The sequence below is a fragment of the Scyliorhinus canicula genome, chromosome 13 (genome assembly GCF_902713615.1).
Source record: "Scyliorhinus canicula chromosome 13, sScyCan1.1, whole genome shotgun sequence".
Taxonomy (NCBI): Eukaryota; Metazoa; Chordata; class Chondrichthyes; order Carcharhiniformes; family Scyliorhinidae; genus Scyliorhinus; species Scyliorhinus canicula.
Genome location: NC_052158.1, coordinates 126,213,471 through 126,357,649, shown reverse-complemented (window position 1 = coordinate 126,357,649; position 144,179 = coordinate 126,213,471). Strand labels below are relative to the sequence as shown.

Here is a 144,179-nt window from a genome sequence, read left to right as displayed (position 1 = left end):
AAAAAAAAATGAATGGTGGTAGACAATTGAACAATTGACTGGAGAAGGAGGCGCCACAAATATTCCCACGATGGGGGAACCCAGCAGAGCAGTGAAAAGATAATGCTAAAGCATTAGCAACAATCCTCAGCCAGAAGTACCAAGTGCATGATCCATCTCGGCCTCCTAAAGAGGTCCCCGACATCACAGATGCCAGTCTTCAGCCAATTTGATTCACTCAGCGTGAAATCAAGAAATGGCTAAATGCAGTGGATAAGACCGTAAGCAATAGGAACAGGAGTAGGCCATTCGGCCCTTTGAACCTGTTCCAATAATTAACAAGATCATGGCTGATCTAATACTCACTAAGTCCACTTTCCTGCCTCCACTCTGTAACTCTTGATTCCCCTGTTGATTAAAAACCTCAATCTCATCCATGAAAATATTCAAAGACTCGGCCTCCACAGTTTCCTGAAATAAAGAATTCGAAAGATTCACCACTTTTTGAGGGAAGAAATTCTTTCTCAAATCCGACTGAAATGAGCATCCCCTTATTCTGCTACTACGTGCCAACCCCCCCCCCCCCCCCCCCCCCCCCACATCACACAGCTCCCAACCCCCAGATTGCCTGGGAGCAGTCCTCACCCCCAAGTATGGGGTGACCCAATCCCCTCCCCCCAGGGCCCATGTAATACAGAGTCCCCCCGGAACACCCATAGTGACCCCCCACAGGAGCCTCTTTGGTCGGGAGACCATCACAGGGACCCCTGTGATAGGGAGACCCCTCCCCATAGGGACCCCCTGACGAAAGGGCCAATCCAGGCACCCCCTGACTAAAGGGACTCACAGGGACCGTACTAGGGACCCCCTGACTAAGGGGACTCCCTGGCTAAATGGACCCCCCAGGGACACTTTGACTGAGGAAACCCCCAACAGACACCTCCCAAACATTGGAGTTTCACCACTTAGGCGACTGAAGTCTGAAGGGATATGAATGGATCAAAGCTGCAGATGTTTCTTTACGAGCTGTCAATCACAAACCACCACCTGAAAGCCATGGGCTGGGATTCACCGACCCAACACCGGGTCAGAGAATCCTGGGGAGACGCGAGAATCGCACCCCGCCGCCCTGACGCCGGCTTCCCCATTCTCCGGCGTTGGTTACTCAGGTTCCACATGGCGGTACCTGGAAGGTGAGTCTGCGTGGGCCGTCCTGGAGAGGGGGCGGGGGTATCCGACCCCAAGGGGGGGCCCCAACGGTGGCCTGGCCCGCGATCGGGGCCTACCAATCGGCGGGCGGGCTGGTTCTGTGGGTCATATTTTACTCCACACCGGGCCCATATTGCCCGGGGGCTGGCACGGAGAAGGGAACACCCACGAATGCGTGGAAATACACCAGCCGTTCCGCGCATTCGCGAACTCGCACCGGCCTTTCCGTGCCGGCTGGAGCTGCGGGGTCACTCCGGCACCAGCCTAGCCCCCTAGGAAGGGGACAATTCCTCACTTTCGGGGACCGTTGATGCCAGAATGGTTGGCACCGCTTTTCACGCTGGCATGGGGACATAGCCCCATTATTAGAGAATCCTGCCCAAGAATGGATTGTGGACAGTGGATCCGTGGGAGCTAGGTGCAAGCACAGCTGCTCCCCTTTGAGGAATGGACACGTGGATCTGCAAGGAAAGTACTACAGCTATAATGCCTCCCACAGCCCTGTCTCCTGTCTGGACTGCTCTCTAGCTTCCAGAAAGGTGTCTCTTTTCTGGGGGGTGTTCTGGGGGGCGGTTCCCTTTGTCAGGGAGTCCCTGGGAGGATCCCTTTAGTCAGGGGTTGTATATGGTGGGGGTGCCTGCTTATCACAGGGGACTTTCCAGGGGTTTCCCTATATCGGGGTCCCTGTGGGGAGGTCTGCCTATCGCAGGGGTCCTAGGGGAGGAGGGTCAGTTCAGTTGAGTCACCCCCGTACTTGGGGGCAGGTGGCACCCAGGCAATCTGGGGGCGGGATGCTGCTGCTGTGCTGTTGGTGGAGGGTGATCTGCGGTGCTGATGGGGGTTTGGGTGTGATTTGCAGTGCGTTCATTGCCGATTTGCGGTGTCTGTGGGGGTGGGGGGCTGCCGGCCGTAGGACTTCGCTATTGGGCCTCTTGATCAACATGGCATAAATTTGCATGGTGTGGATCACTGAATTGCATCCTGATTTATGACTGCCGGGGGATCGTAAAACTCGTGCAATTCAACTCCGGCACCTAAACATATCTCTCCTCTTCTGAACTCTTATTTTCTGCCCATTCACTTAACTTGTCAATATCTCTCTGCAAACTATTTACATGTTCTTTAGAACCTGCCTTCTTTCACACCTTTGCATTATCTGCAAATTTGACCACGTAACATTCAGTTCCTTCCTCCAAATCATTAACTTATATTGTGAAGGGTTGTAGTCCCAGCACTGATCCCTGTGGCGTTCCACAAATTACTGCCCTCCAAACTGAGAAAGACCCGCTAATTGCTACTCGCTGCTTCCTGTTAGTTAGGATACTGCAAAGGCTATGGGCCCTAACATTAATCTGGCAATAGGACTGAAGACTTGTGCTCCAGAACTTGCCACACACCTAGCCAAGCTGCTCCAGGACAGCTGCAACACTGCCATCTACCCGGCAATGTGGAAAATTCCCCAGGTGCCCAGGTTAGAAAGCAGCACTTGCTCAGCAATGACCTGCTCATTGATGCTCAGTTTGGGTTATTCCAGGGTCACTCATCTCCTGACCTCATTACAGCTTTGTTTCAAACATTAACAAAAGAGTTGAACCTTACCTGAGGTAAGGTAAGAATAAAAGCCCTTGACATCATAGAACATAGAACATTACAGCTCAGTACAGGCCCTTCGGCCCTCGATGTTGCGCCGACCTGTGAAGCCCATCTATGCTATTCCCTTAACATCCACATGTTTAACCAATGAACATTTAAATGCCCTTAATGTTGGTGAGTCCACTACAGTTGCAGGCAGGGTTTTTCACGCCCTTATTACTCTCTGAGGGGGTGGCGAGGACGGTGACGAGGGTGGTTGGATCGAGGGTCAAACCAGGTTGGGGACTCGCGATTTTTGGAGTTGCGGCGGAGCCGGGAGTGTAGGAGGCGAAAGAAGCCGGTGTTTTGGCCTTTGCGTCCCTAGTAGCCCGGCGGAGGATCTTGCTGCAGTGGAAGGATGCGAGGCCCCCAAGTGTGGAGACCTGGATCAGTGACATGGCGGGATTTATAAAACTGGAGAGGGTCAAATTTGCCCTGAGAGGATCAATACAAGGGTTCTATAAATGGTGGCAGCCTTTTCTGGACTTTCTGACTCAGCAACCCCGGGGGGGGGGGGGAGGGAGGAGGAGGGTGTTCTTTATTTTTTCTATTTTTCCTATGGTTATTTAACTTAATATTGTGTTAATTTAATTTGTTGTCAATATGTTTTGTTGTCCATTGAGGTTGGGCGAATGTTTATGACTGTTATTGTTATTGTTATTGTTGGTATTTTATTGCTGTTCATTGTTATATAAATACAACATTTTTCAATAAAAAAATTTTTTTTTTTTAATTACTCTCTGAGTAAAGAACCCACCTCTGACATCTGTCCTATATCTATCTCCCCTCAATTTAAAGCTATGTCCACTCGTGCTAGACATCACCATCCAAGGAAAAAGGCTCTCACTGTTCAACCTATCTAATCCTCTGATCATCTTGTATGCCTCAATTAAGTCACCTCTTAACCTTCTCTCTAACGAAAACAGTCTCAAGTCCCTCTGCCTTCCATCATAATATCTTTCCTCCATACCAGGCAGCATCCTGGTAAATCTCCTCTGCACCCTTTCCAATGCATCCACATCCTTCTCATAATGCGGCGACCAGAGTTGCATGCAATACTCCAAATGCGGCTGCACCAGAGTTTTGTACAGCTGCAACATGACCTCATGGCTCCGAAACTCAATCCCTCTACCAATAAAAGCTAAGTAAGAAGTCTTACAACACCAGGTTAAAGTCCAACAGGTTTGTTTCAAACACGAGCTTTCGGAGCACGGCTCCTTCTTCAGGTGAATGGAAAGGCTTGTTCCAGAAATGTTTATATAGACACAGTCAGAGATGCCCCGGAATGCGAGCACCTGCAGGCAATCAAATCATCAAAGATGCAGAGAGAGGGGTAACTCCAGGTTAAAGAGGTGTGAATTGTCCCAAGCCAGTTCAGTCGGTAGGCCTCTGCAAGTCCAGGCTTGTTGGTGGGGGCCGAATGTAATGTGACATGAATCCCAGATCCCGGTTGAGTCCGCATTCATGCGTGCGGAACTTAGCTATAAGTTTTTGCTCAGCAATTTTGCGTTGTCGCGTCTCCTGAAGGCTTCCTTGTAGAATGCTGACCCGGAGATCAGAGGCTGAATGTCCTTGACTGCTGAAGTGTTCCCCAACTGGAAGGGAACAGTCCTGCCTGTTGATAGTCGCACGATGCCCGTTTATTCGTTGTCGCAGTGTCTGCATGGTCTCGCCAATGTACCACGCTTCGGGACATCCTTTCCTGCAGCGTATGAGGTAGACTACATTGGTCGAGTCGCACGAGTATGCGCCGCGTACCTGGTGGGTGGTGTTTCCACGTGTAATGGTGGTGTCCATGTCGATGATCTGGCATGTCTTGCAGAGATTACCCTGGCAGGGTTTTGTGGTGTTGTGGTTGCTGTTCTGAAGGCTGGGTAATTTGCTGCAAACAATGGTTTGTTTGAGGTTGCGCGGTTGTTTGAAGGCCAGTAGTGGGGGTGTGGGGATGACCTTGGCAAGATGTCCATCCTCGCTGATGATGTGTTGGAGGCTGCGAAGAAGATGTCGTAGTTTCTCCGCCCCAGGAAAGTACTGGACGACGAAGGGTACTCTGTCAGTGGTGTCCCGTGTTTGTCTTCTGAGGAGGTCGGTGCGGTTTTTTGCTGTGGCGCGGTGGAACTGTCGATCAATGAGTCGAGCGCCATATCCCGTTCGTACGAGGGCATCTTTCAGCATCTGTAGGTGTCTGTTGCGCTCCTCCTTGTCTGAGCAGATCCTGTGTATACGGAGGGCTTGTCCATAGGGGATGGCTTCTTTAATGTGTTTCGGGTGAAAGCTGGAGAAGTGGAGCATCGTGAGATTATCTGTGGGCTTGCGGTAAAGCGAGGTGCTGAGGTGACCGTCCTTGATGGAGACGAGTGTGTCCAAGAATGGAACTGAATTTGGAGAATAGTCCATGGTGAGTTTGATGGTGGGATGGAACTTATTGATGTCATCGTGTAGTCGTTTCAGTGATGTCTCGCCGTGGGTCCAAAGGAAAAAAATGTCATCGATGTATCTGGTGTATAGCATCGGTTGAAAGTCCTGTGTGGTGAGGAAGTCCTGTTCAAACTTGTGCATGAAGATGTTGACATATTGAGGTGCAAATTTGGTCCCCATGGCTGTTCCGTGCGTCTGGATGAAGAATTTGTTGTCGAAGGTGAAGACGTTGTGGTCTAGAATGAAACGGATGAGTTGCAGAATTGCGTCTGGAGATTGGCAGTTGTCGGTGTTGAGGACTGAGGCTGTTGCAGCAATGCCGTCGTCATGGGGGATGCTGGTGTAGAGTGCCGAGACATCCATTGTGACGAGGAATGTTCCTGGTTCAACTGGTCCATGGGTGCTGAGTTTCTGTAGGAAGTCCGTCGTGTCGCGACAGAAGCTGGGTGTACCTTGTACGATGGGTTTCAAGATGCCCTCGATGTGGCCAGAGAGGTTCTCACACAGGGTCCCATTGCCTGAAACGATAGGACGGCCTGGTGTGTTGGCCTTGTGTATTTTCGGGAGGCAGTAGAGATCTCCAATGCGGGGATTACGTGGGATGAGAGCACGTAGGGTGTTCTGAAGGTCTGGATCTAAGGTCTTGATCAGTCTGCTGAGTTGGCGGATGTGTTCCTTGGTTGGATCTGCGGGTAACTGCCTGTAGTGTTCCTGGTTGTCGAGTTGTCGGTATACTTCTTTGCAGTAGTCTGTTCTGTTCAGTATGACGGTGGCCCCTCCTTTGTCTGCTGGTTTGATGACGATGTTGCGGTTGGTCTTGAGAGTGCGGATGGCGTTGCGTTGTGCTTGGGTGACGTTTGAGGCTGCCTTGTGATTGCGAGTGATGAATCTACAGACTATCAACAGGCAGGACTGTTCCCTTCCAGTTGGGGAACACTTCAGCAGTCAAGGACATTCAGCCTCTGATCTCCGGGTCAGCATTCTACAAGGAAGCCTTCAGGAGACGCGACAACGCAAAATTGCTGAGCAAAAACTTATAGCTAAGTTCCGCACGCATGAATGCGGACTCAACCGGGATCTGGGATTCATGTCGCATTACATTCGGCCCCCACCAACAAGCCTGGACTTGCAGAGGCCTACCGACTGAACTGGCTTGGGACAATTCACACCTCTTTAACCTGGAGTTACCCCTCTCTCTGCATCTTTGATGATTTGATTGCCTGCAGGTGCTCGCATTCCGGGGCATCTCTGACTGTGTCTATATAAACATTTCTGGAACAAGCCTTTCCATTCACCTGAAGAAGGAGCCGTGCTCCGAAAGCTCGTGTTTGAAACAAACCTGTTGGACTTTAACCTGGTGTTGTAAGACTTCTTACTGTGCTCACCCCAGTCCAACGCCGGCATCTCCACCTCAATAAAAGCTAACACACCGTACGCCTTCTTAGCAACCCTCTCAACCTGGGTGGCAACTTTCAGGGATCTATGTACATGGACACCGAGATCTCTCTGCTCATCCACACTACCAATAATCTTACCATTAGCCCAGTACTCTGTCTTCCTGTTACTCCTTCCAAAATGAATCACCTCACACTTTTCTGCATTAAACTCCATTTGCCACCTCTCAGCCCAGCTCTGCAGCTTATCTATGTCCCTCTCTAACTTATAACATCCTTCCGCACTGTCCACAACTCCACCGACTTTAGTGTCATCTGCAAATTTACTCACCCATCCTTCTACGCCCTCCTCTAGGTCATTTATAAAAATGACAAACAGCAGTGGCCCCAAAACAGATCCTTGTGGTGCACCACTAGTAACTGGACTCCAGGCTGAATATTTCCCATCAACCACCACCCTTTGTCTTCTTCCAGCGAGCCAATTTCTGATCCAAACTGCTAAATCTCCCTGAGTCCGATGCCTCCGTATTTTCTGCAATAGCCTACCGTGGGGAACCTTATCAAACGCTTTACTGAAATCCATATCGACCAGATCAACTGCTTTACCCTCATCCACCTGTTTGGTCACCTTCTCAAAGAACTCAATAAGGTTTGTGAGGCATGACCTACCCTTCACAAAACCGTGTTGACTGTCTCTAATCAAATGATTCCTTTCCAGATGATTATACATCCTATCTCTTATAAACCTTTCCTGGACTTTGCCCACAACAGAAGTAAGGCTCACTGGTCTATAGTTACCGGGGTTGTTTCTACTCCCCTTCTTGAACAAGGGGACAATCAAGGCTGCATTTGATTGAGTGTGGCATCATGAAGCAGTCCATGTCCAAATGCAGCAATACCTGGACAATATCCAAGCTTGGGCTGATAAGCGGCAAGTAATATTTGCGCCACACAAGTGCCATGAAATGATCATCTCCAACCAGAGAGAATCTAACCAACACCTCTTGAATTTCAATGGCATTAACAGCGCTGACTCCCCGCTATTAACATCCTGGGAGTTCTCATTGCCCAGAAACTGAACTGGACTAACCATATAAATTCTGTGGCTACGAAGGGGGTCACATGATGTGAGCACAGGAGCAGCTGCGTCTTTACAATCTGCGGCTTTGCTCATCTTTTAATGTGAATTATTGTCCTTGTATGTATTTCTTTTTTGTCTTTTCTTGGTTTACACAGTTTATACTATGGTCCAAGAATTGTTGGTAAGCGTTTCTGCATGATGGAGCCCAGTTAGAATATTTAAATCCTTGCTTGTTGTTGGTGGCTACAGGGAGTTGGGGTCGGGCCCTGTCTTTAGTGGAACAGTTGCTTTGCAGCGGGCTCCCGGTCTGACAGTCTGGTGTGCACAGTCAGATGATGGCTGCCAATGAAGATGCTGTTCTGGCTGAAAATTTCAATTCTGATATCAAGTTTACGGGCCCCAATTCCAAGAGTTATGGAGTGTTTTTATGGAGGTAATGGAGGCACACGGGGAGGTTCTTGCATGAGAGAAATTTGATGGAGCATATCTAATTCTGTCCTTGAGGCCTGGGGTTGGTGGGGCCTTTCAACCAGTTGTCCTGTGTTATCCTGTTCTGGATGTCGGTTGTGAGGTGTTGGGAATTACTGAGTTGGTCAAGTCACCACCCCCAGCCAGAGCCTGGGTTGTTGGACTGCCTGGCTTCTGGTGGGAAGCCATGGTGGAAGTAATGGGTGCCTCGTGCTTCAATTATTGGATATCCTGATGAGTGTTTACTGATCCTAATCCTGCCTGATCCTTGATCGCGGCTTTCTTTGTGCACCAGTGAACAAGTCTTTATCCTGACAACTGCCTTGCATTTCTGCATCTGAGTTATTATCCTGGACTTTGCTCCTCATTGATCATGTTGTTGTCTGCTTGATGTTGCCAATTGTTTCCGTTTATAGGGAAGTAAATAATGTTGGTGTGATTGGATGTACCATTGTGCATCCTGATTTAACAAGTTTATATCATGTCAAGCCGAATGTTGAATGTGCATAATCATTATCCTAAATTAGAAGGAAGATCAGCGGAGCTGGAGCGGAGTGTGGGGTGTTGTGTTATGCTTCTTCATGTAGCATAAGCTGCTTCCTTGATGTATGCTCTGACAAAGGAAGGTTCAGACTTGGATTAACACATTTATTGAACAGTTAACAATTCTACTTGAGTTCGACTCTCCTGCTGATCTTGCGATTGTAACTCAATCTAACTAATCAGTCTGCTCTAATCCATGCGGTGGGTGTGATGCTTCCTGATCTGCCCCTGTCTCTCTGAGTGTCGCCTATGGAAAGAGAAAGAGCATGTGTGCCTTGTCTTTTTATATGGGAAGCCCCCTTGTGGTAGTGTCACCTCTGGGTGTGTCTTGACTGCCCATTGGTCTTGTCCTACCTTACTGACCTATTAGTTGAATGTATGTGTGTCATGATGTCTCTGGTGTTCCCTCTAATGTTCATTTAGTCTTAGTGTATTTACATTAACCCCTTGTGTATTTACAGTGATGCATATCACCACATCCCCCCATTTTCGTGTTACATATTTTCTGTACCGTGTTAAAGAAAATTGAACAAAACAGGTAGATAAGTGATGACATGTACAAATCATGATGACAGTGATGATTACACAATACCAAATAATATGTATGATTCCAAAGTTCATGAATTAACATGAGCGAGCGGCTTTCTTGTGTTGTCATTGAAGTGTCAATTTTGATGTTGATGGTGGCATTTCCTTGTGAATGCCGGCAGTGTTCCCGTACTGAAGGAACCAAGAAGTCATCAGGAGGTGTGCAAATGGTCAAATCACTGCGTTGCCTGATGTAGACTCTTTTTTTTCTTTTTTTTCCCGATGCTTGTGGTAGCGATGCCGTATGTGATCTGTGTCATCCGGCCTGGACTGTTTCTTGTAATTGCGATATTGATGCAGTATGTCACCTGCCTTGAAAGCTGGTTTGCTTGTTCGTAGTGGAGCAAACTCATCTGCCTTGAAAGCTGGTTTGCTGGTTTGCAGTGGAGCAAGCTTGGATTGGTGAGATTTGCTGTCATGCAATGGTATGGCTGTACTCTTGCCAGTGTTAGGAGCTGTGCTGTTACAGTGCCCTGCATTTGCAGAGTTGTACCATGTCGTACCAGTCATTGTTCCAGTGTTGTTGTTTTTGTCGTGCTTGTTGTTGACATTGGTGCCTTTGGTACGCTTTCTGTTGTTTTTGTTGTTTTCGTAGGTTTTGTTGTTGTGTTTGTTGCACTCAATGACCACCCTCTGTGGATAAGTCGAGTCCTTCACAAAGTTACTTGTGTCAGTGTCCTTTGTGGCATCTGCAGTTTCACTGAGCATGCCGTCTCGGATACCTCGGCGCTCCCCATCTGGAGCCCTTTCTTGTTCACCTGAATCAGCTTTGGTTTCATTGACACTCCCCATCCGGAGTCATTTCAGGTTCACTTGAATCATCTGAGGTGTCTTGATGCTCCCCGTCCGGAGTCAAAACGTTCAGGAATGCATTTTCGTGTGGAGAGGCTCAAGTGGATGAGGTTTGAATTAACATGGTGTCACTGGCATCACTAGTAACCTCACATTGCTTGTCGAGTGCCTCTGTACATACTTGCGGAGATCTGTCAGTCTCGCTATAATGTTGCACATCTTTCTGGATTGTGATGCCATCGTCACTTGTCGCACATACAGTGTGTAGACCTTCAGCGTCTTCTTGCTGGTTAAATGAGCTGGGTATACTGTCAGAGTCTTCTTCTGGTGGCTCAAATAATCTGGGTAGACTGTCATAGTCTTTTTGTTGTTCACGTGAGCATGGTAGACTGTCATAGTCGTCTTGTTGTGCACTTGAGCGTGTCAGACTTGCATTGTGTGGATGTTGGTTGCTCAGTTAAGGTTGCTAGACCTTCTTGGCCTTGTTTATGCAAGAACTGCTCTCTGGAGTCTTGCGTTGCTTCCATTGTGGAGTCTGTCAATGAGCTCGCTGTGGAGGCTTGCATTGTTCTCTCTGTGGAGTCTGGCATTATTCCCTGTGTGGAGTCATGCAGTGGTCTCACTGTGGAGTCGATCTGTGTTCTCTGTGTGGAGACGTGCAGTGGTCTCGCTGTGGAGTCTGCCATCGCTTTCTGTGCAGAGTCGGGGACTCTTGGTGGTGCGTGGGCCACTCTCTGTGTGGAGTCGGGGATTCTTCGGGGTGCGTGGAGAACTCTGTGTGGAGTCGGGGACTCTTCGTGGTGCATGGAGCACTGTTCGTGGTGGGTGTACCACTGGTGTGGCATCAGGCCGCTTCTGTGGGCTTGGACCTCTCTCTGTCTCTTGGCGTCAGGCCGCTCTCTGTGGGTTTGTACCACTCTCTGTCTCTTGGTGTTAGGCCGCAGCAGAATCATGTATTTCTGGGTTAGGATGTCGTCTGCGCTGGGCTGAGGATCCTCAAATCCGAAGAACTTGTCCATGTCCATGCCGGATTCTTCACTGTACAACATATCTCGTTGCGGTTCGGATTTGGTACTGAGGTCACCACGTCCAATGTTGAAATTATCGTCTGAGTCGTAGTCTTCAAGGACCATATCATCACCTTTTGTGTCAGAGCTGACATTGTGCTCGCGATGTCCAAACAAGTAATCAACATCTGAGTCATAGCCTTCAAGGACCAAATTATTTCTTTGGGTGGTGCTAACTGCTTGTTGCAGGATTCTGCGGAGGTTACCTTCAGCTACTGGTCGAAGTTCAGGCATTGTGCTGTCGTTCCAGGTGAAAGATTTGTGTTTTCCGGCTTTACATTTTTTTCTCACTATTTTGGGACAGTTCCCCTTTAAGTGACCGTGGTCCAGGGCCTCTGGCGCCATGACGCTTGTGACGTAGAGCGAAGGAATGGATCGCGCATGCGCAGATCGCTTTTCCTGTACTTTGCGCTCATTTATCAACTGTGCATGCATGACTTCTCGTGCATGCGCAAACGGACCTTCCTCTTCTGTGCGCTTTGTGCAACTGTGCATGCGCGGCTTCTCGCACATGCGCAAAACACTGTTTTGCCGGAACGCTTCTTTTGGGGAACTGCGCATCTGCAGCTCCTTTCCCAAGATGGCTGCCAATCAAAATTGCCGTTTTCTGCATTTGCAGGCCTACCTTTGCTTCGTGGTGAGCATTTTACTATTCTCTCTTGTGTTTTCCTCGCAGTACGTTTGAAACTTTTCCAGGACTGTATGGAAGTCTCTCTTGTCTTGCCCTTTGGAGTACTTGAAGGTCTTGAAGATTTCTGAAGCTCTTGCACTGGCAATGGTGAGCAGAAGCTTTATTTTCTCTGCATCCGCCACGCTATCTAGGTCGGACACTACCAGGTAGATCTGAAATCTCTGCCTGAATGCACACCAGTTTGCCCTGAGATTGCTGTGGTACCTGAGCTGCTCCAGAACCGGAATCTCGAACATCTTGCCTGGGTGCTGTTGCTGATAGTCACGGATTTGTTGAGTTTAACTATATTGATTCACCAGACACGCCTGGAACCATGTTGTGTTATGCTTCTTCATATAGCAGAAGTTGCTTCTTTGATGTATGCTCTGACAAAGGAAGGTTCAGACTTGGAGATAGGTTTAACACATTTATTGAACAGTTAACAAGTCTCCATCTTGAGTTCGACTCTCCTGCTGATCTTGCTATAGTAACTCAATCTAACTAACCAGTCTGCTCTAATCCATGCGGTGGGTGTGATGCTTCCTGATCTGCCGCTGTCTCTCTGAGTGTCGCCTATGGAAAGAGAAAGAGCATGTGTGCCCTGTCCTTTTATATGGGAAGCCCCCTTGTGGTAGTGTAACCTCTGGGTGTGTCTTGACTGCACATTGGTTGTGTCCTACCTTACTGAAGGTTGAATGTCTCTGGTGCTCCCTCTCGTGTTCACTTAGTCTTAGTGTATTTACATTAATCCCTTGTGTATTTACAGTGATGCATATCACCATATGGGGTAGAGGATTGGAGTTGGTACGGTTAGTTTGTCCTTGCCGTGATCGAGGAAGGCCTTCCAGTTAGAGCTAACCAATTTCAGGTTTTATTCTCCCTTCTTTCTTTTCTTTTGGATCAGAGCACCTGTGTTTTTTCTCTTAAGCAGCCCTACCTTTTTCCTGAGTGGTCTTGCTTGTCGGGGCAGGTTCCCTTGTGCTGGGGGGGCGGGCTGGCCCTCCCTCCAAGAAAGTTGCCCCCTTTTGGGGGGGTGCCCTGATGACCCCCTCTTCTCTGTTACGGGGTTACCCCTTCCAGCTGGGATCTGATCCTTAACCTTGGGCCTTCTGCAATGTGGGTATCAATGTAGTTCACCCTTAGCTCCGAGCTTCTTCATTTTTTTAAATCCCACGTTATTTTCCTTTGAAGCTCTGGATATGACGTATCTCTGTCTTGTTGGCTGCATACTGATTTGGTGCAGACAGATCCTATTTCCGCGGAGGGAACACTTTGGGAATATTGTCCCTGACTCATCCAGTTTTATTTGTTCCTATGTCCTCGGTGATTTCTGTTATGTTCGCTACCTGTTTTGAATTGATACCTATGGCCTTTTTCTCTTTTTTTCTTTTGTTTTGATGCAATAATTGTTAAAACTTCAAAACTTCAATAAAAATACATTAAAAAAATACTGTGGCTACAAGAGTAGGTTAAAGGCTGGGTGTCCCTTGGCGAGTAACTCACCTAACTCTCAAAACGTGTCCATCGTGTACAAAGCACAAGTCAGGAGTATAATGGAATACTTCCTACTTGCCTGGATAAGTGCGGCTCTAACAACACTCAAGAAGCTGGACACGATTCAGGACAAAGCAGCCCGATTGATTGGCATCTCTTCCACAAACATTCACTCCCTCCAACATTGATACACAGTGGTATCTACAAACCCATGATCACTACCATCTTCTAGAAGGACAAGGGCAGCCAATACCTGGGAACATCACCACCTGGAGGTTCCCCTCCGAGTCACTTACCATCCTGACCTCGAAACGTATCACATTGCTTCATAGTTGCCAGGTTAAAATCTTCAAACTCCCTCCCCAACAACACTATGGGTGAACCTACACTTCAGGGACTGGAGCAGTTCAAGAAGGCACCATATTCTCAAGGTCAATTAGGCCTAGTCAAAACTAGCCAGAGATGCCCAAATCCCACAAATACATTTTAAAAATTCTCCAGCATGTGTTCAGAGACTTTGAGACAGAGCCACACATGTAATCATGAGAGGAATTGAGGAGACTAATTATAACCCATACATCTCGCTCTTTTATACTGCAGGAAAAGTACATCAGGATTATGGAGCCTGGTGACCTAGCTCTAAGCCTCTTGGCTTACAGGGTGCAGAGACAAAGGAGAAGAGAGCAAGTGAGGTGGGAGACAGAGGGAGGAGCACCCTCAAGCTAAAGGAGCAGTTGCTGTTCCTATGCACATCGCTGAAGAGCCTCAGCAAGTCATAACTAGAGCCAGGATCTACAGACAGCGCTTGTCATTCCTGCAGATGACTGAGAACCAGTGACAGGAAAGACAGCACAGACTCAACGGAACTCCTTGGCAACAAACTGAAAGCTTTGAGGCCATGGGGACTCGGAGGACATCCACTGCCACAGCACTCAATGATTACTTCCAGGACTCCACAGGGGTGACCTCTGCAGGATCTCACAAGCCTCCACTCACAAATGCACCTAGGAGGTCACAGTGCCATCTTCGGGAAGGTACATAACACTCTGCATTCCAACCTGGAATGGGCAAGCCAGGAAACGAGAGCGCTGGGGTTTGTTAAGATCTCTAATTTTCCACAGGTGCAGGGTAGCATCAACTGCACTCACATGGCATTCAGGCCTCTGTGGCAACAAGCAGAACAGTGTGTAAACCACAAAGACTTCCACTTGCTGAATGCTCAGCTGGCCTGCGACCACATCAAATCCATGCTCGAGGTGTGTGTTCTATTCCCAGGGAGTGTCCAAACTCCTACATTCTCAGCTGCTATCAGAGGCTTGACAACTTTTAGGGTCCTCAGAGGCTGAAGGGTTGGCTCCTCAGGAGCAAGGGCTATCCAGAGATAATGTAGCTGATGACTCCTATGCGGAGGCCACAGAGTGAGCAGAGAGAAGGACAATGAGTCTCATTCTGCAATTCGCAGTTTGGTGGAGCAATTTAATGAGGTGCTGAAAGTGAGGTTCCGGTGCCTTGAGCGGTCTGGTGGAGCCCTGCAAAGCAGTCCACAGAGGGTGCACTACATGACCTGGCACTGCAAAGGAGGGAGGAGCTGCCAGAGGAGAAGATGGAAGAACTGCTCATCATGCATGCATGAGGAGGTCCTCGAAGGTGAGATGATGGCTCAAAGGTGAGCTGATGGCGATGAGGCCATTGCGGTGTCCAGACATGGCAGACACACTGGGGAGGCCCTCAGAACTGCTAGGTTTGAGAAGGAGGATGACGACCTGCAGTGAGAACATGCCGTCGATCCTCACATTACATCCGTGAACTTTTGTCTCATGTCTAGCTGATGCCAGTGCACATACCCTCCGTGATAAAGACCTCTGTCATGAAGATGCATCGATGCCCTTAGTCCCTACATGCCAGGAGGATGACGATGATGTGCAACGGACACGTTCCATAAACTCTCACAGTTGATGTGAATGTCTGACTCCTGTCTGACTGATGGCAGCTCGCTTGCTCTCAATGAACAGGGACATATTATGGAGATACAACATTAAAACTAACTTCTGATCCAATGGTGCATTCCCTGTGAGCTGAATGCTTCAGAACCACAGTGTCACTGGAAACAGAAGCTGATGAGATGGTAAGGGGCTAACCGCACCTCAAAGTGTTAAGCGCACACAGGGAGAATGACCAAATTCATCTCCTCACACCTCTCATGTTGACACTCTTGGAGGCCAACTATGGTTTCAGCAGTGAAGTTCAGCCCATCTGCAGTGCAGTACAGATGCCCTGGACCAAGGCCCCTACGGCAGCCATCATCCTGCCAATCTTGACGTTGGTGTATTGGCATGAAAACGCAATCACCTTGGACTGAAGGGGGACAGACCCCTCCATCGTGCCTTGCAATCTGAGGGGTGCAGTTGGCTTCCCTTCCTGCTGTTCCAATGATTGTCACTGCAGCTCAAACAACAGATTGAGGATGTAGTTCAGAGGAGCATCATCTGACCAAACTCAGCAGATCTCATGCCACCAGCAGTCCTCCAAGTGTCAGCAACCTTGGATGCCTTTGCCAGCTGTGGAACAGATTATGTATTGTGCTTACCTAGTAGTGAACCCGGACCTCCTCTACATGTAGGTTCCACCGAGGCATGTCTTGCTGTGCTGGTGGAGGGTAAGGATAAGTGCTGTGACACTCTTCAAAGGTGCTGTTTTCAGAGTCTTCATCCGAGGTAGTGTTGGCATTGAATTCAGGTTCAAGGTTACCTGAGGGCGAGTTGGCAGATGTGACTGAGAGAGAAAGTGCAGGACAGTGGTCAGCACAGTTGCTTCACAGCTCTAGGGTCCCAGGTCCAATTGCCGGCTTGGGTCACTGTCTGTGCGGGGTCTGCATGTTCTCCCTGTGTCTGTGTGGGTTTCCTCCAGGTGTTCTGGTTTCCTCCCACAGTCCAGGTTAGGTGGATTGGCTATGCTAAATTGCCCTTAGTGCCCAAGAAAAGGTTAGGTGGGGTTACGGGGATAGGGTGGAGGCTTGGGATTAACCGGGGTGCTCTTTCCAAGGGCTGGTGCAGACTCGATGGGCCAACTGGCCTCCTCTACACTGTAAATTCTATGTTTCTACATTAGTACATGGCCACCATTGAACAGTGGACTCCCATTTGATTTGCCAGAGGGGTAATCTGGTGCAGGATCCTCACTTGGATGCTTGGCACCGATGTTGCCATCACTGCAGTACTGGCCCACATCCTCTCTAGCCAACCGCAACATGCAGTCTTCAAAGGGAGTGAAGACCTCGATGTCCGGAACTCCACTCTTGTTCTGGGACCTCTCCCTTTTATTGTGTACAATCTAGGCCAACTTAAAGACAAATAGAGAGAGTAGGAGCAAAGTGCATGCCAGGTCAAATGAGAAGGATGACAGATGTGCTGAGTGGAGCCATGGACAAGATGAGGGGGTGATCTCCAGAGGAAATGAGGCCAGATGTATATGTGAAGGTGTGTGAGTGAGAGAGTGAGTGGTGATGTCCCTTGAGCTGGCAGTGAGTGAGATACTGCTGAATGTGTGATGGCCTTGTGAGTGAGTGAGTTTAGGGTGCTGAGATGGTTGACCTACCCTGGCAGTAAGATAGGATCATTCATCCTCTTTCTGCCCTTGGTAACTGCCCTATTGGTGCAGCATTGACACTGACAACAGCTGCCACCACCTCCTCAGCCAAATTTGGTATGTTTCTGCCCCTCTTGCAGCCAGTTCGGGGGTAGAGGACATCACAGCAGGCCTCCACAGTGTCCATAAAGGCATTCCAGGAGCTGCACCCTTCTTGGCTTTCAGGGCTATGTTTTCACTGGAGAATTCCTGGACTGGAGGCATCGAGAACTGTGCGTGTAACTGCAGTTTACATTTGGCGCCCCGAGTGAGGAAGCATGGAGGGCAAATCAGAGGACATCCACCAGCGAGACCGTGTGCTTCTCATGCCTGCAGAACTAATGAAGCGGCGAGCAGATGGTAAGGTGCGGAAACCCGCCATTATGACTGGCTGTGAAAAGGCTGAATTTCACTGCAGCTACTGCACTTAGTGCAATTGAGGGAAAATTCTGCCCTAAATGTTCTTGCCAACATGGTCACCCCAAGAAAGAATTTCTCACTCTGTTTATCTGCTCCGGTGCATAAGTTACAGGAATCAACACAGAGCCTTCTAATAGTAAACAGCAGGTGCTATGATCACGATTGGCCTGGGAACCTGTTCAATCCTCAGAAGCCAACAAAGGTTTTTATTTGTCACCAGACGATTAACAGTCAGCATTTTGCTTGGGATAAATTCAAATACGGTGATGACATTATCTTATCTCATTGATCATTGTATTAAAGGAACCAGTGATATTAAATTCAAATCCTTCAAAAAAAAAATGTGAGTATGTAAATTTAAAAATTTTAAACAATGGCATGCCTGTGCCTTGCAGGCATCAACTTATCTTTCCATATTATTATTACTGACTTCAATCTATTGATATATTCTAAACCAATGCTTCCCAAAATATTTTCCAATATGACCCCATTTTAACTATTGTAAACTAATATGGCCCCAAGAACCAACAAATACAAAATAATAAAGCAGCCTACTCATTCAGTGTTATGTATTGTAAACCAATACATCTCTGTGTAGTGTGTCCATAATTACAGGTGACAATATCAGAGGCATATGGGTGATTTCCCCCCTTCCACTTTAGACTGTGAGCAAGCAACACCATACTAACCACTGGTGACGTGGTTAAGTAACCTAAGGTGTGGCAACCTTTTCATCCTCTGGGCGCAATTCTCCGGATGGATTTTGAAGTGTGGCAGCAAGCGGGCACAGCCACGAGCTTCCCGCCACTCGGCCTGGCAAGCCTGGCAGCACAATACAAAGTTAATTGGTCCACTTAATGAGGTGCCACGGGCTTCATGCCGCAAATGATGGCTTGCCAGCCAATTTGCCGGGACCATGCTCGCTAGCCCCCCCCCCCCCCCCCCCCCCCCCCCCCCCAGCTAACAAGGTCGAGCAGCATTTAAACAGCACTTGCACAGCCGACCCAACTCAGTTCAGAGCCATGGCGCTGTGACCCCGGGCCCTAAGGTTTGGAGATACGAACCTGGGGAGGCCCCTAGATGCGACGGAGGCCAGGAGAGATGGCCTGTTCCCCGAACGTCCTGGAGGGTGGAGGGTGAGCCACAGGGCAGCCAGTGCCACCTGGATGAAGTGGCAATGGCTGTCAGTTTGGGTAGTGTGACCAGGAGGACTGGCCTCCAGTGCCGCAAGAAGGGCATCGACCGACACTGGGCAGCGTGGGTGAGTTGACAGCATTCTGCCCCCCCCCCCCCCACCTCCACCCAACGACCTTTCCACTCCCCATGCAAGCACCGCCCCCCCCACCATCCATCTGCCCCCCAATCTTCCCTTCACAGCCCCTCCAACCCTTCCTTCACCACCACTCTCCCCCCCCTCCCAACCACGGTGAACCCGTATGTGCGGCTAACGATGCTGTAGTAATCCACGGGAGGCAGGAGTTCATTCACCACACCAATATTTATTTACAATAACGATATTACATGAGCAGCTACAAACAATGCTGCTAGCAGTCCAGTCAACTTAAGACTGCTCACAAAGCCTACACAGGTGATTATATGGGCCCCCTCAATGAGCTATCATTGAGGGAGCTCATACTCCAATTGGCCAATCAATAAAGCCAATTGGAGTTCATTACACCCCTCCCCCCCAAGGTCCGAGGAATTCCTGCCAGCTGGCATTCCTCTGAGCTTCTTCCCACTCCTCATGTCCGGGTCTGCCACCTCTGTGTCGTCCGCCGGGTCGTTCTCCGAAGTGGGCGGGGTGTACCTTATAGGTGCCCGTCTTTTCCTTGACGACCTCCTTGGAAGTTGTTCTTCCTCCTCCTCGGGGCGAGGTGTCGTGGCGGCCTCGTCGAGTGTGTCCATCTCCGACTCTGATGACTGGATGACGGGGTCTGGAGAAATTGCTCGGGGCTGGGGTGTGGTTATCCTTTCCGTCTGGGCTATCCCAGCATGAGGCGGTCCTGCTTCGCCTGCCTCCAGGTGTGGTTCCGCTGCCCTCATTTGGTCAAGGTGTTTCTTCAGCACCTTACCTCCTATTGAAACCTCATAGGATATGGGCCCTGTTTGGGACTCTACCGTGCCTTTGACCCACGTTGGTCCATTCCCATAATTCTTGACCCAAACCGGTGCCCCCACCTGGAAATGTCTCTGCTGCTGACTATTATCATGCCCCCTGCGTTGGGCCTCCTGATGTTTCTCCACTTTCCCCGTTAAATTTGGGAAAAGGAGACTCAGCCTCGTTTGCAGCCGCCTTCCCATTAAGAGTTCAGCCGGCGGTATGCCCGTTGTGGAATGCGGTGTGGTCCTGTAATCAAACAGCCAGCAGGAGAGCTTTGTGTCTATTGACGCTGCCGGCTGCTTCTTGAGTCCCGCTTTAAGTGTCTGGACCGCTCTCTCTGCCAGGCCGTTGGTCGCTGGATGGTAAGGGGCTGTTTTGATGTGACGGACTCCGTTTTCCTTCAGGAATTTTCCAAGTTCCCCACTTGTGAATGTCGTTCCGTTGTCCGACACCAATACCTCCGGAAGTCCATGTGTTGCAAACGAGGCCCTGAGATTTTCAATTGTCGATGCTGTGCTTGCTGTGTTTACCTGGTGGACGTCCAACCATTTGTAGTGGGCGTCCACTATCACCAAAAACATTGAGCCCATGAAAGGGCCAGCGCGGTCAATATGCAGGCGGGTCCACGGTCTGCCTGGCCATTCCCACGGGTGCAGTGGCGCCGCTGGTGGCACTCTTTGCCCCTGTTGGCACTCCTGGCACCGACGTACCAAGGCTGCTATGTCTGTGTCCAAACCTGGCTACCAAACGTAGCTTCGGGCTAGCATCTTCATTTTAGACACCCCTGGGTGTCCGTGATGTAACTCAGTTAAGATTGCCTGACATCCCTGAGCTGGGACGATTACCTGGGCTCCCCATAATAGGATACCGTCTTCTATGGTTATTTGGTCCCTTCTGCTCCAGTATGGGTGCATCTGGGGCTCCACTGGTCTTTCCAGTTCCCCTGTTAGCAGTAAATGCTTCATATTGGCTAAAACTGGGTCTTTTTGCGTCCACAACCGAATATGTTGTGTGTCTACTGGTAGGGTGTCCAAAAAATATAGAGTCATTACTGTCTCCTCTACTTTTGGTATTTGCGGCAGAGTGTCCGGGAGGGGAAGTCTGCTCAAAGCATCTGCATGTGCTACTCGCGTTCCCGGTCTGTGCTCCAGAACGTATCTATATGCCGCCAGTAGCAACGCCCAGCGTTGGATTCTAGCTGATGCAATCGGGGGTATTGACTTGTCTTCTTTTAATAACACTAATAACGGCTTATGGTCCGTCACTATGGTGAATTTCCGCCCGTACAGATACTGGTGAAATTTTTTTACTGCGAATATCACCGCCAGTCCTTCCTTCTCGATTTGGGCGTACTTCCTCTCAGCCATCGCCAAGGTCCTCGAAGCATAGGCTATTGGCCGTTCTTCCCCATTCCTTCCTCTATGGGCTAAGACGGCTCCTACCCCGTAGGGGGATGCATCACAAGTGACCACCAACTCCTTCCTTGGGTCATAATCCCATCCTCGTCGCCACTGTAGTAATCCACGGGAGGCAGGAGTTCCGTCACCACACCAATATTTATTTCAATAACGATATTACAGGAGCAGCTACAAACAGTGCTGCTAGCAGTTCAGTCAACTTAAAACTGCTCACAAAGCCTACACAGGTGATTATATGGGCCCCCTCAATGAGCTATCATTGAGGGAGCTCATACTCCAATTGGCCAACCAATAAAGCCAATTGGAGTTCATTACAGATGCCCTCTCTGTGTCTCCACTGGAGAAGCTCTCTCACAATCGCAGGGAGGGGGCCCAGATTGGCGGAGGGGTGCCGGACATAAGAATTCTCAGGACCGTCAAGGAACGGGCTCGGGAGATGATGGGGGTTGCCGAGGGCAGAGCATTCACCAATGCGGAGAGGTGAGGATCCACCAGGCCCCACCCTGAGGACCTGTCACACGTGAGTTGTTAATACTATACAGACTGACCCATCCTTCCTACTGACCACTGTTGTTGAAAATACAGAAAAAGGTGTCATTTGAAACATGGAGGTCTGGCAATATCTGGTCTGAGAGAAACATGAGGGGATACAGGGAAAGATCCCACAAAAGGTTAATAGCAGCTGCAAAGAGCAGGATTTTAAAATGCAGATTCGTTCTCTCAAGGAGGCTTATCAAACACACAGGATTCTTGTATTAAGCTAAAAACAATGGCTCACACGTTCATTGAAAGTAACTATCTTAGGAAGCATCTGGAAAAGCATGGATGAGAGTTTCAATTGAATTAAGTGACGAATGTTTAAAACAGGCAGGACTTTCAAGTCATAACCAAGTGAAATTTTAGCATACAGCTAAAAGCAAAGGTTTCACACCTTCATTGAAATTAACTCTCTTAGTAAACAGCTGGAAAGGATGATGTTCAGTTGAATTTGGTGTCAATTCTAAGTGTGAAATTCTACTAATACCAAGTAAATTAAAAGAAAATTGGAGACAACCTTTCTACGAGAAACATAATTAAGTCAAAATCAAAGGCAAAGTTATGAGCTGGGGACAATTGGAAAATTAAACTATTCAAATGACAGAAATTAAAAGTAACACCTCTATTGAAACCAAAGCACTTTTTGAATATCACAAAGGAACTTTGAACATCACAAAGGACAATGTAATCAGATCTGAGAGGTGAGGCCATGCCCAAAATGAATACTTAGTTGTATTAGAATGTTTAGATCAAAGATACTTTTTAACATTCAAAGTGAAATAAGTTAATTTACAATAAGGTAATAAAAACTTAATAATTGTTAAAAAGAGAATATAAACTCAGGGAGCAGAAGCAGAAGCAGAAGGAGGAGAACTCAGAGAGAGGAGAGAGGAGAGAAGCATATTCAGCTCTCACAGCTCGGCCATGGGAAAGACAAGACAAGCAGCCGAGCTTAAACAGCTATACATCTAAGGAAGACTAGAATTTAAACAGGAGTCAGAGTCAGCTGAGAGATAGCTAGCAGAACCAGCTCTTATAGCTCAGTACATGGGATCGACAAGACACAGCAACGGAGCTAACCAGCGAATACATCTCAAGAAAACAAGACTTTAAAGAAGATTGATTGTCAAGGTGGGCCTGAAGGTCCCTTCAACCAACCAGAAGGATCCAGAAGCAAGATCTTTTTACCTTTCTGTAAAGAACGTGTTTGCAGCTTTTAAAAGAAAAAATATAATAATAAAATAATTTAACTTAACCTGAAAAAGTGGTTATTCCTAAAGTCTACTTTACTTACTTAGCAGTGCAGGACCCAGGACATCGGTGCTGCTAAGTGGTAAGTAGATACTAAGCATCTTCTTGTAGAAGGTATGGGTTATACCAGGGGATAGCTTGAAAATATAGTTTGACCTGAATAGCACCCACCGAAGTCTGCATCGGAGTCAGGGAGTGAGAATCCCTGTTCACCATTTAGAATTTCGGCCCTTTTTGGTATAGGGGGAATTCTAAGAATAGTGGTGAGTTTTCAAAAGCACCACATGTCAATTATCTCGCAGGTCCTCAAGCCAACGGTGCCGGCCCATCCGGGGTGGCCCTCTCCCCTGCCTCCGATGAGACCACCTCGGAGGAGAGCTCCGAGGATGCCACAATCGACATGTCACGGCTTTCACCCCCACCCTTCACCAGCGCAGAGACACACGCCGCGGTGGGCAGTGTTCGTGGTCAGGCTTCTGGGGCACAATCTGGTGAGAACCACACAGTCGCTGATGCACATCAGGTGGAGGCAGGAATGCCCAGGTGAGACAGCAGTCAGAGGTCTGCTGGATACCAGGATCCAGCTGGGTCCCAGTTAGATGCTGAGCATATGGACCAGACTATCGCGGAGCTGATGAAGCTGATGTTAGGGAACGGCCGGGACATTTCGAGGGAGATGTCAGTGATGCTCCATCAGCTCCGCATTGATGGAGGAATGGAGGAATTGGAGGAATGCCAGAGGCTATGGGCGCAGGAGATGTTGTTGGCAATGCGGGGCACCAACACTGCTAGGTTGGCGACTGCAGTCGAGAGCCTGGCGCACGACTTCGACACCATTAGTGAAGGTGTCCAAGATGTGGCTCAGGCGGTGACTGCCATGGCTGAGGGCCATGGCAGAATGTCCATCTTGCTGGGGGACGAGACCCAATACAAGGCTGACCAAGATGAGGTGCTACGGGACATGTTCCGCTCTCGGATGGGAATGGCCGAGGCACTGCGGAGCTTGCCCAGTCACAGATGGGCTTTGCTGAGGCGCTGCAGAGAGTGGCACTGCAGAGAGTGCAGAGGATCATCCCGTGGGCGTCGACATGGTGCAGACATTGGGAAGCCGCCAGGGCTGGTAGAGTCAGATGACGCAGGGGCAGCCGCAGCTGGATTCTGCTGCCCCTCTGGCCCAATGTGAACCCCAAAATCCTTTGGGCATGACAGAGAGGACCTGTCCTATGGAATGGGGTTGGTGGGCAACAGGTTCCCCATGTTCCACCCCTCTGCTGAGACCGTGTCTCTCAGTCAGCACACAGCATTGCAAGGCTGTGCCTATTGCCAATAAGTGAACCGGGGCCCACCGGCTCCAGAACCCTCCGAGGACACTCGCCAGGGGAACTAAAGGCCACGGGACATGGTAAGCAGCTGGCTTCCTCCACTTCCGATGTGCATCCTGGCGACACAGTTAGACGTAGTAGTAGAGCAAGGAAGGCAAAGCCCTTTGAGGATCACTGAGCGGGCATTTTGGGGGGAGGGGGTAGGTATGTGGAGGGGGTGGGATGAGTGGCTGGAGGGGAGGATATGGCGGCAACATCAGGAGAGTGGGGCATTGTTTGACACCTGTGAAGCGTTAAGAACCTTCACGACAATCAGTATGACGTCTCTGTCACTTTTGTACGCTCAATGGGCCTTGAATCAGGTATCTGCTTCAGTCTCCGGCCTCCGTACTGGTGTAATTAGCCACCTCCTCGATGGTCATCCCTTACCCGCCAGGAGCCAGATGGCTAGCCCAGAATGATCCTCAAGGAGTCCGGAATGTCTGACTGCCCCAGGATGTAACTGTTGTGCACACTCCCTGGAGAGCTTGCACACATGATCTGCATGTGGTGGTTGCACATCAGCTGTATGTTCAGGGAGTGGAACCGCTTCCTGTTGATGTAGAGCACTCTCAGCTGGCCTGGTGCGTGCAAACCTGGAGTCTTTTTTCCATCTGCGCACCTTTGCATGTGGTGGGCTGCAGCGATTAGTGTTGTCATAGCATAACATTGAAAAAACAAAATAAAATAAACAAATGGAATAAACTAGCGAGATAAAATAAAATATAGCAAACAAAAGGTGCTCTATTTGCATTGCATTGACTAGCGTTAGTATAAATACAGTAGGATGGCCTCATTTTCTGAGCCCCCCTTCAGTTCCTTGAGACTGCCTAGGGTTCACATTTTATTCGGCACATGTGAGCGCAGGGCACCTGTGTCCCTCGCTGCGTCGGTGAGATTTTCCCTTTTCCTCGCTGTGGTTTGGGTGCTCCCTCTCCTCCGGCCTGACTTGTCTCTCTCCCCCCCCACCCCCACTCAATCCCCTTCTCTGGTCGATTTCCCCCCCCCCCCCCCCACCTTCTCCCTCCCTTGCTCCCATCTCCCTCTCGATGCTGGTAACAAACAGGGCTTCGAGGAGGCTGGCAAATTGTTTCCACGTATGGTAGAATCCTTCATCTCATCCCCTAACTGTAATATTTATTTTTTCTCTCTTCAGGAACTCCATTAGGTTGGAGAGCCAGTCTGAGTCTCTGGGTGGTGCTGCCGACCTCCATCCAAGGAGAAGTCTCTGCCGGCAAATCAGGGACGCAAAGGCCAGGGGCTCAGCCCCTTTCACCATAGAGCCTTCACCTAATAATAATAATCTTTTACTGTGATAAGTATGAAGTTATGTGAAAAGCCCCTTGTCTCCACATTCTGGCACCTGTTCGGGTAAGCTAGAATGGGAATTGAACCAGTACTGCTGGCCTTGTTCTGCATTACTGCCTTATTGCATTAGACTCAGATTTGTGCATGAGGAGGTGGAGTTGACCCTGTCCAAAGTCCTCCCCATATCTCCATGCCCAGCTCCTCCTCCTATTTTTATCACGTCTCATCCATTGGGACCTAACCTCTTCTAACAGGTGTCCATATATGTCGCACATTTACCGTCCCCTCGCAATGAGGTACCAGTAGTCTGTTCAATAGATGTGCTTGAGTATCTGGGGGAATGTTGTGAGCTCCTTGCAGAAGAAGTCTCATAACTGAAATACCTAATCTCATTCCCTTTCAGGAGCTGGAGCTTTCCTGTTAGCTGCCCCAGGGTCGCTATTCTATCGTCTACGCACATATCTCTTACAGTTAGTACCCCTCTGTCCTCTCGCCATGTTCTGAAGGTGGCTTCTATTTTTGCCAGAATAAATTTACGGTTCCTGCAGATGGAGGCTGCAACAGACATGCCACTGAGTTTGAAATGGCGCCTGAGCTGGTTCCAGGTCACCGTGTCTATTACCATTTGAGTTCCGTTATGATGACTTCCATCAGCTTCTCAGTCATCACCTGTGTCGGCTTTGGCAATCCCATAGGGTCCGCCTTGTTTGGTTCTGGACCGCCATGAGGGTCTCCCTGTTTGGAGGTCAATGTTTTCCTCTCCCTCTTATGCTTTTGCCATCTGATTGCTCGCTCGTAAGCATCCTGTTGATTGAGCGGTGGATGGAAAGTTAGACTGGGGAATGTTTTGCACTTTTGGTGCCCATTCGGTGGGGTTAGAAGGTCTAATCAGATGTACCTTGGAGAGAGCTGCCTTTCATGCGACCACTCAGCTCATGGCCGCCACCAGACATAAGTAGTAATTTTATTGAGTGGAATAGGATTTAAATTTTTTATCCTAATACAAAGTCTAATCCATCCGTCATGTCTGGGACAAAAACCTATGAGGAACTGGTTCAGACTAATACACTTTTGTCCAATCAATTGATTTTTGCAGAGAGATTCAGATTCCATCGACGTAGCCAAGAGGCTGAAAATATTCAACAATTAGTAGCCATACTACACAATCCCCATGAATTATGGAACCCTTCCTTCACCCCACTTAGCTCAAATTTAACCTTCTCCAGGGTCAAGAATTCTAGTAGGTCCCCCCGCCATGCCGAGGCACAAGGTGTGGGAGCTGGCCTTCACCTCAGCAGGACCCACCCCCAAGCAATCAGTGAGGCAAAGGCCAAAACATCTGCCCCCTCACCTGCCTGCAGCTTGTGCTGGTGCGATATCCCAAAAACAGTCAAAAAAAGGGAACCCAGTTCCAAGTCTACATGTAGTACACCCAAGATGATGCTAACACCTCCCTCCAATACCTCTCCAACTTCAGGCAGTATCAAAACATATGTACATGGTTTGCGGAGACCCTCCTGCAGTGCCCACAGACATCCTCCACCCTCTCGAACAGCTGGCTTATCTTCGCTTTCGTGAGGTGTGCCCTATACACGACCTTCAATTGTATCAGCCCAACTTGAGCATGAGGTTGAGGCATTCACCCTTCGTAGCACCTCTGTAGGAATCTACTGTGCAGTTTAAGTGTAGTCTTGTATGCACTTCAAAACTCAGCAGAAATTTAAGTTACACTTCTCGGATGCGAAATAAAAATCTTTTATTGTATCTATTGATTATAATTGAGAGACTGAAATCTTCTTGTGATTACAAATCAAATGTTCTCAATAAAGCCTTTGCCAGGAAAATACTTGTTTTATGGTTTACAACAGATTTAACTTTCAAAATACAGTAATGGTTCTTTGCTTAAAACAAAACAGCTTGCGCGAACTTCAAGAGTTAGAGTGGAATCATGAAAATATGAAATATGGATAGCGAGTAGTTAGGTAAAAGGTATAGATTGATCCTAGATGGAAAATGTCCGCCCGGACCTCTATCTTTAAGGAGAATGTTATCAGTCTGACTCCATCTGTCCCTCCCACTGCAATGTGCTGATTGGCTTGGATAGGTTTCAAATGCACTTGGTTGGATGGTTAGTTGTCAATCATCAATGTGCAACATATATTCAGATATGTTGCATTTTTAGATGTTTGTGTGTTGGAATGTGATATGTTCTTTTAATCAATTCTAGCTTTCACTGGTTTTATTGCTGACTGCTATTATCTGTATTCTGAACAATGGTGGGTCATGTGGTCATGGCGACCTTGATCAGATTGTGGTATGGCTGCATAACTTTTGAAATTCTGTTCATTAGAACAATGGTCAGTTTATAATATCAGTAAAATGTTGCATAAGCTTTAGCTAGCTTTTGAATGTTTCAAATCCGTACTTTGCCACTGCAAATTCTGCAAGCTGTGTGTTTTTGTAATGATGAAATCCATTTTAAAACGGTTTTTAAACTGGGCTTTAGCATTTACATTAAAACAGCTAAATCAATTACCCTTTTACCTATCAGAAATAGCCAGTTCCTTTCAACCTCACACCACAGACCTTCTTCTATTAACTCCCCCAACTCTTCTTCTTGCTTGGTTTTCAGCCCGTTCATGAACACCCTGTTGAGTTCCTTGATCTTACTAGACATCATGTCTGCCTGTGAACTTTCATTGTCTCCGGTCAATCTTAGAACATAGAACATAGAACAGTACAGCACATAACAGGCCCTTCGGCCCTCGATGTTGTGCCGAGCAATGATCACCCTACTTAAACCCACGTAACCCGTATACCCGTAACCCAGCAATCCCCCATTAACCTTACACTACGGGCAATTTAGCATGGCCAATCCACCTAACCCGCACATCTTTGGACTGTGGGAGGAAACCGGAGCACCCGGAGGAAACCCACGCACACACGGGGAGGACGTGCAGACTCCACACAGACAGTGACCCAGCCGGGAATCGAACCTGGGACCCTGGAGCTGTGAAGCATTGATGCTAACCACCATGCTACCGTGAGGCCCCTTGAGACTTTTGTGTGGACTTGGATGTGTTCTTGCGTTTACCCATCTTTGAGGTTTGAGAATATTGTCTGGCCCAGCACTTCCTTGTTTTGTGACCGTTTTTGCAACAATTCACGACACCAACATTCCTGTGGCGACCACATTGACCTCAGTGATGGACAATAAATGCTGGCGACGCCCACATCCCATGAACTAATAAAAAGAAATAAAAGGTCCTTTTGCTTGCTTGCTGGCAGCTACAAAATGAAGAGATCTCTCATCTGTGAGTTTGCGCCCAAAACATGGAGCTACAGGGCGTGTGATGTCAGTGTACGTGCTGGGCGTGTGACCTGCTGTCTGAAACCACTTCTGACAGGAAGGCTCCAGCATTTGCATCTACAGCCCGGTCGCAGGCGGCAGTCTCCACTTAACGGCCGGTCACGGCAGTATTCTGAAAATGGGCGCTTCTCCTGCGATCGGGAACGACACAACCTATCGCTCCACGACCCTCCCACCACCCACCCGCAACCTGCCAGCGGGTTGATTTTGCAAAACCCTGTCATACACTTTCAAACCTAAAGTTGAAATGGAACTTGGAAAGTTGATCAAGGACAGAGTGATTGAGTCTGTGAGGACGAGCGAGTGGGCAAGCCCAATTGTTCCAATTATCAAGCCAGATGGTTCAGTAAAAATTTGTGGTTACTTTAAAGTGACGATTACCCCAGTATTGTGTGCTCAGTAATATCTCTTATCATTAATAGAGGACCTATTTGCTGTATTATCAGGTGGCCAAAAGCTCAATAAGATACATTTATCCCAAGCATACCTCCAGATGAAGGTAGCAGCTGAGTTGCAACCTCTTCTAACTATTGTAACACACAAAGGACTGTTCAGGTACAACCACTGACCATTCGGAATAATGTCAGTGCCGACCCCATTTCAAAAGTCCACAGACCAAATTCTTTTCTAGCCTCAGCGGTATTCAATGCTATTTGGATGACATCTTAATTACTGGAAGGACTGAACAGGAGTACATAAAGAATTTATAAGACCCACTGTAGCATCCTGAAAGAGAGAGAAATGCGATTTTTCAAGTCATCAATAAGCCATCTTGGCTCTGTCATTGGTAAGGACAAGCTCCACAAGACCATAAGACAGAGGAGCAGAATTAGGCCACTCAGCCCATCGAGTCTGCTCCGCCATTCAATCATGGCTGATATTTTTCTCATCTCCATTCTCCTGCCTTCTCTCTATAATCCCTGATCCCCTTATTAATCAAGAACCTATCTATCTCTGTCTTAAAGACACTCAGTGATTTGGCCTCCACAGCCTTCTGCGGCAAAGTGTTCCATAGATTCACCACCCTCTGGCTGAAGAAATTCCTCCTCATCTCTGTTTTAAAGGATCGAGTCTTTAGCCTGAGATTGTGTCCTCTGGTTCGCGTTCTTCCTACAAGTGGAAACATTCACTCCCCTCCCTCAACTACTCTATCCAGGCCTCGCAGTATCCTGTAAGTTACAATAAGATCCCTCCTCATCCTTCTAAACTCCAACGAGTACAGACCCAGAGTCCTCAACCGTTCCTCGTACGACAAGCTGTTCATTCCAGGGATCATTCTTGTGAACCTCCTTTGGACCCTTTCCAAGGCCAGCACATCCTCCCTTAGATATGGTGCTCAAAACTGCACACATGCTCTGAAAGGAATCGAAGAAAATGAGTGCGATTTTACATGCGCTTCGACCGCAGAATGTATCACAACTGGAATCTTTTTTAAGACTCATCAATTGCTACGGAAGAATACAGTGGACGACCGCTGCCAGCAGGACGAGCAGAATGCACTGGCACTAACAGCCAGAGAACCCCGACCAAAGGCCAGAACTCCCCAGACGCCCACACCAACGAAACACCCCTGGCACCGACCCAAAGGCGGCGCGGAGAACAGCCAATGGAAAACTCCGGAAACAGCAGCAGGAGCAGAAAAACACAGCGCGGCAAAACGGAGAATCCTGCCCATGATGTTTTGCTTTTGGCAGTTCTTCACATAATGATTTTTTGAGTCATGCCCGAAGTACATGCTATCTTGTCCCCAGGCATTGATTTGGTCCATTCACCACCCTGGCTGCTCCAACCCTGTCTTCTGCAGTGGTATCCAGGTCTGCCAACAGTCTTTTCATCCGTATTCTTTGTGTCTGTAGCTCCCCCTCTGTACTGTGGTGGCTGTGTCCAGTATCTGGACAAGCTCGAAAAGCCGAGATGATTGAGTCGCATTGGCTCCTGGGCTCCACATTGCCTCCACAGTCTAGCAAGTGAAAGGAGGTGTCTGCGCATTGGCAGGTGGAAGCTGCATAATGGATGAACGATCTTGAAATGATGAAGGGACCTGTTTCCTGTAAAATTAGACCAGCAGCCATGTTACTGCCAAGTGGATTGTGGAGCCTGAAATGGTCCCAGCATCGGGTTCCCAACACCCAGATAAATGCTCAGCCCACAGATTTTATACAGAAATGTTTCTATTACATGGAATACATGGATTTTTTTACAACATGGGATGGGGCCTTGGAAGCAAAAATGCTGTGTTACAATGCGAAGAAGTGACAACTGAACAAATGGAATGCGTGAATTTAATTATATTTGAATAGAGTTCACAATAAAATACATCCATTCATAAAATTCCAATTGTACAGAAATCAAAGAGTTATTTTCAAGAGTACAGCATATCATAATAAAGTAGAAATGTGCTGAAATAACTGAAACCTTATTGTAAATAGCATTATAAATATCATAACTATATAGATTGCATTGTACATAAAATCACCACCTCAATTTATTGTATGATTTGCATTGATCACTTTTTAAACAGTGTTTCAGCAACCAAAATAATATTGCAAATATGCATCTGAATTCTTTTTAGATTAAGGGCTTGGGTTTTGTGGTTGAAATGATGGTGAAATGGTCAGCATTTACTTTGTCAAACTGACAGCAATTGCTGGTAGTCTGCAACTAAACAGAGATCACAGAGCGTGGAGTCAGCGATGACATGTTAACATGTTGTTCCTCATAACAATTAGAAATGAATAAATTAACATAAACATCCACTTTTTGTGGTCTATTGAAAATATTTGAAAAAACTCCTGTTGTATGAGGAATAAATGGATTTTTAATGCCACAATGTCATAATTACAAATGAACAGCCTCATTGGCCTTAAAAAATAATTTTGTATTTGTGGAATGTTAAATTTCCCAATTCCATAATAAACATATTCTTGAAGTAATTATTTTCTTTTGAAGTTTATTTATAATATTTCAGCTTCTACCTTAACCATGCCGCAATCGCTATTTCACCGGCTGTAAAATTATAAAATGTGAATGATAAAACCTACTTGTCACTCCCTGGTTTGCTGTCTGTGAGAATTCATCAATGGGATTGGCTGCTTAGTCTACTTGGCAACATGACTATTGATAGTCACCAAAATGCTGGTACCAGAAGTAAATGAATATGGAAAAGACAAGATTCACAACACAGAACTTGCTAGATCTTTCTGAACAATTTCATTAGACATATGTGATGAATGCCATCACTTCACTCTGGCCACAAAATTCAGGCCAATGACAAGAACGAGCAGAAGATAATTGTTAACAAACAATAAAGATTATTTAACTTTACAGGTTACGGATAGTGGCCTCGAAATTGGATTACATTACATTTGTTTCTCAGGTGCAAAATGGACAACTAGTGGTCCAATATAGTGGGTGGCACGCCTGAAGTGCACCAATTGAAATGGCACCCCTTGGGTACCAAGGGCTTGGACCAGAAGGATGCAGATACTTCATTATTGCTGAAAAGAGAAACATGTTGCTGAAGTTTTTCATCTTGCACTCATCAAGACAAGTGCAAGAATGGCAAATTTCAAACAATCACGACAAATTATAATACAGGAAGAAAAGGTCCTGATTGTTGGGCAAGTCAACTCTGATTGGCCGAAGCTTTGTCATTGAGAGAGTGATGTAAAACTATAGTGACTCATGTGGAATTTTACATTCTTGCATGGCTAAAGCTTGGGAGGTGAAAAGTTGCTTCATTTAGATGGGTGACCATGAGCAAATCTAGCCCGTGAGGGACTGACATCAGACTGCAACATCGCGACATGTGCCAGAGGCATCTGCAACAACTAGCTGTGGCATAAAGATAATTTGAAGGCCTATTTTATGACGCGTCACTCTTAATACCTTCAAATGATAAATATTTCAATGCAATTTATTTCCAAGAATTAAGTATAGAAAATGTTTAAAGCAATAAACATTATTAATCACAAATGAACAAGACACTGGCATGTAATCTAACCAGAAAGCAGAGGATGCCAGCTTAGTTCTTTTTATCTATTTATTAATATGCATTGCATACTATATTACTATATTACTACATACTATATACTATACTATATTAAAATATTTTGTTGACAGAGGAATTATCAAAATCAATTACAAACGGCATCCAAAAATAGTTTATCTTCTTTCTACAATAATCTGAACTCCTGGTCTCTCCAGCCTCAGCTTCTTTATTGCCATCTGTCCATTTGTTGTGAAATGGTTCTGCTCGAGCCTACCCCAGAAAGAAATATTATGAGAAATTGATAACAATCCATACTGGAAATAGGATAGCTAATCTATGTCAACTCTTTATTGCTACATTCTACATCTCCTTATCTTTATATTTGAAATACCTTTAATCTGCATGGGTGTTAAGTGGGTCATCCATGTCCTCAAGCCTGTCAACTATTCAATTAGTTCAGAGGCGGAGCTGTATCATAACTCCATTTACCCAGGTTTGTTCCTTAACCATTAAAAGCCCTGCCAAACAATTGATTGGAAAAGTGAATTGTGCAGGGAGACTGGAGGACAGCCAATGTTACTCGTGCATTTACAAAGGGAGATGGAAGAAGTCCAAGAAAGTCTTGGTCAGTTTTCAGAACATCTCTGATAGGAAAGATAGACCCAAAGTTCCAGGTGAAAAGGTAGAGAAACCAAAAATACAATAAAGAGATGTCAGCATGGATTTCAAAACAAAAGCCTTGCTTAACCGACCTTATCAAAGAGGAAACAGGAAGAATAGACAAGATTAGTGTAATAGTTGCATAATGACTGGAATTATTTGAATTTGAGCTATTTGAATTTCCAAACTTTGTTGATAAGATACCACGTTAGTCTCATGACTAAGGTCAGAGAACGTTCAGCTACAGTAAAAATAGCAAAATGAATAGCAAGCTGGCAACAACTCAGAAAACCCAATTGGGGTTAAGGCCAGCAAAAGGTGTGAAGTGGTGTTCCACAAGGACCACTGCTTACAATTTAAATTAATAATTTGAATTCAGAAATCAGAAGTGCAATTTCTAAAAATATGGACAACACCAAATTGGGAGTATTGTTAACACAAAGGAAGGCGATGACAAAATACAGAAAGTATTAATAAACTGGCAACATGGATATTTAACTGGCAAATTAATTTCAACATTGATAAGTATGAGGAGTGCATTTTGGAAGAATGAGGAAGCCACAGCTTGGATATTAAATCTGAATGGGTGCAAAGGAATCTCGGAGTACAGATATACAAACCACTAAAAGTAGTCATGAGGTCGTAAAAAATGCAAATCATGCACCTGGCTTGATTTCCAGAGGGATAAGACTGAAAAGTAGGGAAATCATTTGAGGCTTGTATGGAACTGGAGTTATATTGCCCTCAGAGAATTGTAAACCATTCTGGCTTCCATGGCTGTCTCAGAGAAAGTCACAGATGAGCGACTGTTTTCCCACCGCCCCACCCCGCCCACGGCAAATTTGGGATCAGGAAACTTTCCCAACCTCTTGTTTCCCACCTCAGGAGGGAATCTTGCCCTGTGTATTGGAAAGTCTTCCTTAATACATTCATTGAAATTCACCAAATAACGGAATTCCCTCTGAATTCTTCAGAGAGAAATAGCATTCTGCAAAACAAAAGTCTTAATAAATCTGTACAAAATCCATGGGCGCGATTCTCCGCACTCACGACGGGGCGGAGAATAGCGGGCGGCGCAAATTTTTATGGCGACGCTGGTCCGACGCCCTCCCGCTATTCTCCCCCCCCCCCCCCCCCCACGCTCGCCCCCGACACGAATCGCTGCTCGCCGTTTTGTTACGGCGAGCAGTGATTCTCCCCTGGCCGATGGGCCGATTTCCAAGGCCTTTACGGCCTTCTTCACGAATTTTAATACACCTGCTATACAAGTTCGTGAAAACGGCGGCAAAGTGCCGTTCTGCACAACCATGCCACCGATTGGCACGGCCGCACCACGGCCATGCCAAGGGTGGCATGGGCCCGCGATTGGTGGGCACCGATCGCGGGCAGCGGGTCCGATTCCCGCGCACTCTTTCTCCCTCCGCCGCCCCGCAGGATAAGTCCGCGGGGCGGCTGAGGGGCATTACGGACCGCGCATGCGCGGGTCTGACGCATATGCGTGGATGACGTCATCCGCGCATGCGCGGGTTGGAGTCGTCCAATCCGCGCATGCGCGGCTGACATCATCATATGCGTCAGCCGTCGCTAACTTTGGCGCGCGGGCTTAGCGAAATTCATTAAGCCCGCGATGCCGTAGTTCATGGGGCCGCGATGCTAGCCCCGACCGGGGAGCAGAATCGGGTCCTGGGAGGGGGCGCGGAGGCTGCCGTGAAACACGGCTGTTTTCGTGGCAGCCTTCACGACTCTCCGCCTTTGCGGAGAATCGCGCCCCATGTGTCCACCGTGTTAACAGAGATGCTTCACAGTTGTAAATAACACATTGGGTAGAATTTAACAATTTTTTTCTGTGTTGGCTCAGGCGGGAAAAGCAGAACGCCGTCTGCCAGCTGCTTTGTCCGGTTTCCCAATTTTATATTCAAACACTTACAAAAAAATTTAAGGGGTGGGTCTCACAATCTAATGCTGGTGGGGCAAGCAACTCGACTGCTGAGAAATAAAGGGCGTCCCGATCAAACAAATTGAAAATAAAAAAAGAACCACCCTATCACACACAATCATGGGAAGCCCCCCCAGGAACCCCTGTCACCAATCTCCCCAATGGAAGCTCGTCCGCCAATGCCCAGACACTGCCCCCAGGCACTGTTTTATATAACAGAAATTCACTCCACATGCAGTATTTTTTTTTCCTTTTCTTCTGTAGTATTGGTATCTCAGCCCATGTGACAGAATTGGTGCAAACAAACTACACAGGCAATTTTAATGAAAAATAAATGGACGATAAACTCACCTTAGAACTTGCAGCTTGCTGCAGGTCAGAATGAAACTGCAGAAGTTCTGTAAGGAACTGTTTGTAAATAAGTTTGCACTTAAGTCAAGATGTGTTATTTTCTGTGCTGTGTTAAGTGCAGTCAAAAGTTTCTTAGAGCATGCATCGGTGAGAGATGTTTGCTTTAACCTAATAAGAAACAAAAAAAGAGTGGGTATAAGGGTTATTATAAAAATAATTTTGTTACAGTATTTATGATGGAGTCTGGTTGTTGTTACAGCACCCTGTGTGAGTACGCAGTCAGTCCCAGCCCCACAGACCCTGGAATCCAAACATAAGTGATTGTAACTAATGATTTATGTATTTTCCTGCGATCTTTATTCCTTAACTTCTCCAATAAGTTACAGGCACCAGATAGGAGTGCCTTCACAGGTCTGACTAGGAGTTTTTTAAATTGCATGGCAGAGAGAGAGAGCATCTTCCAGCTGCTTCTTGCCTGTGTATTTTTCACACAACTCAGGAGAAAATGGAGCTCTTCATATAACCCGCCTTTCGTCTGCAAGATTCTGAATGGCTCCATCAATCACAAGCAGAAACAGGAGATGGCTTAGGATTCCAGATTGGCTGCTTGCCAAGTCTATCAAACTTACATAAGGGGCTCTGCCACAGAAACTAAAGGCGAAATCCTGGATAGTTCATTAAACCAGGGGTGTTTGGGTTTTCCTAAAGTCTGTAGCTTAAGCAAAAAAGACTATTGTTGCAGCAGCCAGCAAGAACTGTAGATTAAAGACAGTCGGCAGGACAGGAGTTAAAAAGGAAACACCGAGCAAACAAAGGTTTTACAACAGTGTCCTAACATGTTTCTCCCTCCCATTTGTGCTTGATCTCTTATTAACTACACTTCATGCCACTGAGCAGAATCTATACAAGTACATGACTTGCGTAATTTGGGCTCTGAATTCTGATAGATTCAGGAAATACAGCAAATTCATTCAGTATTGCAAAATAGGACTGAAATATATGGACGATGGAAGGTGCTGACATGCTCCACGCCAACTCTGTCCTGCAGAGCGGTTGTGAGGTTTCCGCGCAACCTCAAACAAACCATTGTTTGCAGCAAACTACCCAGCCTTCAGAACAGCGACCACGACACCACACAACCCTGCCAGGGCAATCTCTGCAAGACGTGCCAGATCATCGACATGGATACCACCATTACACATGAGAACACCACCCACCAGGTACGCGGTACATACTCGTGCGACTCGGCCAATGTTGTCTACCTCATACGCTGCAGGAAAGGATGCCCCGAAGCGTGGTACATTGGCGAGACCATGCAGACGCTGCGACAACGAATGAACGGGCATTGCGCGACAATCACCAGGCAGGAATGTTCCCTTCCAGTCGGGGAACACTTCAGCAGTCAAGGGCATTCAGCCTCTGATCTCCGGGTAAGCGTTCTCCAAGGCGGCCTTCAGGACACCCGACAACGCAGAATTGCTGAGCAGAAACTTATAGCCAAGTTCCGCACGCATGAGAGCGGCCTCAACCGGGATCTTGGCCTGAACTTGCAAAATCCTACCAACTGTCCTGGCTTGAGACAATTCACACCTCTTTAACCTGGGATTACCCCTATCTCTGGATCTGTAAAGATTTGATTACCCGCAAATGCTCGCATTCCAAAGATTGTCTGGCATCTTTGACTTTGTCTATATATATGTTTCTGGAACATATCTCTTCATTCACCTGAGAAAGGAGCAGTGCTCCGAAAGCTCGTGTTTGAAACAAACCTGTTGGACTTTAACTTGGTGCTGTAAGACTTCTTACTGTGCTCACCCCAGTCTCACGCCAGCATCTCCACATCATCCCTCAAAGGGCACAGCAGGATGCAATGAAGCCCAAGGTCAAGCAGGATACTGTTGGGTTCCAGTTGGAGAGGGAGAACCTCAAATACACAGAGTTGTACATCAGGGCCACCCTCAAAAGGGGGGGGGGGGACACACCACAGGAGGGAACTAATCATTCAGATAACAAGACTTCCCAGGCTACCACCTGGAGTATTACAATTAAACAAGAGTCAGCCGACTGAGCCATGGAGAGGGCTCCTATTCCGAGGAAGAGAAGGAAAATATTCGCCACAACTCTCGGTCCATCCTGGAATCACCACCCACCCAGATGCATATCCAACCACACTTCACCGCCCATGAGCCCCAAAAATGAGTGCCCCAAATCCTGGGAGTAGCAGGATACAGACCACAGCGTCAGGCCTGGCCTAGCCCAGCACCACTGTCACCACAGAAAAAAACAACTCAGGAGAACCTGACTCCAAGGATTTTCACACCGCCTCGACCCTTATGACCCTCCAAGATTTCACAAACCCAGTCCCATATAGGGCAAAGCACTCCAGTCACCCACCCAATAAGAAAGGATATACAACTGAGTCCCAGCCAAGGGGAAACCCCAGCTCTGAGGAAGACAAAGCGTCAAGACATCCAGCTCGCGGGAGCTTTAGGAGGGAACATGAAGCAGACAACAACATAATCATCAGGGAACAAAGTTCAGGATAATAACTGAGTTGCAAAGCAGACCTCAGGATAAAGACTTCAAAAAAAAATCAAGGAAAAGGCAGGATCAGGATCAGTGAGCCCTCTTCAGGATCTCTCAAGGATTCTAAAGATCGGAACATGAGACATGATAAACTCCAGCATGCCATCTCACTAGAAACCTTAACGTCTTAACAGCCGAGGCTCCTGCCGGAGGGGATGACTCAACCAACTTGGACAACTCCAACCCTTCTTGACTGACATCTATAGCAGGGGAATACAGCACCAGTGATCAGAAGGCCAACACAACTCTAGGTCGGGTGCTGCATTCTCTAATCCACCAACCGCGTGTTTCTCGACCGTGCGCCGCTTGCTGGTGGTGATATACTAGCTTCCCACCGATTGTCCATGGGATTTCCCATTGTAACCACCCCACGTTGCCAGGAAACCCGCTGGTGAGGGTGCACTGCTGGCGGGAAAATGGAATCGCAATGACCGGAGGATTCCTGCCAGGCCCACGATGTTGTGCCGAACCTTTGTCCTAGATTAATCATAGATTATCATAGAATTTGAAATGAAATGAAAATGAAAATCGCTTATTGTCACGAGTAGGCTTCAATGAAGTTACTGTGAAAAGCCCCTAGTTGCCACATTCCGCCGCCTGTCCGGGGAGGCTGGTACCGGAATCGAACCGTGCTGCTGGCCTGCTTGGTCTGCTTTAAAAGCCAGCGATTTAGCCGAGTGAGCTAAACCAGCATAGATAGAGTGCAGAAGGAGGCCATTCGACCCATCGAGTCTGCACCGGCTCTTGGAAAGAGCACCCTACCCAAGGTCAACACCTCCACCCTATCCCCATAACCCAGTAACCACACCCAACACTTAGGGAAATTTTGGACACTAAGGGCAATTTATCATGGCCAATCCACCTAACCTGCACATCTTTGGACATTTATCTGCAGTCTGCAGTATCAAGTAATGTTTTATAGCTTTTATCAATCTCTCACCATTTAATGTCCTTACAAATGGGGTTATGGCGCATGTTGCATTGCACCCCATATTTGTGTTGGTGCTGTAGATATTTCAATGTCAGTAGAATTTTTTTTAATGTTCACTGTTGGTATAGTATTTAATTTAGTCATAAGCTTTTGCATACAAAAAGAATATTGCAGTCGGGGGGCCATCACTGAAGTTTATTTAAAATGCTTTAACTGAAATTTATGCGTTGGTAGTGCTGGTTGAACACACTGCTTCACCATTAGAGTCTTGACACTATTGGGCAACATGTGAACTTTCTGTAACCGTGCATGCAAAACTTCCAATTAAAAGATTTGCAAATAATATGTGGAATTGGTTTACTTTTTCTATTTAGTTTACTTGTGAATCATAGCTGACATTTTTCTCATCCCCATTCTCCTGCCTTCTCCCCATAACCCCTGATCCCCTTATTAATCAAGAATCTATCTATCTCTGCCTTAAAGACACTCAGTAATTTTGCCTCCACAGCCTTCTGCGGCAAAGAGTTCCACAGATTCACAGCACTCTGGCTGTGAATCGAGATTTCTGAAACATGGCATCCAATTCTTGAACTCAACTGGGAACCAGGCTTCGTATCACCCCTCCCCTGCTCCTCCTCTCTCTTTCCCAATACTGCCAGGATGAATGACAGGCCATGCAACAGAAACTCTACTGTACGAAGGCAGGCACCCACCAGGGACAGTGCCGTCTCCATCACAAAATCCTCCTCGTGCACCTCCAGAAAAACACCTCACAATTCTTGGAATTGGGCATGGACAACCTGCACCACAGAATCAAAACCTTCAGGCAGAACAGCACCCTTGCTGCCAGCCATCATCCCCCCCCGGCCAGGGGCCTGCACAGAAGCAACTGCACCACCAATGGCAGAGCCCGCCCCAATTCCCTCCAGCTCCCACGATCAAACATGGATTTGGATATATCATGTCGAAATACTGACCAGCAATTCTCAGGACAGAGAACCAAGTCAACCAAAGACAGTCAAAAAAGAAATGAGCATAAAGGTAAAAAGTCGGATTAAAAGATGACCAGAGCCAGAGGTCAGAAAATGCAGCCGCTCCTGCACTTACATCACATGATCTCTGGGTTTGAATATTCAGGGGAATCACACAATCAGCACAGGCCAATCCCTGAACAGCAAAGCGCCCTTTTAAGATCTTTTTCAAAGAGATCAGGCTGAGCGCTCCCGCCCGACTGTTCACCTCAAATATTTTATGGTGTGGCCAGCATATTATCAGGGTCAACTGGCTTGAAGCCAGAGAAGAATCCGTAGAATCACTACAGTGCAAAGGGAGGCCATTCGGTCCATCAAGCCTGCACCAACCCTCTGAAAGAGCACCCTACCTGGACCCACTCACCCACCCTATCCCAATAACCCCTTAACCTAAACGACACATCTTTGGACACTAAGGGGCAATTTAGCATGGTGGAAAGATCGGAGAAGGGCCAGAAAGGGAAAATTGTTAAGGATGTAACTCAGTTTATGGAAAGGTTAAAAATTTAATTGAGCTGAAAGCAAAGCTGGAAATCCTTTGGAAAAAAAGCAGAGAGATAATTTCACGCACGTACACACATATCTGGAAACAAAGGCTTTGAAAACAGGCTTTACCAGATGTTATCAGCTTAAGCTGATAACATTGCTCCTGCTTGTTTTGCTTCTGCAGAATTGTTCAGAAAAACAGGCCTAACAGTAAAACAGACATATTCAAGTTATTCAATCACGAGCTGGCTTTCTATAGACACTTCAGTCAACAATTCAGTCAGATTTTGCAGGAACGTTACTGAGTCGAAACCTGATGAACTGTTTCCTCATAGCTGAGACAAGACACCAGAAACTATGTTTTATACTTTTGACTGTAAGCATGAAACCGGTTTGTTACTTGTTTCAATGGGGTCCGACCTACTCTTATTCTCTAAGTGAATTTGAATTTGACATTTACTATATTTGAACGAATTAGTTTATCTTACATTTGCACTCTACTATTCAGTATATTGATATACTGTAATCAAAATTTAAGCATATACATTCCAGAAGAACCTCTGAAATGGTCTTTGTTGCTAGAGAAATTCAAGAAAAATGTTGATGTTACGATTCCAGGCCAGACCCCAACAGTCGCTAGGGTATTTGACAGAAATATTTTATTTTAATTTTGTAAGACTGAAGATACTTCGCTCCAGGAGTGATTACACAAAGAAATAGAGATATGGTGTATATGGTACATTAAAACAAACTTTATCACTAACACAGGATTAAAATCTTTAACATCACACCAGAAAATAACTTACAATTACCTCTTAAACAATGCGATACAATACCATGAATACAATACCTTTAACTGCTATCTTTACTCCCACTCAAACAGCAAGAAAAAAGAACCATCTCAGCTCTCAATCTACTGTTAAATACCACTGACATTGAGGAATACTTGCTTTACAGATATATTCTTTGATAAAGAGAGATTTATTGATCACTGCTTTGAAGAAAAGATCTGACTCCTGTTAGACCTATGCAGAAACTCTGGTCGTATTTCTTCAGAAGCTGTTTAAGTAGCTGTCCAAGTAGACCTGGCACAAGTAATTGAAGGTAGGACAGATGAGGAACAATGGCGGATGTTCAGGGAGATATTAAACACCTCTCAATTAAAGTATATTCCTGTGAGGAAATGTTCCATAGCTAAAACAGGAAGTCAAGGAGGGCATAAAGGCAAAAATCAGGGCATACCATGCTGTAAAAGCTAGTGATAAGCTGGAGGATTGGGATACATTAGAGGTCAGCAAAAGGCTACTAAAAATAGCTAAGATGAACTACAAAAGGAAACTGGCAGAAAACATAAACACTGATACCAAGAGCTTCTATAAGTATATAAAGAGGAAGAGACTAGCGAAAGTAAATGTTGGTCCTTCAGATGATGACACTGGTGAGATAATAATGGGGAACACAGAGATGGCGGAGGCACGGAACCATTATTTTGCTTCTGTCTTCACAGTAGAGGGTAATAAACATTTTCCAAGAACTGCAGTTAATGCAGAGGAACTTAGTGCAATAACCATCACTAGGGAGAAGGTATTGAATAAACTAACGGGACTAACGGCAGATAAATATCCAGGACCGGAATGGCCTGCAACCTCGGATATTAAAAGAGGTGACAGTGGATAGTGGCAGAGATAGTGGGTTCATTCGTTGTGATATTTCAAAATTCCCTGGATTCTGGAAAAGTCCCGGTGGATTGGAAACACACCAATGTGACTCCCCTATTCAAAAATGGAGAGAGGCAAAAAGTAGGAAACAACAGAACGGTTAGATTGACCATTAAAGAGGAGATGACTGAAAATTTGGAAAGACAAAGCTCAATCTACCATTGTCAGCATGGTTTTATAAAGGGTAAGTCATACTTGACAAACTGGCTTGAGTTCTTTGAGGATGTAACCAGCAAGGTGGATAATGGGGAACTTGTGGATGTGATATATCTAGTCTTCCAGAAGGCGTCTGACAAGGTGCCGCATAAAAGATTGATCCAGAAGGTGAGATCACAGGGGGTTGGGGGTAGAATACTAGAATAGATTGAGAATTGGCTGACTGTTAGAAAGCAGAGGGTCGGGTTAAATGGGTCCTTCTCTGGCTGGCAAACCATAACTAGTGGGGTGCCGCAGGGTTCAGTCCTCGGAGTTCAACTGTTTACAATCTGTATAAATGATCTGCAAACAGGGACAGAGTGTAACATTGCAAAATTTGCAGATGATTCTCAAATAGGTGGGAAAGCAGGCAGTGAAGAGGAGATACAGGTTTTACAGACTGATATAGGTAGGTAAGGAGATTGGGCCAAAATCTGGAAGATGGAGTTAATGTAGATAAGTGTGAGGTTATCTATTTTGGCCGAAAAAGTAGTCAGGCAAATTATTATCTAAATGGAAAGCAAATTCAAAATGTGCCTGGGAAGAGGGATCTGTGTGTCTTTGCTCACGAATTGCAGAAAGTCTGTGTGCAGGTACAAAATGTCATAAGAAAGGCGAATGGAATGTTGGCGATTATTGCAAAAGAATTGGAGTATAAAAGTAGAGAATTATTGTTGCAATTGTATAGGGTTTGGTGAGACCACATCTGGAGTATTGTCTGCAGTTTTGGTCCCTTTATTGGAGGAAGAATGTGGTGGCATTGGAAGCAGTTCAGAAGAGGTTCATCAGATTGATTCCGGGGATGAAGGAGTTGAGGAAAGATTAAACAGTTTGGGCTTATACCCGCTGAAGTTTAGAAGGATGAGAGGGGATGTGATCGAGGTATATAAAATTTTAAAAGGGATTGATAAAGTAAATGTAGACCAAATGTTTCCCCTTGTGGTCACAGATATAGGTTGAGAGGCAGTAGATTTAAAACTGAGATGAGGACTACTTCTCGCAGAGGGTGGTCAATTTGTGGAACTCACTGCCGCATAGTGTAGTGGAATCTGAGCCATTAAATGGGTTCAAGAAGGAGATACATATATTTCTGATTGAAAAAAACATGTTAAAGGATTATGGGGAACAGGGAGGAAGGTGCCTTTAAAGGAAAAGCTTGTTCAAAATGGCAACAACTTGGTTGAAAATGTGCATTGTACTTTGACTCCAAATGTCCTCATGATATGACAGGGAGGTGGCAGAGAAGGAAAGAAAAGAAAGCAAATCCGACCGTCTGAATCCCAATACACGTGGGTGTTCTATTCCATGTGCCCAAAGATCAATGGGTTGAGAACAGCCTCTTCAGCTCCAAGACAGAAACTAATGACCCTGAGTAGATGTCATGCTCAAATTGAGGAACAGAAAATCTTTGGTACCATTCTAATAGACCTCCTCTGCACCCTCTGCAATCTTGGCAAAGATTTAGACCTTTTTCCAAAAAGAAGCCAACTTTAAGTTTCTATCACCATGCTGTGTTGTACGCCTGCTACATACAGACATTGTATACATTGGCAACACTGGTAGAAATTTCGCCAATGGCTTTATCCTATCAACTCTCCCTTCTTTTACATCATGCGGCGATGTCGGCGTTGGACTGGGGTGAGCACAATAAGAAGTCTTACAACACTAGGTTGAAATCCAACAGGTTTGTTTCAAACACTAGCTTTCGGAGCACTGCTCCTTCCTCAGGTGAAAGGACTTCTTACTGTTTTTTTACATCAGCTGCAATGGGGAATGGATTCGAAAACTGCCCAAACACGAAGAAAACAGTGGGGAAACACAAATCAGGCTTTCGAAAGACTCTCCAGCCACTACAGGAAAAACAGATTGAGATTCTTAATCTAAAAATGACAGAGAAATACCAACAAGGTGTCTGCCATACAAGTTAGCATGATTTGAATGAGGGCTTGTGAGGGTCACTTTAAATCTTGCTTGCTCATTTTCTAATCCGTAGACAATCATCTCTGGATGAAGTTAGAAAACATTGGGAGCAGCAGTGAGCCTGACAAAAATAGTGGCTGGATCCCAATTGTGTCGCCCCGGACAATAATTTAAATATATTTTAGTCTCGTGCCCATTTCTCTCAAGAATACAGGATCCAAAATTGAGTTGCCTGCCGGGAATGGGTTCAGGTTCAGGTGAGGGATTTTGGCAGGAAGCAGGTGTTGACCTTTCCCCACCTACTGCCCAGCTGCTACAGGACAAGGTGGTGTCTAAAACAGGGGTAGGGAAGGGTAGAGTGTCGGAAATTTATAAAGACTTAATGGACTGGGAGGGAGCCCCGATAGGGGTAGTGAAACGTAAGTGGGAGGGAGAGCTGGTGAGGGAAGTGGAGGCTGGGCTGTGGGAGGAGGCTTTGAGGAGGGTGAATGCATCCTCTTTGTGTGCTAGATTTAGCCTTATTTAGTTAAAACGGTGCACTGGGCACATATGACTGTGGCTCGGATGAACGCTTTTTTTGGAGGGGCGGAGGATAGGTGTGGGCAGTGCGCGGGGTGGGCCCACAAATCATGTCCACATGTTTTGGGTCTGTCCGAAGCTTGGGGGATTCTGGCGGGGGTTTGCCGACGTTATGTCAGAGGTCTTGGGGGTGAAGGTGGTCCCGAGTCCAGAAGTGGCAATCTTTGGAGTGTCAGAAGACCCAGGAGTCCTGGTGGCGAAAGAGGCCAATGTGTTAGTCTTTACCTCCATGGTAGCCCGGAGACAGATCTTATTGGAATGGCGGGACTCGGGACCGCCAAAACCGGGAGTTTGGGTGAACGACCTAGCAGAGTTCCTCATGCTGGAGAAGAAAAAGTTCACCTTGAGGGGGTCTGCGGAGGTGTTTGCCCGGAGATGGCAGCCGCTCATCGGCTTCTTCGAAAATGGTTAAGATGTCAGCAGTGGGGCGGGGGGGGGGGGGGGGGGGGGGCAGTTACATTACTCTACTATTTTACTAAAAGAAGTAACAAATTTATTTTTAAATGAATAACACCTTGAATAAAATACCTCCAGAGAAAGTAATTCCATATAAATGCCTAAGTGTAAAGGAGCTATTATCCAACAGTTTCATTTCAAAACGGCAGCACGGTAGCATTGTGGATAGCACAATCGCTTCACAGCTCCAGGGTCCCAGGTTCGATTCCGGCTTGGGTCACTGTCTGTGCGGAGTCTGCACATCCTCCCCGTGTGTGCGTGGGTTTCCTCCGGGTGCTCCGGTTTCCTCCCCCAGTCACAAAGATGTGCAGGTTAGGTAGATTGGCCATGATAAATTGCCCTTAGTGTCCAAAATTGCCCTGAGTGTTGGGTGGGGTTATTGGGTTATGGGGATTGGGTGGAGGTGTTGACCTTGGGTAGGGTGCTCTTTTCAAGAGCCGGTGCGGACTCGATGGGCCGAATGGCCTCCTTCTGCACTGTAAATTCTATGATGAAAACCCATATCATAGAACTGGGCTTAGATATTGAACTCTGGCGCCCCAGTGTGGCCTATTTAAAAGGTGCAAGATGTGACTGAAGATGAATCTTAATGTGAATTATTTCCTGGCAGACCGTTGGATACAACAATAGTTTATGTTTATATAATAATCTTTATTGTTGTCACAATTAGGCTTACATTAACATTGCAATGAAGTTACTGTGAAAATCCCCCAGTCGCCACATTCCGGCACTGAGGGTGAATTCAGAAAGTCCAATTCACCTAACAGAACGTCTTTCGGGACTTGTGGGAGGAAACCGGAGCCCCGGAGGAAACCCACGAGACACAGGGAGAAAGTACAGACTCCACACAGAAAGCCACCCAAGCCGGGATTCCAACCTGGGACCCTGGAGCTGTGAAGCAACAGTGCTAACCACTGTGCTACCATGCCGCCCAATATGGCACCTTTAGTGTAATTACGCACTCCCAATTTGCTTTACAGAAGTATTATAAAGGAGAATTTGACATTGAGCCACATAAGGGGATACCCAGGCATATGCAAAAACTTGGTGAAAGGGAAAGTAGGTTTTAAGGAGTGTTATTGGTGTGTAATCCAGAGGCCCAGGAAGTGGGCTTGAATCCCATCCTGGGAGCAGGTGGAGTGATAAAGATCAGGGATACTCTAGAGGCCGAAAATAGAGGAGGGTTTAGGGCTGGTCTCCCGAGTTGGAGTCTAAGTGCTGATGATGCAGAAAAGTGTGAGGTGGTTCATTTTGGAAGGAGTAACAGGAATACAGAGTACTGGGCTAATGGTAAGATTCTTGGTAGTGTGGATGAGCAGAGAGATCTCGGTGTCCATGTCCATAGATCCCTGAAAGTTGCCACCCAGGTTGATAGGGTTGCTAAGAAGGCGTACGGTGTGTTAGCTTTTATTGGTAGAGGGATTGAGTTTCGGAGCCATGAGGTCATGTTGCAGCTGTACAAAACTCTGGTGCGGCCGCATTTGGAGTATTGCGTGCAGTTCTGGTCGCCGCATTATAGGAAGGATGTGGAAGCATTGGAAAGGGTGCAGAGGACATTTACCAGAATGTTGCCTGGTATGGAGGGAAGATCTTATGAGGAAAGGCTGAGGGACTTGAGGCTGTTTTCGTTAGAGAGAAGGTTAAGAGGTGACTTAATAGAGGCATACAAGATGATCAGAGGATTAGATAGGGTGGACAGTGAGAGCATTTTTCCTCGAATGGTGATGGCTAGCACGAGGGTACATAGCTTTAAATTGAGGGGAGATAGGTATAGGACAGATGTCAGAGGTGGGTTCTTTACTCAGAGAGTAGTAAGGGCGTGGAATGCCCTGCCTGCAACAGTAGTGGACTCACCAACATTAAGGGCATTTAAATGGTCATTGGATAGACATATGGATGATAATGGAATAGTGTAGAAGGGCTTTAGAGTGGTTTCACAGGTCGGCACAACATCGAGGGCCGAAGGGCCTGTTTTGCATTGTAATGTTCTATTATTGTTCTTTTATGATGGCATATTGAGTGAATTACGGCTGAGTTGCAGGTGAAATGTCATGTGTTTTTCAATTATACAACAGGGAAATACTGGTAATGAATCCAAGATCCTATTTTGGGTGGCAAAACCAACTCAATGGATATGAGAAAAGGTTGAGGGACTTGAGGCTGTTTTCGTTAGAGAGAAGGTTAAGAGGTGACTTAATAGAGGCATACAAGATGATTAGAGGATTATATAGGGTGTACAGTGAGAGCCTTTTTCCTCGGATGGTGATGGCTAGCATGAGGGGACATAGCCTTACCAACTTTTACGGATGCACCATAGAAAGCATCCTATCGGGCTGCATCACAGCCTGGTATGGCAACTGCTCGGCCCAGGACCGCAAGAAACTTCAGAGAGTCGTGAACACCGCCCAGTCCATCACACGAACCTGCCTCCCATCCATTGACTCCATCTACACCTCCCGCTGCCTGGGGAAAGCGGGCAGCATAATCAAAGATCCCTCCCACCCGGCTTACTCACTTTTCCAACTTCTTCCATTGGGCAGGGGATACAGAATTCTGAGAACACACATAAACAGACTCAAAAACAGCTTCTTCGCCACTGTCACCAGACTCCTAAATGAACCTCTATGGACTGACCTCATTAACACTACACCCTGTATGCTTCACCCGATGCCGGTGTTATGACGTTACATTGTATATCTTGTGTTGCCCTATTATGTATTTTCTTTTATTGCCTTTTCTTCCCATATACTTAATGATCTGTTGAGCTGCTCGCAGAAAAATACTTTTCACTGTACCTCGGTACACATGACAATAAACAAATCCAATCCAATCCAATCCAAAATGCCACCATGTGGTTTTCCACTTGCACTTTTGGTAGACGAGGGTGTTTGTTATAATGAGGACATGCTGGATGATCCGTAGGGTGTGGTTCCCCAGCCAGGAGAGAGTGGGACAGCCTTCTTTTAATGGCACCTTTTCTAGCCCCTTCCTCACTTGGTGTGAGCAGAGAGAATCCTCAAGAGGACAGCTCAATCACTGATGCTGCTGCCCAACACCTTTGTCCCAACAAAGATATTCAAGGACCTTGGTGTAGCTTTTGCTTTTGCGCAGACCCTTGACTAGGAACTCCCAGGTTCACAGCCCTACCCCTGTCACCAATACTTAATCATCACAGGACTTGACAAATGCTTTAAAAGCATGTACTAGACTTTTTTAACATAGGGGCCTTAGAAGTAGGGTTGGTGTTCAGATTTTGCTGACATGTCAGACCGGGACGACTCGGACTACCTTTCTGCGACAGACTTAATTTGTCTTTACAACCGATGAGACACGCACTTTCCTTTGCTTATTCTGCTGTTGAGGACTTTTATGATTGCACTGACTCTGGCACTCTGCCCCCGACTTTGCCACCATGGTTAGCCTTACCAGGAGCCAGGAGCTTCCATTGGCATCAATCAAGGGATCGGCAGAGTTCACAAGCCGCTCTACCATGTCAATGTTGATGAAGATGTTATGGAAAAGTTGCATTCTGACCTTGATGAAATCCTCACAAACATCTCAAAAGAAAAAGGCTCCTTTTAGAGGCTCTAATGCCTGGTCGTAATTCCCCTGTCTCAACAGAACCATTGGGAAATCTTTGTGGAAAAAGGCAATGAAATGGCAGCCTTCTGCTGACAAAGTGTACCCAGCATGTCCTTATTATAACAAACACCCTCGTCTACCAAAAGTGCAAGTGGAAAACCACATGGTGGCATTTTGGATTGGATTGGATTTGTTTATTGTCACGTGTACCGAGGTACAATGAAAAGTATTTTTCTGCAAGCAGCTCAACAGATCATTCAGTACATGGGAAGAAAAGGGAATTAAACAAAATTCAAGAAAATACAAGAAAATACATAATAGGGCAACACAAGATATGTAACTACATAAGCATTGGCATCGGATGAAGCATACAGGGTGTAGTGCTAATGAGGTCAGTCAGTAAGAGGGTCATTTAGGAGTCTGGTGACAGTGGGGAAGAAGCTGTTTCTGAGTCTGTTCGTGCGTGTTCTCAGACTTCTGTATCTCCTGCCCAATGGAAGAAGTTGGAAAAGTGAGTAAGCCAGGTGGGAGGGATCTTTGATTATGCTGCCCGCTTTCCCCAGGCAGCGGGAGGTGCAGATGGAGTCCATGGATGGGAAGCAGGTTCGTGTGATGGTCTGGGCGGTATTCATGACTCTCTGAAGTTCCTTGTGGTCCTGGGCTGAGCAGTTGCCATACCAGGCTATGATGCAGCCCGATAGGATGCTTTCTATGGTGCATCTGTAAAAGTTGGTAAGGGTTAATGTGGACATGCCGAATTTCCTTAGTTTCCTGAGGAAGTATAGGCGCTGTTGTGCTTTCTTGGTGATAGCGTCGATGTGAGTGGACCTGGACAGATTTTTGGTGATGTGCACCCCTAGGAATTTGAAACTGCTAACCATCTCCACCTCGGCCCCGTTGATGCTGACAGGGGTGTGTACAGTACTTTGCTTCCTGAAGTCAATGACCAGCTCTTTAGTTTTGCTGGCATTGAGGGAGAGCTTGTTGTCGTTACACCACTCCACCAGGTTCTCTATCTCCCTCCTGTATTCTGACTCGTCGTTATTCGAGATTAGGCCCACTATGGTCGTATTGTCAGCAAATTTGTAGATGGAGTTGGAACGAAGTTTTGCCATGCAGTCGTGTGTGTACAGGGTGTAGAGTAGGGGGCTAAGTACGCAGCCTTGCGGAGCACCGGTATTGAGGACTATTGTGGAGGAGGTGTTGGTGTTCGTTCTTACTGATTGTGGTCTGTTGGTCAGAAAATCGAGGATCCAGTTGCAAAGTGGAGAGCCAGGCCCTAGATTTTGGAGCATTGATATGAAAATGAAATGAAAATGAAAATCGCGTATTGTCACGAGTAGGCTTCAATGAAGTTACTGTGAAAAAGCCCCTAGTCGCCACATTCCGGCGCCTGTCCGGGGAGGCTGGTATGGGAATCGAACTGTGCTGCTGGCCTGCTTGGTCTGCTTTAAAAGCCAGCGACTTAGCTCAGTGAGCTAAACCAGCCCCTGATATGAGCGTGGCTGGGAGTATGGAGGTGATGCGCTTCATGATCAGCCTCTCGAAGCACTTCATTACAACTGACGTCAGGGCCACCGGGCGGTAATCATTGAGGCATGTTGCCTGGTTCTTCTTCGGTACCGGTATGATGGTGGTCTTCTTGAAGCAGGTGGGGACCTCGGAGTGGAGTAGGGACAGGTTAAAGATGTCTGTGAATACCTCTGCCAGCTGGTCTGCGCATGCTCTGAGTGCACCACCAGGGATCCAGTCCGGGCCCGTCGCCTTCCGCGGGTTCACTTTCAGGAAGGCCGATCTGACTTCGGAAGCTGTGATGGTGGGTATGGGTGAATTATGGGTTGCTGGGGCACTCGACAGCGGATTGTTGGTTACCTGCTCAAGCCGAGCATAGAATGCATTAAGTTCATCGGGGAGGGGTGCGCTGCTGCCAGAGATACTGCTCGGCTTTGCTTTGTAGCCCGTTATGTTGTTTAGTCCTTGCCACAACAGCCGAGAGTCTGTCTGTGACTCGAGCTTAGTTTCGTCAAAGCATTGGCACCTCCTGGATTATATCATTGTTCAGGCCAAAGAACCAAGTGATAATTGTATCATTCAATACATCTAAGGAACTGATGGCTGCTGGACAAACCATTGGCTTGTTCAATTGGTGATGAACGTCCACCCAGCACCAAAACATTGCAAGACCCAAAAGTCAAAAATGAAGATTACTGTCTCAGCCCTAAAGCAGCCAGACCAAAAAGATGAATTCCAAATAGAGCTCATGAAAAATCTGGAAAATCTTCACACATCCATCTTAATTCCAGAACAGTGCGATCAAATCAGGTTCGCTGTACTAGACTCCTGTGACCGGATCACTGAATTCCAACATCATCATCGGCAGGTCTGATTCAATGAAATCAATGCTGAAGTATGTCACCTCTTACAACCAAACTGAGTAGCCTTCATTGCTTGGAAAAATAATCCCAGGTCACAACTCAAGAAGGCAACATTCGAACAACTCGACTCTGATACCCAAAGACAATTCCAGAAGATAAAGGATATGTGTTGGGAGGAGGAAGCCTGAGAGATCCAACAAAAGCTAACCATCATGACACGTAAAGCTTTTTTGTAAGTTAATAGGGCCATCTATCATGGTGGCATGGTGGTTAACACTGCTGCCTCACGGCTCCAGCAACCCGGGTTCAATTCCGGCCTCGGGTGACTGCCTGTGTGGAGTTTGCACATTCTCCCTGTGTCTGCGTGGGTTCCTTCCGGGTGCTCCGGTTTCTTCTCACAGCCCGAAGATGTGTAGGTTAGGTTTATTGGCCATGCTAAATTGCCCCTTAGTGTCCAACAGGTGAAGAAGCAGTGACAGATATTTAAGGGAATATTTTGTAATGCTCAAAGATATATTCATTTAAGGAAGAAAAAGTCTACCAGGAGGATGCACCATCTATGGCTATGGAAGTTAAGGATGGTATCAATTTGAAAGAAAGAATGTACAATGTTACAATGATTAGTGCTATCCCAGAAGATTGGGGAAGTTTTAGAAACCAGCAAAGGACGACTAACAAAACATAGAGAAATTGTAGATTGGAAGAAAAATAGCAGAATATATAGAAATGGACAGTAAAAGCTGTAGCCATCTAAGGTGGCCACCTGCAAAGGACCATGGGATTTATGGCCAACCCAGGACTCAAACAGATACACAGCCTATGTGTATCCAAAACACAGGTAACCAGACCTGATCGAAACCCCCGCTTGTTTGCATTTTAATGGCTCATTTTCCCAGGACAATAGAACTCCAATCAAGCAACCGGTACAGCTACAGACTGATTGGCACCACTCCCCTTACCCAGAAAGCACAACTGCCAAGGTCAATGACCGCTAAGGACCCACCCAGATACCAAGGCACCCGCCCCTTTATTGGTCGAAACCGAAGAGAGTGATCAGAGCCCTGTTGAACTATTGGGTCCAAGATCAAGGACCGCCCCAAAGAGTGCGAAATCCCAGGGGGATAAAAGAGAGCGCAGCCATGTGTTCTGGCTCTTTTGGATCCGGCCTGTGCCAACCCAATTGCAGCAGCAACAGCCAGCTAAGTTTAAGACCAACGATCACTCCCTGACAGATGAGCCCAGCAGAGACAGAGCCACTTTCTTCAAACCAGCCAAGTGAAATCCAGATAAAAGCCTTATCTATTTGCACAGTGCCGGTCGCCCTGAAGTTAAGTATAGGTTATTGTAGCTGATAGGTGTAGTTTAACTTGTAGTAGATATTGTGTTTACATGTTGACATAATTCTTGTGTATGTAAATAAACCATTTTTTGAACTAACTAACTGGTTGTGTGGTCATTTGATCGATATAAGGTAAGGCTTGTGGTTCACCGAGATAAATAGAAATACCCACAGTATTGGCGACGCTGTTGGGACCAAAACAGAGCAACATTATTGGCGTCTCCGGTGGTAAAAACACCAACAAAGCTTCTTCAGGTATAGAATTAGAAATAGAGTAGTTAGACTGAGCAGAGGTCCCTTTGAGGGTGAGACTGGAAAATGAATCATGGGAAACCAGGAAATGGTGAAGGCTTTGAACAAGTATTTTATACACATCTTCACAGTGTAAGACACAAAAAAAGTCTCAAGGATAGTTAAAAAAACAAGAGACAAAGGGGAGGAGGAATTTAGGATAATCATTGTCACTGGATAAAAAGTAATGGCAATACTAATGAGACGTAAGGTTGACCTGTCCCCTGGACTCGATGACCTGCATCCGAGGGTTAAAAGAAGTGGCTGCAGAGATAGTGGATGCATTGGTTCTAATCATCCAAAATTCCCTGTACTTTGGAACGGTCCCAGCAATTTGAAAACTGCAAATGCAACACATCTGCTCAAGAAAGGAAGGAGACAAAAAACAGGAAATTATGTCAGTTAGCCTAATATCTGCCATTGGGAAAATGGTAGAAACCATTATTAAAAAGGTAATATAAGGGGACATTTAGAAAATCATAATACAATCATGGAGAAGCAACATGGTTTTGTGAAAGGGAAATTAAGTTTGGCAAATTTATTTGAGTTCTTTGAGGAAATAACATGTCGGATGGAGAAAGGGGACCAGTAGATGGAGTATTCCAAAAGGAAACCGGTTGGATATGCAGCTAAAATCACCAAAGTTACTCATGCATCCTAGAACTACCTTCTGAACTAAGCAGGGAGCAAGGAGACCCATACAAAGCCAGTCTTTTTTATAAATGCCTGTAATCGTCCAAAGAATGTATTGAGATCGTAAGTGGCCACAGAAGAGTCCAAAGTTAGAGGCATAAAGAAACTTATTTCTATTACAAAATAAACTATATACACAGTACACTTCAGGTCCCAGCTGGGACTACACATACTCAGAACACATCTGGGCATATCCCATCTGGGCCAACCTTTATGCTAGAGTCCATTTACTCAGCTGATGGGTCCTCACCCCTCAGCGGGGAAGCTCATAGACAACGAGGATCATGGGGAGGCTCATTGGTCCATCCCTGCAGGTTTTATGCAGGTTATAACAGAACCTGATGACAATTTAACTCAGTTACATGAACAGAAAGCCGCAATGTGTTTCCTACCATTATGAACCAATGCCTTAGGACAGAAGACACCCTAAAAGGTGAAATTTAAAAGATTTTGTTTGGCTTTCCTTGCAGAGCCAGGTTTCCGAACTGCAAAATCACACTCCGATATCGATTGTGAAACCTGCACCGATCAGTCATAACCACTGATCTTTCCAATTACCTGATCTCAGCACGTTGACACTGGGTCATGTGATTTTTCCATTCCTTCCTACCAAATTCCCTGCCAGAACAGATGGAAAGCAGCGAGCAGGATTTAACTGAGGCCCAGAATTTGAAATACCCTGGGTTCCTTTCTGGAGCAGTACCTAACCCACACCGTTACTCACCTGACAATGGCTTCCCTGAGCTAAAGTCAGGCCACAAGTGACTAACTGAATTATTTCAGAAGAACACTCAAGAAAGAGACTTAAGGAATATCACTCAGAATCATTCCAAATCTATCTGGGAAAGAACTATAAATGTTGCCGAAATTATTTTATATTGCTAACCAATAGTAGAAAGTGTCTTGGGAAAATATTGTCCCTTCAGTAACTGAGTTATAATAAAACTCTCCTACTGAATCCATAAAATTCGGCATTTTTGCAATATAAATAACTCAATAAAATAGAACAAATTGAACAATGTGCATTATTCATGACATTTCTAAATTTAAACTCAAAGACTTAATAAGGATAAAATATCTTATAAATGATGTTTGAATGTCAGACCGTCTAGTTAAGCACGTACCCTAGAGTTTCCAGTTTGCAGGATGGTTCCTTCAATGCAGTCGACAGTGCACTTACTCCTGAGTCACCCAGTTTGTTCATGCTCAGATCCAGCTCTCTCAATGTCTGGTTTGTGACTAGCACAGAGGCAAGTTTCTCGCAACAAGTAGGTGTTAGCTTTGTATCAGTCAGCCTATAAAACAAAAGTTAGCACAGATACAAACATTGGAAATCGTTACACTTTTAATATCAACTATTGATTCATTAATGCCTATTATACAAGACAAGCCATTTTTTGTCCTCTGCCATAAATTCCCTTGTCAGTGACCTTAACCCCGTTCCTGGACACTCGTTCAAGCAGAATTCAACCGTTAAATTATCTTAAGATATACAGGCTCCTGGAATTTATAAGTCAAAGCTTAGGGTTCAAAAACTGGGAAGTTTGATGAACCTTTGTGGAACACTGGTTTAGCCTCAATTGGAGAATTGTGTCCCGTTCTGGGCTCCGCAATTTAGGAAGGATGTGAAGTTTCAGGGACAATGGACTTCAGTTCTATAAATAGCTTGGTGAAGCTACCGTTGTTCTTCTTAGAGAGGAAACAGTTGAAAGGAGAATTAATGAAGTGTTCAAAATCATCTGGACAGATAGTAAGACTGTTCCCATTGGCCAAGGGTGGTGAAACTGAGAATAATATTCAACGTTTTATATTACGATGTGTAATATATATATTACTCTTTTTATCTAGCCGAGTTGTTGAAATATAGCCATTGTCTTCCAGTAATGATGAAGTAATTTATTGATTAATATAAATTAATCTTGTGAGTTCTTTTTACTTAATACTGAACTAGTAAAACAAACAAACAACTGTAGAATAAATTATTAAAATATATGATACAATACTCTGATAATTAATACCTTCTCTCTGGCTTTCTCACTTCTGTTCGCTCTGCAATCCTGACATACACACTCTTGTAAGAAAGAACCAGGAAACATTTATATAGGTCCTGATAGTGTGGTCATCTAGTGTTCAATTGCCTGTACTAGCTTAACATAGTCTGATCATGTATTATCATATACAAAGATCACAACAAAAACGATTGGCTAGGACTTTGAATGCACTGCCTAACAGTGTGGTGGAGGCATATTAAACTGTGGCTTCCAAAAAAGAGTTGGATAGTCACCTGAAGAGAAACAAAACACTGCAGTGACCACGGCGACAGGTCAGGGGAGTGAAACTAGCAAAATTGATTTTGCCTATGGACCAAATGTCTGCCTTCTGTAACTAGTCTACACAAAACCTTGGTATTAATTTCACTCAAGGTATGCTGCAAACTGAACGTTCTGTCCATCACAATCACTATTTACTTCCACCTGTGTATTTAGAATTGAATCGAGCTTTATTGTCCACGCTCAAGTGGAAATTTGTCTCATTCCACGATACCACCTCTTGTTGCTGAAATCAAATCCGTGCTTTTGTCACCTCTACACTTTATCAAACGATGCTTTCCTTGCTGATCTTCCATCCTCCAGTCCCCATGTCCAAAGTATATCAGCCCATATTCTATTCGCACTGAATCCTGGTTCCTCATCACAGTTATCCTCATTGATCTGCGCTGCAATTTACTAAATTTAAACTCGTTACCTTAATTTCAAATTCCCATAGCCTTGTCCCAGGTTATGCCTAATACTACCTCCAGCCTTATGTCTCCTCCCGCACCCTTAGGTTTGACTATGGCTTCTTGCATGTGACCCCTTCCTCTGGCACAACATCACTAACATCTTCTTCAGCCACCTCAAGCATATTCCCTCAGATTCCTTTCCTGTCAAACCCCTTCACCTCTACAATTCCCACAGGTACTTTTCAACATCCATCGTCATGGCCAAGCATTCAACCTTTCCTGCTGTGGATCAATGTTTATGTTTTCTATCTTTCTCCCTTGTGAGACATACTTGGACACGCACTGTGAGTGCTACTTGGCTACACGAGTGTGATTTTGGAGTTGGTAAAAAACAGGGGGCAGGATTCTCCCCTGCCCGGCGGGGCGGGGGTTCCCGGCGGGAAGGAGTGACGTGAACCACTCCGGCGTCGGGCCACCCCAAAGGTGAAGATTCCTCCGCATCTTTAGGGGCTAGGCCCGCAATTTACGGGGCTAGGTCAGCTCCAGTGTGGTTGGCGCCCTGCCAGCTGGCGTGGAAGGCCTTTGGTGCCACAACAGCCGGGGCCGATGAGACTCTGCCGGCCGACGCATAGGAAAAGAGTGCCGCCACGGCACAGGCCCGCCCGCGGATCGATGGGCCAGGATCGTGGGCCAGGCCACTGTGGGGGCACCTCCCGAGGCCAGATCGCCCCGCGCCTTCCCCAGGACCCCGGTGCCCGCCCGCGCCACCACGTCCCACCGGTAAGGGACATGGTTCAATCCACGCCGGCGGGACCGGCATAGAAGCAGCGAGACTTCGGCCCATCGCAGGCCGGAGAATCACTCGATATCCGATGCCGGAGAATTCGGCGGCAAGCGGGGTCGGGATTCACGCCGCCCCCCCGGCAATTCTCCGACCCGGCGGGGAGTCGGAGAATCCCGCCCAGGAAGTTCAAATGGGAAGTTGTCAGGTGTAAGTAGTAATTGAACTAAATTTCAGGGTTAATTTCAAGTTAAATTAGTTCTTTAATCTTGTAACTAAAAGCTGCTCTTTTGATTATTGTAGTTTAGTTGCATTCCTGAAACAGGAGTCAGCTGAGTCACTCTTGTGTTATGCTGCTTCGGATAACACAGGCTCCTACTTCATGCAGTCTTAACTAAAGGATGCTCCAGACTCTGAAATGAGTTCAACGTGTTTATTGAACTATTAACAGTTCTCAAATGAGTTCGACTCTCTGCTAATCTAACTGTAGTAACTCAGTCTAACTGTACCAGCTTGCTCTAAGCCATGTGCTGGGGTGTGATGCTGCGGATCAACCCTGTCTAACTCTCTAGATGTCAATCTGTGGAAAGAGGCAGGGTGTGAGTGCCTCATCCCTTTTATAGTGTTTATGTCATGCCCCTTTGTGGTGATGCCACCCCTGAGTGTCCTGACTGCCCATTGGTTGTGTCCTATTCTGAGTGTTCATTGGTTGCATGTTTGCATATCATGACAACTCTCAGCTGTAGCTGGTTAACTGTGCAACTGGTTTAATCCAGTTTACAAAGCATTGTTTTTCTGGCCTATTAAAAAGGGAGCCACTCAGTGCTGCTTGTCTGCACTGCTGGGTTACTTGGCTAAACGAGAGTGCTTTTGGGGTTGGGTAAAAAAAACAGGTGAAGCTATAAAGACTGAGTAATGAGTCTCAGTCTGGGCTGGAGCTGAGTGTAACTGAGCTTCATAAACACCAAGGGCAGATTCTTGTTCTCACTGACTTCGCAGTCAGCGTCATAGTGAGTTTTAAAAGTTTTTTTTTTTTAAAAGTGCTTGACTGACAAATAGCACAAATAATTGAATGTCGGGTCAGCACCTATACTTCTTCAGGAAACTAAGGAAATTCGGCATGTCCACATTGACTCTAACCAACTTTTACAGGTGCACCATAGAAAGCATCCTATTTGGCTGCATCACAGATTGGTATGGCAACTGCTTGGCCCGAGACCGTAATAAACTACAGAGAGTCATAAACACAGCCTAGTCCATCACGTTAACCCGCCTCCCATCCATTGACTCTGTCTGCATTTCCCGCTGCCTTGGGAAAGCGGGCAGCGTAATCAAAGACTTTTCCCACTTGGCTTACTCACTCTTCCAACTTCTTCCATCGGGCAGGGGATCTGAGTCTGAGAGCATGCACTAACAGATTCAAAAATAATTTCTTCCCCACTGTTAACCAGACTCTTAAACGACCCACTTATGGTCTGATCTGATCTCTTCACACATCTTCTCTACCGAGCCGTATGACACTCCTGTATGCTTCACCCGATGCCTGTGTCTATGTATTTACATTGTGTATTTTATGTTTGCCCTATTATGCATTTTCTTTTCATGTATGGAATGATCTGTCTGAGCTGCATGCAGAACAATACTTTTCACTGTACCCATGTGACAATAAACAAACCCAATCCAATATAATAAATTAATGTAAGTAAACAAAGTAGGGTAAGGGAAGTAAAGTCAGTGTAAGTGAAATAAGTAAATAGGATTCTTACATAGCATAATGTTTTGTTAAAAAGGAAGTAAATAAGGGGACTAATGGTAGTATGGCAGGAGAGGTTGCACCCGTGATATGCACCTCCTGTGCTAGATGGCAAATCATGGAGGCTTCAGTTGTCTCTGGTGACCACGTGCATCGGAAGTCTGTCCAGCTACTGGTTAACCAAGTTTCAGAGCTGGTGCTGAGGGTGGATTCGCTGTGGAGCATCCACGATGCTGAGCAAGTCGTCAATAGCATGTTCAGTGAGGTGGTCACAATGCAGGTGAGGATTGAACACGCAGTAAGGGCATGGGTGATCACCAGGCAGTGTAGAGGAAGGCAGGTAGTGCAGGGGTCCCCTGTGGTCATCCCCTTTTCTAACAGATATACCGTTTTGGATACTGTTGGGGGAGATGACTGTGCAGGGGAAAGCAGTGGCAGTCAACATCATGGCATCATGGGTAGGTCTGCTGCACAAGAGGGAAGGAAGAAGAACATCAGGGCTATAGTGGTAAAGGTTTAAATTATAAGGGGAAAAACCTCGTATTTCTGTGGTTGCAAAAGAGACTCCAGGATGGTATGTTGCCTCCCTGGTTCCAAGGTCAGGGATGTCACTGAATAGCTGCAGGACATACTGAAGGGGGAGGGCAAACAGACAGATACTGTGGTACACATTACGTGGCAAAAGGGATGAGGTTCTGCAAGCAGAATTCAAGGAGATGCAATTAGATTAAACAACAGGACCCAGAAGGAAGTAATCTCTGAATTGCTTCCATGTTTTACGTGCCAGTGAGTTTACAAATAGGGGCGGCACGGTAGCACAGTGGTTAGCACTGTTGCTTCACAGCGCCAGGGGCCCAGGTTCGATTCCTGGCTTGGTCACTGTCCGTGCGGAGTCTGCACGTTCTCCTCGTGTCTGCGTGGGTTTCCTCTGGGTGCTCCGGTTTCCTCCCACAAATCCCAAAAGACGTGCTGTTCGGTAATTTGGACATGCGGAATTCCCTCTCCTCGTACCCGAACAGATGCCGGAATGTGGCAACTAGGGGCTTTTCACAGTAACTTCATTGCAGTGTTAATGTAAGCCTACTTGTGACAATAAAGATCATGATTATTATTAAATAGGACGTCAGTCCAGATGAATGCATGGCTGATTCTGTAACAGAACAGTGGGACGCATTCAAGAAGGAAATGAGTACAGGGCCAACATGTTCCAATCAAGAAAAAGGATGGGACCAACAAATGCAGTGAACACTGGGTATTGAGTGATATACCGCATTGGATAAGGAGAAAAAAGAGGCAGATATTGAGGGCTCAAAACAGCAGAAGCCCGAGAGGCACAAAGTATGTGCAAGAAGGAACTTAAAAAGGAAATTAGGAGAGCACAGTGGCACAGTGATTACCAGGGACCTGGTTCAATTCCGGCCTCGGGCGACTGTTTGTGTGGAGTTGGCACTTTCTCCCCGTGTCTGCGTGGGTTTCCTCCAGGTGTTCCGGTCTCCTCCCACAACCCAAAGATGTGCAGGTTAGGTGATTGCCCGTCCTAAATTGCTCTTAGTATCCAAAAAGGTTAGATGGGGTTACTGGAATATGGGGATAGAATGGGGCTCTTACAGAGGGTCAGTGCAGGCTCAATGGGCCGAATGTCATAGAATTTACAGTGCAGGAGGCCATTCAGCCCATCATCTACACCGGCCCTTGGAAAGAGCACCACACTTAGCCCCCACTTCCACCCTATCCCCATAACCCAGTAACCCCTCCTAACCTTTTTGGACACTAATTTATCATGGCCAATCCACCGAAACTGCACATCTTTGGACTGTAGGAGGAAACTGGAGATCCGGGAGGAAACCCACGCAGACACGGGGAGAACGTGCAGACACGGGGAGAACGTCTGCACTGTAGTGTTTCTATGATTCTATGAAAAAAGGAACATGAAGGGATACTGGCAGGTAAAATAAAGGAAAATCCTAAATTGTTTTACAAGTACATTAAAGGTAACAGGATAACTAGGGAAAGAGTAGGGCCCCATTAGGACCACAGTGGTAATTTGTGTGTGGAGCCAGAGGATGCCTGTGGGATTCTAAATGAATACTTGGTGTTGGTGTTCACTCATGAGAGGGAAGATGTGGGTATAGAAATCAGGGAGAAGGTCTGTGATAAAATTAAAGAGATTAACACATACAGAGAGGAGGTTCTGAGTGGTTTGGCAGGCTTAAAAATAGACAAATTTCTAGGGCCAGATTAAATGTATTCCAGGCTGTTCAGTGAGAAAAGGAAGGAAATTACAGGGTGCTGGCAATAATTTTCAATTCCTCGCTGGTGCTGGAGGACTTGAGGATAGCCAATGTGGTGTCATTATTCAAGAAGGGAGGAAGAGATAAGCCAGGAAACCACAGACCAGTCAGCCGAACCTCGGTGGTGGGGAAACTATTGGAAGCAATTCTTTTTTTTTAATTTAGAGTGCCCAATTCATTTTTTCCACTTCAGGGGCAATTTAGCGTGGCCAATCCACCTACCCTGTACATCTTTGGGTTGTGGGGGTGAAACCCACGCAAACGTGGGGAGAATGTGCAAACTCCACTCGGACAGTGACCTAGAGCCGGGATCGAACCTGGGCCTCGGTGCCATGAGGCACCAGTGCTAGCCGCTGCGCCGCCGTGCTGCCCTATTGGAAGCAATTCGGAGAGACAGAATTAATCTGCATTTGGAGAGGCAGGGATTAATCAAGAACGGTCAGCATGGGCAGCACGGTGGCCTAGTGGTTAGCACAACCGCCTCACGGCACTGAGGTCCCAGGTTCGATCCTGGCTCTGGGTCACTGTCCGTGTGGAGTTTGCACATTCTCCCCGTGTCTGCGTGGGTTTCGCCCCCACAACCCAAAAATGTGCAGAGTAGGTGGATTGGCCACGCTAAATTGCCCCTTAATAGAAAAAATAATTGGGTAATCTAAATTTATTTTAAAAAAAGAACGGTCAGCATGGTTTTGTTAAGGAGAGGTCATGTCTGAGCAATTTGATTGAATATTTCAAAGAGGTGACCACGCGTGTAGCTGAGAGAATTGCATTTGACGTAGTATAGTTGGACTTCAGCAAGTCCAACATAAGGTCCCACATGGGAGACTGATTGCAAAGATAAGAGCTGGTGGGATCCAAGGAATTTTGGCAAATTGGATCCTGAATTGGCTGAGTGGCTGGAAGCAGAGGGTGATGGTTGTGGATGTTTTTCTTACTGGAACTGTGTGTCCACTGGAGTCCTGCAGGGTTGTGTTGGGGTCCTTGCTGTTTGTGGTTTATATAAATAATTTAGATATGAATGTCGGAGAGTTGATCAGTAAGTTTGTGGATAATACGGAAATTGGCCGGGTGGTAAATAGTGAGGTAGATAACCTTAGATTAGAGGAGAATATAGATGGCTGATCAGTGGCAAATGGAATTCAATCCGGATAAGTGTGAGGAGATACACTTGGGCAGGACAACAGGGCAATGGAATACATGATAAATTGCAGTATCCTGGGAAGCACCGAGGATCAGAGGGATCTTGGTGTGCATACTGGTCCCTTAAGGTAGCAGAGCAGGTGGATACTGTGGTGAAGAAGGCATAGGCATACTTGCCTTTATTAGCTGAGGCATAGAGTTTAAGAACATGGAGGTTATGCTGGAGCTGTGTAAAATGTTAGTTAGGCCACAGCTCAAGTACTGTGTGCAATTCTGGAATGCACAATATGGGAGGGACAAGCAAGCACTTGAAAGGGTGCAGAGGAGATTTACCAGGATATTGCCTGGGCTAGAAAGTTTTAGTTATGAAGAGAGATTGGATAAACTTGGATTATTTTCCTTGGAGCAGAGGTGACTGAGGGGGGGGGGGGGCATGATTAAGATGTATAAAATTATGAGGGGCATAGATAGAGTAGGCATGAAAAAACTTTTCCCCTGAGTGGAGGGGTCAATGACCAGGGAGCATTGATTTAAGGTAAGGGGCAGGAGGTTTAGATGGGATGTCAGGAAAAGCTTTTTCACCCAGAGTGTGGTGGGAGTCTGGAACTCACTGCCTGAAAGGCAGAGACCCTCATAACATTTAAGAAGTATTTAGATGTGCACTTGCAATGACAAGGCATACAAGGCTATGGGCAAAGTGCTGGAATAGTTAGGTGGTGTTTTTGACCTGCACAGGCACGATGGGCCGAAGGGCCTTTACTGTGCTGCAGACAGCTGGCATTATGGATGCTACATAAATGCATGTTATTGTTGCTGTTCGATCACCAGGTGATCACATACCAACAAAAATGCCACCTTTGCAACATTAATATAACACACAACAATAACATGACTCTTACTGAAAGAATGCCCCTTCAAATACTGTGAAGTGAAATGTATAACTACACTAATATGTAAAGCTATACTTTATAACTCTTTGCTTACAGCAATGATTGTATTGAGCAACTTTTGTCCATCAATGCCAGAGATAATGCATTCATTCCAGAGTCTTGAATAACATTGGAACTTAAATCCAGATGGGTCAGAGTGCGATTGATTCTGATGGCAGAGGCAATTTCTTCATAGTTCTTCTGCGTCAGACAATTCTTGGCCAACCTTTAGAGAAAAAAAATTCTGAGTTCACTTGCAAGTAGATTAAGACGAGAACTCTCCATACTAAATGAAATGCTTCAGAATTTGGATGGTGATGGAATTATTTAGTCGGAACGTGTTAGAAACTATTTGACCCACAATGCTTGCTTGTGTTTGTGAAGCCGATCAAGTGGCATTGATTTAATAATGTTATTTTGTAATAGCATTTTACTGGTATCCACACTGAGATTTGATCAGCTCTCACCGGGAATGAAATTCATCATTGATGAAGTAACAAAATCAGGCAGACTGGATTTGGCGCTCCATTATTCCCCATTTTACTTTATCTGCTGATCGAATCTCAACCGTTGAGGGAGAGGGTAGGGGGGATGCAGCTGATAATTCCAACAGGTAGGAAAAACTGCACTGGCATGATCATCAAAGGAATTATGAGAAAAATGGTTTATTTGGGAAGATTGCCAGTTTGTGTAGATCTTTGCTGCCTTATTTGGCACTCTACTTCCACCTTGTGGAGATATGCATCACTGTAAATACACAAGGGGTTAATGTAAGTACACGTAGGCTAGCTAGACACTAGAGGGAGCACCAGAGACATGGCACACAGACATTCAACCAATAGGTCAGTAAGATAGAACACAACCAATGGGCATTCACGATACCGTGGGGCAGCACGGCAGCATGGTGGTTAGCATAAATGCTTCACAGCTCCAGGGTCCCAGGTTCGATTCCCGGCTGGGTCACTGTCTGTGTGGAGTCTGCACGTCCTCCCCGTGTGTGCGTGGGTTTCCTCCGGGTGCTCCGGTTTCCTCCCACAGTCCAAAGATGTGCGGGTTAGATAGATTGGCCATGCTAAATTGCCCGTAGTGTCCTTAGGGGTGGGGTTGGGGGGGGGGGGGGTTGTTGGGTTGCGGGTATAGGGTGGATACGTGGGTTTGAGTGGAGTGATAATTTGCTCGGCACGGCATCGAGGGCCAAAGGGCCTGTTCTGTGCTGTACTGTTCTAAAAGATACACACAGAGGTGACACTGTCACAGGGGGGCATTACACCAACCCATATATAAAGGACACAGCACACATGATCTTCCTCTTTCCAGTGGAGACACTCAGTGAGTACAGATACAGGGTTGATTGAACATCACACCCACCACATGGATTGTAGCAGACTGGTTCGTTAGTCTGAGTAGCTATAGAAGGATTAACAGTAGAGTCGAATCCAAGTAGGAGAATTGTTAATAGTTCAATAAACATGTTGAAGCTATCTCCACGTCTGAACCTTCCTTTGTCAGAGTGCACATCAAGGAAGCAGCTTATGCTAAGTCAAGAGCATAACAAATCGCACCTGATCAGGGAGTTTGCAATTAACAATCCAATCCAGTGAAGCAATTCATGACCTCCACAAACTCTTCTGCAAAGGTATCTCATACACTTGCCAAAATATCCAAAACTTTGGCCTCAAGGACCCTGGAAGTATAAATAGGCCTTTTAAAGGTCTTTTTGTGAGGTTTCTTTGAGAACTATTTCCACCACATTTTCTAGGCAGTGATATTCCAGGTGCACACAGGCAGTTATTTTCCAAAGGAATCCTTATGCAGGCACAAGACCATTGCTAGTATATTTAAACTATGCCTGCATTTATTCCGGATATTCAGCAGAGTCCCCCATTGTAAAATGCACTTTCACAGACTTCATTAATGAACACAAAAAGGATTTATTAATAAGAATTGTTCAGCAGCCGCATGGCTGCACCTTGCTCCCTACATGTCCCTTGCCTGAGTGCTCCACCCTTTGGAGTAATTCCCCATTCTGAGTCCCAATTATTCCCCTCGGCCAGGTGACCCTTAATCTGCTGTGTTGTCCTGAAAGGGACAATCACCACACCCAAAATGGCATCAGGTGCACTTCCATGTTTTTTGAGTGTATGACATTACACGACAAAACTTTACTTTATGGCATTCATTTGGAACATGGATATTATGTGAAACAAACATTAATTTCCACTCCAATATATTTTCCCGTGCATATTTTTGATAATTTTCTTGCTTTGAGGGAAATAAAATTCAACAAATTAAACAGGTTTGATTGATACATAGTTAAAATAAAGGTTGTCTCACACTCTGTAATATCTAGAAATGGCAGCAGTGGAGTAAAAATGACAGCATTGGAGTGTGTTATAAGAATGTCTTAACATGACATGAAACAAAGATGCACTATGCTCGTAATTCTTCCCTATTTGAAAGTAAATATGGAATTGTTACAAATATATATGTGAGAAAAGCCTGGCATGGGCTCAGTGGGGTTTCAGTGCTATCAAAGCAGTTGGAGGGAATGAGCAGGTTTGTGTATTGTGGATAAATAATATATATTTTCAACTTACTCTAAAGCTTTTAACGTGCAATTAGAATCTTTCAGCACATTACTGAGTATTACAATTCCAGTTTCCTCCAGATAAGAGCCCATCATCCCAAAATCAAGCGTAGAAGTATTATTCAGCCTAAACACAAGAAAAAAATATATTAATTCTAATTTAAATAAAACATTAACTGTTGACAGTTGTATTCCTTATACTCGCGACATTGTTAAAATATTCCAAAGGAGCAAAGTAGAAATATGGCAATGCTGAGCAAACAATACTGCCCAGATGGTTGTGTCCATCTTTGGGAACACTAGACGCCCAGGGAACAATCACTCAACCTGAATGGTGAAGCCGGCATCTCCACATGAATGGTGACATCAGAGGTGGATTTGGCATTAGGGCCTCGGGCCTTGTCACCATCACGTTGCCACAGTAACAGATAAAGAGGCATTGAATATCGAGCGGCTGCGAAGCTTCGTTAAGTGATGAGGTGGGGGGGACGGGGCAACTGGGGGCACGCAACAATGCCTGAGGCTGCTATTGGCCTTTTCATTTCTCATTTGCAAACTGCCCCTCAACGATATCATCTGAACGCTTTCACATGTACACTGACGACAGCTCCGCCTCAACACCACCTCTCCCAACTCCTTCACTGCTACTAAATTATCAACATACTTATTTGACATCCAGTTCTGGATGAGCAGAAATTCCCTTCAATTAAATCATAAGAAGACTGAAGCCAATGGCCGGGATTCACCAACCTCGTTCTCCCCACCACCACTGCCAGAAAGCGCGGAGAATTAGCCGTTCAGCGGGACCGGAGAATCCCAGCCACAGGCGAGGTTGGACAATTCCACCCAATGCTTGTGATTCCCACTCAAAACTCCATTGCAGAGCCACTGGCTCCCTGGCCTGAATATTTCGGATAGTGGTATTCCCCGTAGCCATTTCATGCTTGAATAGCATCAGTCGGGTACCTCCCCACCTCTATATCCTCTGCCAGTCCCAGGATCCTGCAAGATATTTGTCTTCCCCTAATTCTGCACCCCTGTGAATTCCCAATTCAATTGCTTCACCATTGGTGACCAGGCCTTCAATTGCCTGGGCCCTAAGCTCAGCAATACCCTCCCTACACATTTCTGTCTATCCTCCTCAATTTTCTGCTTTAAGACTATCTGGGCTTTCTGGGCAGCATGGTAGCATGGTGGTTAGCATAAATGCTTCACAGCTCCAGGGTCCCAGGTTCAGTTCCCGGCTGGGTCACTGTCTGTGCGGAGTCTGCACGTCCTCCCCGTGTGTGCGTGGGTTTCCTCCGGGTGCTCCGGTTTCCTCCCACAGTCCAAAGATGTGCGGGTTAGGTGGATTGGCCATGCTAAATTGCCCGTAGTGTCCTAAAAAGTAAGGTTAAGGGGGGTGGGGTTGTTGGGTTACGGGTATAGGGTGGATACGTGGGTTTGAGTAGGGTGATCATTGCTCGGCACAACATCGAGGGCCGAAGGGCCTGTTCTGTGCTGTACTGTTCTATGTTCTATGTTCTATGTTCTAGACACTCCTTAAAACTCATTCCTTTGACCACGTTTTTGATCATCTTACATAATGGGCAGGAATTTCCACGCCACCCGCAAACGCCATTCGCAATGGCAGAGGTGGCCCGCCATTGTTTTCTGATTCAGCCATATCAATGGGGTTTCCCATTGAATGCACCTCCCACCGCTGGGAAACCCGCAGCAGGGGTGTGTCGTCAGCAGGGCTGGAAATCCCGCTGCCGTAAATGGCCAGAGAATTCCGGCCAATACCTCCTTTTGCTGTTCGATATCAAGTTCTGTTTCATAATATACCTGAGAAGCCCCAACCTCGAGAATACCCTCCCCACATATTTACGCTCACTCCCTGGTCCTCCTGATCCTGGGGAGGAACTAGCTGGAAATCTAAAATAAAAACAAATGTCATCTTTGTCATTTAACTTCTCCTCTCCTCTTCCCTATCCCAAACCTCTCATTGTGCTCTTGCACCCTGTAGCCATCTCAGATGGCCACCTGCAAAGGACCATGAGAATTATAGCCAACCCAGGACTCAGACAAACTCAGAGTTTGTGTGTGTATTTGCAACCCAGATAGCTAGACGCGATCGAAACCCCCGCTCATTCTAATGGACCATTTCCCCAGAACAAAAGGTCTGTACTCAGGTAACCGATACAGATTCAGACTAATCGGCGCCACTCCCTTTACTCAGGGAGCCCAAACAGCCAAGGTCAATGACCGCTAAGGACACACCCAGCCATCAAGGCACCAACCCCTTTATTGGCCAAAATCGAAGGCAATGATCGAAGCCTGTTGAATTATTGGGTCCAAGTTAAGGACCGCCGCAAAGAGCGCAAAATCACAGAGGGATAAGAGACACAGCCATGTGCTCGGTCTCTCTTGGATCTGGCCTATGCCATCCCAAGTGCAGCAAAACGACCAGACAGATAAGTTCAAGACCAACGATCGCTACCAGATGGATGAGCCCAGCAGAAACAGAGCCACTTCTTCCACCCAGCCACACAAGATCGGGACAAAGGCCTTCTCCACCTGCATAGAGCCGGTTGCCCTGAAGTTAAGTATAGGTTATTGTAGTTGTTAGGTGTAGTTTGTGGTGTTTTGTGTTGCATGTTGAAGTAATCCTTGTTTGTAAATAACGTGCCTTTGAACTTGAACTGACTATCTGGTTGTGTGGTCCTTTGATCGATATCCGGTAAGTCTTGAGTCTTGTGGTGGTATCATCTGATACCTGACGACTCCAAAGATCATCATTATTAATTGACATTATTGGCAACATTATTGGCGACCCAGACAGGACTCAAATTAGAAGTGATTTTGTCACTCCGAGAGAACCTACAAACTTTGAAATCCAATTGCGTGAAAGAGAAAGAACCACAAGTGCAAGCCCATATCGACCAAATCACCAAATTTGAGAAATATGTGCTAACCTGCACGCATACTAACAGGGATATAAGGTAAACTCGTTGTGTCAAAACTATAGAGGGAATTGTGAACAGGAATATAGCGTAGGCCATACCCGCAGTTCAAATCGCCGCCTTATCCCCCTGACCTAAATTAACAATAGGAAACAGTGATTAACGGTAGGAAAAGAGATATTAGAAGCAATGGCCACAAAAGCGATGGAACGTTTAATGAACCCACAGGAACCTGAGGTCGCAGCAGCCAACAGAGCAGAGTAGTGCCCCATATGGGAAGAATAGTTGAGGAAGTATTTAAAGGGGAAAGGATGGCCCCTTTGGTCCGAATTTTGTTCAAATGAAGAGTCAGGTCCAGGAAGCATAGGACAAACCTGGTGGGACAACCTAACCGAGGTGTATAAGAAAAATGCAGCGAAAGTGCAAAAGCAGGTGGAAATAGTGTCCTGTTTGGCACAATTGCGAATTACTAGGCAGCTAGTTGAGAAAGAAGAGAAGAATAAGGAAAACAAGAGTGAAAGCGAAAAGATTATTGAGCAACTCCAGGATCAGTTGGCAGCTAAAGATAAAGAGATGGCTTCTGTCAAACGGGCACACCAATCTTGTTTAGTTCACATTAGCAGCTTTCAGACCCAGTACGATAAAGCCTACCAAGATACACAGTGCACAGTCTTGGTACAAGAAGAGACAGAACAGCAGGTAGCACAATTAACAAGACAAGCGCAGATTTAAAGGCAGCTTTACGAGCGCTCCATAGCTCCACTACAGAACAATAGATCACGCGAAATGTAGACAACAAATAGAGAAGTTGCAGTCACTGCTTACAATGCAAAATGGATTAGGTATACTGTTGGACAGAATTTAGATGAGGAAGGTGCCCCCAGTTGGCAAGAACTAAATGAAACCGCCCAGAGATATGTGGAGAACACAGAAAATCACAATAGAGCCCCCCAGGTCCCGAAAAGGAAATCACCCACACCACCGACTGCACAGGCAGCACACACCCCCATGAATCCGGTCACCACACAGCGCAAGTCATCCGATTGGGAGGAGCCCGATTGCGTTTCCACCACCCCATTATCCATCACCCAATTGAGAGATGCCTGCACAAAAATTGATCCATTCGAACCCACTGCAGACCCGTGTAATATCTTTGAGAGAGTACGCCAGAAAATGGTTATGTACGGTCTAGACGAAAGGGAGAACCCCAGAAAATGAAAACGGCCATTTTAGATGCGATTGGTTTGAACCGCTGCAGGCAAAAGAAGAGAGAGCATCCGACCACATTTGCAGGTCGCCTTTGGATTCATTTTTAAGGCAGTATTTGGGGATTTGAACCGCGCATACTTAAATGAGGATGACACAACTAACTGGGCCTGTACTTTAGTCTTCCATGCCACAGAGGCTGGTCAAAAGGCTTGTGTGAATTACGACCCTGCAGACCACACACACAATGAAGTGTGGGTATTAAAGAGACTCTCCAGAGATTGGGAACAATCCCAACACAGGAAGGCAGATCAGGAACAGATAGAAGCAAATATGCACCCAGTCAGGATTAACCAAGACCCAGGATGGATAAATCAGGGTAAACATAAAGGACAGCACCCCAGAGCACAGGCACCACGAGGTTGCTATAATTGTGGACACATGGGACATTATGCCCACGAATGCTGTGAAAACCCCTCAAACCAGCAACGTCACCAACAACCAGGCCCCCCACCTGGGAACAATGTTCGGCCCACACATAGTGTTAGCGCCCATTCAGATAATTCAGCAATCAACACCACAGATTGACGGTGTTCGGACTCCCCAACTTGGCGACACACTCTGGGACAAATCAGGCAGACCAGTAGTCACAGGCACAGTCCGGCGACATCCATTAGAATTTCTTTGGGACACAGGAGGGTCCCACACCACTTTAAACTCTTCCACAATGTTCCAGCGTGACAAATGGCCCACCACAGACACCATCACCCTTTGCGGATTTACCGTAAACATGCAGCAGGGATACATCACAGCCCCCATAGATATTCAGATAGGAACCATAAGCACCAGGCACCCCGTTGTTTTAGTTGACTTGCCCCAAACAGCCAGGCACATTCTAGGAATCGATTTTATGAGCTCCCACAACCTTTCCTTTGATCCTGTGAATAGATGTGTATGGAAAATGGCCAAAAGAGTGAGAGCCCCCTCTATGCTCACAGTGGGGGACTATGAACATAGGATTTACTCAGTAGGAGACTATTGGTTTGATCCGCAAACAATTAGTACAGACCAGACAATTAGAGAGGTCCTCAGAAAACATAAAGCACCCTTCGCCCAACACAAACACGATTGTGGGAAGATCCCAGGAATAGTCACAATTTCAGGTCCCGATCCCAAGCCCCAAAAGCAATACGCTTTCCCACAGCAAGCCGAGGGTGAGATTTCAAAAGTCATCAATAGCTTATTAGATCAAGGAGTAATTTGGCCGGTAGCCTCAACAAATAATGCCCCAATTTGGTCCGTGAAAAAACCCAATGGTTCTTGGGGACTGACAATCGACTACTGAGAACTTAACAAGGTCACCCCATTAGCAGCCCCCACCGTTGCCACGAGTTCCGAGACCATGCTCAAGCAGGAAGTACAGGCAAAGTACTTCACAGTGCTGGTCATCAGCAATGGCTTTTGGTCCATCCCACTAGACAAGGTCTGTCAATATAAGCTCACGTTCACTTTTCAAGAACAGCAGTATACGTGGACATGCCTCACACAAGGATTCCACAACTCCCCCTCCATTTGCCACTGACAATTGGCCAACAGATTTTCCAAATGTTCCCTCCCAAATGCCTTATACAGTATGTGGACGACTTACTCCTAAAGATGGACACAAAGGAAGAGCATGTAAAGCTTCTTTTGGAATTACTAGGTCTTTCGCAATCTATTGGATGCAAGGTCAACCCAAAAAAAAACAGATCTTAAAAGAAAAGGTCCTTTATTAAGGCATCATTATCACCCATGGGAAGAGAGAGATCGAACAGAAGCGAATTGAGTCAATACTTAAATTGCCCCTGCCCCACGTGAAATTCCAGTCAATTGCATTTGAATTCAGGTTAATTACCTTGTAAAACGCTCAGTGAATTAATGTCCTGCTGCCTTGCAGTGGGTGGGTCACCCTCCATAATTCCGGTCGCTCATAAAATTTGAACATCGGACTTTCATGTGTGTGTATCCCGTTTGCACTTTACAGCTCCAACCCCTGCTTCCTGTCAGCACCAGTATACTTCTGGCCAGGCCCAAGTGCCGTAGTATGAGAGATGAACTACTTTGTACGTGTGCATAGATATTTGTTTGAATGAGAGAATAGCACCAGAATAATAGAGTAATAATTGAATATGTATGATCATTCACAATAATGACATACCCTAGTTTCTGCAATTTGCAGCGTGGATCTTTCAGTGCAGTAGACAGTGTTCTCAGGCCTGCTTCACCCATTCTATTATTGCTCACATTTAGCTCTCTCAATGTTTGGTTTATGATGAGCACAGAAACAATTTCTTCCCAACTTCCAATGGCGAGATTATTATTGCTCAAGCTGAGGAAACCAAAAATAGTTAATATATTTAAACATGAAATTATGCAAATTACTTCATTTATAGTTTCTCATGTCACATAGTTAATCATTTTGATGCTCATATAATAGAGCCACCATTGTCCCAGATGCCCATAGGCTGCTTTCCCCTTTGAGGGGGAACGCTGACTGCTGGCGATTTAACCTGAGGGTCACCACACCTCAGGCAAGGGGCAAGGTTGAGAAGGCGGGGCCTTCATGAATAACCTCAGCTGGTTCAGGAATTAAATCTGCGCTATTGGCCTTGCTCTGCATCACAAACCAGCTGCCCAGCCAACTGAGCTAAACCGGCCATCACATAATAATCCTGACACACCTTCCAAGCCCATGACTAACGCTATCTAAAAGAACAAGGCAGCCGATACATGGGAACACCACCGCACGGAAGTTCCTCTCCAAGTCACTCACCTTCCTGACTTGGAAATATATCGCCGTTCCTTCACTATCACTGGGTCAAAATCCTGGAACTCCCTCACTAACAGCACTGTGAGTGCACCTACACCACATGGATTACAGCAGTTCAAGAAGGCAGCTCAGTACGACCTTCCCAAGGACAATTAGGGATGCTGACCTAGCCATCCCACAAATGGAAGAAAAAAAACACATGGCTCCTAAATTGAATAGCAATCAGCTACTCAGATTTGTCTCAGTCCCATCAACTCTGCCTGAAAATTGTATGGACTGGATTTTACGCTCACCCAATCAAATGGCAGCAGATTTTATTTACATTCACAATTGCTCACAGACGTTATACGGCTTTTTGCAGTGAAGTTGAGAATGTTTAAAATCAAAATCAAAAATAGCATGGCATCCTCTCGAGAATCTAGACCTTGTGTGTAAGGAAACAATAGCATGTTCCTTCATCAATCAATGTGAATAATCCTGATTGAAGCACACAAAATCTCAACCAGGACGTGTCAGCTGGAAGTAAAATGAATATATTACACTGAAAAGTGACAAAAGAGTGAGAGAGGTAAAAAAGACAGAAAGATATTCGAAAGAGGATTAGCAGTTATCTCAGAGGGTTGTGGAATTGAAGGAGGTGACACAGATGGGGAGGCCATGGAGGGAATTTGAAACCAAGGTTGATAATGTGGGAGATCAGCTGCTTGTGCATTGGAATAATTCGGTCTAAAGGTAGCAAAGGCATGAATTAGGTTTTCAACTACATTGGAGGAGGATGGTATAGTCAACCATATCAAAGGCGGCAGACAATCCAAGAGGAAGGTGGGGGAATGTTTTCCTTTGCCGCAGCCCTGTAAGATGTCATTTGTGACTCTGATAAGAGCCATTTCAGTACTGTGACAGGATATAAACCTGATTGGAGGGATTCGAACATGGGAGTCCCAGGAAAGATGGACACAGATTTGGGAGGCGACAGCAAGTCAGATCAAAGCTCTACAGTCCTGCACATTTAGTAGTGGACAATGGTGCACAATCAACAACTAATGAGAGGAGGAGGCTCCACGAATATACCATCCTCAGTATTGGGGAGCCCAATACATCAGTGAAAAAGATAAAGCTGAAGCAGTTGCAACAATCTTCGGTCAGGCATGCCCAGTGGATTATCCACCTCAGCTTCCTCAGATAACATCTCCAGCCAATTTGATCCTCTCCATGTGATATCAAGAAAGAACTGAAGGCACTGGACACTGCAAAGTCTCTGGGTCATCTCAGCAGCAGTACTGAAAACATTCTCAGGAAGTAACTGCATGCCTAGCCAAGCTGTTCCGGTACAACACTGGCACCTGCCTGACAATGTTGGGAACTGTTCACAAAAACAGGACAAATCCAACCTACCCTCAATCATCAGGAAAGTGATGTAAGGCATCGACTGCTATCAAGTGGCACTTACACAGCAATAACCTGTTCACTGATGCTCATTTTTGATTCTTCCAGAACCATTCAACTCCTGACCACATTACAGCTTTGGTTCAGATATGGACAAAAGAGCCGAACTCAAGAGGTTAAATTACAAGTGACTCTCTTTCACATCAAGGCAGCATTTGACTGAATGTGACAACGACATTAACAAATCTGAAGTCAGCGTGGGGCAAAATCTCCACTGATTTCAGTCATACCTAACATGAAGGAAGATGGTTGTGGTTATTGGAAATCAATCATCTCAGTTCAAGGACATCACTGCAGGAGTTCCTCAGGTCGGTCCGAGGCCCAATCATTTTTAGCTGCTTAATTAATGACCTTCCTTCCAGCATAATGTCAGAAGTCAGGATGTTCGTTGATGATTGCACAATGTTCAATGCACCATTCACAACTGAGCTGGATCAACCAGCCTGTCCAGCATTTACAAGGCACAAGTCAGGAGTGTTATATTCCTTACCTTTTCCTCCAAGATATCCAGATATGTTGTGTTGACAAAGAATATGAAAATAAGCGGATTCTCCGCCCCACCGCGCCACATTTCTGCCTCAACCCGCTGGCGGGATGCTCCGTTACAATGGCCGGACAATGGGGTTTCCCATTGTGGGGCAGCTCTACACCGTCGGGAACCCCCGGGCTGCCGGCAAAACGGAGCATCCCGCTGGGGAGAATCCCGCCAAGAAGTTTGAATCAAAACAAATTTATTTTACACCACTAAACTAGATTAGGTTTGCACACTTTACTAAGTAACAGTTAATAAACTAATACTGAATCTGGAATACAGTAATCAATATTCTATCTATTAAATTACACTATAACTCAGCCTCGTGCTTTATTTCTACAATTAAATCTCCCTCAGCTTTCTTTCTCTTTCTCATCATCTTCTCCCAGAATTCCTAGAGATGCTGTCTTATATACAATAACTTAGTAATGCCATCTAGTGTTGAGTTTAACGTAGTCTCTGTTGTTAACCCTTTACTATAAGTATCATTACAAGGTGCATGATGGAACTGAGGCAGCACAGTAGCATAGTGGTTAGCACTATAGCTTCACAGCGCCATGGTCCCAGGTTTGATTCCCAGCTTGGGTCACTGTCTGTGCAGAGTCTGCATGTTCTCCCCGTGTCTGCGTGGGTTTCCTCCGGGTGCTCTGGTTTCCTCCGACAAGTCCTGAAAGAAGTGTTATTAGATCATTTGGACATTCTGAATTCTCCCTCTGTGTATCCGAACAGGCGCCGGAATGTGGTGACGAGGGGATTTTCAGAGCAACTTTATTGCAGTGTTAATGTAAGCCTACTTGTGACAATAACGATTATTATTTACTCTCCAGTTGCCTTGATGAATGCAGTTCCAACACAAATCAAGCAGCTCAAGGCCATCCAGGACAAAGCAATCCACTTGTTTGGCACATCATCTACCACCTTAAAATTTCACTTACTCCATCACTGATACACAGTGGCAGCAGCATGTACCAAATATACGTTGCATGCAGAAATTCAGCCAGGTTTCTTCGACAGCACCTTCCAAACATGTGGGCCGGGATTCTCCGAGCCCGTGCCGGGTCGGAGAATTGCCGATGACGCCGGAAATTCCACCTACGCCACTCCGACAGAATCGGCACCAGTCTTGCGCACAGGGTTAATGCAGTGCCAGTCGATTCTCTGTGGTCGGCCTGCCAAGTTCCGCCATCGTGGTTCCAATATGGTATCACCCGGCGGGAGCTCGAACCTGCGGCCACGGTGGTCGCCCTGGTGGGTGCGCGGGGATCAGACTCTGGGGGGGGTGGGCCTGCACGACGGCCAGGCCCGCGATCGGGGGCTACTGATCAGCGGGCGCGCGTGATCTGGAGGGGGCCTACGTCCTTCTGCACGGGCCCGCAGTGACGCTACGCCATGTTACGTGGCGCAGAAATGGTCACCACGCGCATGCGCCAGTGTGGAAACGGCCACCACATGCATTCGCAGACCCACACCGGCAGTGCAGGGCCGTGTATCTGCACCGGAGCAGTGCAGAGCACACCGGCGCAGTGCTGGCCCCTTGTGGCCCACTGAATCGCTGGGCCAAGAGGCTCATTGACACCGGTGTGAAACAGTCCAGTGTTTATGCCGGCGTCAACACTTGGCTGGGATTTTGGAGAATCCCAGTCATGATCTCTACTGCCTATAAGGACAAACCACACACTATCCTGACTTGGAACTATTTTACTATTCCTTCACTGTCACTGGGTCAAAATCCTGGAACTCGCTTCCTAACAGCATTTTGGGACTACCTACAACACATGGACTGCAGCTGTTCAAGAAAGTGACTCACCACCACCTTTTCGATGGCAATTAGAGAATGAGACACTTGTGATGACAGATGACAATGAGATGAGTGATAGAGCAAAGTGTGCAGAGGACACCGAGTGCATGATTCTCCGAAACCGGGAGAAATTGTGAGGCTGGCGTCAAAAACGGGCGGGTTTGACGCCAGCCTCCGCCCCCCCCCCCCCCCCCCCCCCCCGACCAGGAACCGATTCTGGTCCCCGGTCGGGGCTAGCATGCCGCGGCCGTGAACTCCGGCATCGCGGGCTTAACGAATTTTGTTAAGCTCGCTTGCCAGAGTTTGCGACGGCTGACGCGTCACATGACGTCAGCCGCGCATGCGCGGATTGTAAGACTCCAACCCGCGCATGCGCGGATGACGTCATCGCGGGATGCCCCTCAGCCGCCCCGCGAATGGATACAGCGGGGCAGCAGAAGGACAAAGAGTGCGCGGGGTAAGTACCCGCTGCCCGCGATCGGTGCCCACCGATCGCGGGCCCATGGCACCCTTGGCACGGCCGTGGTACTGCCGTGCCAATCGGTGCCATGGTTCCCAAGATCACAACTTTACGGCCATTTTTACGAACGGTCAGACCAGGTGTGTTTGACGTTCCTAAAAACGGTCGTAAAGGGCTTGGACTTCGGCCCATCGGCCAGCCGAGAATCACTGCTCGCCGTAAAAAAATGGCGGGCAGCAATTCGTGTCGGGAGGCGGGCGTGGGGGGGGGAGAATAGCGGGAGGGCGTCAGACCAGCATGGCCATAAAAATTTACGACCCCTGCTATTCTCCGCACCGTCGTGAGTGCGGAGAATCGCCCCCTGAAAGTCTGCAGAGGGACATAGATAATTTAAGTGAGTGGGCAAGGGCCTGGCAGATGGAGTACAATATTGGTAAATGTGAGGACATCCATTTTGGTCGGGGGACCTGCGTGTCCTTGTGCATGAATTGCAAAAAAGTTGGTTTGCAGGTGCAGCAGGTAATAAAAAAGGCAAATGGAATTTGGATTGGATTTGTTTATTGTCACATGTACCAAGGTACAGTGAAAAGTATTTTTCTGCGAGCAGATCATTAAGTACATGAAAATAAAATAAAATAAAAGAAATACATAATAGGACAACACAAGGTCCACAATGTAACTACATAAACACCGGCATCGGATGAACATACGTGTGAATCAGATTAGTCCATAAGACGGTCGTTTAGGAATCTGGTAACAGCAGGGAAGAAGCTGTTTCTGAGTCTGTTTGTGCGTGTTCTCAGACTTTTGTATTTCCTGCCCGATGGAAGAAGTTGGAAGAGTGAGTTAGCCAGGTGGGATGGGTCAACTCTCTCAACCATCTGCAGATGTGCGATAGAGAGCATCCTATCCAGCTGCATCACAGCCTGGTATGGCAACTGCTCGGCCCAAGATCGCAAGAAACTGCAGAGTGTGGTGAACTCAGCCCAAAGCATCACACAAGCTTGCCACACGCACATTGATTCTGTCTACACCTCTCGTTGCCTCAGGAAGGCAAACAGCATTATCAGAGACCCCTCCCACCCAGGCTTTTCCTTCTTCCAGACCCTTCCATCAGGCAGAAGGTACAGAAGTCTGAATACCCGCACATCCAGACATAGGAACAGCTTCTTCCCCACGGCTACTAGACTCCTCGACGAATCTCCCTTGGACTGATCTGATCCCTGTAAGAACACTTTTCACGACGTCCTATGCTGCTCTTGCTCATGTATTTGGTTTCTTTGGGCCCTTGTTCCGCACTGTAACCAATTACTGTTTGTCGTGTTCTATTTGTCAATGTACTCTGTCGATTATTTTTTTTTGTATACTATGTACGCTCCCTTGGCCGCAGAAAAATACTTTTGACAAGTACTTTGGTACATGTGACAATAAATCAAATCAAATCAAGCAGATTTTTAAAAGAGTAGAGCAACGATACTGATATTAAAAGTCATATGAATGGAGTCAGGGACAGGTTGGTTCAGCTCATGGGATAGAAATGAACAACGTGAACTGTCAGATTTGAACAAAAGGGCAGGATAAAAGAATGTTACAGTACAGAGCTCCAAAAACGCTATTAACAATTTCTGCATCCAAAAATATTTCACTTACTTCAGTTTCTGCATTCTGCTTTGAGGATTCTTCAGAGCAACAGACAATAAACGTATGCCTCTATCTCCGAGATTGTTATTACTCAGATTCAGGCTTGATAGCATTCTACTGTGGGTCAGAATGAAGGCAAGTGCCTCACAGCATCTATGTGTCAGATCATTTCTTTCCAACCTGCATAGTTCAGAAAGGACAAACATTCTTAATGTTATATCCCCAAATATAGTCGAGAAATTGCTTTCTGTTATGGCATTTGGAAGGTCACTAGACCTTCCTATTCATTTCCTATTTATTAACCCCCACAAAATAGTTCTTTGCTGCAACTGTAAATATCATATTGCAAATCTGTATAGTGGATTGGTCAATGGGACATTTTTATTTTGTTTGCACTTGTAATGGGGAGTGATACTGGCTCGACCTCATTTAATTACTTACTCAACACAAGAACTCTGCAAATTGATATTTATCTTTGCCGAGTGTCCCTCGAAGTTCAGAGACAGCTTGGGAAAAAAGTTCAACAAAACAAATCTCACCATTGGGCTATAAGCCTGAAAATTAAGCATTTCCAAACAAACTTCCTTCCTATTTCATAACTTGCTTTCCACTTTCTGAGCTCACTGTCCAGGTAACACTACTGGCATATTTTAACTCCAGTAAATTACTCATTTAATGCACCACTATGAGCTGGATAATGGACAAGTTGTAAAAGGTATTAAAGTATTTTACTACTTACTCCAGATTTTGCAATTTACAGTTTGGACTTTTCATCATTTGAGACAGTGCATTAACTCCAGAATCTCCCAAATTTGATCCAATCATTCTAAATGGAAATAGATTACAAATACATTTGGAATTAAATTGCTATATTTATTGATGCTATACACAATATATATGCCTCAATATAATATTGTCCAATACACACACAAAATTTTTAGAGTCACACAATGCTGCATGTGTTAAAGTTACAGAGGTGCATATTGGCTGATAGACCACTTTCAGTCATCCGTCCCTAATTGAGCAACGAACAATCGCCACTTTGCAATCAGATAGGAGTTAAATATCACTCAGCCCATGACTATGTTTATCAGAATATAGTCCAGTTATTGGTTTCATGTGACCTGGAAGCTGAAGGTCCAAGGTACAATTTTGTGCAAGCTGAGTTGGTGCAGCAAGATCCAAATGTGTTTCACTTTGATCTTAATACATCTTTTGAAATGAGCTATTGAAAAGGATAACACGCTATTGACATAAATGCCAAAAACGCGTTGTCAGGAAACAGCAAGCAACGGAGCATAAGAAAGGCAAGAGTCAGAGCACATTAATATTCAAGACTATGGGACAAGTGCTGGCAAATTGGGTTAGTCAGATGTTTTTCACGTGTTGGTGCAGATTTAATGGGTCAAAGGGCCTCTTCTACACTGTGTGATTCTGTGATTAATCGATAATTTGATTCTGATTGACGTGGCACATGTCTGGAAGGGATCTATGGAATGTGATCCATATCTTATGGTTGAATAACTCACAGAAGTTCCTCTGTTGCTCATGAATTGTGATAAAAGCAACAGAGCAGACATAAACTTTATGCCATTTTTTTCTAAGTGCACATTTAAACATTAGACATTGCTGGTAGACAGTACACCATGCAGAAATATGTACAGAGACTCAAACAAAAATAGAAAAGTTAAAATGCAGGTGGCTTTTGAGGACAGTGGAGAGACGGGCATCAAGCAAAAAATGGTTTTGAAAGAGAATTCCAGAGTGCTTTGCAGGCATCACATGTCAATTCTGGGATGTACTTCAACTGAATGGGACCACATTCCCTTAAGGTCCTGGTGGTTTGTGAGCATAATCATGCAAGTCAATGTGCAGTATTCTGGCAATAGTCATGATGTTTTCATTCTGGGAAGATCTGTTAGCCTATCTGTGCTTGGGCCACCTCAACAAACCAAATGGTGGTTTCTGGCCGATAAGGGCTATCCGCTGACCACACATGAGTAGCAGCATGTATACAAAGAAAGCCATGGACGTCGCACAAAATGTGAAAGAAAAGACCGCTGGTGAGCTGAAACAACCCTCTGCCTCAATCATTGAAGGAACCCTGGGATATTCAACAGAGCAAGAGTCAAGATCTGTCATAGTCTGCACAACCTTGCCATTGTTAAATGACAGCCCTTGCCACCAGCAACACACCAAACATCCTTTCTGGCCAGGCTGTCTGTGAACAGCTCTGTCAGCTATGATACCAGTGAACTTGCAACCCCCAATTCGATGTTTGCTAAACGTCCCACATTCTGCCTTCTGTCTGAGACCAACCATCAAAGTGCTTGGTCGCAACGCAAAAATTAAAGCTACCATAAAAATAAACATTCCAATCTAAACCTATGAATCAAATCTTGCTATATTTCTTGTCTTCCGTGTGCCTTTGTCTGTCCAAATGCACCTACACAGTGCTACCCCCAGAGGCTGCAGCAAGTCTGATACAAAGCTGCTGGCTTTCAGTGCAGGCAATTGTAAATGGCCTTGGAGGGCAACGTGAGGTGCTCTGGGTCAAGATGCAGCCAGAACCTTCCGAGCATGGGGGTGCCCACAGTCTAGGCTGGCTGGCTGACACTGGCCAAGTGGCAGTGGCCAGGGGATGAATGCTGTCATCATGAGAGAGAGCAGCACATTTATGCACAATGGATCCACTGCCAGTCCCTGGTGCAGCATCTAAGCAAACCTAAAAATCTGCTGGAGGACAGATTACTGGATTGCTGTAACCCTGCAACCTTCTTTCAACAATGGTATTTCCAGCCATGATGGCAACTTCTTAAACTTGCATGGCCGAGGCCAAGGTTTCCACTGCAGCCACTGCATGTTTAGTGATCTCTGTTTGTGCTGCAATGGAAGGAGAGATATGGGCCATCAGACGCTGTATCATGGTTGGGTCTACTTGTTCTATTTGAATTGACCACCACTTCCAACCTGTGTGCAAAGCCTGATTGGTACTGAACTCCATCATGTTCCTTCGCAGGTTTTCTGGTAATCCTGCCAATGCATTTCATTGTGTATTCCCATCAGCCTTCTTCTGTGGCACGCCCAATTGAACTGAGTATATGAGTCCTCTGCAGCAGAACTCATGAGTTAACCTCGGCAGCTGACACCTGTGAAAGCCTTGGTCCCTGGTCTGGCTGCAGGCCAGTCATACTCAATGTCTCAACCTGTGCAGATCCCACCTCTATACCTCCCTCAGGATTGCCGGTAAGTGAACTGATGGCTGCAATGTGAAATTGAGTGATGGTGTTTTATCATCAGTGTCTTGTGGCTTTTCTACCGATGTCTGGCCGGGTGGCAATTCTTACATGCCTGAAAGGAGGATAGGCACAAGGGTAAGGTTGTGGTGAGGAGTGCGGGGCAAAGCAGCAAGCGCATACTTACACCATCTACAGCTTTAAATCAGGAAAGGGGCAAAATGCTGGAATTCCCTCCATAAGAGCGCTGTGGGTGTACCTACACCACTTGGTCTGCAGTGGTTCAAGAAGGCGGTTTATCGCCACCTTCTTAAGGGCAATTAGGGATGGCCAATAAAAATGCTGGCCTAGCTGTGGACGCCCACATCCCATGAAAGTATTTTGAAAATGCAAGTGTGGGATGCTGAGGATGTCGGATGTGACGCGAAAGGTTAGGTGTGATGATGCCAACTGCTACTATGGTTTCAACACCGCTTCTAGTACGACCTCAGCAATGGCCACTCCAATGCTAACAAGAACTGGCTGTGCATGGGGGGGAAGGACATGCAGCCATATCTATTCCCTGACCGTTGGCTCTTACTGCTGCTGATTGTCTTGTCTTGCAAGACAGACAGAAGCATTTTATCGAGTATGGGACAATCTGTTTGGGTAATGTAATGTCATGTTCAGTAACTGACAGTGTGCGCCAGCCGGCTATGAGATGTGTTGTGAGGCTGCAGCAGGCGCTAAGTTTGTGAGGGTGAGCTGTAGCTTTGAGCGTTGGGTTATGAGCCCGGATTGATGCAATTTGTTCGTAGGTGAGTGATGGGGGTGTAGCAATGGGCAGAGACTAATGATGCAGATGGTAGGGATATGGCATGTGAGGATGAATTCACAGATGGGGTTGCCAACCCTCCAGAATTGGCCTGGTGTTGTCAGGACATTGCACAGTAGTAGTTGGCATCATCAATCTCCAGGACATTGCTGTGTCCTGCTGCAACCCTGGAGAAAAATCATGCGGGACATTAAAAAAAATTGTTTCTTTTTATCATTTTCTGACAGTTAAGCATCATCCGTGTGAGTAACATGTCTTTTTGTTTTCCAGTTGGCGTTAGGAAGGCAGTGTGTCGCAAGTATGGGTGTGTTGGCTGACTAGCAGCTGATTTGGGGGCTGGTCATGTGACAAAACCTCCGGAAATACATTTAATCACAGTTGACAACCCTATTCGAAGACCTTGACCATAGAACTATAGAACCGAGGGCAGCACGGTGGCCTAGTGGTTAGCACAACCGCCTCACGGCGCTGAGGTCCCAGGTTCGATCCCGGCTCTGGGTCACTGTCCGTGTGGAGTTTGCACGTTCTCCCCGTGTCTGCGTGGGTTTCGCCCCCACAACCCAAAAATGTGCAGAGTAGGTGGATTGGCCACGCTAAATTGCCCCTTAATTGGAAAAAATAATTGGCTAATCTAAATTTATTAAAAAAAAAAGAAAAAAAAAAAAGAACTATAGAACCGTCACAGCACAGAAGACCATTCCGCCCGTCGTGTCTGTGCCAATGGGCGCTCCTGGCACACTGCTGCTGTGAGTTCATTCAAATGTCTGTGACACTGGATTCAGGCTTTGCAGCTTGGTACCTGGCATTGAAGGCCACAATCATACAACCTCACTGTTTTCTAAGCATTTGCCTGGAGGACCTCCCTGCGCACTCTACCTTTCCAACTACTCCAACAAGGCCTTCAGTGCAAGGTCTGAGAACCTTGGAGATCCCATTCTCTCTCCTTGCTGCACCATCATTCCGTCTTTTTCCATGTCAGGGTAACTTGTACAAGAAGCTTCACTACCTGCTCCAGCCCCAACGCAGCACCCCTGCTGCAGGATAACTTTAACTCGTTCTAGCCTCTCTCAATTCTGGGCCCCTCACTGAGGCATGCAGTTACTCAACAACGTAGTTAGCACTGGCGGCACACAACACTCACGCAATACAAAGTTAGGATGCTGCCTGCTTCACACTGAATGAGCACAGAATATTCATGCATCGCCAGGCCTGTGCCGGTTTCCTGCAACTGTTCAATTTTTCAACTGCCCAATTAGGTTCACTCATTTAATTATAAATTATCACTTCATAAATGACTTGTTGGATTAAGGGAAGCAGAAGTCCTTACTTTAAACTTGTAAAATGATGTAGAACTGGCACCAATCTCTGGAGCCCAACTGAAGATATTTTGTGCTGTGATAAATCTAATGTCTCCATTTCTCCACCTGGCATTTGCAAAACAAATGCCAACGCTGAGTATTCGGCTGGTGTAAGTGTCCGAAAAGTGGCAGCACCAGCAACCATGATCTTTCTGGTCTCCTCCACAAGTGAATTATCACCTAATTCATTTAAACACTGCAGGAGAGTAATGCATTTTTCTGGAGCAATATCTTCTTGCAATGTCTTTTTCAAAATTTGAATAATCTTCATTACATCGTCACAATTTATTTCACAACTTGTCATCAGTCCTTTCAAGATTTCCTGAGGTTTCTTTGCCCCCAAGCCGCAAAGGAATCTGAGAAATAAATCCAAGTGACCCTGAGAACTTTTGATTGTTTCTTTACAGGCCTGTTTACAGACTTGGAAATAGCTGGGGTTTTCATATCTCCGTAATGTCTTTACAGTCTTTAAAGGGTTATATTTGTTGTTGTTAAAGGAAAGAAAAACATACAAAGCAGCAAAGTATTCCTGCAGTGCCTCGCCAACAAAACAGAAGGCTTTCATTGAAGTGTTTGCATTTCCCACAGTCAGCTCTTTGCAAAGACCACTCTCAACCAGGGAAACATCAACATTGTACATTCGTAAATCTTTCTCAGAGAATATCAGTGTCTGGCCTCTCAGCAGTTCAAAAGCCAGTTTTCCCAAATTGATGATAGCCTTTTGCTTTGACTGTAACAATGCAACAGTAGTCTGCTTCGTGCCTCCTAAATACTCCAGTTTTTGCTGTTGGTGGGAAAGGATTTGCTCTAAGAACTTGGTGTAGATAGATGTGATTGCTGTTGGTACATAATCGCCGAGCCCATAGTGTTGAAATGATTTGAGTGCATCCTCCAAAATGGTTGATGAGACGCAGCAGAAAATGGGCATGTAGCAGAGAGGGGATAAGCTCCTTTCTTTGTTCATGACTGTCATAATTTTTTCTGCCAGCTGCCTGTTTTCATATTTCTTGTGAAGGAATTCTTTCTTTTGCTGCTCACGAAAGCCTTGTATTTCAGTCAGTCTGTCAATATAGTGGAGAGGTACTTGCCCCACGGCTGATGGTCGGGTAGTTATCCAAACGGAAGCTGCAGGATGAATGTTGCCTCTGATGAGGTTTGTGAGCAACGATCCGAGTGATATGAATTCATTCTCATCATAGCAAGCAAATTGGTTTTCAAAGTCTAGACCTTGAATGCTTTCGTCTAGTCCATCAAATATGTACAAGGATTTGATTGACGCGCTTCTCAAAATCTCTTCACAATGCTGCATGTGTGGGTAGTATTGCTGGAGAAGTTGCGACAGGCTTATTGACTTTCCTGGCAAATTGTTGAGCTTACAGAAAGAGAACATGAATATGAAATCGAATTCTGACAGTATGGAACCAGCAGCCCAGTCGTGAATGACTTTTTCTACACAAACTGTTTTTCCAATCCCAGCTATTCCTTTCGTTACAATGGTCCTATGAGGTTTCCCCTCTCCAGCTGCAGGTGTCCAAATCTCTGTGTAGCTGAGGGGATGCACGGAAGATGTAACATTCTGACTTGTGGTCCCACGTTGTGAACCTTCATGCCGCAGCGTGGATGCATTGCTTTCAACAATCCATAGATCTGCAAACTTGCTGGATGCTGGGTCTGCAGATTCGCTTATGTACACGCAACTTTCTTTCAAAATCTTGATGTGGGTTTTTCGGAGATCATGAAAAACATCCCCTACAGTGGAAATAGGAAGCAAAATGTATAATCCCAGATGAATAATCATTGTCACTTATCTGCCTCAAGTTGGCTTCTTGAACATCAAACTGTAACCCCAGATATCATCTACTTTGCTTATATCACACAGCATCTTATCCAATCAAAGGTTCTACAAATAATCAACCATTTAAAATGGCACGAGAGGCACAGAATTGGCTGCTGTTGCCGGCATTGGGGCATCTGGAAAGTCACCGAGGCTTCAGAAGAGAAAAGTCTATAATCTTCTATCTCAGAGGGATAAAGAGACTGAAAGGACACATTGCTTTGCCAAGAAATCAGAATTTCAGATGGTGAAAATCGCACTGACTGCAAGTATGTGGATCTCTGTGCAACCCCGTCATGACAGGGAGAGGTGCAAGAACTGCTTGGGCTACAATTCTATAAACATGCAGTTGCTGTTCTACTATGCCAACAACATCATATCAATGAATGCCTGCTATCTCGGCAGCAGCCATGATGCATTGATTTTGTACTCGTCAACTCTACCAACTGTCTTTGAACTTTCACGGCAGCTTGGCAGCAGCCAAACCACTTCTTTCTGCCTGGGGACAAAGACTACACACTGTCCCCATTCAAAGATTACTCACTGGACCCACACTGTACCTCCACCTCCTGCCCATGTGAAGACAGCAGCCATATAATCAACTCCATGGAAAGAAAGACTCCTCGGGGAACAGATAATCAGCTTGCTCAAGTTGGTCCTACTACCTTGACCGCTTTGTGTGGAGGGTTGGGGTGAAGAGGGCGGGGTGGTCATGAGTGGGGTAGTAGGGGTAGCCCTACACTATACATCAGCATAGGGTCCAAAGTTTGTGGTGGGCTTCTGTTTTCACCATAACAGTGAGCCAGTGAGCCTGACGTCGGTAGTGGGACGTTGCTAGAGTCCATTATCGAGCATTTCATAGCACAGCTTTTGGAAAGCAGTGGTAACAATCAGACAAAGTCAGCATGGATTACGAAAGTTAAATCATGCTTGACAAATCTACTTGGATTCTTTGAAGAACTAGTAGAGTTGACCCGGAGAGACCTGGTGGTTGTAGTTTATTTAGACTTCAGAAAGCTTTCGACAAGGTCTCACATAGCAGATGATGATGTATGGGATTATGGGTAGTGTCTTGAGATGGATAGAAAGCTGGTTTGCAGACGGGAAGCAAAAAGTTAGAATAAATGGGCCGTTTTCAGATTGGCAGGCAGTGATTAGCAGGGTACTGCAGGGATATTTGCTAGGACCCTAACTGTCCACATTATATATTAATGATTTGGATGAGGGAACTAAATGTAGCATCTCAAATTTACACATGATACAAATTGGGCGGGAGGGTGAACAGTGAGGAGGAGGCAGAGATGCCTCTGCGGGATTCGGACAGGCTGAGTGAGTGGGCATATGCACGACAGGTTCAGTATAATGTGGATAAATATGAGGTTATCCGCTTTGGTAGCAAAAATAGGAAGGCAGATTATTATTGGAATAGGTGTAAATTGAGAGAGGTGGATACTCAGCGAGACCTTGGTGTCCTCGTGCATCAGTCACTGAAAGTAAGCACGCAGGTACAGCAGGCAGTAAAGAAGTCAAATGGTATGTTGGCCTTCATAACGAGGGGATTTCGATATAGGAATAGTGATGTTTTTCTACAATTGTATCAGGCGTTGGTGAGAGTAAAGTTACTGTAATTCTGAAACAGGGCAACGGGTTAGTGCTCCATGGAACTCCTGCCACTCCCATAGGGCAACATTCCTGCATACCTAATCATCTGTTGGGCGACAGATTGTTGGATTGCTGTGATAGCCTATTGAAACACTCAAATCCACAGCCATAATGGCAGCAGTCTGAGCCTTCATGGCAGCAAGCATGGACCTTATGACCTTGGTCTGATTTTCCACTGTAGCACTGAGACATGGGTAGATCCTGACTATGCTGCAGTGGAAACAGAGACAGTGGCCATTAGATGCTGCAGCACAGTTGGGTCTGTTAATGCTGCCATGCAGTTGACCACCATTCTCATAGTGGAAAGGATGGGCTCCAAGCTCTGTGCGGTGCCCTGTGCCACAGTGGAGCTGCACTTCTCCATGCTGCTTTGACAGTGACAGGCTTGCAGACATGCTAATGTTCCAAGAATGCATTGTCATTAGCATTCTCCCGTGTGCTGCTGTAGCGCAGCCCACGACTGAGACCCAATCAGCACGATATTTCTGCAATCTGACCCTCCAGTGAACCGTTCTGTAGCTGTAGCCCGTTCATTTCCAGTGACTTACCAATTGCAGATCCTGACTCTGTACGAGCGTCTAGGGTACATGCATTGTCTGCTTCTAAGCTGGAGGCTGCAAGTGTCAGATCTGTCAACAGGGTTTCTTCATCACTGGTGTGACGTTGCTCTCTCTCTTCCTCCTGGATATACTGTGCCTGGTGAAACAGTTGTTCTTGAAAATCTACAAGTATAAAAGCAGGGAGGGAAGGTTAGGATGGGGGAGGGGAAACGTAGGAAATTGAGTCACCCATTTAGCCCCTCAAACTTGTTCCGTTGTTCAAGAGATGTTGGCTGAGCTGTAACTAGCTCCATTTACTGGTATTTGCAACATATTCCTTAATACCTGTGAATTGCAAAAATCTATCAACATGACCAGGAGAAATCTAATGAGCTCATGCAGCTGCTCAAGGTTAGTGAATGCATTTTTCTAGCATCACTTGACCCTAAAACCTGTATGAGATTAAAGGTTCCATTTTTATTTTGCGTTTTGTTAATCCACATCCTCACTGACCTCTCACACTGATCGATGTACCACAACCCATTGATTAACTAGTATGGATACTCATCCATATACACCTTGTAATGTTTCCAGACTCCTCCTGAATCCTCCACATACCTCCAACTTTTCAGAGCATCGCTCAATCAATCTCTACACCAGTGCACGTTCTCCCTCACTAATGAAGTACATCTTTATCTTAATTATTAAGGTGATGAAGTTCCACACATTGTGGTGCCTATTGAAGAGGGTGAAAGTGTTTTAGTGTCACTTCCTGAAGAGTTAATGAACAATCTTCCAGATAACATCCAGGTTTCCACAATGTGGAACTTCCATCACATTAAGAAAATAAAGATGCAAAAAAACTTTTAAAATTTACACTTTAGCAGTGAGGACAAATTAAAGTAAAACGTTTCAATCAATTAATTTAAGAGGGGATGCTGCAAATCTGAGATAGAGCAGAACATGCTGAAAATACCGGGAAGTGAGGTCACAAACAAGCACAGCTGCAGTGGATGCAGACGACTTTGATGGGTGACATACAGGAAAGGCCATGTGGATATCATCATTACTGTGCATGATTCCAAATGTCCTTGTATATTTACAAATATACATTCCATTCTCTCATTATTACACTCAATTTCTAGACATAATTATAGCATAATATAAATATACATAATAATCTTACCCCCATTTATCACATTGGTTACATTGCTGTTTGAACCCAGGTTATCACCTGGAAGGCTATTTATAGTCTCTCCAGGAGATGTCACTAAAACGCTTTCATCCTCTTCAGTGGGTGTCACAATGTGTTGAACCTCATAACCTTAATAAATTTAATAAGTCGAAAGATTTGAAATGTTGCACTGTATACGTGAGGGCAAAAGTAAAACATTTAAACCAATTAATGCTGAAGTAAAATACTGCAGTTGCTGGACATCTGAAATAAAAGCAGAAAATGCTGGAAATGCTCAGCTGGTCAAACAGCATCTCTGAAGAAAGAAAAAGAATGAACAGACCAGATTTCCTCGACTGAGGTGATTAATTCGAGTTGGGAAACTTTCCCACACAGCAGACCGGCTTGGGTAGGAAGTGTCCCGTCAGACCTAATATTCACTCTGGGGAGTGGATGCAGGGCATTGGGCCCACAAAAGCAGATCGGACACTGCCACATGGGGCAGCTGGATGCCAAGACAGGCTATTTATAAAATGCCCCTTGGTTCTTTCAGCCTTCATCCCAGTTGTTTGTTTGTTTTTTAGACCCTCCAACCCCACACCTCTCTCACCCCCTCAACCCCCCCCCCCCCCCCCCCCCCACAATCCATTCTCCATGTTACCTTCATGCCAGCTCATGATGCCATCCACCCCAATGGCTCATGATGCCATCCACCCCCAATGGCTCTTGATGTCATCCACTCCAACTCATACCCCCAACACAATGGCCCCTCATACCATCTACAGTAATTCATGTCAATTCAATGCCCATTCACCTGAATACACTCTGTGTCAAGAACCCCTATAGTAACAATGGCATGTGTGAAGTGCTTAAAAAATGCATTAATAATTTCCTTTAAAAGACTGCTGTTTCTACAATCCTACAGAAGTGTTAATTAACCAGATCTTTGAAGTATCAGTAACAGACACTACAAGCACCTAACATCTCTTGTATCTTGTTCAAATTAACATTGAGCCATTGACAAAAGAAAAAATATAACTTATTATAATATCATCAATCAGTCAATCTTCTCTGAACTGGTGTCAACAAATTCATTCACAGAATCCTTTCAGGAAAGTTTGTGCGCCTGACCCATGGTGTTTAGTTCTTGATGTTGAAGCACAATTTTTGGCTCCGTTTTCCCATGTATTCCCATATTTCCGGAACCTTTGTCACATTTTATGGGTAATGAATGAAAGGGTAATGAATGAAAAATTGATCATGTGCTGATATGCTCCCAGGCTTTTATTTCTGACCTGTGGGTGGAGGGGGCAGCCCAGTATTGTCACTTTCCTCCCACTTCCTGTACCACTTCTGTGATGGTGAAAATAAAAGTTTCAAAAGCACAAAATCCTGAATCAAGTAATGATATTCTACTATGTACAACTGTGTCTACAGTGAATAATGGATATCTAGAGAATCAAACATTTACGAGAATATGGAACCTTCAGATTGGAATAAGGGATGGTCGGCCATTAGCTGCTGTCAGTCATTACTTGCCCCCACTTTGATTGTGACCTTGCCCTACCCACCGTCCGTGACCTTGTATCATGTTCAATTGGTTGCTCACCACACAATGGCTATCTTTCCAGGGCTTACACATAAGTCAACTCAGTGTTGGAAAGAGCAGAGTTTCTCAAAGTCACAATCAGTGGCCGGTATTGAGATGACAGACTAGCTCACCTATTTTGAATGAATGAATCCCAAGGCCCAATTTCCAGCAAGTCTTGGATGGTGATTCAGGTCAGGCATTTGTTTTGTATCAGTTTCCAGAGCTACAATTTCTACGTTGAAATTCCCATACAAACCCTTCAGGAGGTAATTTGAACCTGTCTACAGAAACTCTATCAGAAACATTTCCATGCAACAATGAAGATAACGGTTTTGTACCAGTCCAATTCACTGCATAGTTTCACGGGCGGAATTCTCCGCCGGCTCCAAAAATCGCGGAGGCCGTCGTGAACTCGGCCGAGGTTCACGACGGCCTCGGGGCCCGCTCCCCGCATCTAATTCAACCCCAACCGGGAGGCTAGGAGCGGGCCCCCGTCGTTCCCGGCCGCGACCTCGGCCGCCGGAAATGGCGCCCGAAAGGCGCTTCGCGGATGTCATCCGCGCATGCGCAGGAACCCACGCATGCGGGGATGACATCAGCATGCAGACGACGCAAACTAGCGTATGCGCAGTGCCGTCTTTCTCCACCGCCGCCCGGCAAGACGTGGCGGCTTGATCTTGTCGGGCGGCGGAGGGAAAAGAGTGCGTCCATTTTGGACGCAGGCCCGATGATTGGTGGGCACCGATCGTGGGCCTGTCCCTTTCGGAGCACAGTCGCAGTGCTCCCGTCCCAATCGGGCCCCTGGATGCCCCAAACGGGCATCCGCCGCCCGTTTCACGAATGCAGCAACCGTGGTGAAACGGGCGTGAAGGGCCGGCCGCTCGGCCCATTGGGCTCGGAGAATCGCCGTTCGCTGTGAAAAACGGCGAGCGCCGATTTTTCCGAGGGGGGGGGGAGAATCGCGGGGGCGCCGGGGGGGGGCGTAAAAAATGTCGGGAGGCCCTCCCACGATTCTTCCACGCCGCGTGGGGAGCGGAGAATTCCGCCCGTACATCTTTACTTACTGTTCAGTTACCTTTGACATGATGTAACTTTTTACATTTACCTTTCTCCATGATGTTGTAAAACTAGTAAGAAGTCTCACAACACCAGTTTAAAGTCCAACAGGTTTATTTGAAATCACAAGCTTTTGGAGCGCTGTTCCTTCTTCAGGTCCTTCATCTAGATCTAGACGCCAGAGCCAACAGTTGACTTCAAGAATATTTTCACTGGGGTCGTCCTTGTTGTCCAGAAGATAAGAAATACATGGGGTCATTTACCAAGTAACTGTTGCTGGTGGTGCAGCAGGACCACTGCCAGCACTTTTTCAATGGACCTGTAATATTCAGAAACGTCATGTCAGCCCCCGAAGTTTCCACTCAACAACTTATTCCAAAATTGTCTTCACAAATCACAGCAAATATTCAAATATTTTCAAATATTTTTCAACTGCGTCAGAGGCATAAAACTGGTAGGATCAGATTGGTCACCAGTTGTACACCATGCCCAATTTTTACTTTTCATTAAATTCAATTGGGAACACTCTGACAGGTTGATGAGGTTGTTCCCATCACCTTAATCAATGTAAAACAAAAATACTCTGAAGTCCCCATATTGCTGCATCCTTTTTTTTTTGTAAATGATTTAAGGGTTTTCACCTTCAAGTCCATTCCATGTACTGGTCACTTTTTGTGCCAAGTTCAACGGGACATCCTAAGCATTTGACATGGTTTGTTTCTGAAATGCTTCTTTCTAGAAAATAGATAAAGGTTGGTCATTCTTGTGGTGTTCTTTTTGTTGCTTATTTAGGATTGTAGGATTAGTGTTCCACAAAGACCACAGTATAGCTTTTACTTACACAAAGCTATGATTTTATTTACACTATTAAACTGGGTTTCGACACTTAGTCCTTTTAGAATACAGAATTGATCAAAACATTTAACTACACTCACCTACTGCTAATCTCACTAACTGCTTATAAACTATAATCTAACCTTCTCACACTAACTGCGCTGATGACCTTTACTAGCTGTCTCCTGCATACACTCCTTCCCTCAGGTCTAGCATCACTGTTTTATATAGTCATGATGTGGAGATGCCGGCGTTGGACTGGGGTGAGCACAGTAAGAAGTCTTACAACACCAGGTTTTATATAGTAGTATCTGCAGCACCCGCTAGTGGCTATTCATGGTACTACATTAACCCTTGTAATGCTGATAGTTATGATAATACCACAATTCTCAAATCAGAAAGCACGGATTTTGAAAATGATTGTTTACATGTTGATATATTAATTGCAACATTTCCATTATTTGGAGATTTGCCATTTGGTGGCCAGAAAGTAAAAGTATTGATGTTCTGGGAAACATGCCATAAATGCTATTATTCTGCCATTTATTTCAACCAAATAATCTTGAGATAATGAGACCACTACCACTGAAGTGGAGAAGGCCAAGGAGAAATTTGATCTTGAATGATTATGACAGGGTGAAAAGGGAAAGATTATTACCTCTCATTAAAGCCAATAATAAACAGTCATCAACTCAACATTTTCCCCAAGTGTGAGGAGAAAGATCAGGAAAAATGTCTTCACCATTACATACCCTGCGTAGGGGATATATAAGCAGAGACAATTTAAGAGAGGAGCGAATAAAAACTTTCTCAGAGATACAAGCAGAAACCTTCAATGCATTTCAAAATCCTGCAGTTCACCAAATAGCAGAACAGGCTCACCTTTCCCAATCTTAGACTCTATTACTGGGCAGCCAGCTCCAGCCAGGAGCCATGTGTCTCCCGCAATCCATGGTTGATTATGAAGACAAGAGCACTCAGCCTCCCATGACTGCCCCACCCAAACTGCAGACTTGACTCTTCACAGGCCCCCAAAGAAAGGCTGGCAGGCCCAGTAACACTTGATAATAATGGAGGGCGGGCTCCTAAACGTCCCACAATTGACTGGGCCTCTCAGTCCTTATCCCAGTCTGGCACAGCAGGAAGCTTCCAAAGACATTTTCCACTGGTGGATTTCAAATGTCTCATTTCATGAAGGTGAAGACCTCAGTCCAAGTAACCCATCTGTCTATCCTTAGCACATTTTGAAGAACTCAAAATCCCATTCATTGGCAGGAAGTTCCTTCTGGAAAACCATTAAACTTTTAGTGGTATCAGCCATGCTGGAAAATATGTGTATGTGTGTGTGTGTGTGGGGGGGGGGGGGGGGGAGTTAATCCAGGAGCTCGGTGTGAGGGACTGTGGGTCAGAGTGATGTATCTTGGGCAAGGAACGAAGGATATCATGGCCACATTACATCAGGTTGTTTGAAGCAGTTTGTCAGTATTTGCTAGTTTTCTAGGTTGGTTAAAATCCTTCAAACACATTAGCCCAAATTCCTGTGGGGCAATCCACTAACATAACTGTGGCAGGAGACTTAGATAAATAGTCATTTATGCCATTTCCCTGTCAATTGCCAAAGACAGTAGAACTCCTGTGAAATTTCAGGATTATTAAGTATTCACCGATTTATATTCACATGGTTTTGTTTCAAACCCTACTAATACCTTGTGCCTACAAAAGCAGGTCAGAGACTGGGAATTCTGCAATGAGTAACCCATCTCCAGACTTCCTAAAACCTGTCCACAATCTAAAAAGTACAGTAGGAATGTGATGAATACCATACACTTGCCTGGATGAGAGCAGATAAAACATGCTCAAGGAGCATGACACTATCCAGAGCAAGCAATCCACTTGATCAGCAACCCATCCATCACCTTAAGCTTTAATTTCCTCCACCACCTACACACAGTGACAGCAGTGTGTACCATATACAAGATTCACTGTACCAAGTTTTCTTTGACAGCACTTTCCTCATCTGTGACCTCTCCCACTTAGGAGAACAAGGGTAGCAGATGCATGGCAACACCACCACCTGCAACATTCCCCTCCAAATCACACACCATCCTGACTATTTTGTCACTCCTTCACTGTCACTGGGTCAAAATCCTGGAACATGTTCGCCCACAGTGCTATGGGTGTACATACGCCACATGGACTGCAGCGGTTCAAGAAGATGGCGCATCATCACTTCCTCAGGGGTAACTAAGGATGAGCAATAAATGCTGGTCTTGCCAGCAGTACTCACATCTCACGAATGAATGAAAGAGTTTCCTCATCGTCACCAATCTGTATTTCATTCAATTCTATTAGTTAGTTGTATGCACATTAAGAAATATGGTAAATGCACAATCTTAATTTGTCTTTTAGCAAGAAGCATGTTTGGCACACATCATAAGGAAATAAAAATTTACCTCAACGGATGTAGCAGGACAAATATCCTGAAGTAGGATTTAATCAAATAAACAAGGTACGTCAAATTCAAAACTATTTCCCCGTGCTTCTGATACTTTGAGAAATGCAAGAATCAACTATGGTTTAATGAAGAGAGTTGACTCTTTATAATTGTTCATGCTGTAAAGATTAGATATTAACTACAAAATGCGTAGGCTCAGTATATTTATGTCATAAGCAGATTGCATTTCATTTTGGAAAATAAAACTTTATAAATTATTTCCGTAGAGCTCTTTCCTGTGTGGTTTAATTTTTTGGAAACATATTTAGCTTCTCAATGTGATTACAATTTAATGCAGGACAACATTGTCTATAACTTCTTAAAAGTTATATTTCTTTTTACCTCCTAAACACCTTGTGCTTCTAGCATTGTGACAACATTTTTCCAAAACCAGGGCAGGATTGTCCATTTCAGGGACCAATGGCGCGATTCTCTGGAAAGATTTCTCAGTGTGGGCTCAGTGGGCTCAGCCCAGCGAGGCCGGCCACACTATTCAACGTTAATTGGTCCACTTAACAAAGCCCCAGGGGCTTCCCGCCACAAATGAAGGCTCGCCAGCTGATTCACCGGAACCGTGCATGCCTGCCCCCCGCTAACAAGATTAACCAGCGCTTGCACAGCCAGCCCCACTCAGCTCTCAGACATGGCGCCGAGAAGACTGGCCCCAAGATTCAGGGATGCTGACCTGTGGAGGCTCCTGGACATGGTGGAGGCCAGGAGAGATGTCCTGTTCCCCCGAGGGATCCCAGAGGGTGAACCACAGAGCAGCCAGTGCCTCCTGGGACGAGGTGGCAATGACCGTAAGCTCGGGGGGCGTGACCAGGTGGACTGGCCTCCAGTGTCGTAAGAAGGTCAACAACCTACAGCAGGCAGCACGGGTGAGTTGACACCAATGCATGCACGTGTCGAGGTTTTGTTGTCAGCTCCTGTGGTTCCGCTGTGGCGTTTATAATTCCAATGCCGTACGTGTTCTCCCAGGAGTGGAATTCTTCATGGTCGGAGAAATTGTCTTCGGGTGCCGGAGTGTCCATTACATCAACTGTGCGTACTTTCAAGTTTCCATGCCTTTGCATTGTTGAGTAGTATTTGGCTGTGGCCTGACATTGGGAGGCAAAATGGTTCATTTTTGAGCACTTTCTGCACCTTTTTCCTTGTGCAGGACATTGCCCTTTTAAATGGGCGGAGCCACAGTGATGACACGTCATGATGTCATGCGTATGTTGCGTTCGCGCATGTGCAGTGCGACTTTCAGTCCGGGGCCGGTATTGCGAGAAGTGCACATGCGCATACCGAGTACTTCCGGGGTCGCGTCTTTCGGGATGGCGCGCATGCGCAGACGGGCCGGCGACCGGAAGAGAGGGCCCGTGAGGAGAGGTCACCATTTTCACATCTGCCTCGTGTTGAGTTTTTTCCAAGGTATGTTTGTCAAACAGCTCCAGTAACTGCTGCTTTTTCTGCTCCTGTAGTAAGCATTTATCTATGGTGGTTTTCAGTGTTAAGTCATTTTGCAGCGTTAATGATTCTTTTAGATTTCCATCGACAAGACCATAGATTAATTGATCTCTGGTGAGTGAGTCTGTTAAATCATCGTAGTTGCAGCCTTGTGCTAGCAAGCGCAGATCTGTTACAAAGTGGGAGATAGTCTCCCAGTTTTTTTGGAATCTGTTACGCAGGTTGAATCTTTCAATGATTTCATTGGATTGTGATTTACAGTGGTCATCACATTTTGCCACTATCACTTGATACTTGGTTTTATCTTCAGTATCAGCATACGTAAAAGAGTTATAAATGTCTATCGCCTGCTGGCCTGCCATTGAGAGTAAAAGTCCAATTTTTCTGTCATCGGTGCCTGAATTTAAGTTCTGTGCTGACATGTATAGCTGAAACTGCTGTTTAAACATTTTCCAGTTGCTATTTAAATTACCTGTAGTTCTCATCATCCCTGGACGTAGCGTGTGATCCATTGCTTCAAAAGGTCGTCTGGAGTCGAGAGGCTGCAAAATCTTCCACAGTCGGGCGGCCGGCCTGTTGCTTTTGCTGGTTGCGTTGGTTCTTTGTGTTCAAAGAAGCCACTCCTGTACCATGTTATGTTTCTTAAAAGAATGCTAGAAGTCGTTCAGCAGTTGAAGGATGGTTTATTGTGCTCCACAATAAATTACTTCGTTAGCTTTTACTTACAGAATGCCACTTGTAAAGATACTGCTTTTCGATGCTCTGCGACTAGGCCTAACCACTTGCAGCCCTGAGCTCAACTTCCGTCCTGTCCTGCTCCCTTGCTTCTCCAGCCAAAGTGAGTGAGGGCGGGCCTTCGGCGTCACTTTTATATGTCCCCGTGCTGCCCCCTGGTGATACTTCCATTTCCCATCAGCCCCTTCTGTACACACTCAGGCGAGGATCACTACAGTTATTGCCTTACTGACTGACCCATCCCTCCCACTGGCCACATGTCCATTCTGCTGCAGGTCCTCCAGCCGACGGTGCCGGCCCATCCCTGGCGGCCCCTTTGCTGAATATGAGCAGAATACCTCGGTGGAGAACTCCAGGGAAGACACAATCAATGCGTCACAGCTGTCATCACCACTCTCCACCAACGCAGAGATACACACCTCGGTGGAAAATGTTAGTGGTCAGGCTTCTGGGGCACAATCTGGTGAGCACCACACAGCTGCTGATACACATTAGGTGGAGACAGGAACTTCCAGGTGAGACAGCAGTTGGAAGTCTCCTGGATCCCAGGACCCAGCTGGGTCCCAGCCTGATGCCGAGCCTGAGGAACAGGGTTTCCCGGAGCTGATTGAGATGTTAGGGTGCGGACAGAACATTCAACGGGAGATGTCAGCAACACCAGCAGGTCCATAGCCAATTGGAGGAGTCCCAGATGCTACAAGCGCACGAGATGTCGCCGGCAAAGCATGGCACCAAGGTCAACTCTGCTGGGGTGGCAATTGCAACGGACAGCCTGGTGCAGACATCGGGGAGCCGCCACGGCTGGCAGAGGCAGATGATGCAGGGGCAGCCGGAGCTCAAACCTGTTGCCCATCCGTCTGGAGGTGGACCCTGGAGCACTATGGCCATTGAGCGGGAGGAGGGGGCAGGGGGGTGCCATGGAGTGGGAATGGTGGCCAGCAGTTCACCCAAGTTCCACCCCTCTGATGAGGCTATGTCTCGCAACCAGCACGCGGGATAGGGCAGCACGACTATGCATGTGTCGCCGACAAATGCACTGGGGCCCTCTGACCCTAGAGCCCCCAGAGGACGCCCACCAGAGCATCGAGGACCACGGGTCGAGGTAAGCAGCTGGCTGCCTCCACCTCAGATATGCATCCTGGGGATACACCTGGACATAGCGGTAGAACTAGGAATGTCAAACACATCGAGGATCACTGAGGGCAACGATGGAGGGGGAAGAGGATGGGGGGGTAGGTAGAGGTGAGGGGGTGGTGGTGGGGAGAGTGGGCGAAGGCCACGGGATGAGGTAAGCAGCTGGCTGCCTCCACCTCAAATGTGCATCCTGGGGAGACATCTAGACATAGCGATAGAGCTAGGAAGACCAAGCACATCTAGGGCACAGGGGGAGAGGGTGGGGGGTTTGGGGAGGCAGTGGGCAGCCATCGGAAGAGTAGAGAACTGTATAACACCTGTAACTCATTAAAAACTCTTGAGCACAACCATTATGACGCCTCAGTCACTTTCTTCTGCAATGCGGGCCGATCTCCAAACTCTTGGCCCACATCTCCAGGCAGCTCCCCCCCCCCCCCGGGGCACACCACGTGCAGGCGATGGGTGTGAGCGAGCATTGAGCAGACAGGCAGGGGTCAGACTATGACATAGATTGAGGAGCACTGTTGCTCAGATCTCTGCGGGTTATCATCACTCCCCTGCCCTCGACAGCTGACGGTGCCAACTCAGTCCCAGCACCTTGGAATGATGTTCCTTGGTGGGAGATTAGGATGGGGGTGCGTAAGGTAGTGATGACGCACCAGGCCTTCCTAAGTGAAGCAGGTGAGTTTGAAGGCCTCCCTGGCCCTCCAGGCTTGCCAGACCCTCGCAGCTCCCTCCGGCTGGTCTTCCAGTTCCTCCCTGGGATCGTCCTCCAGCCCTCACTGGTTTAGCACCGCCTCATCATCCTCATCCTCCTGCTCCGAGGTGGCCACATGTTCCTCATCCCAACTTCCAGCTCATCGCCCCATTGCTGTGCCAGGTTGTGGAGGACACAGGAGACCTCCACAAAGCATGCGAACCTCAGGGCGGATTGTACTGCAGGGCACCACCGGAGTGGTAGAGGCATCGTAACCTCATTCTGAGCAGTCCAAGCACCGCTCAATGGCAGCCTGAGAGGCCACATGGGCTTCGCTGTATTGGGTTTCCACGTCGGTCTCCGGCCTCCATATCGCAGTCATTAGCCAGGTCCTCAGCGGGTATCCCTTACCCCCAAGAGCCAACCACTCATACTGGGGTGGTCCTCAAAGAGGCCGGGGTGACTAACTGCCGCAGGATGTAGCTGTCGGGAACACTCTCTGGGGAGCATGAACACACGTGCATGATCTTCATGAGGTGGTCTCACACACATGAGCTGAATGTTCTAGGAGTGAAACTCCTTCCTGTTAACGTAGAGCACTCCCAGATGGCCCCGTAACCACAAGACGACATGCCCCTGGATTGGAGGCATCCCGGCGATGGCAGAGAATCCTGCTGCCCGGGCAACTGTCAAAGTTTATGTAGTTCTCCGCCTTGGCAAAGAGGGCACCCGTGACCAGTCGGATGTACCTGTGGGCTGCAGCCTGCGAGACCACACAGGTCCCCGCTCGAGCCCTGGAAGGATCCTGAAGCATAAAAGTTCAGGGCTGCAGTGACCTTGTCAGCCACCCGGAGCGGGTGTCCTCCTCCTCCACTTGGTGCCTAGTCTGCGAGGATATGGCACAGGAGCTGCACCTTGTTGAGGTGGAGCCTCCTGCGGCACTGCGGCATTGTTCAAATGACCAGCGTGGCCTGTACACCCTGGGCTGTGATGGGACTCCCCCTCTGACCTGAAGGGGCGGAGTCCAGCGCATGGACCACGGCCTCGATGCTGCTGCTGCCATGTCCAGCGTCTGGTCGTTCGGCCTAGCAGCAGCACCACTGCTGTTCTGCAGAGTCAAAAATACTGTCCATACTGTTCAATATCTGTAAGGAATTGGGAGGTGTTAGACTGACAAAGCAGTAACTCCCACCCCGCGAGCCTCCATTCCCCCATTGATCCCCTACCCCCTGCCCTCCCTGGAACGCCCTGCCCACCACTCCTGGCTGAAATTGGCAGCCTTCACCGTACCCCAGACCCTGTACCCTGAATACCTGCTCATAATGTCACCTGGTCCTCTCCCCGAGGACAACCCCTCCGGCCGTGGACATGTCCCTGGAGCTGTGTCCCGTCCCCTGGATGTTCGGAAGTTGCCTGCTACGTGTGTGGTATTGCCTCCTGCAGTGTTCAGGCACAGTATCCATGTACCATGGTCTGATTGGAATGCAAGGCAATTAGTCCACTATGCTACATGGCCCGCCCACCCACTTGGGTTGTGTGAAGTGCTCACTTAACCACGATTGCCAATTCCCTATTAGCAATAGCCTTCAGCATGCACAGCTAAAGGCCTCGCCAGTCGTGGGGAGTATTGGGTGATTGGTGAGGCAGACGGGCAGGGACATGAATTGCCCCCAGAATGGATACACACGATCCAGGGGTTGGCATGGTGGTGCCACGTGTGGCTGCCCCCCCCAGCACCTCCCACCCATCCTCCCATGGTGGCCCACCCCTGCGAGGGTCCCCCCACGCCAGATGGGCCCCCCTCCAGCAGAGGGTCCCTCATCCCCCCGTCGAGCATTGGGGTGGAAAGCCCAGTGCCCCCCGGCTCTTTGCCCCCCCCCTTCTTAGCAGAGATGGCTACTCACCTCCTCGGCCCCCCGCAGAAGCCCTTCTGCCAGGTCAATATTGTTCAAAAGGAGTACCAATCGGTGCCAGCGTAACCACTTGCTGGGGAGACCGATGAATTACAGGAGGCCCTTGGATATGGGGTTGCTCCCATTAATTGTATGGAAATAGAACTTAAGTTGGTGATAATTGGTTTCACCCACGCTATGGCAAGATCCCGATTTCGCCTACGGGGTTGGCCGGATGCATTGCTAACCCTTTGGCGCCTGGCATGGTTCTCGTTTTCAGCCTCCCCCGCTATTCACCAGCCTCTTTTCGCTCAGACGAGAGCCAAAGAGGCCTGAGAATCGCGCCCTAAGTGCTAAGACAGGGACTGAATCGCGGGGGTTCCACGGTCATAATGGGAGTGCCTGTCCCAGAACAATTCAGGACATGGTAATGAGTCAGTACCGGTGCCACATAGAAGTAGTGCAATACCAACGCACGGCAGCATGTGATTTGCTGGGGTCGGGATAGGCACTCAACCCCCTGACAATTACAGCTGATATAAGCACTCTGCTCCCCACACACTCTCATTCCAGCCAAGAAGATGGCACCCCGAATAATGGTATTGCGGTTGCCCGAGATATAAACTATTGGTGGTCAGAAAATCTGAGCCGAATTCTCCGAGAACATCGGTACGGACCCCACCAGGGATCCAGATTACAATCTTTAGTCACTTAGAAAAAAATGTTTTCCCCACATGAAAAATGTTTTCCCCACCATGCCTAGGATATGAAGCATTTGATTCACCCACCACAGAGGTCATCTGAGCATTTCAATCAATGGGGCTCCACAGCACTGGATTTCATTGTAGCCCAGAGAATGGCACCTGGAAGGACAGCTCCAGGGGGCCCTCACTCGCTTTGCTGGATGCTGTGGAGGAGAGGCAGACCAAAATTTACCCGCAGCTTAGCAGAAGACCCTCTATGAAAGCCCTCAATCCACCTGGGAGATGGGAGCAACACTGCAGAGAGAGAGAGGAGACGGGAAATGGCATGTCTGGACAAAAGATCTTGGGCGGGATTCTCCAACCCCCCGCCGGTTCGGAGAATCGCCGGGGGGCGGCGTGAGTCCCGCCCCCGCCAGCTGCCGAATTCTCTGGCGCCGGAGATTCGGCGGGGGCGGGAATCGCGCCGCGCAGGTCGGCGGCCGCTCGCAGTGGTCCCCTCGGCGATTCTCCGACCCGCGAAGGGCCGAAGTCCCACTCGTTCTATGCCTGTCCCGCCGGTGTACATTGGACTAGGTCCCTTACCGGCGGGACCTGGTGGCGGGGGCAGGCTCCGGGGTCCTGGGGCGATCTGGCCCCGGGGGGGTGCTCCCATGGTGGCCTGGCCCGCGATCGGGGTCCACCAATCCGCGAGCGGGCCTGTGCCGTGGGGGAACTCTATTCCTATGCGCCGGCCGTGTAAGCCTCCGCGATGGCCGGTGCGAAGGTGAACCCCACCCTGCGTATGCGTGGGGATGACGTCAGCAGCCACTGACACTCCCATGCATGCGCGGACCCACGCCGGCCGGCGGAGACCCTTCAGCCCCGGCTGACGCGGCGCCAAAGGCCTTCCACGCCGGCCGGCGGGGTACAAACCACTCCGGCGCCAGCCTGGCCCCTGAATGTGCAGAGGATTCCACACCTTTGGGGCGGCCCGACACCGGAGTGGTTCACGCCACTCTGTCCCGCCGGGACCCCCCGCCCCGCCGGGTACGGGAGAATCCCATTTCTCGATTCCCTTCAAGGAGAGGACCATGGAGTCACAGGGGGACCACCACGAGTAGGCCTGCACTGATACCGAGGTTGGCCTGTGGCAGAATAGTGAGGAGCCATCTTCATGCAGATGACTGTGGTATTATCATAACCATCAGCATTACAAGGGTTAATGTAGTACCATGAATAGCCACGAAAGAGAGCTGCAGATACTACTGTATAAAGCAGTGATACTAGACCTTAGGGGACCAGTGTATGCAGGAGACAGCTAGTGAAGGTCATAAGAGCAGTTAGTGTGAGAAGGTTAGATTATAGTTTATACCAGTTAGTGAGATTAGCAGTGATGAGTGTAGTTAGATGTTATTGATCAATTCTGTATTCTAAAAGGACTAAGTGTCAAAACCCAGTTTAGTAGTGTAAATAAAATCATAGCTTTGTTTAATTAAAAACAATACTGTGATCTTTGTGGAACACTACACTAACCATCCTTAATAAGTAACACAAAGAACACCACCATGACCAGTCTGAAGTGTGATTTTTGTCCAAACCCTTGACAAATGCCCTGTCCTTTGCCTTGCAGGAACATCAGCCAATGAGCCTCGGCCACTCTCGACAAACCTCCAAGAAGGGCAATGGCTGACACATTACAGCTATCACCCACACCATCTACCATCACAGAGACAAACACTTCGACAAACTTAGCAGACAGGTTTCTGGGTCACAATGTGGTGAGCACCACACTGCTCCTGATGCACATCAGATGGAGACAGGAGCATCCCAGAGATTGGAGGTCTGTTCGATCCCAGCACTCAGCTGTGCCCCAGCCAGGTGTCATGATTCATCCCTCAGCTTCTGGAGATGCATAGGCAGAGTCAGGAATACCAGGAGATGTTGCCGGAAACATGTGGCATCCAGGCCAATACTGTAAAGGAGGCGCCACAGTGGAAAATTTGGGTCAAGACATCAGAGCCATGACTGGACAACTCGAAGCAAGGCTCAGTCCTGAGGACCATGGCTGAGGGGTTCAACACCATGGTGCACACAATGATGGGCCTCCAGGACCGGCAGCGCCAGATGATGTTGAAGCTTCTGGAGTTCAATTCAGCTACCCCTCTGTCCCATGGAGTAACCCAAGGACCCATAAGGACCCGGAAGGAGGCAAAGGACTTGAACACCTCCTGGGACCTTTCACCCAGGAGAGCCTGGGAGTGACCAAACCTTCTGAACCCCCCACTTGTTGATACAGCGCATCCCAGGGGAAGCAGACAGAACAGGTGACGCAGTAACATAAAGTTGGCTGGGGCCCACCAGGTCCCGGCCCTCTACAGGATGCCTGTCAAAGGCGTCTCAGGCAAAAGGGCATGGAAGGCAGCAGGCCACCTCCGCTTCTGATAATCATCCTGAACATGCACCGAGACATAGTGGGAGGGTTCACAAGAGTAAGGAATTGTAGGGGCACGCGGTGGGCAGAAGTGAAGTTAGGCACAGATAGTTAGGGGTTATAACACAGTGGATGGCACTGTTGCACCGGGTTCGATTCCCGGCTCGGTTAACTGTCTGTGCGGAGTCTGCACGTTCTGCGTGGGTTTCCTCTGGGCGCTCTGGTTTCCTCCCACAAGTCCCGAAAGATGTGCTTGTTAGGTGAATTGGACATTCTGAATTCTCCTACAGTGTACCCGAACAGGCGCCGGAGTGTGGCGACTAGGGGATTTTCACAGTAACTTAATTGCAGTGTTCATGTAAGCCTACTTGTCACACTAATAAAGGCAATTATTATTAAATGTCACAATTTCCCTTGTCACTTTATTAAAACCTCTTGTTGTTCACAACTTTACTGCCTCACTCGCTTTGGCTCTCCTCCCACTGGGATAGGTCTACACCCCAAATGGCCACAGAGTTTCTCACAGACCATCAATGTAAGGAAAAAGGTTAGGCCCACTCAAACCAAGAGTAACCTACATCCTGGAAAGTCTCTGGCATTAATCAGTGAAACCTAGACCCTTGCCCTTATCCGCCTTTAATGCTACAGGATTAAGGGACGTAGACCCAACCCACACTCACACATGAGCCAGGTGTCAGTGTGCAGACAAACAGGAGGCAGACATAAGCAAAATCTGAAGAGTATCAAGCTTTTCTCACTACGAGTCATCATGATCCTCCTGCATTGACAGGCTAAGCAGGGATAAGGACTCCCCAGGTCCTGCACCCTGAAGACTTGTTTTGTGTGGACCTCCTCCCTTGGCCATGGAAGGGTCACAAGACTCTTGGGGGAGGTCTGGAGTGGGGGGTGGCTGTAGAGCTGTCAAACAACATGTCGGTGCTCTTGAGCTAAGCAGAGAGCGTTGAGGGCATTTCTGGTCCTGCTGCACATGCGAGCCCTCACCCCCTCCTGGCCTCCATCCTCTGGCTCCTCTTCAGCCTCTCCCTCTGCTCACTCCTGGACTTCCTCTTCATCAGAGAAGACATTCCATTCCTCCTGGTCATCATCAAGGACATTTTCCCACTGCTGTGCTAAGTTATATAGGGACAGCAAACAACGACTGTGCGGGAGACCCTCTGATCTGTATTGTAGGGCCCCACTGGACCGTTGAGTTAGTCAAAGCACATCTTAAGCAACCCATGCACCATTCAATCACAGACCAGTGGCACTGTGAGCCTTGTTATAATAAAAATAATCTAATAATAACCTTTATTAGCGTCACAAGTAGCACTGCAATGAAGTTACTGTGAAAATACCCTGCTTGCCCCACTCTGGCGCCTGTTCGGGTACACTGAGGGAGAATTCGGCATTGCTAAAAGATTTGATTGAGTTTGTTTGCCTCAAAAAGAGCATTTTCACCTCGAGAGGATTCTATTGAAGATGGTGACCATTTTAAAGAATTGGTCACTGCTAGAGTGTAAGGGGAGGAGGGGGTTTATTTGTTTATAGGAGGGGTACACCGGCCAGGAGAGGAGGTGGGTGTAGGGGTGAGTGTCTTTGTAAAAAGTGTTTGTTTATGGAATTTTGTTAAAAATGTTTGTTGTAGTTCATGACATGTTAAAAATTCAATTAAAATAATTCCCAAATTAAAAAGTGGAATCCCTTCCTGCTAATAAACGAGACTTTCTGTTGCCACGGGGTGTGTAGAGCCATATGAGTGCCACCGCTGGTCCGCTGTGGCATACCAGCAATGGTCCCAAATCTCGCAGTCCTCGCGGCCTGATGGACATGGTCCAGGTCACAATGAATGAAGTCTGATGTCCTGGCATACAGTGCATCCATAACTTGGTGGGTGCATTTGTGTGATGAGGTTGCCTCCGTATGTCACACAGGTTACCCATTGAGCCCCAGAAGAGTCCCAAGGCATTGACATTTAGGGCTTCCGTCACCTTCATAGCCACAGGAAGCGGGTGCCCTCCTTCTCCACGTGCTGCCAAGTTGGCTAGAATGCCACACAAGTGCCGCACTGCTTCCCTGTTAAGGTGGAGTCTCTTTACAGCACATGTTGAATGATAGCTCCACGAAGGGCACCTGGGTCCTGCAAACCTTCTGTCTCCTACTTCGCTTTCAAGCCCCCAGTCGGCTTATACTGCAACAGTTACCTTCAGACCCTCCCCTCACTTTTATCCTCCAGGTCTGGAAGCAGCCATTGCTACACCTTATCCGGTAGCTAGCGCCCACTCACATATCTGGTGTACTTTTCACTTCATCGCTTGACCGGCCCTTGTCAATGCCCTTTCCCCTTCAGGGTTCCCTTAATGTATACATCACTTTGGGTTCTGGCAAAGAATGGTCACCCATCCTTCATGGGTTGGGTCAACTGGACGCATATATATACCATAAGGGCGAATGGATCCCCATGGCAGGCATCGAGGGCCAATTATAATTACACATTCCCTTTCAATCCCCTGAACCCAACCATTTATCCTTGAAACATGAGTTTTCACCCATAGAGAATGTGGGCAGCTGGCATTGCTTAGGGTTAACTCATGACGGCCAATCAGTTTGGTGAGGATGAGTCTCAGAAATGTTAGAGGACACAATTACTCTCCTAATTATGGATGGCAAGAGTAAGAGGCATCATTCTTATTCAGGTTGCATCATCCTGACATCTCATTCCTTTCATCGCTTTACATTTAAGACTCCGGACAGCCACTTCATGCTTTTTAAATGCTCCAACCCGGAGGATTACCCCAAATCCTGCAGCCCCAACACCTTTGAACCACCCCCCCCCCCCCACCTCCCCCATCCCCCACCCCAGAGCTGGCCAGCAGGAACTGTCCCCTTGTACACCCTGGTACAAGGTGGAGAGAGTACTCACTTCCTTTTTCCTTCTCGGAGATCATGGCACCAGCTTCCTGTTTTTAAAAAAACAGTAGTAATTCACGCCCATGTGACTTCACACTGGTGGGTGGGAAGATTCAATGAGATCTGAAGATTCAACTTTACCCTCACTAATTAGATTCAAATTCAATTTAAATTCCTTCAAATCAGGTTCTCACCCTTCCAGTGCGTGAACCTGGTCGCATCATCAGGAACGGCTCAGGAATATCACGCTCAGGAATCTCACCAGCGCAAATCCTGCTTTAGGTCTCTTGCGATATTTTGAAGCCATTACGGTATTTGTGCCCACGGCTAATGGAGCCACAAAATCACGTCCATGATCGCTCGGTAAAGATTCTCCATTTTATTTGTGCACATCGGGCAGAATCTTTTACTCACTGGTGCAGAGCTTAGAGATGAGAAGGACATGTACCTGGGCATGGAGAGTGATGTACCCAAGTCCCACCACCTGTCTATCTCTGCCCGAATTAAGTTCTGGGCAGGAAGACCATCTTGTCCCTTTGCCAATTGAGGTGCTCGAGTGGTCAAGGAGCATTTAAGGGCTTCATCTCACTGCCAAAGGTATTAGCTCAGCTGCAGGCAGGCTTGTTGACATGTGGCGTGTAATCCTGCAGGCAGCTTGTCACCCCGGTAGTGGTTGGGGCGGATTCCTTTGGTGAAAGGCACTCAGTGCCAGTTCGAGTGACTCGATATCGGAAAGCGCCACCCTGCTGAGAGCCACCACCTGCCATTGTTAGTAATACCACTACACTCCTCTCCCTGTGGCACCCACCCTGTGAAACCCCCACCCCTCCTCCATATTACTTACTCGTGGCCTCGGTCACTCCGTCATCCTGGGGCTGCAGTGTTTATATGTCCAGCAGCAGCCACACCCTCCCCAGTGGTGCTGTTCAGCACCGGATCTGCCGACCCCTTTTCAAATGAGTGAGCAAGAGTTGTCGCAGTGACAGCCAATTAGATCAGAAGGTGTATTTATGTAAATGTGGAATATGTCAGAGGTGCAGGTAGGAAGAGGAGGGCCGCAGTTTTCCGGCTCCGTTGGGGCAGGACACACCACGGGAAATTCTGCAGCCCAGCCAAAATCCATTGACATTTGGCAGGACTGGACAGCCACTGCAGCGGGCAGAACCAGAAAATCCCACCCGAGGGCTTGTGGGGCAGTGGGTAACATCCCTGCAAAACCCTTCCAAAATGTCAATGACAGGCGGTAAGAGCGGGGGAGACACCAGCCCAAAGATGTGCCGATTAGGTGTGGTTACTGGGATGGGGCGGAGGAGTGGGCCTAGGTATGGTCTTTCAGAGGGTCAGTGCAGACTCGATGGGCCGAATGACCTCCTTTTGTACTGTAGGAATTCTATGATTCCTGGTCAGCCAGGCTTGACACTGCATGGCATCCCTCAAACTATAAGCCTCTAATAATTGGCTTAGCGACCAGAAAAAAAGCGGCTATGGGAACAGACAAAAGTATATTTTGTACACCACTAGGACCTTATTGACATGATGCCTTGATTGCAGTGCATCCTCCTCAAACTCAGGAGGTACGACTTTGACCTGGTCTACACGCCTGGCAAGGAACTCATCACTGCCGATGCACTGTCCCGCTCCATCACCGTGCCCAGTGAACCACTGAATTGAGTCACAGGTGCAGCTCTGTGCCAGCACCCTCCTGGCATCTGATGAGAAGTTGATTCATATCTGTGAGGAGACAGACAAAGACCCCCTCTTGCAGCGTGTTATACAACACCTAGCCAATGGCTGGCAAAAAGGGCAGTGCGCTCAATTTTTCAATGTAAAGGACGACCTGACGGTGGTTGATGGTATCCTCCTCAAATTGTACCGGATTGTAATTCCACACAGTCTCCGGAGGTTGGTGCTCCGTCAAATACATGAGGGCCACCTGGGTGTGTAAAAGTGCAGACACAGAGCCAGGCAGGCTGTCTACTGGCCCGGGATTAGCCAGGACATCGCGAACATGGTCCTTAACTGTGCGACCTGTCGATGCTTCCAGCCAGCGCAGAGTAAGGAGACACTTCAGCAGCATAAAATCGAAACCTCTCCGTGGTCCAAGGTTGGAATCGACCTTTTCATGCAAATGGTCATGATTACGTGTTAATCATTGATTACTTTTCCCATTACCCTGAAGTCGTGAAGCTCTCAGACCTCACATCTCGGACCGTCATCAAGGCCTGTAAGAAGACGTTCTCCAGGCATGGTATCCCACTCACTGTCATGAATGACAATGGCCCGTGCTTCAGCAGCCATGAATGGTCTCTATTGCCCAGTCGTAGCAGTTCAAACACGTCACTTCCAGCCCACACTATCCGCAGTCAAACGAAAAAGTTGAGAAAGGGGTGCACATAGTGAAGCAGCTCATCTGCAAGGCCGCAGATTCTGCGTCTGACATTCACCTTGCGCTGTTTGCATACAGGGCGACCCCACTGTCTACTGGCATATCGCCGTCTCAACTCCTGATGAACAGGGACCTGCGAATGACACTTCCAGCCATACACGTGCCCAACCTGGATCATCTCCCGGTGCTGCAGAAGGTGCCCAACTCCGAGAACGACAAAAACAGGGCTATGATGCTCATGCCACCAATTTGCCCATGTTATCCCTGTCAGACACTGTTCAGGTCAAGGTCCCTGATGGAGGCTGGTCAGCTTCAGCTGGCGATGTTCGACAGGCTGACCCCCTCCCCCCGCTCGTATGTTGTGCGTCTGGCTGATGGTTCTGTTGTGCGACGAAACAGACGGGCACTGCACAAAGTTGCCTGCTTCAACCACATTCTTCTCTATTTCCTTCTGTTGTTTTGCCACCTCCTGATATCTCGACTCACGAGGCCACCAGTCAGGCTTCAATCCCGCCCATCAAGGTGCTGTCGTCCCCACCACCACCTCTCCGGCAGTCGGCCAGGATCAGACACAAGCCACAGAGACTGGACTTATGAACATTTGTTCTGTTTGCCATGTTCTGTGTTCTCGCATTAGACAGCTGTTTTCACATGTACATATGTTCACATCCACTGCATGTATATATATTAATATTGGCCGATTCTTGTAAATACATAGAACACAGAACATAGAACATTACAGCTCAGTACAGGCCCTTCGGCCCTCGATGTTGTGCCGACCTGTGAAACCACTCTAAAGCCCATCTACACTATTCCCTTATCATCCATATGTCAATCCAATGACCATTTGAATGCCCTTAGTGTTGGCGAGTCCACGACTGTTGCAGGCAAGGCATTCCACGCCCTTACTACTCTCTGAGTAAAGAACCTACCTCTGACATCTGTCCTATATCTATCTCCCCTCAAATTAAAGCTATGTCCCCCTCGTGCTAGACATCACCATCCGAGGAAAAAGGCTTTCACTGTCCACCCTATCTAATCCTCTGATCATCTTGTATGCCTCAATTAAGTCACCTCTTAACCTTCTTCTCTCTAACAAAAACAGCCTCAAGACCCTCAGCCTTCCCTCATAAGATCTTCCCTCCATACCAGGCAACATTCTGGTAAATCTCCTCTGCACCCTTTCCAATGCTTCCACATCCTTCCTATAATGCAGCGACCAGAATTGCACGCAATACTCCAAATGCGGCCGCACCAGAGTTTTGTTCAGATGCAACATAACCTCATTGCTCCGAAACTCAATCCCTCTACCAACAAAAGCTAACACACCGTACGCCTTCTTAACAACCCTCTCAACCTGGGTGGCAACTTTCAGGGATCTATGTACATGGACACTGAGATCTCTCTGCTCATCCACACTACCAGGAATCTTACCATTAGCCCAGTACTCTGTCTTCCTGTTATTCCTTCCAAAATGAATCACCTCACACTTTTCTGCATTAAACTCCATTTGCCACCTCTCAGCCTAGTGCTGCAGCTTATCTGAAAAAAAAATGAAAATCGCTTATTGTCACGAGTAGGCTTCAATGAAGTTACTGTGAAAAGCCCCTAGTCGCCACATTCCGGCGCCTGTCCGGGGAGGCTGGTACGGGAATCGAACCGTGCTGCTGGCCTGCTTGGTCTGCTTTAAAAGCCAGCGATTTAGCCTGGTGAGCTAAACCAGCCCCTATGTCCCTCTCTAACTTGTAACATCCTTCCGCACTGTCCACAACTCCACCGAATTTAGTGTCATCTGCAAATTTACTCACCCAAGCTTCTATGCTCTCCTCCAGGCCATTTATAAAAATGACTAACAGCAGTGGTCCCAAAACAGATCGTTGTGGTACACTACTAGTAACTGGACTCTAGTCTGAACATTTCCCATCAACCACCATCCTTTGTCTTCTTCCAGCAAGCCAATTTCTGATCCAAACTGCTAAATCTCCCTGAATCCCATGCCTCTGTATTTTCTGCAATAGCCTACCATGGGGAACCTTATCAAACGCTTTACTGAAATCCATATACACCACATCAACTGCTTTACCCTCATCCACCTGTTTGGTCACCTTCTCAAATAACTCAATAAGGTTTGTGAGGCACGGCCTACCCTTCACAAAACCCTGTTGACTATCTCTAATCAAATTATTCCTTTCCAGATGATTATACATCCTATCTCTTATAAACCTTTCCAAGACTTTGCCCACAACAGAAGTAAGGCTCACTGGTCTATAGTTACCGTGGTTATCTCTACTCCCCTTCTTGAACAAGGGGACAACATTTGCTATCCTCCAGTCTTCTGACACTATTCCTGCAAACAAAGATGACTTAAAGATCAAACCAAAGGCTCAGCAATCTCCTCCCTAGCTTCCCAAAGAATCCTAGGATAAATCCCATCCAGGGGATTTATCTATTTTCACTCTTTCCAGAATTGCTAACACCTCCCCCTTATGAACCTCAAACCCTTCTAGTCTAGCAGCCTGTATCTCAGTATTCTCCTCGACAACATTGTCATTTTCCTGTGTGAACACTGACGAAAAATATTAATTTAGCACCTCTCCTATCTCCTCGGACTTCACGCACAACTTCCCACTACTGTCTTTGACTGGCCCTACTCTTACCCTAGTCATTCTTTTATTCCTGACATATCTATAGAAAGCTTTAGGGTTATCCTTGATCCTACCTGCCAAAGACTTTTCATGTCCCCTCCTGGCTCTTCTTAACTCTCTCTTTAGGTCCTTCCTAGCTAACTTGTAACTCTCAAGCGCCCTACATTCTCATATGTCATCCAAACATAAATTAAGGGGTGATGTCATGATATGCAGACACACACATAATGATATACAGACAAGCAGCTAATGGACACAGAGAACAGGACATGACCAATAAGCAGGCAGGATACTCAGGGATGGGATTTGACTATAAAAGATATGAGGCACTCACACTCCACCTCTTTCCACTGATGAACATCTGCAGAGTCAGTCAAGGGTGTTGTTACTATCTCACACCTCCACCACGTGGCTAAGAGCTAGTCTGTTTCAGTCAGAGAGTACCACACTTAAGTTAACAGAGAGTCGAACTCACAGAAAACTGTGCTAACTGTGCTACTGGTTCAATAAATCAGGTTGAACTAACTTCAAGGTCTGGAGTATCTTTCTAATCTAAGCTGCATCCAGTTGCAGCCAGTGTTAGACCAGTGTACCTAACATAACACCCTCTATTCCTTTCTCCCTCACATTTATCTAGCTTTACTTTAACTGTATAATATTATTCACCTTAACCACTCCAATTGATAGATAATTACACGTTCTCACCACTCTCAGCAAAGGTATTTTCCATGAATTTCTCATTGCACTTATTTGTGACTTTCTTATATTTACAGCCGCTGGTTTACAATTCCAGTACAAGTGGAAATATCTTCTCCATGTGAAACCTGTTGAACCCTTTCATAATTTAAAAAACCTCCATCAGGTCGGCTCTCAATCTTCTCATTTTCTTATAATAAGGATCCGAAGCAGTTCTGTCTTTTTTGTCAGTTGTCGCCTCAGTTCTGGTACCATCCTTATGCTTTCTCCGGTGTTTCTTGATCCTTTCTGTAATTTGGGCACTATGTGCAGAATACTCCAAGTGTGGTCTGGCCACAGTTCATACAATATAGCATAATTTCACTCTTTTAAATGACTTTCCTCCAGAATTTTAAAAAATAAATTGAGATTACCCAATTTTTTTTTTCCAATTAAGGGACAATTTAGCGTGGCCAATTCACCTGCCCTGCACATTTTTTTGGGTTGTGGGGGCGAGACTCATGCAGGCACGGGGAGAATGTGCTAACTCCACGCGGACAGTGAGGCAGCAGTGCTAACCACTGCGCCACAGTGCTAACCACTGCGCCACAGTGCTGCCCTTTTTCCTCCAGAAATTAACCTACGCTTGTACTTTATATGGGTTCATTAATCTATGTTGCTACATTTAATGATTTGTGTATCTGTACCCCTAGATCCCTTTGTGCCTCTGTCGCATTTAGACTTTTACATGCCAAGGCATAAGTGACCTCCTTCTTCCTCCTACCAAAATTCTCAACTTCATTGTTCTCCATGTTGACATTCACTTAAAATTTACAGGCCCATTCTGCAATTTTGCAAACAATTGTTGTAGTTTCCCCCTCGTTATCAACTGCAGTTCAATTTTGGGGCCATCCACAATTTTTTACACCACACGTCGGATTACTATGCCCAAATCTTTCATGTAAATGATAAACAATGGTCACAGCACGGATCCCTGTGGATCACCATTTACCAGTGTCCGCTCTTTGAGTAACTACCTTCACAAAAGCAAAATTCTGCGAATGCTGGAGATCTGAAGTAAAAATAGAAAATGCTGGAAATATTCAACAGGCCTGGCAGATTCTGTGGAGAAAAAAATGTAATCAATCTTTCAGGCCTTTCACCAGATGTCAAAGTCTCAGAGTCTCAGTTTGCCAGTTCTGATTAAAGGTCATCGAGCTGAAATGTTACTGCGGTTTCTCTCTCGACAGATGCTAAATTTCTCCAGCATTTCATGCTTCCGTGGAATAACCATCTTCAACGGTATAAGCAATCACTATTTGCCAAAGTTTTGATTTAATCTCACATAAAAGACATTTGTTATTAATTTTATTTGCCATTCTAAATTAAATTAATTAAATTAAAATCGCTTATTGTCACGAGTAGGCTTCAATGAAGTTACTGTAAAAAGCCCCTAGTCGCCACATTCCAGCGCCTGTCCGGGGAGGCTTGTACGGGAATCGAACCGTGCTGCTGGCCTTCTTGGAAAGCCAGCGATTTAGCTCAGTGAGCTAAACCAGCCCTTCTACTTTAAACATTTTCAAAAACAATAAACTGTTTTATCATTCCATTTTATCTTGATTACATATTTAGTTATCTGATTTACTGAAACTCAAACAGCAAACATAATGATGTATTGTTTGGTATGGATTTACCAAGTCGCCTTTGCTCCATAGTTTCTGGTAACTGGTATTTGTTTCGTGAGGAACAGCCCTGAAGGTTATGAGATGACAATCCTGTAAACTAGGAAACACGCAGAATTGTCCACCGTTGACCTGGGTAATTTACTGATTTCCTGCCAGAGTTACCGCAAGAAGTCAGAGAACTCCCAAAGAATTTCAGAGCCAATCTGCCTGGACAATTAATCTGAATTTACTTTGCCTACTCTTCAACTTAAAAATTCATTTACTTTACTTAATTCTTGTTAAAATAAAAAACATGCATTTTTATAGCATTTTTTTGTGCCGATGCATAAGCTATCACATTTTAAAAAAAATATATACTTTATTCCAACCATTTTCAAATTCTTACATACAAAGGCTTAACTATGTCATAGAACATAGAACATTACAGTGCATTACAGGCCCTTCGGCCCTCGATGTTGCGCCGACCTGTGAAACCACTCTAAAGCCCATCTACACTATTCCCTTATCATCCATATGTCTATCCAATGACCATTTAAATGCCCTTAGTGTTGGCGAGTCCACTACTGTTGCAGGCAGGGCATTCCACCCCCTTACTACTCTCTGAGTAAAGAACCTACCTCTGACATCTGTCCTATATCGATCTCCCCTCAATTTAATGCTATGTCCCCTCGTGCTAGACATCACCATCCGAGGAAAAAGGCTTTCACTGTCCACCCTTTCTAATCCTCTGATCATCTTGTATGCCTCAATAAGTCACCTCTTAACCTTCTTCTCTCTAACGAAAACAGCCTCAAATCCCTCAGCCTTCCCTCATAAGATCTTCCCTCCATACCAGGCAACATTCTGGTAAATCTCCTCTGCACCCTTTCCAAGGCTTCCACATCCTTCCTATAATGCGGCGACCAGAATTGCACGCAATACTCCAAATGCGGCCGCACCAGAGTTTTGTACAGCTGCAACATGACCTCATGGCTCTGAAACTCAATCCCTGTACCAATAAAAGCTAACACACCGTATGCCTTCTTAACAACCCTCTCAACCTGGGTGGCAACTTCAGGGATCTATGTACATGGACACCGAGATCTCTCTGCTCATCTACACTACCAAGAATCTTACCATTAGCCCAGTACACTGTCTTCCTGTTATTCCTTCCAAAATGAATCACCTCACACTTTTCTGCATTAAACTCCATTTGCCACCTCTCAGCCCAGCTCTGCAGCTTATCTATGTCCCTCTGTAACTTGTAACATCCTTCCGCACTGTCCACAACTCCACCGACTTTAGTGTCATTTGCAAATTTACTCACCCATCCTTCTACACCCTCCTCCAGGTCATTTATAAAAATGACAAACAGCAGTGGCCCCAAAACAGATCATTGTGGTACACCACTAGTAACTGGACTCCAGTCTGAACATTTCCCATCAACCACCAGCCTTTGTCTTCTTCCAGCTAGCCAATTTCTGATCCAAACTGCTAAATCACCCTGAATCCCATGCCTCCGTATTTTCTGCAATAGCCTACCGTGGGGAACCTTATCAAACGCTTCACTGAAATCCATATACACCACATCAACTGCTTTAACCTCATCCACCTGTTTGGTCACCGAGTAGCCTGTATCTCAGTATTCTCCTTGACAACATTGTCTTTTTCCTGTGTGAACACTGACGAAAAATATTAATTTAGCACCTCTCCTATCTCCTCGGACTTCACGCACAACTTCCCACTACTGTCTTTGACTGGCCTTACTCTTACCGTAGTCATTCTGTTATTCCTGACTTATCTATAGAAAGCTTTAGGGTTATCCTTGATCCTACCTGCCAAAGACGTCTCATGTCCCCTCCTGGCTCTTCTTAGCTCTCTCTTTAGGTCCTTCCTAGCTAACTTGTAACTCTCGAGCGCCCTAACTAAACCTTCACGTCTCATCTTTATATAAGCTTCCTTCTTCCTCTTGACAAGTGTTTCAACTACTTTAGTAAACCACAGTTCCCTCAGTCAAACACTTCCTCCCTGCCTGACAGGTACATACTTATCAAGGACACGCAATAGCTGTTCCTTGAACAAGCTCCACATTTCCATTGTGCCCATACCCTGCAGTTTCCCTCCCCAGCCGATGCATCCTAAGTCTTGCCTTATTGCATCATACTTGCCTTTCCCCCAGATATAACTCTTGCCCTGCGGTATAAACCTATCCCTTTCCATCACTAAAGTAAAATTGTGGTCACTATCACCAAAGTGCTCACCTACCTCCAAATCTAACACCTGTCCTGGTTCATTACCCAGTACCAAATCCAATATGGCCTCGCCTCTCGTTGGCCTATCTACATACTGTGTTAGGAAACCCTCCTGCACACATTGGACAAAAACGGACCCGTCTAAAGTACTCGAACTATAGCATTTCCAGTCAATATTTGGAAAGTTAAAGTCCCCCATAACAATTACCCTGTTACTTTCGCTCCTATCCAGAATCATCTTTGCAATCCTTTCCTCTACATCTCTGGAACTTTTCAGAGGCCTATAGAAAATCCCTAACAGGGTGACCTCTCCTTTCCTGTATCTAACCTCAGCCCATACTACCTCAGTAGACAAGTCCTCATCAAACGTCCTTTCTGCCACCTGTGTTGTTACTCGTGTCTTAATAAAGCTCGTAGTCTCAAATGTGGAGAAGATGCTTTATTGTGAGTTCGTTCTCTCTTCAGAGCTGTTTCCTAAGGTAACCTTCAGTGCTCCTAGCTGGCATGTGTGTGTGTGTCCTGCTCCAAGTTCTGCCCTCTGTGAAGTGTGTCCTCACTTCCTGTCCCCGTCTATTTATATGGCTCTCCCGTGCCCCCTCTAGTGTTTGCTCAGTTGTATTGCATCTAGTTAACTTGTGATCACCACATCCCCCTTTTTCTCTTTACATATTTTCTGTACATCGTTAAAGAAAATTGTACATCCTGTCCCGGTGTATTTATAGCTCTCCCTCTGGTGTTTGCTCAGTTGTTTTGTATCTAGTAAATCTACGATCACCACATCCCCCTTTTTCTCTTTACATATTTGCTGTACATCGTTAAAGAAAATTATAGAAAACAGTTACTTATGATATGCGTATCTATACAGGTGATGGTGCTATTGCATATTGTACAAAGCCAATGTAGTTATATGTTCAATCTTAATAAAAACATTTATGAGTCCAAACTTGATGAATTTGTTCAGAGCTTTTTTTTTCTTTTTGTTGTTGATGACGTGGTGATATTGATATTGCAAGTCCGCTGTAAATGTTGTTGGTGTTCCTTGTTATTTTAAGTACCCAATGCATCATCCCGAGGTGTTTGCATGGTCACCTCACTGATGTTGACTGGCATGGACTTTTTTCTGTGCTTGTGGTGTTGATTTACTGTCTCATCCGCCTTGGATGCTGGTGTGCTTGCTCGTTCTGGAGCAGACGTGAGTTTGTGCGATTCGTTGTCATCCCATGACATGTTTGTAGTCTTGTCATCGTTTTGCAGTGTGCTGTGGCATTGTCCTTCATGTGCCGAGTAGTACCATTGTGTACAAGTCATTGTTTCATTGCTGTTGTTTCTGTCGTTACTGTTTTTGTTGTTTTCGTTGCCGTACTTGTTGCTGTTTTTGTCGTTTCTGTCTTTGGTGTTGGCACTGTCGTTGTTCCTGACTTTGTTGTTTTCGTTGCCGTTCGTGTTGCTGTTTTTGTCGTTTCTGTCTTTGGTGTTGTCGCTATCTTTGTTCCTGACTTTTTTGTTTTCGTTGCCGTTCTTGTTGTTTCTGTCTCTGTCGTTGTCGCTATCTTTGTGCCTGACTTTGTTGTTTGTCTTGTCGCGCTTCATGTTGCTTTTGTTCTTTCTGTTGTCGTTCTCGTTTCTGCTGTGCTTCTTGCTATTGTTGTTGGTCTTGTCGCGCTTCATGTTGCTTTTGTTCTTGCTGTTGTTTGTCCCGTTTCTGCTGTGCTTCTTTTGACTTTTGTTTTTCTTGTTATACTCTATTCGAGTCATTGAGTCATAATTTGAGTCATTGAGCATTTCGTCTCGAGAGTGGTGCGAATGATCTGATGTTGCATCGGTGCAGGTGACATCAATCATTTGTGGAGAATTGGATTCCTCATCTTTGCTTTCTTGGTGCTCCTCTTCCGGAGTCACATTCTTCTCGATTTCATTTGACGCGGCGTCTCTGGATTCTTGGCGCTCCTCTTCTGGAGTCAAAACCTCCATGAATACAATTGACGTGGTGTCTGTGGACTTCTGGCGCTCCTCTTCTGGAGTCCAAATCTGCATGATTTCAGTTGACGTGGTGTCTCCGGACTCTTGGTGCTCCGCTTCTGGAGTTGAAATCTTCATGATTTCCGTTGATGTTGTCTCACTGGACTCCAGGTGCTCCTCTTCTGGAGTCAAAATCTGCATGGTTTCTTTTGGCTTGGTCTCTCTGGACTCCAGGTGCTCCTCTTCTGGAGTCAGAATCTGCATGGTTTCTTTTGGCTTGGTGTCTCTGGACTCCAGGTGCTCCTCTTCTGGAGTCAGAATCTGCATGGTTTCTTTCGGCGTTGTCTCTCTGGACTCCAGGTGCTCCTCTTCTGGAGTCAAAATCTGCATGTTTTCTTTCGGCATCGTCTCTCTGGACTGTTGGGTGGCCCGACTCTGTGCTTCTGTACAGACAAGCTGAGAACTGTCAGTCTCGCTGTGATCCTGTACGTCGAGTGCGATCACCTTGTTACTGTTTTCGCTCTGTGCTTCGGTACAGACAAGCTGAGAACTGTCAGTCTCACTGTGATCCTGTACGTCGAGTGTGATCACCTTGTCACTGTCTTCGCATGCAGTGGGTAGAGGTGCATTGTCTTCTTCTTGTTCATGTGAGCTTGTTAGACTTTCATAGTCTGCTTGTGGTTGCTCAGATACGGCAGGTTGACCTTCATGGTCTTGTGCATGCATGGTGTCAGTGGTTAGATGTACGTTGTCTTCTTCTTGTTCCTGTGAGCTTGGTAGACTGTCATAGTCTGCTTGCGGTTGCTCAGATACAGCGGGTTTACCTGCATGGTCTTGTTCATGCATGGTGTTCGCCAGGGAGTGTTTGCTTGCATCCCTTTTGAAGTCTTTCATTACTCGCACTGTGGAGCCTGTCATCGCTCGCTCTGTGGAGTCTTCCTGTGCTCTCTGTGTGGCGTCGTCTTCGTCTAGGGTATTGCTGTCATCCAATGTATCGACGAGCTGCCATGGCACCATGGTGTTGGATTCATCTACCATGAGTAGAGTCGTGTTGAGCTTTGCAACGGTGTCGCTGATGCTGTGATAAGCATATCCGACTGACTCAGCTGTGTCTGAGTAGTATTCTTCGAAAACCAAATCATCCTGGTTGGATTCTTCTACCACGAGTTGATTCGTGTTGAACTTTGCGACCATGTCGCTGATGCTGTGATAAGCATATCCGACTGTCTCAGCCATGTCTGAGAGGTAATCTTCGAAAAACAAATCATCTTTTGTTGTTTCGGAATTCTTTTTGTTCTCTTCACTTTGGGTGGTGCAGACTGCTTTTTTCAGGGTGTTGTGCAAGTTGTTTTTAACTGTTGGTTTAAGTTCAGGCGTTTTTCTGTGTTCTGAGGCAAGAAAATTTGTGTTTACCACTTTAAGTGTCTTATTTTCAATTTTCGGGCATTTCCCTTTTAAGTGGGCGTGGTCGGGATGCTCAGACGTCATGACGTCACGCGTAGGAATGAATTGCGCATGCGCAAATCGGCTTTCCTTCCCTGTGCGGTTCTGTGTCCATTGCGCATGCGCGGCTTGCGCATGCGCATGACGATCCGCGACCAAGACTTTTTTTTGACTGCGCATGCGCATCACGATCGGCACCGCGATCTTTTTTAAACTGCGCATGCGCGGCTTCCGGTTCCGGCGCATGCGCAGACGCCATTTGTAGTTCTTTGCTTACCGGAGACTGCAAAATGTGCTCCAACGCCATTTTTTGGCGTTTTTCACGGATTTCAGGGATTTTTCTTTCCCACCAGGACTGGTTCTCCAAAATTCGTAAGTAATCTTCTCTTCCCGATTTGGACAGGGTTTCAGCGTTTTGGCTTTGTGAGAAATTCTTGTTATTTCTTCTTTTTGATCTGTACTTTTCATTCGCGATTTCTTGTTCTTTTCGTGATTTTTTAAGTTTTGCATCACTCAGTCTCTGTGCAGTTTGGACTCTGAGCATGCCTTGCTGTTCAAATTTCTCACAGTACTCTTCAAATTTGTTTAGTAACGTTTGTAAGCTGTTTCTGTCTTCATCTTTTGAGTATTTAAATCCATTATACACTTTCCTATTTACAGGCCCTGCGGTGAGAATTGCTATTTTAATGTTGTCTGAGGCTTCTTGTACATCATTAGCTACGAGATTAAAATCAAACATTTGTTTAAACCTTTTCCAGACATTTCTTACATTGCCAGTCAGGTCTAGCTGCTCTGGGTGTCTGTAGAAGCCATTCACAGTGTCCAAGCCACATCCTCGAATTAGCGATGTCTTCCCAAGTCAAATGTCCAGTAGGAGATTTCCATGCCATTTTGAGCTTTCTGTATCTGCCACTGAGTTGTCCTGTAGTAAGCGTCTGAAGCCACTCCTGGGTACCATGTGTTGTTACTCGTGTCTTAATAAAGCTCGTAGTCTCAAATGTGGAGAAGATGCTTTATTGTGAGTTTGTTCTCTCTTCAGAGCTGTTTCCTAAGGTAACCTTCAGTGCTCCTAGCTGGCATGTGTGTGTGTGTCCTGCTCCAAGTTCTGCCCTCTGTGAAGTGTGTCCTCACTTCCTGTCCCCGTCTATTTATATGGCTCTCCCGTGCCCCCTCTAGTGTTTGCTCAGTTGTATTGCATCTAGTTAACTTGTGATCACCACACCACCGTAATACTGTCCTTGACTAACAATCGCAGCCCTCCTCCACTTTTACCACCTTCCCTGAGCTTACTGAAATATCTAAACCCCAGCACTTGCAACAACCATTCCTGTCCCTGCTCTATCCATGTCTCCGAAATGGCCACAACATCAAAGTCCCAGGTACCAAGCCATGTCGCAAGTTCACCCACCTTATTCCGGATGCTCCTGGCATTGAAATAGACACACTTTAAACCACCTTCCTGCCTGTCGGTACACTCCTGCAACTTTGAAACCTTACTCATGACCTCACTACTCTCAACCTCATACAAACAGTTTTTCATTTTTATTGTAACAAAGTAGCAGCACCAACCCTAATTCCCCTATCCCCCCTCAGCCTGAATATTCTCCCTCCCTTATCCACTCCCCTCCTAACCCACCAACTCCATCCCACTCCCCTCCTAACCCACCACTCCATCCCCCTCCCTCCCTTACCCACTCCCCTCCTAACCCACCCTCTCCATCCCTCCCTCACCCCCTCCCTGCCTAACCCACCGCCCCATCCTCTTCTCTCCCTTACCCACTCCCCTCCTAACCCACCCACTCCATCCCCCTCCTTCCCTTATCCACTCCCCTCCTAACCCTCCTGCCCCATCACCCTCCCTCCTTTATCCCCTCCCCTCCTAACTCTCCCACCCCATCACCCTCCCTCCCTTATCCCCTCCCCTCCTAACCCTCCCACCCATCCCCTAACTGCTGGCCACAAACAGATCGCTAAAGAAAGTGATGAATGGCATCCACCTAGAATAGAACCTTTCTTCCAACCCTCTCGGAATATTGAATCTTTTCCAATCGCAGGAATTCTGCCAGGCCACTCAACCATGCTGAGGCCCTGGCTGGCACCTGGTATGTTCTTAGTTTTGATCTTCTAGATAGCCAAAGATGTAGTATTGACAAAGAACATAAAACTAAATCAAAACTAATTTATTTTACTTAACCACTTAACTTAACTATTTAACTACTTACTTAACTTGATTAGGTTTACACACTCCAGTGAGTAACAGTTAACAAAATAATAGTACTGAATCTGTTATACAGTAATAAATAATCTCTCTAATATATAAACTACACTCTAACTCAACTTTATACTATCTGTCTACCTCAAATTCTCCATCAGCTTCTCCCTGCATGCCATATCCGAGTAATATTCTTCAATGTAGGATTCATCTTCTTTAGTTTTAGATTTGTTGACATTTTTTGTTGCAAACATTTTGTTCTATGGAGAATTTGATGTAGAAGGGTAGAGAAAAGTTGAGTTAGAGTGTATTTTATTCAAATTCAGCCTTACGAGGCAAAATACTTCTGTTTTGTGCCTTTAAAATTAGTTTTTTCGATTTCCGGGTAGCTTCCCTTTAAGTGGGCGTGTCATAATTTTCTGATGTCATCACGTCAGTGATGTCATGCGCAAACATGCATTGTGCATGCGCAAATCGATCCTGGTCCTGTGTGCACTTTTTTTCATGTGCGCATGTGCAACTTCTCTCGCATGCGCAGAACGGTATTTTTCTGATGCATCATTTTTCAATGTGTGCAATGTGAACCGGTCCCGCACATCATGCACAGAACATTCAGAATCCGAATCGCCCGTTTTTTTTGGGTGCGCTTTCACACATTGGTCTTTTCCAGTGCGATAAATTTTTAAGTGCACCATAACTTCCACGGAGGCAAATTTTTAAAAATTCAGCGATTTAATGTTTTAGCATTCTATTTCTGGATTCTTTAATCTCATTTTAATCGAATCTTGAGGCAAACTTAGCAACAGTGCCTCAGTTCCTTCTTCCAGATCATTAATGTACATTGTAAAAAGTTGTGGTCCCAGCACCGACCCCTGAGGCACACCACTAGTCACCGGCTGCCATCCTGAAAAAGACCCCTTTATCACCACTCTGCTTTCTGCCAGTCAGCCAATCCTCTATCCATGCCAGGATCTTACCTTAACACCATGGGCTCTAAACTTATTTAACAATCTCCTCTGCGGCACCTTGTCAAAGGCCTTCTGAAAATCTAAATAAATCACATCCACTGGTTCTCCTTTGTCTAACTTCCGTGTTACCTCCCCAAAGAACTCTAACAGATTTGCCACGCATGACCTCCCTTTGACAAAGCCGTGCTGACTCAATCCTATTTTACCATGCACTTCCAAGTACTTTGCGATGTCATCTTTAATAACAGACTCGCTCTTGAGGAGCGATTAAAAATTCAAAATTTCTGAATTTTAATTGACAGTAAGGACAATGGGAACTGCTGACCATCCAGATACACGTAACAGACACTCAAATCTCCAGTGGAGGACAAAAAAAAACCCATTCTTCGATCTTGAAATGTGACAGAAGTTTCTGAAATGGAGAACAAAATGTCGGCCTGAATTTTACACTCACCCCGGGTGGGTTTTGAGCTGGGGAACATTACATTGTATAGACGGGATTCTCTCCGTGGGCCAGACAGCCCCGACCTGGACACGGTTTTACTGTGGGGCGGGCAGGGGTCCAGTTTCCTCCCATAGTCCAAAGATGTGCAGGGTAGGTGTTCTAACCTTGCTAAATTGCTCCTTAGTGTCCAATGGTTACGTGGGGTTATGGCGATAGGTCGGGGCCGTGGGCTTAGGCAGGGTGCTCTTTCAGAGTGTCAGTGCAGAGTTGCTGGGCCGAATGGCTTTCTTCTGCACTGCAGTAATTCTATAAAGACTAATCAAAAAATAAATCAGATGTTACAAGGACAGTGACAGCAAAAAATCTCTGGGGCGCCTTTGAAATCTTATGACCATAACCTAAATTAAAACATACAAACATTTTTAAGCATGACACACGTAATGTGAAATAATAATATAGTGCAGATTTAAATAGTTTCACAGATTTAAAACAAATAACCAAATCTATGTTCACATGTAAATAATCACCATTAATCATAACAAAAAAATAAAAAATGACTTGAAAACAGGGGCACCACAGTGGCGCGGTGGTTAGTACTGCTGCCTCACGACGTCGAGGACCCAGGTTCGATCCCGGCCCCGGGTCACTGCCTGCATGAAGTTTGCACATTCTCCCAAGTGCGTGCGTGTGTCTGCGTGGGTCTCACTCCCACAACCAAAAAGATGTGCAGGGCAGGTGGTTTGGACATTCTAAATTGCCCCTTAATTGGAAAAAAAACAATTGGGTGCTCTCAATTTTTTTTTTTTAAATACTTTAAAAGAATCAACAATAGTAATGCCTGTCGAGCAGAAAAAGTTTTTGAAAAAATGTCTGCATACTTTAAAACACTTGTTGAAATAAATTGCTTGTTGTTTTCTATCTGTTTAAATGACTGCCCTCAATGACCGTTTCCAAGCTGGTCGCATCGTAAGGGCACTTTGCGCCCCGCGGAAGCCTGTGCAGACTGAATCGCTGGAGGCCCCCGGCTTCTGAAGAGAAAGGGTAGTTCCTCGTTACATCGGAGCGCAGTTAAGGGTGCAGATTTCACTTTTAAAATCGGTGGCCCTTGGCTCCCCATCGCAAGCAGGAAGTTACGGGCCATGATGTTTTCAACCTTTTTCAAAACGCTCCTCAGTTTCACTTTGGAATTAAAATGGAAATTGCACAAAAAGAAAATACAGGTTTTTCCAAAGCACATCAGGCATCACAGTCTTCTGGACTGAGCTCTATGCCATGGCAACACTGTGTACAAATTATATTGTGGCGCGTCTCCAGAACAAACATAATTCAAAACATCAAATGGATTTCGATACTCACTATTATTGTGCATCAATGCTCAAAGAAAATGGGTGGAATGGCAAGATCGGTAATATGGGTTTCTCCTTTTTTTCTGAGATGATTAATCCTACCAATGAGATATTATCTAAAAGGCATTCTTTAGAGCATAATTGACTCCTCACAGCCAATAATATTGAGTACAATAGCCAATGACTGGGATATTTGTGTTCAGAAACATTTCGATGTGCGACCAGTCATCAATGCTGTAATCTTTTGCACCAATATTGTGCTTGGCTTATACTGACCATGTTTTGGTTTCCATGCTATTAAAATATTTAATGAAGCTCGTCATTGCAAACTATTATAGTAACAAGGGTCAAATAAGTGCACATGACAGTAGATTACGCACAAAAAAAATAATTGTTGCATTGACGTTCTGTTTAACAAACAAATAATAAAGCCATAAATGGCAGGTGGGGGAAATAAAGATAGAGACAATAAACCATCAATGAGTAAAAACTCAGGTTATCTAAAGTAAAGTTAGGAATGAACTTTTCATGGGAGTGCAGGTTCAAGGTGATATTGTTTGCTGAGGTGCTTATAGACTTCGGGTGCTGTCAATGTATCTATTTGTCAATAAATGGTGCTTTTCTGTTTTGATATGATTGCATCAAAATGAAACACTTGGAGGACTCGAGTCCTTACCTGTTTTTCCACTGAGTTCAACCTAAGGAGAATTTCTGTTATAAAATGATTTATAATACTTTTCTAAGTTAATTAACTGACCCCGAGCCAAACTGTTCCAGTACACCTTCAACATTGGCATCTACCCATCAATGTAGACAATCGCCGAGTTATGTCCTGTCCACAAAAAGCAGGCCAAATTCATTCCAGTTAATTACTCTCCTATCAACCTGCTCCTAAACATTAGCAAAGTGATGGAAAGAGTTGGCAAAAGTAGCACTTAATCACCAATAACCTAATAATCAGACTTGGTTCTCCCAGGACCATTCAGCTCTAGACCTCATCACAGCCCATTCACAAATATAGACAAAGGGAGTTCCAGAGATGAGGTGAGAGTGTCTGCCAAAGGAGCATTTGATTGAGTTAGGCACAAAGAAGGCTTGTAAAACCCAAGACAATGGGAATCAGGTGGAAAAAAACTCTCCACTGGTTGGAGTCAAACCCAGCACAAGAAAGATGGCTGTGGTTGTTGGAGGTCAGTCATCTCAGACCTAGGACAGCATTGTAGGGGTTCCACAGGGCTGTGTCATCGGCCCATCCATCTTTGCCTGTTTCATAAATGAACTACGCCCCATAATATGGACAGAGTGGGATATTCACTAATGTTTGCACTATGTTCAGTACCACAGCTCCTCAGATACTGAAGTAATCTGTGCCCACATGCCATAAGACCTTGGCACATTCAAGCTTGGGTTGATAAGTGGCAAGTAATAGTGCCAGGCAATGAGAACCTACAAAAAGAGAGTCTGACAACCTCCTTTTGATATATATTTTTCTCCAAATAAGGGGCAATTTAGCGAGGCCAATCCACCTACCATGAACATCTTTGGGTTGTGGGGGTGAGATCCAGGCAGACACGGGGAGAATGTGCAAACTTCACAAGGACAGTGACCTGAGGTCGGGATCAAACAAGGGATTGAACAAGGGTCCTTAGCGCCGTGAGGCAGTAGTGCTAACCACAGCGCCATCGTGCTGCCCTCCTTTTGATACTGGACAATACAATAATTGCCAAATTCCTCACCATTAATACCATGGGCCAACATTGACATGAAATTCAGCCATGGCTACTACAGAACGTCAAAGGCCGGGAACTCTGAGGTGAGTAACTCACTTTATGACACCCAAGCATTTCCATGATCTACAAGACACAAGACAGATTGTGAAGGGATGCTCTCCACTTGGTTCGACGAGGGCAGCTCCAATAACATTGAAGAAACTCAAACAGCATCCACGACAAAACAGCCTACATAATCAGCAGTCCATCCACCACCTTAACCATTCATTCCCTCCACCACTAACACACTAGGCCCCCAGTGTGTACCTATAGATTTTACTGCAGCCACTCACCAAGACCTCTTCTAATACACCTCCAAGATCTGCAACTACCACCCAGGGGAGCAATGACAGCTATTGCATGGGCAGGCAGCATGTGGCACAGTAGTTAGCACTACTGCCTCACAGTGCCAGGGACCTAGGTTCAATTCCTGCCTTGGGTGACTGTCTGTGTGGAGTTTGCACGTTCTCCCAGTGTCTGCCTGTGTTTCTTCCAGCTGCTCCAGCTTCCTCCCACAGTCCAATGATGTGCACGTTAGGTGGACTGGCCGTGCTAAATTACTCAGTGTCCAGGGATGTGCAGGTTAGGTGGGGTTACGGAGATGAAGGAGTGGGCCTAGGTAGGGTGCCCTTTTGGAGGGTTGGTGCAGACGTGATGGGCCGTGAATCTTGGAACTCACTAGCTATCAGCAATGTTGCCTAACACTTTCACCATGTGAACTGCAGCGATTCAAGAAAAAACCTTGATAATAGCCCAAACACTGCCAAAGTCTAAGCTCAAGTCAGAGAGTTAAAGGTCCACCCTGCAGAGATTGGTGGATCGCATGGATGTGGCTTCCCTCTCCATCACTGTCTCTCTGATAGGACTGTGGTTCAGCACATTCTATGATCTTCAGAGCAGTAAACTGCGGACACTGAGTGATGCCTTCAGTCCCATTGGGCAGACGCAGCATGGGTTCATAAATGGCAGGTCGTGCCTAACTAATTTAGTGGGATTTTTTGAGGACATTACCAGTGCAGTAGATAACGGGGAGCCAATGGATGTGGTATATCTGGATTTCCAGAAAGCCTTTGACAAGGTGCCACACAAAAGGTTGCTGCATGAGATAAAGATGTACGGCATTAAGGGTAAAGTAGTAGCATGGATAGAGGATTGGTTAATTAATAGAAAGCAAAGAGTGGGGATTAATGGGTGTTTCTCTGGTTGGCAATACGTAGCTAGTGGTGTCCCTCAGGGATCCGTGTTGGGCCCACAATTGTTCACAATTTACATAGATGATTTGGAGTTGGGGACCAAGGGCAATGTGTCCAAGTTTGCAGACGACACTAAGATGAGTGGTAAAGCGAGAAGTGCAGAGGATACGGAAGTCTGCAGAGGGATTTGGATAGGTTAAGTGAATGGGCTAGGGTCTGGCAGATGGAATACAATGTTGACAAATGTGAGGTTATCCATTTTGGTAGGAATAACAGCAAACGGGATTACTATTTAAACGATAAAATATTAAAGCATGCCGCTGTTCAGAGAGACGGGTGTGCTAGTGCATGAGTCACAGAAGGTTGGTTTACAAGTGCAACAGGTGATTAAGAAGGCAAATGGAATTTTTTCCTTCATTGCTAGATGGATGGAGTTTAAGACTAGGGAGGTTATGCTGTAATTGTATAAGGTGTTAGTGAGGCCACACCTGGAGTATTGTGTTCAGTTTTGGTCTCCTTACTTGAGAAAGGACGTACTGGCACTGGAGGGTGTGCAGAGGAGATTCACTAGGTTAATCCCAGACCTGAAGGGGTTGGATTATGAGGAGAGGTTGAGTAGACTGGGACTGTACTCGTTGGAATTTAGAAGGATGAGGGGGGATCTTATAGAAACATATAAAGTTATGAAGGGAATAGATAGGATAGATGCGGGCAGGTTGTTTCCACTGGCAGATGAAAGCAGAACTAGGGGGCATAGCCTCAAAATAAGGGGAAGTAGATTTAGGACTGAGATTAGGAGGAACTTCTGCACCCAAAGGGTTGTGAATCTATGGAATTCCTTGCCCAGTGAAGCAGTTGAGGCTCCTTCATTAAATGTTTTTAAATGTTAACATTTAAATGTTTAAATGTTAAGGTAAAGATAGATAGTTTTTTGAAGAATAATGGGATTAAGGGTTATGGTGTTCGGGCCGGAAATTGGAGCTGAGTCCACAAAAGATCAGCCATGATCTCGTTGATTTGTGGAGCAGGCTCGAGGGGCCAGATGGCCTACTCCTGCTCCTAGTTCTTATGTTCTTATAATGTAGAAGGAGTGGCAGTGCATGTGGCACAGGGCAGCATGGTAGCATTGTGGATAGCACAATCGCTTCACAGCTCCAGGGTCCCAGGTACGATTCCGGCTTAGGTCACTGTCTGTGCGGAGTCTGCACATCCTCCCCGTGTGTCCGTGGGTTTCCTCTGGGGTGCTCCGGTTTCCTCCCACAGTCCAAAGATGTGCAAGTTAGGTGGATTGGCCATGATAAATTGCCCTTAGTGTCCAAAATTGCCCTTAGTGTTGGGTGGGGTTACTGGGTTACGGGGATAGGGTGGAGGTGTTAACCTTGGGTAGGGTGCTCTTTCCAGGAGCCGGTTTAGACTCGATGGGCCGAATGGCCTCCTTCTGCACTGTAAATTCTATATGATCAGGTGTAGAGGGAGTGGCAGTGGTGCAGGGAGCATGGTCGTGGCAGTGCATGTGGCAGAGGTGTAGAGGGAGTGGCAGTGGTGAGGGAGCATGGTAGTGGCAGTGTAAGTGGCAGGGGTGTAGAGGGAGTGGCAGTAGTGCATGGAATTGCCAGTAGTGCAGTGAGAGTCGCAGTGCTGCAGAGGAGTGGCACCGGGAGTGGCTGTGATGCACTGGGAGTGGCAGCGGGAGTGGTAGTGGTGCACTGGGAATGGTAGTCGTGCACTGGAAGTGGCAATGGCAATGGTGCAGAAGGAGGGGCAGCAGGATGTCAGTGGCAGTGGAAGTGGCAATGATAGACTGGGAGTGGCAGTGGAAGTGACAGTGGTACACTTTGAGTGGCAGTGGAAGTGGCAGTGGTACGCTGGGAGTGGCAGTGGGAGTGGCAGTGGTACACTGGGAGTGGCAGTGGGAGTGGCAGTGGTACACTGGGAGTGGCAGTGGGAGTGGCAGTGGTACACTGGGAGTGGCAGTGGAAGTGGCAGTGGTACGCTGGGAGTGGCAGTGGAAGTGGCAGTGGTACGCTGGGAGTGGCAGTGGGAGTGGCAGTGGTACACTGGGAGTGGCAGTGGGAGTGGCAGTGGGAGTGGCAGTGGTACACTGGGAGTGGCAGTGGGAGTGGCAGTGGTACGCTGGGAGTGGCAGTGGAAGTGGCAGTGGTACACTGGGAGTGGCAGTGGGAGTGGCAGTGGTACGCTGGGAGTGGCAGTGGGAGTGGCAGTGGTACACTGGGAGTGGCAGTGGGAGTGGCAGTGGGAGTGGCAGTGGTACACTGGGAGTGGCAGTGGGAGTGGCAGTGGTACACTGGGAGTGGCAGTGGGAGTGGCAGTGGTACACTGGGAGTGGCAGTGGGAGTGGCAGTGGTACGCTGGGAGTGGCAGTGGGAGTGGCAGTGGTACACTGGGAGTGGCAGTGGGAGTGGCAGTGGTACACTGGGAGTGGCAGTGGGAGTGGCAGTGGTACGCTGGGAGTGGCAGTGGGAGTGGCAGTGGTACACTGGGAGTGGCAGTGGGAGTGGCAGTGGTACACTGGGAGTGGCAGTGGGAGTGGCAGTGCAAACGGCAGTGGTGCAACTGCTTGGACAATATCTAAGTGTTGCAAGATAAGTGATTATGAATTCTCGAGACTATCTGCAATTAAAATTGTGTGTGTATCAAATTATATTATTGAGGCATGACTTTGTATGTTAATTATGCCTACTCTTGTGTGGGGTGAGTAGCTGTCTGAAGATAAAGGGGCACATGGTACGAATGCTTTCTGAAGAATGCAGAATGATTCCAAACCTAGTGTTAACCATTCATCCATCCTGCGTCTGACAGGTGAGGGAGGTTAAACTCACTTGCAATTAAAATAATCCTTTTTTACATTTGGCACTCTGGTTAACAGTTACTTTTTGTTGTAGCTTTTTAGTCATCATTGTCAGAATGCCATTGAATTTGGACGAATAATTTCAATGGCCTTTAATGCAAAATCAATGGATTAGTGAATGGGAAATTATGGAATCCCTACAGTGCTGAAACTATGAGAATTGGTCAGAAATTAGGGAGTGTTACCTTATTCAACAGATAGTGTGGCAGGGAAAAGATAGTTAAAGGGACTGACAAGAATTTTCTTCCCTGCTTAGCATGTTGGGAAGTAATGGAAGTAACTGTAGGATTTCACAGCACAGGTGGAAACTGTTTGAACAATCATTGTCATCGCAGAGCTCTCAGGAAGAGCCACTCCTCAATTTTTTTAAATGTCAGTTATGAAACATATGACAGAATCTATCCCTGCCACTGTTTCTGTTGACAACATTCCATATCCTAACAATCCCTCAATTCCTATCAATATCATTGTATCATTGTATCATGAGAAACCTATTGCTGCAGAGAATTTACTCTACCTGCTGGAAGAATCGGTTCAATTTTCAGGTATAAAAGTTTCAAAAACAGATATTGTGATGCGCTGGTTGATGGAAATAAGTTACAGGTAAGAAACAGAAAGTTCTTTCCATAGTCAGAAAGTAGCCTGAAAACTAAATATTTAACCAAGTATAAAACATTGGCAAGATTGTGTGTATCGGTATCAGATACAGCTGAAGTTAGCTAAAACCACAACTGATCAGGTGGTATTCCCATGATCAAGTTTTATAAAGTAAAACTATAAAGTTTTATAGTGGCCAGAAAAACCTTATAGGTCCTTCGAAAAATTTTGCATGTTGGTTAGTATTGAGGAGTAGGATGTGGCTGAAATTTAAATTAAAATGTTTTGTATTCAGTTTCATGATTGCAGATTATACAGCAGTAGGTATAAATGCTTTAGATATTGATTCCACATTTTCTTCGAACCAGCGGTAGTGATGTGAGGTGAGGAGGAGGGGGGGAGAGAGCAAGTGTGAAGGGATAGGTGAAAAGAGTGTGTGCACGAGGGATTGGGGTAGAGAGTGTGCATGAAAGGGGTGGAGGGAAGAGAGCATTTATGGGAGGAGTGGGGAGGAAAAGAGAGTGTGTACGAAGGATGGGGGTAGAGAATGTGCGCGTGAGGTTTGGATTTTGGCTTTCAGATCTCAGGGTGGGGACCCCACAAATGAAGATGTGCACAGGGCCCCATGAACTGTCAATCCGTCTCTGCCCAGAGGGGACAATCAGAGGGTAGTGCAGAGACAGGCAGTAAGGGATGGCTGCAAGCAGACAGACTGCCATCAAACAGTCAGCCCATTGCACCTGATTCACTCTGAGCCACTGGAGACTCTGGACAGAAGCTTCAGGAATTGCAGAGGGTCAGCCTGAACCTTTATTGGTTAGAAATGCCAGTGGAACGTGGACAGACAGTGCCACAGATTAATGATAACTCCCTGCAGTGGACAACAAGAGAGTCTCCTCTCACAGGCTGGCAAGAGGTAATTTCCCCACCTAACAAAGAAAGTCTGGGTGGAGACAACAGAGGTGGTCAGTACCCATGGAGCCATGCACAGGACGTGACTGAAATGCAGCGAAAGGGTACATTCTCCAAGGGTGAGTGAAGACTCCAATTGTCAATGTCTTCACACAGTTATGGGAGGGTATGCTCATGATGCATGGGAAATACACATCAAGGATGTAATAATAATAATAATAACCTTTTATTGTCCCAACTATGAAGGTATTGTGAAAAGCCCCTATTCGCCACATTCCGGTGCCTGTTCGGGAAAGCTGATATGGGAATTGAACCCGGGCTGCTGGCCTTGTTCTGCATCACAAACCAGCTGTCTAGCCCACTGAGCTAAACCAGCCACAGGATGTGGACGTAGGGTCTCCACGTGCCCACAATGGAACTGAAATCCTGGCTCTCGTGGGCTGGAGCATGATGGCTGGGAAGCTTAACTACAATGGGAGAATAACTGTGGTATACAATGTGGAACTGTGGTGAATCACAATCCTAGTAATTCACACTGTGTTATATTGTATGTGTTGTGTCTCTGTAAGCTGTGTATACGAGCAGTTGCGCGGCTCTGCCCTTAGGGGGAGATGAGGAATTTGTACTGGGCTCCACCCTTGGCTCCACCCATGGTTCCGCCCATGGCTCCTCCCACTAACTGGAAGTATAAAAATCTGCAGTTGTGAGCCTGCTGCTAGTTCATCTCGTCGCAGGCAAGCTCAGTTGTAAGACTATTAAAAACACTGTTCACTTCCAACCACGTGAAAAAAAATCGCTTATTGTCTCGAGTAGACTTCAATGAAGTTACTGTGAAAAGCCCCTAGTCGCCACATTCCGGCGCCTGTTCAGGGAGGCTGTTACGGGAATTGAACCGTGCTGCTGGCTTGCCTTGGTCTGCTTCCAAAGCTAGCGATTAGCCCTGTGAGCTAAACAGCCCCTCCCTCAAACCTGATCGACTAGAACTCGACCCACAGGCTGCAGAGGCGAAAGAAATCTTTCAACACTGGCTCAGATGTTTCAAGGCTTACCTGGCTGAATCAAGCACATCAGAAACTACAGAGGAGCAGAAACGCAGTCTACTGCACGCAAGGGTGAGCCACCGTATCTCTACTCAACTTAACAGTTTTACCTCATTTACAGAGGCCCTAGCCATGCTAGATCGAATGTACGTGAGGCCCATCAACGAGGTTTATGCGCGCCACATTTTTACGACCCGCCGCCAGCGCCCCGCCGCGTCGTTGGATGAATTCCTGCGGGATTTAAAAGCTTTAGCTCGGGACTGTAATTACCAAGCTGTATCAGCCGAACAGCATGTGGAGCTCGCTGTCAGAGATAATGTACGTGGCAGGGCTCAGGTCAAACTATGTGCGCCAGCTGTGGCTTGAAAAAGGGGCCCAGAACTTGGAGGACACTGTAGAATTGGCTACTACCATGGAGGTCTCGTTCCGCAGCCTCACCTCGTTCCCCGTGGACCAAGCGACCCCATCCTGGGCCCCCGACCAGCGACTGCCCCAGGCCTGCACCGCGCGGCCACCCACCCACTACGCAGCCCCAGTGTGCCATTTTTGCGGACAGCACCAGGCAGTACTGCCCGGCCCACAACACGACCTGCAGCAGCTGCGGTCGCAAAGAACACTATGTCCAGGTCTGCCTGGTGAAGAAATCCCCCTCTCCAAACTCTCCCGCAGCCCAGAGCACTCGTTTCCAAAACTCACAGGCCCGCAAGCACCCGAAATGCTGCGGCCTGTACTCCGACTCCGCCCCCACCCGACACGTGCGACTCATGGGGGCCGCCATCTTGGGCGCCATCTTCCTCGTCGCCCGCCACGTGCGATCCACGGGGGCGGCCATCTTGGGATCCATCCTCTTCAAACTCTGAAACCCATCTCGAAGACTACAAACTCAGAGGCAGTCATCACGGGGCCACTCCAGCACAGCTGATCGAGCCGCCGACTACCCGCAACTCAGCACGGTCACGTTGGACCAGCCGCGTCCGAAACACCTCCGCAACTCAATGATGACCGTTAAAATCAATGGGTACAGTACACCGTGCCTCTTCGACTCCGGGAGCACCGAGAGCTTCGTACACCCAGATCTGGTAAGACGCTGTTCGCTCCCTATTTTCCCTGCACGGCAAACTATCTCCTTCGCTTCGGGCTCACACTCCGTTCACCTCCAAGGGCGCACCGTCGCGACCCTAACGATCCAGGACACTAGCTACTCGAACTTCCAGCTATACGTACTCCCTGAACTCTGCGCCCCACTCTTACTGGGACTTGACTCCCAGTGCAACCTCAAAAGCCACACACTCAGCTTCGGCGAGCCCTTGCCCCCACTCACTATCTGCAGCCTCGCTACGCTAAAAATCAACCCCCTCCACTCTTTGCCAATCTCACGCCTGACTGCAAACCCATAGCCACTCGCAGCAGTGGCTGCGATACAGCCTGCAGGACAGGGTGTTTATCAGAACCGAGGTGCATAGACTTCTACGTGAGGGAGTCATAGAGGCCAGTAACAGCCCCTGGAGAGCTCAGGTGGTGGTCGTCAAGACCGGGGAAAAATTCCAAATGGTAGTGGACCATAGCCAAACCATTAATCAGTTCACGCTCCTCGATGCGTACCCCCTCCCCAGGATTGCAGACATGGTGAATCAGATCGCCTATTTTAAAGTCTTCTCCAAGGTGGATCTGAAGTCTGCATACCACCAGCTCCCAATCCGCCCGGAGGACCGCCACTACACGGCGTTCGAGGCCGACGGCCGCCTCTTCCACTTCCTCTGGGTTCCCTTTGGCGTCACGAATGGGGTCTCGGTGTTCCAACGAGCAATGGACCGAATGGTGGACCAGTATGGGCTGCGGGCCACATTTCCATACTTGGACAACGTCACCATCTGCGACCATGATCAGCAGGACCATGATGCTAACCTCCATCGATTTCTCCAGACTGCCCAGAAAATCAACCTCACGTATAACACGGAGAAATGCGTTTTCAGCACGACCAGGCTAGCCATCCTTGGCTATGTTGTGGAAAACGGAGTCCTAGGCCCCGACCCGGACCGTATGCGCCCCCTTACAACTCCCTCTACCTCATTGTCCCAGGGCCCTCAAAAGGTGCCTGGGGTTTTTCTCATATTATGCCCAGTGGGTCCCTCAGTATGCGGACAAAGCCCGCCCACTATTTAAGGCCACACTCTTTCCTCTATCAGATGAGGCTCGCCAGGCCTTCACCTGCATCAAGGAGGACATTGCCAAAGCGGCCATGTGTGCGGTGGATGAATCCGTCCCCTTTCAGGTAGAGAGCGATGCCTCTGAGGTCGCTCTCGCAGCCACACTAAACCAGGCAGGGAGACCAGTCGCCTTTTTCTCCCGAACCCTCTCCGCTTCGGAACTTCGACACTCCTCGGTCGAAAAGGAAACACAAGCCATCGTGGAAGCTGTACCTCACTGGAGGCACTACCTCGCAGGTAGGAGGTTCACCCTCATCACCGACCAAAGATCGGTTGCCTTTATGTTTGACAACTCACAAAGGGGCAAAATTTAAAACGATAAGATCCTACGGTGGAGGATCGAACTCTCCACCTACAAGTACGATATCATGTACTGACCGGGGAAGCTCAACGAGCCCCCAGATGCCCTGTCCCGCGGCACATGCGCCAGCGCGCAAGACAACCGCCTGAAAGCTATCCACAATGACCTCTGCCACGGGGGTCACCCGGCTCGCCCACTACGTCAAAGCACAAAATCTGCCTTTCTCCACCGAGGAGGTAAAAGCCAACACCAGGTATTGCCCGATCTGTGCGGAGTGCAAACCGCACTTCTGTAGACCAGACAGGGCCCACCTGGTGAAGGCCTCCTGGCCCTTTGAACGCCTGAGCATCGATTTCAAAGGGCCACTCCCCTTTAACAATCGGAATGTGTACTTCCTAAACGTCATAGACGAGTTTTCCCGCTTCCCCTTTGCTATCCCGTGCCCCGATATGACCTCCCACACAGTCATTAGGGCCCTGCACAGCATCTTCACCCTGTTTGGTTTCCCCAGCTATGTACACAGCGACAGGGGCTCGTCCTTTATGAGCGACGAGCTGCGTCAGTACCTGCTCGACAAGGGCATCGCCTCGAGCAGGACTACCAGCTACAACCCCAGGGGGAACGGGCAGGTGGAGAGGGAGAACGCGACGGTCTGGAAGACCGTCCTACTGACCCTCCGGTCCAGGAAGCTCCCGACCTCCCATTGGCAGGAGGTCCTCCCTGACGCGCTCCATGCTATTAGGTCCCTCCTCTGTACTGCTACCAATCAGACCCCCCACGAGCGGCTATTTGTTTTTTCCAGGGGCACTACCACGGGGGTTTCGCTCCAAGCATGGTTGAAGACACCGGGCCCGGTTCTTCTCCGGAAGCATGTCCGGACCCACAAAACTGACCCACTCATGGAGAGAGTGCTCCTACTCCACTCGAACCCCCAATACGCATTCATTGAATACCCTGACGGCCGTCAGGACACTGTTTCCCTCGGGACCTGGCGCCTGCAGGATCCAACTCTGACACCACTAACGCCAAGGCGCCCCTCACACTACACCCCACCCAACCCCCCGTGCCCAGCGCCCCCACGCCTGCAGGCTTACTGCCCGTGCTCCGTGCCCCCGCGCCTATGGGTTTCCGGCGCTCCCGGCCACCGGTCGAACCAGTCGGGTACGAAGCTCGGACCGAATCACCCCCGGAGTCCCCCATGGTACCCTCGCCGGCCGCCACCACAAGAGGCTGCCGGTGGCAGGGTTGGAAGTCAACAACCCCGGTGCTTCGTAGATCGCAGGGGGCGACTCGACCACCGGACCGACTCAATTTGTAAACCAATCACCCCCGCTGGACTTGATTTTTTTTACAGCGGGTGAATGTCGTGAATCACAATCCTAGTAATTCACACTGTGTTATATATGATGTACTGTGTCTATGTAAGCTCGGTATATGAGCCGTTGCGTGGCTTTGCCCATAGGGGGAGATGAGGAGTTTGTACTGGGCTGCACCCTTGGCTCCGCCCATGGTTCCGCCCATGGCTCCTCCTACTAACTGGAATTATAAAGATCTGCAGTTGTGAGCCTGCTGCCAGTTCATCTCGTCGCAGGCAGGCTCAGTTGTAAGACTATTGAAACCACTGTTCACTTCCAACCACGTGTCCTGTGAATTGATGGTCACATCAGGAACCACCAGAAGTAATAGATACCTCATGAAGAGTTGTTCCATTCAAATTTGGAATTCAACATGATGTCATTGGCCTCACAGGAGAAAAGGGCCCACAAGACCTGTGAAAAGTCAGTGATATGTGCTGAAGACCAAATATGATATTGCTGATAAAGGTGTTGGAGTACATCCTCGATTTGATCAGTTAGCAGAGATAGCAGAGTTGTTAGCAAAGGAAAGGCTGGAGTTAGTGCTGGGTGTGGTGAGTCTGGTAGGGATGGGAGATGGAGATGGCAGGCAGGGCAGGCTGAGCAATGGGGCTTTAACCATGATGTGGCGGTTAGGAGTGGAGTCCCAGTTTTGACAGGGAGGGTCAGGGCAGTGGAGCTTAAATCTAAGTGAGGGGAGCAATAGACCTTGAAGCTCAGTGGTGTTTGTATTGTTGAGTGTTTGAAAAAAGGTATAGATTTAAGAGGGTTTAACTTACTGTTTTTATGTAAGAAAGAGCACGGCTCTAGTTAGATGTGTGTTAGAGAAAGATGTTTGTATGTATGGAGGGTTCTTGGTTTCAGTTGAAACTGTGTTTTTATTGTGCTGAGAGAGTGTTTATGACAGAAAAGTAAACACGGGCTTGGAGAAAGAATGAGATGTTGCTTAGCAACCAGGGGCCACTTTTAGGGAGACGACCTTTTAGTATTTAACTGGATCCAGGCAGATGGAGCTCGGAAGCTAGAGAGAGAACAGCCAGAAGTAGAAGCAGACCAAGGGAGCTGCAAAAAGCAGCCTTCCCCCAAAAAACAGAAGAAACCTAAATAACAGCTAGTTAAGAAGACTAGAGGATAAATAAAAGTTTACAGGAAGCTTTAAGTTAAACGAACAGAGGACCTGGAACTAGAACACGATGCTGTTTACTGAAGTCACAGGCAGAACTGAAAAGAAGTTGGCAACTGAGAAGCCGAAGATATCTGAAGTGAAATCGCTGCGGGACAGGCAGTATTGGCCGAGATGTTCTGCCCGTCGACTCTTTGGATGGCAGGAAGGGACACCCCCATCCAGAAAATCCTGGCCACTGTTTCTCTCTCCACACATGCTGGACCTGCCGAATTTCTCCAGCACTCTGCCTTTATTTCAGATCTCGAGCATCTGCTGTATTTTGCTTTTATATGGATAGACAAACCTGTTGGAGCTTTTTGAACATGTTACTAGCAGTGTAGATAAGGGTAAATACCAATCTGGTGTATTTTTAGAAGGTTAGTGTATAGGCACGGATAGAAAATGGGCCATTTTCAGGTTGGCAGGTTGTGACTAGTGTGATACCACAAGGATCAGTACTTGGGGTCTAGCTGTTCATAATCTATCTCAGTGATTTGGGTGTGATGATTAAACATAATATTTCCAAGTTTGTAGATGACTCAAACCTATGTGGGAGTGTGTGTTGCGAGGAGGATGCAAAGAAGCTTCAAATGAATTTGGACAGACTTAGGCAAGAACACGGCAGAGGGACTATAATGTTGATAGGTGTTATATTATCCACTTCTATGGGCTCCCTCAGGGTGCTCTGATTTACTCCTGCAGCCCAAAGATGTGCAGGTTAGGTGGATTGGCCATGCTAAATTGCTCCTTAGTGGCCAAAAGGTTAGGTAGGGTTACTTAGTGACAGGGATAAGGTGGGGGCCTGGGCCTCGTTAGGGTGCTCTTTTCAAGGGTCAGTGCAGACTGGAAGGGCCGAATGACCACCTTCTGCACTGTAGGGATTCTATGAATAAGGGGCCAACCATTCAGGATTGAGATAAGGAGAAATTTCTTCCCTCAGAGAGCAGTGAATCATTAGAATTCTCTTCACCGGAGGCCTGTGGAAACTCAATCATTGATCATGTTCAAGGCAGAGATCGACAGATTTATGGAGACTAATGACATCAAGGGATATGGGGATAGTGGAGCAAAATGGCAGTGACGTGGATGATCAGCCATGATCTAGTTGAACAGAGGAGGAGACTCGAGGGGCTGAATGACCATCTCCTGCTCCTCTGATCCTCTGACTGCATCAATATATAGACATGGGGCAGGATTCTCCGTTCCGGCGGCTAACTGCCGACGCCAACGGAGGATCCGTGATGATTCACGACGGAAAAATCGCACCAACTCTGCAATCTGTGAGGGACTAGCACCGGTGCCACATGAAATACCCACTCAACGTGTGGGAAAAGGTTGGAGAATCGGCAGGTCCATGCTGCACATGTGCAGGGCTGACAAGCTGCAGCCGCCCGTATGCCTACACCCGCCAAATACGCGCCAATCACACCAGAAAAGATAGCGCCGGCTGTGCTCGACCACGGATGCATCCACCCCGACCCACAACCCACCTCCTGGCCACCCCTCATCCCTCCCCCCAGCCCTGACAGAAGCCCCCCCCCCCCCCCCCCGCCCGGCCAGAGGCACGTATTCCAGCCAAGTGTGGCGGTGCTGGACACTGTCCGCATGCCCTCTCTCTCTCTCCGCAGCTGCCACGCCAGGCTCATGACCACTGAGACCACACGTGGCCCACCCCATCAGAGGCGGAGCATCGCGAGTGGGCCAGCTAATGAGATTCCAACAGGGCTTCGATTGCGCAAGGCGCATGTCTTGCTGACGCCGATTTGGAGGGGGAGAGCATCATGACTCGGCATCAAACCGCAGCCTGCCGCAATTCCGGCCTTAGGAGCCATTCTCTGCTCGATCGCTGTTCCCGATTTCGGCATCGGGCACGGAGAATCCCGCCCATGGTGTTTTCACAGCCAACATTTCACTAGTCTCTGTACATCCGCAAATCTGATTCACTCAATGTGATGATGTTGCCTTGCATGACGTCATTTGGTACACTGAAAAACTGCATAAAACGAGCAGGGAATTGATGTGACCATCAATTCACTGGAGACACGATTGGAAGTAAACTGTGGTTTTAATAGTCTTACAACTGACCCTGCCTACGACCAGAGGAACTGAGGGCAGGCTCACAGCTGCAGCACATTATACTTCTGGTAGTGGGAGGGGCCATGGGCAGAGCCAAGGGTGGAGCCTTGTACAAGCTGCTCATCTCCCCCTATGGGCAGAGCCGCGCAACGGCTCACATAGAGAGCCCACAAGGACATAATACTATCCAATGCAATACAGTGTGAATTACAATACAGTATGAATTCACCACATTCACCCTCTGTAAAAAAAATCAAGTCCGGCGGGGGTGACGGGTCTACAGGTTGAGCCGGTCTGGTGGCCGAGTCATCCTTTGGGATCGGCGGAGCACCGGGGTTGCAGCCTCTTCGGGTGGCTGGGTGGTGACGATCGGATATGAGGGTGGACTCCGGGGGTGTTTCAGCCCGAGCTTCATTCCTGACCGGTGCGATGGGCGACGGGGGCACAGGAAACCTATAGGCGCAGGGGGCGCCGAGCCTGGGCAGGGAACCTATGGGCGCATGGGTGCAGGGCGTGGGGGGTTGGGTGGGGTGTAGTGTGACGGGTACCTCGGCGATGGTGGTGGTGGTGGTGGTGGATCCTGCAGGCTCCAGGTCCTGGAGGGAAACGGTGTCCTGGCGGCCGTCGGGGAATTCAATAAAGGCGTATTGAGGGTTCGAATGAAGCAGTAGCACTCTCTCTACTAGCGGGTCTGTTTTGTGTGTCCGGACGTGATTCCGGAGGAGAACAGGGCCCGGTGTCCTCAACCAAGAAGGGAGCGAAGCCCCCGTGGTAGTGCCCCTAGAGAAAGCAAATAGTCGGTCGTGAGGGGTCTGGTTGGTGGAGGTGCATAAGAGGGACCGAATTGCATGGAGCGCATCGGGGAGGACCTCCTGCCAAGGGGAGGTCGGGAGCTTCCTGGACCGGAGGGTCAGTAGGACGGTCTTCCAGACCGTCGCGTTCTCCCTCTCCACCTGCCCGTTCCCCCTGGGGTTATAGTTGGTAGTCCTGCTCGAGGCGATGCCCTTGTCGAGCAGGTACTGACGCAGCTCGTTGCTCATGAAGGACGAACCCCTGTCGCTGTGTACGTAGCTGGGGAAACCGAACAGGGTGAAGACACTGTGCAGGGCTCTGATGACTGTGTGGGAGGTCATATCGGGGCACAGGATGGCAAAGGGGAAGCGGGAGAATTCGTCGATGACGTTAAGAAAGTACACGTTTCGATTGGTCGAGGGGAGTGGCCCTTTGAAATCGATGCTCAGGCGTTCAAAGGGCCGGGATGCCTTTACCAGGTGGGCCTTGTCTGGTTTATAGAAGTGCGGTTTGCACTCCGCGCAGATCGGGCAATCCCTGGTGATGGCTTTTACCTCCTCGGTGGAGAAAGGCAGATTTTGTGCTTTGACGTAGTGGAGAGCTGGGTGACCCCCGGGTGGCAGAGGTCATTGTGGATAGCCTTTAGGCGGTTGTCTTGCGCGCTGACGCATGTACCGTGAGACAGGGCATCTGGGGGCTCGTTGAGCTTCCCCGGTCGATATATGATGTCGTAATTATAGGTGGCGAGTTCAATCCTCCACCGCAAGATTTTATCATTTTTCATTTTGCCCCTTTGCGAGTTGTCGAACTTAAAGGCAACCGATCTTTGGTCAGTGATGAGGGTTAACCTCCTACCTGCGAGGTAGTTCCTCCAGTGCCATATGTCTTCCACAATGGCTTGAGCTTCCTTTTCGACTGTGGAGTGTTGAAGTTACGAAGCGGAGAGGGTTCGGGAGAAGAAGGCGACTGGTCTCCCTGCCTGATATCAGAGTGGCGGCAAGAGCGACCTCTGAGGCGTCGCTCTCCACCTGAAAAGGGACGGATTCATCCACCGCCTGCATGGCGGCTTTGGCGATGTCCTCCTTGATGCAGTTGAATGCCTGGCGGGCCTCAGCTGACAGAGGGAAGAGTGTGGTCTTAAATAGTGGGCGGGCTTTGTCCGCATACTGGGGGACCCACTGGGCGTAATAAGAGAAGAATCCCAGGCACCTTTTGAGGGCCCTGGGGCAATGAGGGAGAGGGAGTGGGAGCATGCGGTCCAGGTCGGGGCCCAGGACTCCATTTTCCACGACATAGCCGAGGATGGCTAGTCTGGTAGTGTGGAAAACGCATTTCTCCGTATTGTCAGTGAGATTGAGATTCTGGGCGGTTTGGGGAAATAGGTGGAGGTTGGCGTCGTGGTCCTGCTGTTCATGGCCGCAGATGGTGACATTGTCCAAGTACGGAAACGTGGCCCGTAGCCTGTACTGGTCCACCATTCGGTCCATTGTTCGTTGGAACACCGAGACCCCATTTGTGACGCCAAAGGGGACCCGGAGGAAGTGGAAGAGGCGGCCGTCTGCTTCGAACGCCGTGTAATGGCGGTCCTCCGGGCGGATTGGGAGCTGGTGATAAGCAGACTTCAGATCCACCGTGGAGAATATGTGGTACTGGGCGATCTGATTGACCATGTCTGCAATTCTGGGAAGGGGGTACGCATCGAGGTGCGTTAACCAGTTAATGGTTTGGCTGTAATCAACCACCATCCAGAACTTTTCCCCGGTCTTGACGACCACCACCTGAGCTCTCCAGGGGCTATTACTGGCCTCTATATCTCCCTCACGTAGGAGCCGCTGGACTTCGGCTCTAATAAATACCTTGTCCTGCAGGCTATACCGCCTGCTGCGAGTGGCTATGGGTTTACGGTTAGCAGTGAGATTAGTGAAGAGTGGAGGGGAGTCGCAAGACTGCAGATAGTGAGTGCAGGTAGGGGTCCGCCGAAGCTGAGTGTGAGGCTCTTGAGGTTACATTGAAAGTCGAGCCCGAGTAAGAGTGGGGCGCCGAGGTCGGGAGTACATACAGCTGGAAATTAGAGTAGCTGGCGCCCTGTATTGTTAATGTCCCAACGGTGCGCCCTTGTATGTGGACTGAGTGTGAGCCCGAGGCGAGGGAGATAGTTTGCCGTGCAGGGAAGATAGGGAGCGAACAGCGTCTTACCAGGTCAGGATGTACGAAGCTCTCCGTGCTCCCGGAGTCAAAGAGGCACGGTGTCCTGTACCCGTTGATTTTAACGGACATCATCGAGCTCTAGAGGTGCTTCGGACGCGACTGGTCCAGCGTGACCGCGTTGAGTTGCGGGTAGTCAGCGGCTCGATCAGTAGTGCTGGAGTGGCCCCGAGATGACTGTCCGCTGAGGTCGTATTCGTCGAATTGAGGTTCGGTTGATGGCCAAGATGGCGGCCCCCGTTGATCGCACATGGCGAGTGATGAAGAAGATGGCGTCCAAGATGGCCTCCCCCGT

At 47.0% G+C, this 144,179-nt stretch overlaps 1 protein-coding gene across 1 annotated transcript; it reads right to left on the bottom strand.

Moving 5' to 3' along the window:
* Nucleotides 1-30,989: 30,989 nt before the first annotated feature.
* LOC119975644 (NLR family CARD domain-containing protein 3-like) lies at nucleotides 30,990-92,397 on the bottom strand. The gene is made up of 11 exons (XM_038815425.1): nucleotides 92,199-92,397; nucleotides 88,338-88,511; nucleotides 84,263-86,042; nucleotides 79,625-79,711; nucleotides 78,895-79,065; nucleotides 72,397-72,567; nucleotides 66,059-66,175; nucleotides 63,517-63,687; nucleotides 54,970-55,140; nucleotides 35,664-35,831; nucleotides 30,990-32,986 (listed from the first exon to the last, which is right to left on the bottom strand). The coding sequence occupies exons 1-11, from the start codon at nucleotides 92,206-92,208 to the stop codon at nucleotides 32,890-32,892; spliced, it is 3,117 nt and encodes a 1,038-aa protein (XP_038671353.1). The 5' UTR covers nucleotides 92,209-92,397; the 3' UTR covers nucleotides 30,990-32,889.
* Between the last annotated feature and the right edge of the window lie 51,782 nt (nucleotides 92,398-144,179).

Bases quoted from the DNA above. Each gene is read 5' to 3' on its own strand.
- LOC119975644 (XM_038815425.1), bottom strand. The intron at 79,066-79,624 runs GTAAGTAGTAAA...TGAACTATGCAG, and splicing joins TGTAAATTGCAAAATCTGGA to GTTGGAAAGAAATGATCTGA. The intron at 35,832-54,969 runs GTACGTGCTTAA...GTTTCTTATTAG, and splicing joins TGCAAACTGGAAACTCTAGG to GTTAAAGCAAACATCTCTCA.